The 144179-nt window shown below is 44.6% G+C and overlaps 1 protein-coding gene across 1 annotated transcript; it reads right to left on the bottom strand.

Annotated features, from left to right (window-relative positions):
- Positions 1-27201: 27201 nt before the first annotated feature.
- Positions 27202-126136, bottom strand: minar1 (membrane integral NOTCH2 associated receptor 1). The gene is made up of 4 exons (XM_068017580.1): positions 124814-126136; positions 123767-124633; positions 52373-52627; positions 27202-27399 (listed from the first exon to the last, which is right to left on the bottom strand). Exons 1-4 carry the CDS (start codon positions 126134-126136, stop codon positions 27202-27204), a joined length of 2643 nt encoding a protein of 880 aa, XP_067873681.1.
- Positions 126137-144179: the final 18043 nt, after the last annotated feature.

Below are 144179 nucleotides of genomic sequence, written 5' to 3'. Positions count from 1 at the left end.
TTAAAGTGCACAGCAAGCTCCCACAAATAGTAATCTGGTACATGATCAGATTACCTCTTTTAAATGTTGTTTGAGATATAAATAACTGTTCATCAGGAGAATTCCACTGTCTTCTGGAATAGTGCTGTGGGATCTTTTATTGCCTACCTCCAGGGGCAGGTGAGTTTAACATCCCACCCAAAAGCCAATGGGCCAATTTTTAAAGCCCCTTGGAACTGGAAGTAGGTGTGCATGCAATTTGCAGATCACATTCTCGGAGGTTGGCACTGGCTCCCACTGTCTCTGGAGCGTGAAGCTATTTTTAAAGGAACACTAAGAGGAAGGGAATGGGAAGACTGCATGCATCCAATTAATCACCTGTGGAGCTCATTGTGGAGCTCATCACCAGGTTGTCAGCAGCAGTTTGTGATAATCAATGGAAGGGCATGGAGAAAACGCCATGTCTGGAGAACGGCAGGGTGTAGAGGACATTAACAATGCGGAGGGCCATGAGGCCAATAGGAAAGACTGATTTACATAATGCAGAGGTCCAAAATAAAGCACAGCTTTTCCAAACGAGTCACAGAGTAGCCACTGCTCAAGCTATAAGACCTGTATTTATTTCTCAGTGGTAGGAATCTGGAGAGGGACATGAGCCCGCTAGCATCACTTGGGCAGCTGGGGTTGGCAGGGGAAGGCCTGGTGAACACACAAAGCCCAGCTGAGGGAGTTCAGATGGGAATAGGATACTTTACATTGGATCGAGCAGCCAGGATGAGCTTCAGAATGTGCAACCTCCTGGATAGGAGGAGGCCAGAGAAGCATAGTGGGGGGCTGTAAGGGGAAAAAGGCACTACCCAGGACATCTCGTCTGCTGCCCATGAGTTAGCTACCTGCAAATGACAGAGTGCCAGTATCATAGGAGGCTGCGCCCATCCTGGCAGATGGCCTTGGAACCTGTGCGCTCTGGTACATAATGACCTGAGGCCTTGTTGCCCCCATGGCAGTACCTTGCCTGCAGTTGTCAAGGTCACCATTTCCCTGAATTTTTATTTAACCAAGCCGTTCCAGAGATCAGCTACGGACCTAGGTGCATCTCCCAATTGACAGCTCATATCGCCATCAGACAGGTCACAGATGCCCTATTCCAGAGGGCGCGGTCCACATCCACTTTGACACAGATGGGCTAGTGCAGGCACAGAGAGATTTTTGCTTTGCCGACATTGATGGATTCCCTCATGTCCCGGGCAGAATCGATTGCACCCACTTAGCCATTAAGGCACCGACAGACTCAGTCAAGGCACAGTCAGATCCTTGAACAAAAAAAGGCTACCAGTCATTGTATCTCCAGCTGGTCTGTGACCACCGGAAATGAATCTTGCAGGTCTGAACCCAGTTCCTGGGCAGCTGTCATGACTCCATCTTGCGAAAGTCCCAGGTGCTGCACCTCTTCAGGCCCACATCCAGACTCCGTGAGTGGTTGCTGGGAGATGAGGGGTTATCCCCTAAAGAGATAGCTCCTGCTGCCTGACCAAAACGCAGGCATGGATGGAGAGAGGCACAACAACCAGAGGCATCTCCTAACATGGACCTGAATAGAGCAGATCATCGGCTTCTTGAAAATGTGCTTCTGTTGCCTTGACTGGTTGGGGGATGCCCTCCAGTACAAGCCAGCCAAAGTGTCTCATCATGGTTGTCTGCGCCCTGCACAATGCAAAGAGGCCTGAAGATGGATGAGGAGGAGGAGCTGGAACACCATTACACCTTGGAGGAGGACTGAGAGGAGGGGGAAGAGCTCACTCCATAGTTGCCTGGCACCCAGGCAGCGGAGGACACTTGGCAATGCTGTCCCAGACCTCGGGGTGAACTGCAGGCTGGCATGGCAGTGCTTCACCTGATTATCCCTGCGCCCTTGTGGCTGAAGACCTCAAAACTCATCTTCCAGCATAGAGGGAGCTATGGTCCCTCAGTGACCCTTAACTGCGAGTCCCATTAGCAGCCATGAGCATGCAAAATGGGGGTTCCTCCACCAACATCACAGGGCACGGGCACATAACATTCTCAGCCCGTCACCCGCCCCACAATACTACATCCTCCTTCTGAGATGAAACATCAATAACACACATCAGAATGATAACATAAATTATATTGTGATGGTAACAAAAGAACAGCCAAATACATGGAACAGCACCCAGGTGACCCAATAAATGAATTCAGCGTATGCGCTTTCTCTCAGCACGCCTACAGGATGCTCCCCCTGTGGCAGAGGATGAGGTGGAGGCAGCCTACTCACTACTCTCTGCCTCCAGCTGAGATGCCTGTGGCTTATGTTCTCATCTTGGAGGTGCCTGTGGGGGCTCCTCCACAGGCTGCCATGCCTGCATCATGTTAGGGGCTGCCATTGTCACGGAGCCTTGGCACACAGATGTTTCTTGAGTCGGAGGGGGTGAGGGGCTGTAGGGTGATGCTGATGCCCACTGAGAGGTGGCCCCTTCTTCTGCCGTTTCGATTGTCTCAGCCCTTTCCTGCTGCCCTTCGATACTGGATGAGGCCATTGACTGGCATCCACTCCGAGCACCCCTGTGCCATCAGTGACATTGAACCATCTATGCTACAGAGTTTCAATCTTTCTGTACATATTAGCGTGCTGCTCTTTCACCCACTCAGTGTGGTGCTGCATTTTGCTCTCCAAGAGGTTGCCCAATCACATCATACATTGTCAGAGTAATGGAGGAGCTCATGTGATTGAATCCCTGAGTCAGATGACCATGCACATATGCTGCATGGACTCCGCCATTGCCCGCCTATGGCTCTTCAAGTCCTCAAGGAACTCTGACAAACAGGAACTTATCTGCCTCTGGTTCTTGAGGAAGACCCTACTGTTTGTGACATCTGAGACACAGTATCTTCACCCAGCAAAGCATCACCGTGTCTGTCCTCCATCCTCCAAGGGGGACTGCTCACAGCTGACTCTGCCTCACTCTCCTCCTCCTGCTCTCTCACACTGTGAGGCTCCCCTTTCTATGCTGGTCTGTGGCCCAACTGAGGTGAGTGTGTCTGCACTGGAGGAAGGTCCCAAGGTATGATGTGATGATGCAGGTTCCATGGACTCCCCCCCAACCCCCAGCACCGAGGATGTCAGCACTGATACAGCTGGTCCACTTAGCTCACCCTATGCAACTGTCCCTGTGGAAAATACAAGAAAATACAAATGAGGATTCATCCTACTCAATAAGTACCTCAGTACAACCATCCTCAGATGACTATGGTCTTAGATCCATAGCACAGATTGGGCAGGAATCGCATTTGTACCCTTCACCTCAAGCAAGATCTGTACAATGACCCTGTTGCTCATGGCCTCCCAACTCGCCATCTCCCACCAAATGCCTTGATAGCACCCTGGCGATCTCCAGTGCCATCTCCTCCACTGCTGTCAGAGTGTGGAGCTGGGCCACTCCACCTCCCATTCTGGCCATTTCCTGAGCGTCATGGTCTCTGTTCTCCTGCAGGTCAAAAGGAGAATGATTCAGCAGTAGGGATCCCTCCCTCGTCTCTTCCAGCATGACACAGACATGGTCTGATGTTCCGCTCAGCGTTGCCCATCTAACTGTTGCCCCTTATGTAAGGATGGCTGTCATCTCAGTGTTGCGACTGTTCACTTACTCTGACAATGTTTGGGAGAACTATGGACATAGTGTGAGGTCATCCCACTTGCATTCTGGTGTTTAGAGAGTTGGTGCCCAATAAACTGAATGCCGCTGGCCATTCACCTGACCAGATCGCAGGAGGTCATTGAACCTTTTCCTGTACTGGACCCAGGTCCTTCTGGAGGGTTTCCGGCTAATGACCTCTGTGGCCACCTCCATTGAAGGTCTCTTGGTCTCACTGGGCGGATTTCTCCTTCCTGAGTCTGGGAAGAACACCTCTCTCCTCTCTGTAACTGTACCAATCAGTGCCTCCAGGGTGGCATCAGATAAATGGGGTGCCACCCGGTGACACTGCCCTCTGATCTCCCTGCTGTTCCATCCCTGAAGGCAATGGCAAGCCCAGTCATGGCTGCCACTTGCCTTATAAAATTGTTTACTGCAACCTGGTCCCGCCTCCAGGATGCTTCCGGTGCCTCTAATTGGGCAGCGGACTCACCCCAGGGCCAATTAGGCCCTTTACATATGAAAACTGCGATGCATTATGAAGCAGCCACAGTATGGGGGCATTGGGTTCCCGACCTCACAATGAAAATTCCAGTCAATTTTTCCAGCAGTGTAGTACTCCCGCAGTGCTGCATCTCTTTGTTCCTCTACTCCCATCTAGACTCTTATTTCTCAAGGAGTATGTGAAGTAGCTGTGGTTCAGGGTATAGCACTCTTGCTTCTCAGATAGAAGGTTGTGGCTTCTCATTCCAACCAAGAGACTTGTGCCCACAAGCCTGGTTTGACACTCCAGTGCAGTACTCGCAGATGAGGTGTTAAACTGAGACCCTCTCTGCTCTCTCAGATAAACATGAAAGCACCCCTGCAACATTTCAAAGGGCAGCTGGTCTCCTGGCCACTGCTTATCCCTCAATCAACATCACAAAAAACAGATTCTGTGATTGTTATCACATTGTTTGTGGGATAAAAACAGAAAGTGCTGGAAATACTCAACAGGTCAGGCAGCAACTGTGGAGTGAGAAGCAGAGTTAACTTTTCAGGTCAGTGAACTTTCATCAGAACTCATGGTGAAAATGTTGCTGAGCTGATTCATGGAACCCCCAAACCCTGGCCCTCCCCTGCCTCCACCCCCCCCCCCACCCCCCCCCCGATGAAGACAGCACAGGGTGACTGAGGCAAGATACAGGGTGGCCCCATGGTTCAGTGATGCCTCCCTGGAGATCCTCCTCCAGGCTGCAAGGGAAAGGCGGAGGTTCTCTTCCCCAGTGATGGCAAGAAGAGGTCCTCCCGCCTGACCAAGCAAACCTGGATAGAGATTGCTGAGGAGACTAGCAGCTGGGAGGTCACTCGCTGTAACTGGGTGCAATGCCAAAGGAGGGTCAATGCCAAGGTGAGTGCTTCATAACTCTCTCCTTTTTGGGTATTGCCTGTGACTACGCAGGAGGGTGTGCGACATGGGGAGGGTGGCACTACCACAGCGATGGCAGAGGGGCTAGAGTATTAACTCTGACAGATGCATGGCTGCATTTCAGCCACATGCCACCTTCCTCCATAGCTCAACCCCATTAACTATCCTGACAGCGTGTGTCAGCAGGAGAAATCAGATCCCCCATTAGGGGACGAGGGGCTGGCCTTAGCAGACCTGCCATGTTGATCTCTCTGACAATCTCTACGATTGCCATCCTTCCTCTTGCAGAACCAAAGGGCCCACAACAGGAGGTGGGGGGCGGCCTGGACTTACAGAGAAGTTCCTGATATACGTTCTCTCGCCACGAACGAGGAACAGGCCTTTGAGCTGGTGGGGACCCAGGGCAGCTGTGCAATTTCTGACAGGGAGACTGGAGTCCCTGTGCAAGAGAGTGAGGATTGGCTTCTGTCAACATATTAATTAATTTTGGGGACCCACATCATGCATGGTTGGCCTGAGGAAATTTGCACAGCCTAACCCACACGTTTGTGTTCTCTCATGCAGGTCAGCGTCCGCAGGAGACCGCAGCCACAGGGAGACAGCTGTCAACCTCTGAGGTGGAGGACCACTCAGAGGATATACCATCCCATGCCTGTCCTACACCTTCCGTCAGTGCAGATACTGTCACCTTGGTGGGTATGTGCTCGACATTAGAATCAGGATCACAAGCTGGTGACAGCGCCTCACACATGCCAGCTAATTGACACTGAGACAGCTGGGGCCTCCGATAGTCGGAAGACTGTGGGAGTCCGGGCCCATGACAGCACAGGGCATGCTGGAGTTGCAGAGAGGGGTAAGGCAACATCTGGCTGAGATGCCAGAGGTCATGCACAGCTATGAGCAGACAATGGAGGAGTCCATCCATACCATGAGTGCTGCCGTGTCTCAGGCATGTGAGAGCATAGCTTCCTCCATTGAGAGATTGGTGACCCTCATGGAGAGATGATCTCACAGCTGCATGCAGACCTGTACACCATCGCCTTGGCCATGAGCTCAACGCAGCAGTGGCAAGGTGAGAGAAGGAATGGGAACCTGGAGACTTCTGCTGTTCCTGATCCTTCTCTGGTGAGCAGAAAGGTTTAAGCAAGCCTTCAAAGGGAGGAGGTGAATCTGCCCTCATGCTGGGGGCTCCCCTCAAGGCGCTCCGAGTGTGGACACCGGCTCCTCAGCCCCTCCACCTTTGAGCCCAGCTCCAGCAGCCACAATGCCTGAGGAGAGTCCTGTACGAGTGCAGATCACCCTCAGGCAGCCGGGGTCTTCCAGGCCTCAGGAAGCCAGAGAACGCCCACCATAGTCATCACAGGCCAAGGGGCAGCCTGATCAGCAGCTGCTGTCACAGGTATCACACCACATAGGAGCAGCCTCATGCCAGGTGACTTGTGGGCCTGTAAAGTGCTGTCGATACAGAGACAACACTGCCTTGGCAACTGAGCTTTTGACTATTCTCTCAGCATAGTTCCTGATGGACCTCAGAGCCCAACCTTACTGATAGCCCAACAAAACACATCACAAAGTAGTTTGGTAACCCAATACAGGGCCCCTGGGACCCCCTTGCAGAGGGTGCAGCAACACAGTCCCACAATGTCCTCTGAACCTCCCTCCCCCATCTTTCCCCCATGCAGCAGTGCTCAGGTATACCTCCCTGTCATGGAAATGTGGCCTCTTGCCTCGGTGCCGCCAGGTTTTAACTGTCGTGATCCCAAAGGCACATGAGCCGCTGTTCTCGAAATCAAGGCCCAATCGTTAAATCGGAAATCAGTATATTTAAATGCATTTAAAAAAGCAGTTTAGCAATTTAAGGTAGATTTCCATCACATTGGGACATCAATGGTGCTTACCCACTGCTGTCATCATGCTGGGTTTCCGGGTGGATGGTTCCGACCCCATGCTCCGTCCCCCCATGCCGCCATACCTGCCTTATATGGCTGCATTAAACTCTGCCCCCATTCTGCAAGTTTATTAACATATTCTTGTCCATTGTCATAGTCTTCCTCATTAACTATATCTATCTCTATTTTGTATTATCTGCAAATTCAATTCCCCGGTCCAAATTGTATATGTAAATGATGAACAACAGTGATCCCAGCACGGATCCCTGTTGAACACCAGTCCCACCTTTCACCTATCGGAATAACTGCCCTTAACTCCGCCTCTCTGTTTTCTGTCTTGTTTTGCTGTTTTGCTCTCCATCCTGCTACTTGCCCCCTGTCATTAAAAATGATCTGTACTTGTATTCAGTAGAAGAGCAGAAACCCAAAGTTGATGATTTAAATAATGGAACTGGCAAAGATGATACATTTTATAGAAATAGGAAACACAACGGGTAGAAGTTCTCTTGACATTTCTTCGCGGATGAAGCTTTTGGGAAGATGGTACTTATCGGTTGCAGGCCCACTGGTAGCTGGTCAGGCCTATCCGTGACTGGCAGATTCTGTCACAGTGGGTGCAAGTGAAGGTGTAGTCTCTGTGGGGGGCAATTGGATCTATCCTTCTCCTCCTTTTCTCTTTCATGTTGGTTCTTCTCTCAGTCTCAAAGGTGTCTTTAGCCCTCCTGATGTAGCATCTCCAGGCATCACAATCTATGGCCTGTACTTCCCACTGGCGATAGTCAATGTGGCACACAGAGAGGGACTTCTTCAGGGAGTCCTTGAAACGTTTGTGTGGGGTCCATCTGTTCCTTTTACCAGTGGTCAGCTCTCCATATAACACTATTTTGGGCAGGCGGCTGTCGTCCATCCAGGCAACATGACCCCCCGCCCCCCTCCACACCAATGCAGTTGACTTTGCAGGAAGATGGCCTCGATGCTGGTGGTGATAGCTGTTTCCAGGACTTCAATGTTTGATATGGTCCTGCCAGTGGACTCTGAGGATGCTGTGGAGGCAGTGCTGATGGAAACGCTCTCGAAGGTGTATATGACAGTGGTATAGGGCCCATGACTCGGTGTCAAACAGAAGGATGGTGAGGACTATGGCTTTGCACACTTTGAGTTTGGTCTGTGCTTTGAGGCTCTGGTTGCTCCACACCTGTTTGTAGAGTCTGCCAAATATACTGTTTGCTTTTGAGAGCCTATTGTCCACTTCCTTGTCGATGGTGACATCAAAGGAGATGACGCTCCCCAAATAAATAAATTGCTTGATGCATTCAGCTCAGTTCCCTCGATGACTATGCTTGGTGGTGTATATTCTTCTTGGGGTGCAGGCTGATGCAGGACTTCAGTTTTCTTTAAACTGATTTTTAGTCCAAAGAGTTGTGCCACCTCGGAGAAACGTGCTGTTATTCGTTGCAGGTCTGACTGACTGTGGGCCAGGAGAGCGCAGTCATTGGTGAAAGGAAGTTCGTGGATGAGTTTTTCTTGTGTCTTTGTGTGAGCCTGAAGACGCCTGATGTTGAAAAGGCCTCCATCAGCCTGGAAGCGTATGTAAACTCCACTGTTTAGGCCTTCCGTTGCCTGCTGCAGCATCATGCTGAAAAAGATGGTGAATAAGGTTGGGGCCAGCACACATCCCTGCTTCACCCATTGGAGATTTGGAAGGGACTCTAGAGGTCGCTGTTTTGCTTGACTTGTGAGTACTGATTATCATGAAACTGCTTCACCATGGCCAGGAACCTGGGTGGGCATCCAAGTATTACAAGGATTTTCCAAAGTCCATCTCTGCTCACAGTGTCGAATGCCTTGGTGAGGTCTACAAAAGTGACATACAGACCTTTGTTTTGCTCATGACACTTTCCTTATAATTGTCTGAGTGCAAGTACCATGTCTGTGGTGCCTCTGTTTGCTCTGAAACCACACTGGCTTTCTGGGAGGTTTTCTTCTACAATGATAGGCACCAGCCTGTTCAGAAGTACTCTTTCCAGGATCTTCCCAGCATTAGAAAGGAGGGTAATCCCATGGGAGTTGGAGCAGTCTGGTTTTTCTCCTTTGTTTTGTACAATGTGATGATAATGGCATCACGAAGATTCCATGGAATCCTGCCCTGTTCCGAGCAGGCTGTGAAAAACACATGAAACTTGGTTTTTAGGGCAGGGCCACCATGATTCAAGGCTTCGGGGTGGAATTCCATTGACTCCGGGGGCTTTGTTGCTCTTCATCTGGTTGATGGCAGTCATAGTTTCCTCCAGAGTTGGGCTGTCATCTAGTTCTTCTTTGACAGGCTGTTGGATGTGACTGGCAGTATCATGCACTGTGCACTTGGCACTGAAGAGAGTTTCAAAGTGCTCTGACCAGCGATCCAGGACTGACCCTTTGTTAGTGTGTAGGATCCTGTCATCGGCGCTCCTCAGGGGGTTTTGGATTTGACTTGTTGGTCCATAGACAGATTTTAGTGCTTCATAGAAACTTCGTATGTCGCCAGTATCAGCGTACAGTTGAGTTTTTTTCCGCAAGTGCAATCCACCAGTCATTTTGGATGCTCCTCAGTTTACATTGAAGGGTGCTGCATGCTTGATGGTAGGCTCTCTTTTTCTCTTGGCTGACTGGCTGAGTCAAGTGAGCCTGATCAGCTGACCTTTTTATTTTTAGTAGATCTTGAAATTCCTTGTCATTTTCATCAAAATATATGCAAGATGAGGTTTGCAGGTTGTTGACTCAATTTCTTTGATGGGTTGTCTCAAGGCTTGTTCTAGGGCTTGGACTTGAAATGGAAGGTCAGCTTTGAATGAACAAGCCGGTGGTCTGTATGACTGTCAGCATTGGGCATGACTCTAGTATGCAGAACATCCTTTAGTCACACTGGCGCACCAAGATGTAATCTATTAGGCGCCAGTGTTTAGAGCAGGGATGCATCCATGTGGTCTTGAAGCAATCTTTTTGTTAGTGGTGTTAGTTATGGACAGCTGCTTTTCTGTACAGAGTTCCAAGAGTAAACGTCTGTTTTCATTAAAGTTTCCAACTCCATGGTTTCCAAGCACTCCCTTCCATGCCAGGCTGTCATGGCCCACTCTGGCATTGAAATCACCAAAGGCGACAATTTTGTCCTTGGGATGGGCATTCTGGATGAGTTCATGGAGATCTGTGTAGAACTTATCTTTGTAAGCTGGGTTAGCCTTCAGGGTTGGAGCATAAACACTGAGAATTGCATGCTGCTGGTCTTGGAGGGTGAGGTGTACGGATATGATGCCTATGATGATATGTTCGGAATGGCCGATTGGCAGGCTTAAAAGTTTAGTGACGATAGTATTCTTCACCATGAAGCCGACACCAAAGAGGTGTTGTTCACCTTGAGGTCGACCTTACCAATAGAGGGTGTAGCCATCGTTGTGTTCTGTCAGGCTGCCTTGATCTGAGAAGCGGACCTCACTCAGGGCCAATATATCAATACCTACTCTGGCTAGCTCATGGGCCACCAGGTCTGAGCGTCGTTGGGGGCGGCTGTTGTCACCAGAGTCCAGCATTGTTCTCACATTCCTGCAGGCGAGTTTCAAGTCGACAAGTAACGAAATAGCGAACCTGTAGAATGGTGCATTCAGGTCCGGATGGGATCTATCCCAGGTTACTGTGGGAAACGAGAGAGGAAATAGTTGGGACCTTAACAAATATCTTTGCAACATCCTTAAACACGGGTGAGGTCCCGGAGGACTGGAGAATTGCTAATGTTGTCCCCTTGTTTAAGAAGGGTAGCAGGGATAATCCAGGTAATTATAGACCGGTGAGCCTGACGTCAGTGGTAGGGAAGCTGCTGGAGAAGATACTGAGGGATAGAATCTATTCCCATTTGGAAGAAAATGGGCTTATCAGTGATAGGCAACATGGTTTTGTGCAGGGAAGGTCATGTCTTACCAACTTAATAGAATTCTTTGAGGAAGTGACAAAGTTGATTGATGAGGGAAGGGCTGGAGATGTCATATACATGGACTTCAGTAAGGCGTTTGATAAGGTTCCCCATGGTAGGCTGATGGAGAAAGTGAAGGCACATGGGATCCAAGGTGTACTAGCTAGATAGATAAAGAACTGGCTGGGCAACAGGAGACAGAGAGTAGCAGTAGAAGGGAGTTTCTCAAAATGGAGACGTGTGACCAGTGGTGTTCCACAGGGATCCGTGCTGGGACCACTGTTGTTTGTGATATACATAAATGATTTGGAGGAAAGTATAGGTGGTCTGATTAGCAAGTTTGCAGATGACACTAAGATTGGTGGAGTAGCAGATAGTGAAGGGGACTGTCAGAGAATACTGCAGAATAGAGATAGATTGGAGAGTTGGGCAGAGAAATGGCAGATGGAGTTCAATCAGGGCAAATGCGAGGTGATGCATTTTGGAAGATCCAATTCAAGAGTGAACTATACAGTAAATGGAAAAGTCCTGGGGAAAATTGATGTACAGAGAGATTTGGGTGTTCAGGTCCATTGTTCCCTGAAGGTGGCAACGCAGGTCAATAGAGTGGTCAAGAAGGCATACGGCATGCTTTCCTTCATCGGACGGGGTATTGAGTACAAGAGTTGGCAGGTCATGTTACAGTTGTATAGGACTTTGGTTCAGCCACATTTGGAATACTGCGTGCAGTTCTGGTCGCCACATTACCAAAAGGATGTGGATGCTTTGGAGAGGGTGCAGAGGAGGTTCACCAGGATGTTGCCTGGTATGGAGGGCGCTAGCTATGAAGAGAGGTTGAGTAGATTAGGATTATTTTCATTAGAAAGACGGAGGTTGAGGGGGGACCTGATAGAGGTGTACAAAATCATGAGAGGTATAGATAGGGTGGATAGCAAGAAGCTTTTTCCCAGAGTGGGGGATTCAATTACAAGGGGACACGATTTCAAAGTGAAAGGGGAAAAGTTTAGGGGGGATATGCGTGGAAAGTTCTTTACGCAGAGGGTGGTGGGTGCCTGGAACGCATTGCCAACGGAGGTGGTAGACGCAGGCACGATAGCGTCTTTTAAGATGTATCCAGACAGATACATGAATGGGCAGGAAGTAAAGAGATACAGACCCTTACAAAATAGGCGACAGGTTTAGTTGGAGGATTTGGATCGGCGTAGGCTTGGAGGGCCGAAGGGCCTGTTCCTGTGCTGTAATTTTCTTTGTTCTTTGTTCTTTGTTCTAACAGGAATGAACTGGGCTCAATGTTCTTCTCTTAGATGGTTAAGTTATTCCAGTATTCAGCAGAACACTTATTTATGTTCTTATTATGTTATATAGAAACATGATAAGATCCTTCTGTAAAGAATTCATTTGCAGAAAATGAATTGGTTTTTCAAGATTGTAAATTGATGGTTATTGTATTTCTTCTACCTCAAGTGCAGCACAAAGCCTGGTCTAACCCTTCAAACACTGGTAATTCTCAGCCTCTGTAAAACCAATCTATTCTCTATCACATACTTTTTCCACAAAGACTTTCCCTCTAAGCCTATTACAGACTGCACTGAAAACAAACAGCAGACGCAGGAACACAGCATTCTGAAAACTGGGCTTTCTGATTATCTTGCATGTGCCAAAGGCCTGAATAGATTTTACTTTAATGACAAGTTCAAAAAATTCCACTGCAAATGTAATAAAACACAGCTGTGAGAAAAATACCCGTTCTTTATCCGGCTTCTGCTCACACAGACAAGCGCTGCTGGACTTGCCATATTAGGGCAAAAATATTTTGTAAGTGTGTAAAAATCTGAACAAAGCAGTCTTCAAATTTTTAGTGCCAATGTGAATTGTAGCTGCAACATCCACTGACGAAGAAATTGAATCACACAGCGTCTACTTTTTATACAAAAAAGGGTGCTGAATAGTTCAATATGGCATGCTCATTCCATGCCAATGTGTGTTGCTGCCATATTGGTTAAGGCCACCTGTAGTTGTCCAGGGCTCCCACCTGAGACAGGCATTGGGCTCTTTGCCAGTGTAAATAAGGGGCCCAATGCCGATTTCAGACCCATTCCTGAAATTGGATTCCGACTGACTGCAACATGGGCCGTGCAGGCTGAGGTCAGTTTTCTCAGGGCAACAGCAGCCAAACCAATGGTCTTTACGAGAGGCTATTAACAAAAGGTAAATCAAATTGTTTTAATTGAGGGAGTGCTTCTCCCGGCTTCATTTTAACACTATGGGCTGGAGCCAACCACTGCCCTCAGCTACTCCAATGCTCGTATTCCCACCAATCAGTTTCTCATCTTCTCATGAACTATGTGCTCGGTCGTGGGGCCAACTGGTGTCCCCAGCATGGAGGTCATTCCTGCTGATGCAAGAGCAGCAATTCTGTGCGGACTCTTGCTGATCAGTTTTGGCATGGCAATTCCCACTTGCTGCTGGGTTTGTGTCTAATTTGGTCTCCAACCCATCTCTAGATTAACACAATATTGGACTTTCTGCTTATTTATACCACATCATCACATTTCATAAATCGTGCCCTAATGATTCTTTTCTCTTTCATCAGCTGAACAGAATATTTTCTCCACTTACAGAATCCAATTTTCTCTCAAAATGCAGCAGCTGAATTTGAAACATGATGATAGAATCACAGCTTGAGCGCTCGGCTAATGAACGCAAGTTGCCTTGTCACCGGAACATTTCTAGTCTGTGTTAAAAACTTGACAAGTAAATATGTTCAGAATAACTAAAGTGTGAAAAGTGTAAAATGTATTTATTTGCAGAATAAAACTGCAAATGACAACTTTTGAAAGGTTTGTTTATTTAAAACATAGAGGGATAGAAATCTGATTGGCTTGGTAGGGAGGTAATGTATTGGTCTCTGCACGTCTCACTTGATGTTCAGTTCCATTGACTTTGGGCGGTGTGACTCCAGCTTTTTTGCGCGACCACCTCAGATGTTCTCAGGCATCAGGGACTGGATGGGAATCACAGGCAATTTCCCAACAAGCACTTGGCTTGAGGGATTCCTGGCTTCAAGCTTCTGCTCAGAAATGGGCCCCTGCAGCTGTAATGTCGGGCAGGAATGTTCTCGGAGCTGTTCCTCCTCCTCCACCATAATTTCACCCAAAATGTGTCAGAAACTCTGTGTACGCAACAAGGGATTCCACTGCACTTCTGGTGAAGTTATAGCAATGAAAGCAGAGCCCTGGGGCTCCTGTATCAGCCATGGCTCAGTGATAGCATTTTTAGCTCTGAATCAAATGGTTTTGTGTTCAAGTCCCACTCCCGAAACTCAAACACAAAATCTTAGGCTAACACTCCTTGCTGCATTCCTATACCACCCACAAAGGCAGGAAGTTGGACACACCTGCTCTAACATGGCCATTTAATAATGAGTGGATCTGTCCCTAGAAAGGGAGGGAGGACTTAAAATGACCAAGGCAGGTCTGGCAGTGGACGGTCAGGCTGGCGCCTCACCACATGCATTCAAAGTTGCAGCCCACAGATTTGAGATGACTTTATACCAGAGGGAGTGGTGGGACTGGGAGACCATCCAAGATCTAGTGGGGTGAGAGTGTCAAAGGTGCCGGCAAGACAGTTATGGAGCAGACTGATGGAGGAATTAATGTTATCACAAGTTTCAGATCAGAAGAAAGGGAGGTTAATGTTTGAGAGGACTTAGGAGGGGCAGTTGGAACTATATTTTTTCATTAGTTGAGGTAGGAAGAATCATGGGGATTGGATATGTGGGAAAAGGCAAATGGTCTGGCAAAGCCCTGCCACCAGTTGGAGCATTATTGGATGTCTCAGGCACTTAAATGGACAGCGGCGGCCTTCCATAGGGTCAAGGACCCCGGTTCAGGAAGTCTGGCCCTTGCAGAGCAGCCAGCCAATCAGAGCACGGAAGCTGCAGCGCCACCGCGGAAAACGAGGAGCGTTGCTGGAACCAGGACTCAGGTCGGTCAGGGAGGGAGGAGTCTCACAGGATGGGGGTCGCGGGGGAGGGGTCTGTAAGGAGGTCATTAGCAAGGCTGGGGGTGGCCTTCAGTGGGTCCCCCCAACCCCCTTTCTGTGCCAGGTCCCTCGTTCAGGCGCTAATTACTCTTAAAGGAGGGACCGCCCCCGGAGCCAGGAGGTAGTCTGCATGGTTTTCCGTGCTGTGCTGCCGTGCGGTGACAGGGCCGCCTGCCGCCCAGCTAATTGCAGCCGTAGCGGGATGAGGCCCTTAATCTGGGGTTAATTGCCCAGTTAGGGGCCTCAATTGGCAGCAGGGTGGGAAGGTCATTCACAGGCTTTCCCACCTTGGACTAAATTTTGGAGGAGGCAGGACGGTAGCAGGAACACCCTGCCACCATCCCACATGATTTAATGCGCTCCCCACCTCCAAATCCGCCATGGGGGGAGAGCATATAATTCCCCCCATTGTGTCTTTCTGGCTGCCTGGGTTCTGAGACAATGGGCTGGATTTTACTAGACCTCTGGAGAAAGCTCATAAAATGGCAGTGGAAGGTGGTAGTCGGGGAGCCCAATGTCTTCCCAATGAATATTCTCAAGGGCGAGAACATCAGCAGCATGGCTGCCCGCCCAGAGGAGGGTGGCCAATTAAACCAATTAGTTGGCCAATTAACAGCCACTTCCTGTTCCTGCCAGCATTTTACTGGCCTTGGGACACGTCCCCAACACATGGCTCCCAATCTCTATTCTCGACCTCTGATCTCTTGCTTCCCTTCAGTCTTCACTTGTGTGAAGGCCACCATGATATTAGCAGCAGCTTGAACGCCCTTTGCTCAGGGCCTAATATCAGGGGTGCCTCCCTACCCTGTGTCCCCTGAAGAATCCAAGGGCGGGTCCACCCAACATTCTACCCACATGTCTTTTCTGTGGTAACCTGTTGTGGCCTCTCAGTGGGTTCCTGGAGGAGGTGGGCCTTTCTTTATGGCTCTCCATGTCTCAAGGAGGGGCTCACTGGTGGCAATGTCTGTCTCCATGGCTTCGATGCCACCACTTGATTGGCCCCGCACATTAAAGAAATTCCTATCTGGCTTTGAGGGGGTCTCAGCATGGAGACCTCTGATTGGACCAGCAGCTCTGAGAGGCAGGCCACTGTCCTCAATTGGACGGTGGTCCCAGCAGCAGCCTCTTAGCTGCCCACTGCCATTACTATCTGGCCCAGGATCCTGCTGCCTGTCCATGTGGGCTCACAACCCGCATTCGGTCCCTAGGGCAGAACAACCTTGGATTTGAGAAAATTCCAGCCAGTGATTCTTGGCAGCGCCCACTCATTGCAGTCACATAAGTGGTCCTCCTCCTGGCACCATAATTAAAGAACACAGGCTACTGTTAACACACCCTCAACTCAATCACCATCCTTCCCAGCTTCTGATTCCTCCCTTGGCCTCCTATCTCTGGGCACCCAATCTCAGATACCCATTCTTTGCTCCCAATCTCTATTCGCGACCTCTGATCTCTCTCTCCCCTCCAGTCTTCACTTGTGTGAAGGCCACCGTGACTTTAGCAGCAGATTGAACTTCCTTTGCTCAGGGCCTAATATCAGGGGTGCCTCCCTACCCTGTGTCCCCTGAAGAATCCAAGGACAGGTCCACCCAATATTCTACCCACGTGTCTTTTCTGTGGCAAACAAAGTTTCTGTGACCTGATTGGGCGTCAGTCGATTGAAGGCTGACTAATCTGGTGAATGGCAACAGTGGATCCAGTTGCTTAAAATGTAAAAGCAACCGCACAAAGCAGAACTGATTTCACGCTGGATCTCGCCAGCTGTGGCGCAGTGGTAGCACACTGGCTTCTGAGCCAGCATATTGTGGGCTTAAGTCCAACTCCAGAGAGCTGAGCACAAAATCTAGGCTGAGGCTCACAATGCAGTACTGAGGGAGTGCTGCACTGTCGGAGGAGCTGTGTTTTGCAAGGCCCTCTCAGGTGGATGTAAAAGGTTCCATGGCATGATTTCAAAGAAGAGCAGCGGAGTTTTCTGGTCATTATGTGGGAGCTTGCTGTGCCCAAATTGGATGTTGTGTTTCCTATGTTGCAACAGTGACTACACTTCAAATATATTTAATTGGCTGTAAAGTGCTTTGGGATGCACTGAGGTCATGGAAGGCGCTATATAAATTCTCTTTCTTTTAACAGGTAGACAGCATCTCTCCATCATGAAACGTAACTGGTGAATGTAGACATTCCCATGTAGGTGTGCCCGGGTCTGAAGACTTGGATTCTGGTCTCAGCCCAAATGGATGCCAATCCTCTGAGGTGCAAACCTGAATTGTCTTTCTTCCCCAAATCCATCATTGCCTTTGGAAGGGCCAATGGGCCACTCATGCTGAGGTTACTGATAAGGAAGCAGTTGCTATCAGCAACACTGCTGTGGAAAAGGTTTTTTCAATGGGAATCTTGCAACACAAATATTAGTCGTAAATATCATCAGCAAGTAATGCTCCAAAAATAATCCAGACACTCCAGTATGAAAAGACCCGAAATATTGTAACTTGCGATGCTGTCATCGCCAATTAAGAATAGAAGTTCTGAATGTCGACGGAAGGAAGTCCAAAAGCAAGGGTTTCAAATGGTAAAGAATACTTTGAAATGAAATATTACAACTTGCAATGCCGACATTCACAAATTTAAAATAAAATTGTTTTAGCTACCTTCTGAAAGGATTCCTTTTGCATTTGTGTGAGGGGTGGGGAGAGTTTAAAAAATACACAAATACAGTGAAGCACTAAATATGTAGAACCTGGAGGTAACAAAGGGATGAATAAGTGTTTCAGCAGTAGATGAGCTGAGGCTGGGATCGCGATGGGCAATGTTAAAGAGGTGGCAGTAGACAGTCTTGGTGATGGAGAGAACGTGTAGTCAAAAGCTCAGTTCAGGGTCAAATAGGTTACAAACTGCCTGGTCAATGGCCAAGGAGTGGGAAGGAATTGCTGGCGAGTGAAAGGAGTTTGTGGCAGGGACCGAAGATAATGAAATATTTAATTAAAGGAAATTTCTGCTCATCCAATAATGGATGTTAGACTAGCAGCAGCTTTAACTTTTCCCATGCTCTCCTAAAGGTAAATCAAAAGCAGTGACAGGGTCGGGAGAGACGCGGGTGAGGTAGTGCTGGGTGTTGTTGGTTTACCTGTGGAATCTGATGTTGCGTTTTTGGATGATGATGTTGAACAGCATGATGTAGATGAGAAATTGGAGAGGCTAAAGTTAGTCCCTTGCACCCACTATGAGTCCCGAGACATAGGTGAGTGGGAAGGGTTTTTATTCCTTTAATGTGTAGATGGTGAGTAGTGTTGACAGAAAGGGTCTACCCATGAATATTCACTTCTCAGGAGGGCAGGAATTGGAAGCTAGGCAGTTGTCTCCTTACGTTAAGGACTATGTGCCGCAAAATGTGTCACTGACTCCAGAACATAATCTCCATTCAACATCACAGAACCGACACAGGCACCCGAAGAATACTAAAGTTTTGCTGAAGATGCTCTCCCCAGTGTTGAGGTTCACCCATTGCGAGTACATGTCAGGAGTTCAGGTACAGATGCTAGCAAAGCCCCACTGAATATTCCATGTTTTAAGGAAACAAAACTGAAAATCCCACTGGCCTCTGCTCTGAAAATCTCAGCAGGTGAAGCTTCATATCAGGAACATTCATTTGTAAAAACCTATTCTTAAATTTGCTCACATTTGGTGTACTGAAGCAATTTTTCAGATAATTGGCCTATTTCAAAGTACCTTACAGTTTGATATCCTGAGATTGTCTGAAAAAGAATCATATTCTGCACAGCCTGCATAACTTTCCAATTGACAAACGTTATCAGCATACAGTTGGATGAAAAATTACAGAACAAAAACAACAGAAAACCATTCTAAAATGGCACTGTGGAGACACCAGGAACTGAGGAGCAAGAGTTGGTTAGGAAGCAGATGTGAGAACACCTGATTACCCATTTCTTCTAAGATGTTGGACCATTTTATACAACTAAATCACAGGACGCTGAAGTAAAATTGCCTTTACCTTCTCTTGTGTTGGAGTGAACATATTTATACTGAGGGGCTATTTTACCAGGAATCAGAAAAGCAGAAGCAGTGCACATCAAGATATCAGACAGTCATTTCTGGTCCAAAACAGGCAGGTACAACACAGTCTGCGAGGGAAAGAGGTCATGCCTGAGATCATGGTCCATGTTGGAACCAGTGACACCTGTAGGTAAAGGGTTGAGGTCCTACAGACAGAGTTTCAGGGGCTCAGAGAGTGAAGAACAGAACCTCAACGGTGGTAATCTCATCAATTACTCCTAGTGCCATGTGCTAGTGAGTATAGGAGCTGAAAGATAGTACAGATGCGTGCATAGCTGAAGGAGCAGTATGAAGGGAGGGCTTCAGATTCCTGGGGCATAGAGACCATTTTTGGTGTAGGAGGAATGTATACAAGTCAGATGGGTTGCACCTGAACAAGGCTGGTAGCAATGTCATTGTGGTGAGTTTAACAAGTGCTGTACGGGGAGTGTTTAAAGTAACTCAAAGGAGGGTCAAGGCACCAGGATGTAGCATCAGAGAGCAAAAACAAGGTACATAAAAAAATTAGGAGGTAAAAATAAAACAGCATCAGAAGAAAGAATATTGTAAAAAGGATAGGAAAACGATGGAGGGATAAAGCAAAGCTGTCTAGGATGGTGGTGGAATACAAAGTGTGTTATAAATAAGATTGACAAGTTATAGGTGCAAGTTGTCATGTGGGGTTATGATACAGTAGCTATAACAGAGATCTGGCTTAAACATGGGCAGGAGGGAAGCTAAATATTCCTGGCTACAAGAATGCACCACATGAAAGGGTGGCTGAAGCAGATTACATTGGAACTTTCAAAAGGCAGTTCAACATGTATTTGAAGAGAATTAAGAGCTATGGGGAAAATGTTGAGGTATAGGATTAATTTGTACAGCCCTTTCAAAGAACCAACAAAGGCACAAAGGGTCAAGTGGCTCGATTTTGTGCCGTAAAATTCTATTTAGGTTCTGGATACATTATAAATTTTTCGCAAAAAGACAAAGCTATTGATATTTTAAAAGTGGTTAAACTTTTTTGACCTTCCATGATAGAGTAAAGGGGATGGTAGCAAATTGGCAGCCAGTTTTACATCTCTCCAACTTTTTATTTCCATTGAAATCAACGGATATAAAAATGGGGGGAAATATCGGTATAAAACAGGCTGCTGATTATCACCTATCACACAAATTCAACATTACCCCAGTTGTAACTGCCACCAAAGTTTCTGGTTGGTCAGTGGAAAACAGCTGTTGATCATTGACATCTGTCAGGTGAGAGATAGTAAAATATTCAATGTTACAGGTGACAGGTCGTCTGACAAGAGGTCATCAACCTGAAACGTTAACTCTATTTCTCTCTCCACAGATGCTGCCAGACCTGCTGAGTATTTCTAGTATTTTTTGTTTTTATTTCAGATTTCCAGCATTCACAGTATTTTACTTTTGTAAAGTTATAGCAGTCAAAATGTGTTTCAGCCACTTCATGGCAAAGCTTCTCAGGTCCATACACTCTTGCACAGGAGCATCATTAAGAAGTCTGACCCTTCACTGTGAAACTCCTTGCTGTTTATCACTCTCCACCTCTTTCGCCACTTCACATAGTTCCTGTTTTACCTCACTGAATATCCCCCAACATGGTGTATGTCCCTGAGCTGGATCTTGGTGTCACATGGTGCTCTAGTGTCAAATGTCCTTTGGGTGTTTCTGTTGAATTGGTGCTCTTTCCTCATTTAAAGTCCATGCTGTGAATCAGTGTGTAAAGCATGTGATCTCTTCTAATGTTTCAATGCTGAGAGCACTTTAAAATGTGTCTGCTTGACGCATTTATTTCTGACCATATCAATGGGTAGGCACAGTCTCCAAATCATTGGTGCTGATCCCCTCCAGCAACTCTTGTCCAAATAGCATGCATTAATTTTCCTCATGATTGGCCTGGGTTTCAGCTGCATGGACACCCCTTATGCCAGTCGGGGGCTTATTGTCGTGAACTAGCTTGGCCTGTAAAGATAAGGAGAGAAGCATTTCATGCATGACTTTTCTAACCTTGACATCTCTACTGCAAATCACTGCAATGCCCATAAATTATACAACTTGCTCTGTGACCTACACTGCTGGTCTACTCTTAAAGGATCTTCCCATTTTTATCATACAGCACTTAGATCCATGGTGCTGTTGATGTATATCACCGCACGCAGGAAGGTGGCATGGCCGCCAAGTGTCGCTCGTGCAGATATTATTACACATTTGGTTTCAAACTGCTAATTTCATTTTCACACTTAACAGTGTTTGAAGCATTAATGCTTTGCCACACGCCAGATCTGGAGCATTCCCTGGTGTGAATAGGCAAGGATCTCCTGTAATCCCTAGATGTTTGTAAGATTCCTTTATTGCTTCCAGGCCATTTCCTCAACATTGTTCCAGCCGATGTCCATTCAGTCCTATTTCAGTGTTTTGTGCTGACACCATTGCCACTTTGCCAATAACCGTTTTATTTTGTGTGGCAGGCTCCTTGGGACAGATCGGGGCCAGGGGTCATTCACACAATTTGGGGAGTCATCGTGCCAGTATGCCCATCTCAATGTGGGGGACAGTGTGGGATATTGTGACAAGACCATGCTGCAGAGTAATTGGGCTGAGGTGTTGACTGTAGGTGTTGCAAGCATTTTTTTTTTACAAAATTTCATTTTAACTTTGCTGCTTTCCTAACACTCCCTGCTCCACTGATGGGGGAGTGGTGAGGGGGGAACCAGCTTATAAAATAGGCTCTACTTGTGCCAAGGTCAGGTTTTGCCATGCTTGGGCACCTGCACTAAATTCCTCTGCATCCACCTACTCAGATGACCGTTGATTTGCATTACCAGGTCCCAGGAATTCCAGAGCAGTTCTGGAGGCCCATTAATACTGTGGCAATCAGTAAACCTCCAGAATTATCCTGGAATTTCCAGGAATGAAAGATTGTAGAACATTGCTGGAAGCAACCCATGCAATAAATCACAGAAGGATTAAAAATTGAGTATTTGAAAAATAGTGTCAACCTGGATCAGTGGGTAGCATTCTTGCCTCTGAGTCAGAAGGTCAAAGCTTCGTGCTGATGCTGCCAGTGGAGAAGGAATGCTGCACTGTTGGAGCTGTTGTCTTTTGGATGATGCATTAAACCAAGGCTCCATTGGCCCTCTCAGGTGCATGTAAATGACCCCAGGACACTAAGAGCAGGGGAGTTCTATCCAGTGCCCAGGCTACAATTTATCCCTCAATCAACATCACTAGAAAAACAGATTATCTGGTCATTTATCACCTTGTTGCTCGTAGGAGTTTGCTGTGTGTAATTTGGCTGCCGCATTTCCTCCATTACAATAGTGACTACACTTTGAAAGTACTTCATTGGCTTTGGGACGTCTTGAGGTTGTGAAAGGCACTATAGAAATGTAATTTTTAACATTTTCTTTGAGCACTTACTTATTAACTAAGAATTTTGGAGCTGGAGAGAAAGGCTGTTGGACTGGATGTGGCAGTTTGAGGTCATCTGATGAAATCCTCGTGAATATGACAACCCTATGTCAGTATCCCATTGCAATCCAGCCGTCCTTGTTTTTTTGCACAAAATAACTCCTTCATTCTGTTTACATCTGAAGCAGAGACACGATGTGGCTGATATTTTGGAGTCTCTACGGACTGATAAGGTGTCAGGGCTAGACTTGTGGCCATCGCTATGGCCTAGAACAGACCCTGGCCCAATATGTAGAGATGAGGCCATTTAAACATTCTGGGCAGGCAGCTGTACCTGAATTGTTGAAACCAAGGCCCCTGCCCCAATGAGGTGGTGAAAGGGACCCTGCCGAGCTGATAAGGGCACCCCAAACCCCAGGAGGGACTGAAGGAAAAGTGCTGCTTCACTTTGGTTCTGCTCCGCCGGGAGCTCCAAGATCAATTACCTTTCTTACCTACCATCTCAAGACCCTGCATGGGTGGTGTCAGCAGCTGGACCCATCAGATGGGATACTTGGCCGGATCCCTGGGTAGCTCTGGAACACCACCAGTCATGCATCCAAATATGGTAGTGGACCTCGGGAGGGGAGGCAGAAGATTGCCCATACTGCACCAATCGAATGTAGCATATAGAAGCAGGAACCCAGTGGATCCTCTCCAGTCAGGTCCTCTTTAATTCCAGACTGTTCAACCCTCGTGAAATTTCTTTTAATATTGAACACTGCCTGGGTTCAAAATCACAACCAGAGCTGTACGGAGCTTCAGTCACTCTGGGACTGGGAGGAGGGGAGGCATTGTGGAATCTGCCAAATAAATATTCCCAGCAGATGTCGGGGGGGTGAAGTGAGCCTTTGTCTTCTGTGACAACATTGTGCAAGTATCAAAGCTCTCTCGGCATCCAATAATTCCTGTCAGAAAAATATGAAAGTAAATAAAATAGGCAATCTAAAATATTTCATCCTATTTCTGTACCGGCTATTGTGGAAAGGGACATTCCAAAGTGGGTTGACAGATTTATTTCGCAAGCAGGGAAGATCTTTTCTCATGTCAGCTGTGAGAATTTCGTCAGCTGAAGGATAAACTTGTGGGGTTATTTTATGAGTCTGGGCATCTGGTGGGAACTGCCAGCACATATCAAAACTCCCACCCACACCTCTCACAGTTTGTTAGTTGGTTCTTACCATATATTAAATTCTCTTCAAATCCTCAAGGGTGAATAGTTTTACTGAGTTTCTTGTATTTCAATTAAGGCTGTTGATAGAGGAGCCAATTTAACTATCGTTCAGTCCTAACGGGCAGGGAATTTATAGAAATCTCACACCCCAGAGAATCCCAGCTGCATTATTGTGGAGCTCCCTCCAACACACATTCCCACAGAGTAGGGATTCATCCCTTAGATACATAGAAAATTGCTCCAGACCATTGATAATGCTGTTCAGCAAACATTTATTTGTAGAAAAATGTTGTTCACTTTTTCCGGAGCATTTGAATTTTTGCTCTCAGTCTACGAGATTGAATTAGACTATATCATTAATATTTCAATGCAACTTCAATTTAATTTTCTTACGAAAGATGGAGCAATAAGACTAGTGAAATGCAATTTCTTTTTAAATTCTTTGATAGGCGATGTTGCTGCTATTGTGAATCTATCACTTACCCTGGTGTTTTGCACAGTTTAAGAGGAGCAGTCAGCTGCTGATTATATAAATTTGTGAATAATTTTAATACACTCCAACACTCAAAGAGGTGCTTACATTCAATTGTATTTATTCTGTGATTAGATACAAAATTGTTTAGTTCATTTATAATAGATCACAGTTTTCACAGGTGGGATTGCAAGACCTGGACACGCTTTATATTTCATGTTATAATGATGAGCACAGTTGCAGGAAAATTAGCAGCCACTGTAATAATTGCGATGTATACAGTTATCTAATGTTTGCACATATTAAGGGAGTAATTTTATGAACCCCTACTGATAACAGTAAGCCTCCTACACCACCCTATGTCAATTCATTCAAATGCAAATTAGATAAGATTTCTTTCAGGAAGTGACATATTGGGATACAGTATATGAATAATTTGAGACATGGCATGTGGTAAGTGTAGAATGTTTGGGAGGAAAAAGGTGACTTTGGACCAATGGTTCCCAGAACTCTTCGCCACTGGGGTTTCCTCCTGTCAATTCTGGGTTTGTTGTAGTCTAATTGATAGAGATTGTTATGATTAGTCAACAACTTAATTCACGTTGTATCATGTGACCATCAGGATGATAGAAGGTGAGCTAGATGGACCTTGGTCTTTTTTCATCTAGCAATTCCTATATAATCTGTTCCTTTGTTCCTCTGTTTCTATGCACTGCACTCCTCGCAGCAGATTTTGGAAGTTTTGACACTCTCCCCATGATTTTCTGATCAAATGTGGAGCAATTTGTAAAGTTACCCTCTAAGGAACTTGTCTAGTCCAGAAGGATGATGGGTAGCCTTTATGGGAAAGCTGCAAAGAAGCATGGGGTAGATGGCCAGCTGGATCTGTTAGTACTGCCAGGGTGGAGCGCTGGGAGGAACACCTAGTGGGAAGAATGACAGATCCTGAATCAAGACTGTTGGGTTTTTATGCCATTAATTTAAATGGTCAGAAAATTCTGTTCTGTTGTTCTGTTATGGACTCCCTGCCAAATTTTCCTCTCCCCACTCCATCCAGCCAATACTTTGAGGTAGAAATTTGTCTTGGATGGTGTCACAAAATGGATGCATAATGGGCCAGAATTTGCTAGCAAAATATTGGTGAGTTTATGCCATCCACCATTCTTGTGTGAAGAAGATACCAATTTGTGGTGCAGAAGAGATATATCATGAGTTCCGTTTCACCACAAATTGCTGGGTGATTTGTGCTGCTCCACTGTTAGTCTCACAAAAACCAAAAAAAAACAATCTCGCTTTGAATCTCTCCATGTTGTAATGAAATTTTTGGATTTACACTGCGAATATGAATGAAACTTGCCTCAGCCATTTGGGGTATTTCATCTCATAAGGACACTGTTAATGACATGATTTATGGTCCTGACATGAAACTCAAACTGGGAGGTCCAGAACAGGAACAATTGAAACTGTGGAGTCTCATTCCTGCAGGTAGTAAATTGTTCCTGGAGCTTGTTAATGTTAATTTTTTTGATATGATATCTTACTTTTCCTTTCTATCTCTTCTCTCTTAATCCAATCTTTCTTTCCCTCTCTTTATTTCTTTCTCTCTACCCAATTTGACTCTAATTCATTTCCTTCTCTGTCATTTTTTCTGTTTCTTTCCCCATTCTTGAATTTAATTGGTTATAAAGACAAATGTTTCCCTGTTGACCTTGCCATCCTGCTACCAACTCTCACTTCCAGCAATTTGCGGCACCAAATAGTACGATCTGAAGTGCGAGGTAATGAAATCTAATTCACTGCTCTAGGGCGGCACAGTGGCGCAGTGGTTAGCACCGCCGCCTCACAGCTCCAGCGACCCGGGTTCAATTCTGGGTACTGCCTGTGTGGAGTTTGCAAGTTCTCCCTGTGTCTGCGTGGGTTTCCTCCGGGTGCTCCGGTTTCCTCCCACAGCCAAAAGATTTGCAGGTTGATAGGTAAAATTGGCCATTATAAATTGTCCCTTGTATAGGTAGGTGGTAGGGGAATATAGGAACAGGTGAGGATGTGGTAGAAATATGGGATGTAGGATTAGCATAAATGGGTGGTTAATGGTTGGCACAGACTCGGTGGGCCGAAGGGCTTGTTTCAGTGCTGTATCTCTAAATCAAAATCAAATCAAATCAAATGTGACATGCCCTGCTCCAGTAAATTCAGGGCCATTGACTTCAATATATCTGAATATCGGCCCATATAATGGGAGCTGAAGCAATACCGGCCATTCTGTGTTACCGCCCGAGGCGACATTCATCCGACAGTTCAGACGAAAACCTCATTAAAGTTAAATGTTAAGTGCTATTTTCCCGCTAGATGTTAAACTATTTCTTTTTCTCTCTGTAATAGGTCCATTGTGCTCAGTGACTGTGCATGTGTTGGTTCAGCCTAACTCAGCTAGTGCCCCAAACCAGAGCGAGGATGCAGCAGCCCAGAAACAAAACTAAATTCATCCTCTGGCTTCAACATCATAACTCAGGATAGCTGTGGGCTGACTGCTATTTTCTGACAATCAAAAATCAGTATGCGGAGAATTGTGGGCCATGTGTGCATGGGTTTGTGATGGGTGAGCCCAACAAGTGAGCTGAAGTTTCTACCAATGGCAGATAAAGAACGTGCTTTAATTCCTAATGTACCCGAAAGGATCAAAAGTGTCCTCGGTTTATTCTAAATTAAATTTGGTGCTAAAACACAACGGACCCTCAATTGCTGCTGCATGTGCAATTATTGGTATACTGTTATTTTCCCAGTAAACTGCTCTGTTTTCATCACGTTTATTTTAAGATGGTACTTACATTTGATGGCTAGCTCTCTGGATAACTCATTTGGGCACAGTTCTGTTGTACAGTTTTTGATGGAGTCATGAGTTTGTTTTAAATGACTGTTTTAAAACAGTGCTCAGAGGAAGATAATGCAAATATTTTAACTTGAGGTGCACCAGTGAAGACTAGAACCCCTAGTGTCCGATCCCATGAACCCACTTATACAACACACATAAGGTTAAGACAGCGATAAACATCAGCCCCAAATGCACATATTGATCTGAGACTTTGGATATTTATTCAGACTCTTTGATACAAGAATTATAAAAGGATTAAGATTTCATAGTGCAAATTGGGACAACAATAACCAAAACCACAGTGCAGACTGCTGCTACAATTAAGGCAGCCATCTTACAGATCTTTGCTCTCCTGAACTCAGCCTCTTTCCGTTTCAGTAAGGAGTCGTATCCCGGAGTGTAAATATCCTCCATCCAATATTCCAAGTTATTTGGGTTCAACGATTCTTGGTTCTGAAATCAGACAGAAAATTATCTTATATCAGCTGCACTTGATGGCACAAAGCAGGGAGCATTGTTCCTCAAGATTACTACTGAGTCCCATTATGTACAATGCATGGTCATTTGTATTCTTTTCTTTGGCTTTTCTTGCCCTCCCCCAGGTGAAGGAGCTGGTTCCTGATGAGGTCGTGCTGCCGCTGGTTACACGAGTGACCATTCTACACATGCCTAATGGACAGAAAGCCTAATAGATTAATGGCAATTAAATTCTTCCTCTGGAAAGTGGGTCAGTAACCAGAGGTCACAGATTCAAAACAATGGCAAAAGAATTAGAGGGAAAATGAGGAGCAATGAGACTTGTTAAGATCAGGAATGCATTACCTGAAAGGGTGGAAGAAGATTCCATAGAAACTTTCTAAAGGCAATTAGACATGTTCTTGAACAGAACTAATTTGCAGGATTATGGAAAAAGCTGGAGGGTGCCACTAAATTGAACAGTTCTTTCAAACAGCCAGCACAGGCATGACAGGACGAATGGCCTCTTTCTGTGCTGTAAGATTCTATGATTCTAATCTATAAATTCTGTCAAAGATTGTGTTTCATTGTACCGTTCTTAGGAAGAACCATTAGTCTGGCAAATATAAGGGGAAATTGTTCTCAACAGACTTGTGAAGGAAGTGATGGTGAGCAATACAATGACAGATTGAGCAAGGATGTACAAGATGGAGTGCTGTTGTGTATTGTAGCATAGATCAAGTGTTGTTTAAACAAGTCTTGGGTTCTTTATAGGGCTAAAGAATAACTTGTTTATTATATACATATAATTATTTACACTCTCCACAAGCCTATCTAACCAGCACACCTTGTGCTGCTTCTAGCTTCTTCCCAGCCTAATACCCATGTGACTATTACATGATCAGCACTACAGTGGGAGGGATTTACTTTCACTGTCTCGAACATTAACCCTTTCAGGCCCTTATACTACAGTGTTCACAATGAAAGAAAATGAATAGCCAAGAAAAGCGACATATTGTCAGATTGGGAATACATACCTCAAATTCCCTAGCCTGTCAGGGCCTGATTATATTATGAAATTCTACTTAGGATTTAGAAGTGACTTTTCAAGTGCCTCTGGAGAATGGTTTACCGATGTCACTGACTGGAAGGTGGATGTCAGGTGGAGGAGGGTAGGATCCAGCTCAGTATCCATGCGTATGAGAGTAGAAGGACCTCGGCAATGCTCTCAATGCTTACACGTGAAGAATGGTCACGTGGTGACTACTGGCAACACTATCCCATCGGGAGCCAACTCCTCCATAGGGCTAGAGATTTTATAGCTGAAGAAAAGAAAACAAATGACATCCCAATGGATAGGCCAATCGATGAGATGCATTTTTCACGGTTAAAATCCTGCTATCTATCAACTACATTTGCAATGAATCTCACTCAGAACTGGATTAAGAATTCTTGGGGGGCCCTGAGAGCTAAGAACCCTCCAGACTCTCAGCACAATCCTTCCCCTCGCCACCTCTTATCCAGTCAAACACAAGTATGTAGTAAAGTGCATGAATCATATCACAATATACCGCCCTTAAATCACTGCTTGTATGCAGTATTTCTGTGTTATAGTGCATTTTACCAGGGAAACATAGGAACAGGAAGAGTCTGTTCAACCCCTTGAGCCTGTTCCACCATTCAATTAGATCATGGCTGATCTGTACTGCAACTCCATGGATCTGCCATTGCTCCATATTCCTTAACATCCTGACACAACAAAAACTATCAATTTCAGCCTTGAACACATAAATTTTTCCAATCCAGAGCCTTTTGGGACACCATATTGGGCTGGGATCTCTGGGCATGGGCTCTGTAGGCCAGTGCAATAGTGTGCCCCGATCTTTGCTTTGCCAGCTGTCCATGTAGCCCGTCTCTTTATAATGGAATATCCTGGATAAGCAGGAGGGGAATACCTGCATTATCCATCTCTTCCTGAACCATTATCATTGCCAACAAATAAATCACAAGGCTGCAATGGTCTATTCCGGTGCCTGTCTAGTCACACCATTTACAACAGATATAGAGGGAGGTGTTGAAATATGAAGCTTGCTGATATCAGTAAACAGTATGACCAGGTGATGAGCATAGGGGCGATTGAAAGGACTGAAAGAGAAATGTAGCAATTGGGATTGTCGAAAGAATGACAAATAATGTACATTGGAATAGGAACCTTGACGTGTGAACATGATGAGGGATCAACAACACAACAGCTTGGTATTTGCAGTATCAGTGGTGGCTCAGTGGTATCACTCTCATCTTTAAGTCAGATGGTCATAATTTCAAACCTTACTTCAGAGACCTAAGCCCATAATCTAAGATGACACTCCAGTGCAACACTGAGGAAATGCTGCACTCTTGGAGGTGCCGTCTTGCAGATGAGACTTCAAACAAAGGCCCTATCTCTAATGGACATAAATGATCCCCTTTGAAGAACACAATTTGAAGAAGAGCACAGTAGTTATCCCTGGTGTCCTGGCCAATATTTAATCCCTCAACCAACATCACTAAAACAGATTATCTGGTCAGTATCTCATTGTTGTTTTTGAGAGCTAGCTGTGTACAAATTGGCTGATGTATTTGCCAACATTACAATAATTCAAAAATACTTCATTTGCTGTGCTGTGCTTTTGGATGTCCTAAGGTCATGAAGATGCTCTGGAGATACACGTTCTTCTTTACAGCAACTTTACCATAGAAATGCACCCCAGGCATTTCACAGAGAAGAGAAGGGATGGTTGCTGAGAAGTCAGGAAAGGTTGCTGAAAGCTTGGTAGAAGATAGGGCTTTTGAGGAAGTATTTAAAGGAAGGTTAAGGTTGCAGTGAGGTGAAGGGGTTTAGAGAGAGACCTCAAGAGCATAAGGTCAGGATGGCAGAAAGCTAAAAGATAAATCAGAGGAAGGGACTATCCACTGGAGCCCAAAGTGGAAAGGCATGAAAGGGGTCATAAACTGGAGAAGGTTCGAGAGATTGGATGGGGCAAGGTCATGTGGGATTTGTAGATGAGGATGAAGATTTTCAACTTGGTTTACTGACGAATAAGGAACCAGTATAAGATCATAAGAAATACGAGCAGGAGTAGGCCATTCGACCCCTTGAGCCTGCTCCGCCATTCAATAAGATCATGGCTGATCTGATTGTGGCCTTAATGCCATTTTCCTGTCTATCCTCCATAACCCTTAACTCCCTTGTAGATCAAAAATCCCTCTAACTCAGCCTTGAATATATTCAATGACCTAGTCTCCTCTGCTCTCTGGGGAAGAGAATTCCAAAGATTAACAACCCTCTGAGAGAAGAAATTCCTCACTATTTTTATCTTCAAAGAGAGACCCCTTATTTTGAAACTGTGCTCCCTAGTTCTAGATAGCCCCACGAGGAAAACATCCTCTCAGCATCGCCCTGCCAAGCCCCCTCAGAATCTTATACATTTCAATAAGATTACCTCTCATTCTTCTAAACTCCAACGGATATAGGCCCAACCTGTTCAACCTTTCCTCATAAGAGAGCCCCTTCATTCCAGGAATCAGCCTAGTGACTCTTCTCTGAACTGCTTCCAATGCAAGTTATCCCTCCTTTAAGTAAGGAGACCAAAACTGTACACTGTACTCTAGGTGTGGTCTCACCAATGCCCTTTACAGTTGTAGCAAGACTTCCCTACTTTTATACTCAAACCCCCTGGTTGATGGGTGAATGGAGTTTAATGTGGAAAAGGAAGCAAGAATGGAGTTTTGGACAATTCTGGTTTTGTGGAGTTTGGGAGAGAATGTGGAAGAAACCAATCCCAACATCAAAGGTGAAAAAGAAAAGGATTTGGATTTAAAGCAATCAATTGTTAGAAGATATTCAGTGAAACTGTTATCAATCGTGTTCTGGGAGTTATCTGAAGCGATCCTGTTTATACTTTGAAGGAAGCTATTTTAACAATAATTGGCAAGTTTATATGGGTAAATTTTACAAATTTGCTGAGTAACCATAGTCTGTTCTAGGATTGCACCAGTAGCACTGGCCAATCAGCTGTCCATCATGCGGCAAACAGATGACACAGGCTTTAGAGGGCCAATACCTTTACCTCCTTTCCACTGACCAGCAACAGGCCATGAATGGATTGTCCAATCCAGCCAGACTTTGTGAAGTTGCCTACCCCTAATGCAATGGCACATTGGAATAGAAAGGAGTTCCATTTCATCAACGTTTAGCTGACCAGTAGCCAGCACTATTCCACACTGGCCCAGGACTACTGCATAAACAGCTCACACAATGGTACAACAATCATCTGTGGCAGGCTCACTCAAAAGAACAGGCAGTCTGGAAGGGCACTTTGTGGCAGCATTTCAGAGGTCTCAACAGAGCTGGTCACCCTCCATAAGAACGAAGGGTTGTCGACTTGAAACAGACTGTTTGTCTTTCCACAAATGCTGTCAGATGGTTTGAGTATTCTGGCATTTTCTGCTTTTATTAACAACATTTATGTAGTGGTCCTAATGTAGGAAAATCCTCTCAGGTCATTCTTAAAAACCCCTGGCAGTATTTAAAGAAGACCGAGGAGTTCCTCTGGTGTCCCAGATAATATTTAACCCTCAACCAATGTCAGATGATCTGGCAATTTATCTTGTTATTATTTATGGAGCCTTGCTGTGAGCAAGTTGGCTGCCATGTTTTCCACATTATAACAGTGAATACAATTCAAAAGTCCTTCATTGGCTTTGGGAAATCCTGAAGTTATGAAAGGTCCTGTAGAAATGCAAGCTCTTTCTTTTATTTACAGGGCTGCTGATTATATTTCCTTCACAATTGTTTGGCCACAATTGGTGAACACTCATTGTCTGCTCACTCATGTCAACACAGCACAGAATAAGCTGCTGTAGGCAGTTATCGTGTTTCAGCACAAGATAGTGAGGGTACATCTCGTTCCACACCTGTGTGGAACTGTGCTTTAGCCTCACTAGCTGGTTTTATGGTGGGTTCCATTCCATGATGGACAATATTGAAACAGTTTGCTTTTTACAACAAGCTTTCATCGTCATTGTTTTCCGGAGCCGGATTCAAGTTTGCATGAATCTTGACTGGGAAATGTAGCAGTTTGGTGACATCACGGAACTCGGCCATTCCACTCTTATACAGTGGGAAAGGAGATGGAAGCACGTAGCCAAGCTGACCTGTGCAATAGCCACCTGGACATCATGATGGCTGATAACTGCAGAGGGTATGAAAGGTGCTATATAAATGAAAGCTTTTTCTCTTAAATTCAATGAATTGTTTTAATTATTCAACAGGTAAACCATTGCCCTCTACACCTCAGCACAGTGCACTCTACTCCCCACGGCAGTACCCTCTACACCCTGAAAATACTGAATTGGGGGAAGGCCGTTTGCAATATGATAAAACAGGATCTGGCCAAAGTGGACTGGGAGCAGCTACTTATAGAAAAGTCTACATTAGATCAGTGGGAGTCATTCAAAAAGGAAATAGTGAGAGTTCAGGGCCAACATGTTCTCATAAAGGTGAGGTAGGACCAACAAGTCCAGGGAACCCTAGAGGTCAAGGGATATAGAGGATTGGATAATGAAAAAAAAAGAAGGCTTATGGCAGATTTAGAGCACTGAAAATAGCAGAGACCCTAGAGTAGTATAGAAAGTGTAGGGGGGGTGGGGGGGGGGATACTTAAAAAGGTAATTAGGAGAGCCAAGAGGGGAAATGTAAAAACACTGGTGGGCAAGATAAAGGAAAATCCCAAGGCGTTTTATAAGTATATTAAGGGCAAGAGGATAAGCAGGGAAAGAGTAGGGCCCATTAGGGACAAAAGTGGCAATCTGTGTGTGGAGCCAGAGGACATAGCTGAGGTATTAAATGATTACTTTTCATCTGTTTTCACTATGGAGAAGGATGATGTAGGTGTAGAGATCAGGGAGGGGGATTGTGATATACTTGAACAAATTAGCATTGAAAGGGAGAAAGTATTAGCTGTTTTAGCGGGCTTAAAAGTGGCTAAATCCCCAAGCCCAGATGAGATGTATCCCAGGCTGTAGTGCGAGGGAGGGGAGAAGATAACAGGGGCTCTGACACAAATTTTCAAATCCTCTCTGGCCACAGGAGAGGTACCAGAGGACTGGAGGAAAGCGAATGTGGTTCCATTATTTAAGAAGGGTAGCAGGGATAAACCAGGTAATTACAAGCCAGTAAGTCTAACATCAGTGATAGGGAAACTATTGGAAAAAATTCTGACAGATAGGATTAATCTCCATTTGGAGAGGCAGGAATTAATCAGGGATAGTCAGCATGTCTTTGTCAGGGGGAGATTGTGTCTAACAAACTTGATTGAATTTTTCGAGGAGATGACTAGATGTGTAGATGAGGGTAATGCAGTAGATGTAGTCTACATGGACTTCAGTAAGGCTTTTGATAAGGTCCCACATGGGAGATTGGTCAAGAAGGTCAGAGCCCATGGGATCCAGGGAAATTTGGCAAATTGGATCCAAAATTGGCTTAGTGGCAGGAGGCAGAGGGTGATGGTCGAGGGTTGTTTTTGCAAGTGGAAGCCTGTGACCAGTGGTGTACCACAGGGATCAGTGCTGGGACCTTTGCTGTTTGTAGTGTACATTAATGATTTAGACATGAATATAGGAGGTATGATCAGTAAGTTCACAGATGACACGAAAATTGGTGGTGTCGTAAATAGTGAGGAGGAAAGCCTTAGATTACAGGACAATATAGATGGGCTGGTAAGATGGGCGGAGCAGTGGGAAATGGGATTTAATCCTGAGACGTGTGAGGTGATGCATTTTGGGAGGTCTAACAAGGCAAGGAATTATAAAATGGATGGTAGGATCCTAGCGGGTGGAAGAGAGACTTTGGTGTGCTTGTCCATAGATCACTGAAGGCAGCAGCACAGGTAGATAAGGTGGTTAGGAAGGCATATGGGATATCTGCCTTTATTAGCTGATATAGAATATAATAGCAGGGAGGTTATGATGGAGCTGTATAAAACGCTAGTTCGGCCACAGTTGGAGTACTGTGTACAGTTCTGGTCATCACACTATAGGAAGGATGTGATTGCACTGGAGAGGGTGCAGAGGAGAGTCACCAGGATGTTGCCTGGGCTGGAGCATTTCAGCTATGAAGAGAGACTGGATAGACTAGGGTTGTTTTCCTTCGATTAGAGAAGGCGAAGGGGGGACCTGATTGAGGTATACAAAATTATGAGGGGCATTGATAGGATAGATAGGAAGAAACTTTTTCCCTTAGCAGAGGGGTCAATAACCAGGGGGCATAGATTTAAGGTAAGGGGAAGGAGGTTTAGAGGGGATTTGAGGAAAAAGATTTTCACCCAGAAGGTGGAACACACTGCCTGAAGGAGTGGTAGAGGCAGGAACCCTCACAACATTTAAGAAGTATTTAGATGAGCACTTGAAACGCTGTAGCATACAAGACTATGGGCCAAGTGCTGGAAAATTGGATTAGAATAGATAGGTGCTTGATGGCCAGCACAGACGTGATGGGCCAAAGGGTCTGTTTCTGTGCTGCATAACTCTATGACTCTAAGACCCAGGGCAGTGACCTCTACACCCCAAGGCAGTGCCCTCTACATCCCAGGACAGTGCCCTCTACACCTCAAGGCAGTGCCTTCTACACCCAAGCACAATGCCCTCCACAGCCCAAGGCAGTGCCCTCTACACCCCAGCACATTGCCCACTACACCCCAGCACAGTGCTCTCTACACCCCAGCACAGTCTACACCCCAGGGCAGAGCCCTCTACACATTAAGGCAGGGCAGTGCCCTCTACACCCCAGGGCGATGCCCTCTACACCCAAGGGCAATGCCCTCTACACCCCAGCACAGTGTCCTCTACACCACAGGGTTGTGCCCTCAACACCCCAAGGCAGTGCCCTCTACACCCCAGCACAATTCCCTCTACACCCAAGGGCAATGCCCTCTACATGCCAGGGCAGTGCCCTCTACAACCTAGAGCAGTGTCCTCTACACCCCAGGGCAGTGCCCTCTACACCCCAGCACAGTGCCCTCTACACCACAGGGTTGTGCCCTCAACACCCCAGGGCAGTGCCCTCTACACCCCAGGGCAGTGCCCTCTACACCCCAGCACAATTCCCTCTACAGCCCAAGGCAGTGCCCTTTACACCCCGGCATGTTGCCCTCTACACCCCAGCACAGTTCCCTCTATACCGCAGGGCAGTGCCCACTGCACCCCAGCACAGTGCCCTCTACACCCCAGTGCATTGCCCTCTACACCCAAGGGAATTGCCCTCTACATCCCAGAGCAGTGCCCTCTACACCCAGCTCATTGCCCTCTACATCCCAGTGAATTGCCCTCTACACCCCAGCGCATTGCCCTCTACATCCCAGGGAATTGCCCTCTACATCCCAGAGCAGTGCCCTCTACATCCCAGTGAATTGCCCTCTACACCCCAGCACATTGCCCTCTATAGCCCAGGGCAGTGCCTTCACCCCAAAGCAGTGTGCTTTATACCCTAGCAGTGTCCTCTACACCCCAGCGCGGTGCCCTCTACACACCAGCTCATTGCCCTCTACATCCCAGGGAATTGCCCTCTACATCCCAGAGCAGTGCCCTCTACACCCAGCTCATTGCCCTCTACATCCCAGTGAATTGCCCTCTACACCCCAGCGCATTGCCCTCTACATCCCAGGGAATTGCCCTCTACATCCCAGAGCAGTGCCCTCTACATCCCAGTGAATTGCCCTCTACACCCCAGCACATTGCCCTCTATAGCCCAGGGCAGTGCCTTCACCCCAAAGCAGTGTGCTTTATACCCTAGCAGTGTCCTCTACACCCCAGCGCGGTGCCCTCTACACACCAGTGTAGTGCCTTCATCATCCCCCACTGCTTTGCCCTCTACAGCCAAGGCAGTGCCCTCAATGTTAATTGTGTATATATTGTTTAATTATATGCAGGTGGAGGGTGTTAATTTGGGTCTTACCCGAGCAATTTTAAGAAGACACTGAGACTTGTTGAGGGTTTTGAGTGAGGAGCTATTTGTTTGTAATCCTTTTACTCTGTACAATAAATGTGAAACTGAGTAAAGATAAGCTCCAGCATTATCCTTCCACAGTAAGCTTATTGGAATTTAACACTCTATGCCCCATCACAGTGCCGTATACACCCTAGCCTTCTGCTGAACTGTTCCTTCCTTCACAACCTTACATGCAATGTTTGCAGCTTGGCATGAATGTGCTGCTTTGCATCTATTATGGTCTGCCTGCTGATGTTTCCGATTTTCAAAGAGACAATGTGAGAGATGGTGGGGGGTGGGGGGTGGGGGTGCCATTATCTGATCAACGTCCAGTCACTCATAATGAGGAGGGAGCCTTGCAATCCTGGTGACTGGATAGAGGGAGTGGAGATGGGGAAGTATGAGGTTAGCTGATAGGAAAGTGAGTATTCACTTGCTGGTCGTGTATGAGCTGGGGATTAATAGAATCCCTTCCCCATGATGTAGGTGATGGGTTTGATGACAGGAGGTTGCCGGGTTACTTGAGTACAATCTATAGTGAGAATCGTGTCATAGTGCCCTGTGTTGGTACCTTAGGTTGTTTATGGGGTAGATGATGAACTGGTCGGGCAAACAGTCTCTGTAGCTTGCTTGATATGCACTGCTGGTTGGCTAATGTCACTGATGCACACTGGTCAGGTGGCAGAAAAGTGGCAAATTGAATTCAAATTGAAGTGTGAGGTGATACATTTGGGGAGGACAAAGAAGAGAAGGGAATACACAATATACGGCAGGATACTGACAAGCATAGAGATACAGAGGAACTAGTTAGACCACAGCTAGAACACAGTGTACAGTTCTGGTCACTGCATTACAGGAAGGATGTGATCGCACTAGAGAGGATACAGAGGAGATTTATGAGGATTTTGCCAGGACTGGAGAATTTTAGCGATGAGGAAAGATTGGATAGGCTGGAATTGTTTTCTTTGAAACAGAGGAGGTTGAGAGGAGATTTAACTGATGTGTATAAAATTAGGAGGGGCCTAAATAGAGTGGATAGGAAGGACCTATTCCTGTTAGCAGAGAGGTCAGTAGCCAGGTGGCATAGATTTAAAGTAATTAGTAGAAGGATTAGAGGAGAGTTGAGAAGAATTTGCTGAGGGTGTTCACTGCCTGAAAGGATGGTAGAGGCAGAAACCTTCATCACATTTAAAAAACACATTGATATGCACTTGAGGTGCTGTAATCTACAGGGCTATGGACTAACAGCTGGTGAGATGAGACTGGATAGCTCTTTTTTGGCCGGCAAAGACACAATGGGCCAAATGGCCTCATTCTGTGCCATTAATGTTCTATGTTTCTAAGTCCCCAGTGCCATGTGGAATGATCCTGCAGCTGAATGGCCTCCTTCAGTGCTATACATTTAATATGTTTCTGTGTTTCTTAAAGTTCAGGGGTGAAGTGACCTTCGCAGCCACTTGGCAGTGCCAACCCAGGAGTGGAGGTTGGTTATTGGTCAGGTTGTAACAAGTAGTTTAACTCATTGATAGATTCTATTGCACGCACTGCTCCCGTCCCAGTTGGGGGTGGGAGTGCCTTGGTCTGTAAATTCTGGAGTGTGAGTACTGGTGGGTGTGTCCTCTGTGCCCTCTGTGTCTCCACTGGGCTTTGACCAGGGTACTGGAGCATTCCCAATGGGATGCCCAGTGCAAGTCCTTTTGAATTGGATGGGGGCAAAAGATGGGCCCCACTGCAGAGGCAGTGAAGGAAGGGAGCAATCCAGCAGTCAACAGAGAAAGACAGTTTACAGTGCCCAATGCCTCTCTTTAAATTAAACTTTTACTTCCTGTGTCAAGATGCTGGGAGCCAGTTTTCTGGAGGTTTGATTCACATCAGAGTGAACGAGGAGTTAACGATGGAGAGTGGGACCTATAGCGTCATCATGTCATTACTGCCTCACTAAGATTACACACCAATGATTGTGTGACCTTTCCAGCATGCAGTGGAAGCAATGGTGCAAAATCAGATGAACAGAAATCTGGATGCAGATCCAATGCAATCTGGCCCTACCCCATTTCACATGCTCACTCACCCCTATTCATTTCAGCACTACCCAAAAATCAGTGGTATGAAGAGGAAGACCCAGCTCTCAGGACTACAGTCAAAGATCAGCTATCCTTTGGTTTATAACACATCCATCCTGGCTGATCTCCTCAGGGTCAACCTTCTGAGTTTGTGTCGGGGACTGGGAACCTTGTGCGCCTGCTGAGTTATAGGGAAATCATGGGCGTGCTGTCTGCGATCTTGTGATATGCCCATCTGGTGAATGGACCTCCTCCATCCCCACAACCCTCCAAGTTCTTTCTCTACGTTCCTCCAGTTCTGGTCTCTTGCACATCCCTGATTTCCTTCATCCTACCATTGGCAGCCGTGCCTTCATTGGTCTAAACCCCAGGTTGTGGAATTCTCTCCTGAAACCTCTCCGCCTCTCTACCTCACCCTCCTCCTTTAAAATGCTCGTTTAAGCCTACCTCACTGGCCAAACTTTTGGCCACCTGTCCTCATATTTTATGTGGCTTGGCATCGAATTTTGTTTGATAATGGTCCTAAGAAGTGCCTTTGGATATTTTATGACATTAAAGGTGCTATATAAATGCAAGTTATTGTTGTTCAGTGGGTACCAGGTGTTCAGGAAGAAATTTGCCTGAATCTTCTGCTGGCTTCCCAACATAACTCAAGTGGATGTGGGTGGGAAATCCTTCCAGGAGCTGCTCCACCAGCTTCCTGCTCTCCCTGTCACCTTCAGTGGGCAGGTGTAAACTGAATGCAAATGAAGGACTGCATTATCTGACATATTCACCACAATTTGTACCCTCGTAATTCTGAGTATTAGGAATGGCTCTGTGTTCTTGCAAGGCTAAGGGGAAAGAGTAGGGGCAGGACCTGTGATACTTGCACGTGGGCTGTAGTAAGTGCTTAGGGCCTGTATTAAATATCTGAGGCCCGTGATACATTCCTGAGCGCTGTAGTAAATGTTTGAGACCCGTGGTAAGGGCTTGAGGCCTGTAGTAATTGCTTGAGGCCTGTATTAAGTGCCTGAGGCTATAGTAAGTACTTGAGTCTTTAGGGGAGGTGGTGGTGTGGTAATGTCACTAAACTAGTAATCCAAAGGCCCGAGCTAATGACCTGGAAGCATGGATTCAAATCCCACCACAGAGGCTGGTGGAATTTAAATTCAACTAATTAATAAGTTCAATTAATTACAAAAAAAAAATGAAATTGAAAACTGGTCTCAGTAATGGTGCCAGGAAACTATTGTCGTAAAAACCTATCGGGTGGACTAACGTCCTTAAGGGAAGGAAATCTGCCATACTTACCTGGCCTAGCCTACAAGTGACTTCAGACCCACAGAAATGTGGTTGACTCTAAACTGCCCTCTGAAATGGCCTAGCAAGCCATCAATTGTCAAGGGAAATTAGGGATGGGCAACAAATGCTTGCCAGCAATGCCCACATCCTATGAAAGAATAAAAAAAAGTGCCTGAGGTAAGTACTTGAGGCCTGCTGCAACCATTCTCTTTTTCTTCTCTCTCCCCAATAGGCTCCTCACCCAGAACTCACCCATTAAATTGTTATGTAATGTAATCCTGGTAAATCAGCTGGGGCAAGTGGGTGGACCAATGCACTGGGCTCAATGCCAGTGTGGCTGAAGCTGTGCTGGAATTCCATTAAAGCAAAACAACAGAGCCATCATTACACCACTGGATGTATTCAATGGCCACCAACTAGTGGGAAACATATAGAGGAACACATTTGCAAGGAAATGGATGGATCTAGCCCAGATAAACAAAACAGAAAAATGGGCTGCCTTTAAAGAGGAGAGGGTACAGTCAAGGTACATTTCCATGAGGGGGAAAGGTAGGACAAAAAAGCCAGAGCTCCCTGGATGATGAAAGAGATAGAGAATAAGATGAAGCAGAAAAAGGGTGTGTGTGACAGATGGCGGGTTGATAATACAAATGAAAACCAGGCTGAATACAGAAAGTTCTCTGGCGAAGTGAAAAAAGAAATAAGAGAAGCAAAGACAGAGTATGAGAAGAGACTGGCAGCTAACATAAAAGAGAATCCAAAAGTATTCCATAGACATATAAATAGTAAAAGGGTAGTAAGAGGAGGTGTGGGACCAATTAGGGACCAACACGGATATTTACGTATGGAGGCAGAGGACATGATTGAGGTACTAAGTAAGTACTTTGCATCTGTTTTTGCCAAGAAAGAAGATGCTGTCAAAGTTATGACGAAAGAAGTGGTCGTTGAGACAGTGGATGGGCTAAAAATTGATAATAGGAGCCATTAGAAAAGCTGGCTATGCTTAAAATTGATAAGTCATCAGGACCGGATGAGATACATCCAAGGATACAGAGGGAAGTAAGGGTGGAAATTGCGGAGGCACCGGCCATAACCTTCCAATCTTCCATAGATACAGGGGTGGTGCCAGAGGACTGGAGAATTGCAAATGTTACACCCTTGTTCAAAAAAGGGTGTAAGAATAAGCCCAGCAACTACAGACTGGTCACTTTAACCTTAGTGGTAGAAAAACTTTTAGAAATAATAAACCAGGACAAAATTAACAGTCACTTGGACAAATATGGATTAATTAATGAAAGCCAGCACAGATTTGTTAAAGGCAAATTGTGTTTAACTAATTTGGTAGAGTTTTTTGATGAGGTAACCGAGAGAGTTGATGAGGGTAATGCAATTGATGTGGTGTATATGAACTTCCAAAAAAGGCATTTGAGAAAGTGCCACATAATAGGCTTGCCAACAAAGTTAAAGCCCATAGAATAAAAGGGACCGTGGTAACGTGGATAAGAAGACGGCTGAGTGACAGAAAACAGAACTTAGTGGTGAACAGTTGTTTTTCAGACTGGATGAAAATATAGGGCAGAGTTTTCTCCATGGAGGCGGGAAACCAGTGGAGCCAGTGGGGGCAGGAAAGAAGGTGGGTCAGATGAAGGGGGGATTCATTTAGACTCTCCATCACATCCATCACTGAGGCTGCTGGCTGTCCGAAGGGAGAAATCTACTGATTGTGCCAAAGTCTTCCATAGCACGTGAGGGAAGCGGTGTGTCACTGGAGAGCCGAAGGGCTGGGCTGCCTCTCGCTTCATCGATGTCGACCTTGATCTAATGTTGGAGGCCATGAGGGAGAGGCGGGAGAGGAGGGAGATGCTCTTCCTGGAGGGTGGCAGGAAGAGGCCACCAGCTGAAACTAAAAGTCTTGGGTGCAGATTGCCGCCATTCTCAACAGCAGAAGCGAGGTGAGAAGAACCTGGATTCTGTGACGTAAAAGGTTCAACAACCTCATACGTCTGACAAGGTGAGTGCAACCCCCAACGCTCTGGACAGGTCTCAGGGCTTGTACCCTGCAGCAGACACACCAGCTGAGGAGCCTCAGGGCGCATGCTGCTCTTGAACATGGGAGGAGTGTGTGCCCAGGGCATTTACTGACCCTTCAGAATGGCTCAGAGCCATAGTGCTGCTGAGGACCTGTCATTACTGAGATATGCAGCTCCTAATGGATAGGGGCAGATGACATTGCACACAGAGGACAACAGTGCCTTGTCTCACTCTCTTTTGTCCTTGCAGGAGAAACAGGCACATAATGCCCAGGAGAGGGCCCAGGCGGGAGGAGGAGTGCGGTTCTTCTATCGCATCTTCCCAATGGAGCAGACAGCGATGGAGATAGCCAGGATAGTGGAAGAGGAGGCAGTTGGGCCTGTCAGGAGCTCATGGTGGACCTGGTGATTACAGAGGGCTAGTGCTGTTGGGGATGGTTTAAACTAGATTGGCAGAGGGATGGAAACCTGACAGCATTTCAGGTAGGACAATTTCAGGCCAGGGAACGGAAGGCAGAAAATGAGCGAGTGACCCAGAACGACAGAAGAAGCAAAAGTTAAAAAGTGTGCAGCACAGAAATTTGGCAGTGTTAAAAGGTATTTATTTAAACGCAAGGAGTATAGTAAATAAAACCGATGAGCTGAGGGCACAGATAGACACATGGCAACACGATATTGTTGCTATAACGGAAACTTGGTTTAAAGCAGAGCAAGAATGGCAGCACAGCATCCCTGGATATAGAGTTTTCAGGCGGAATAGAGAGGACGATAAAAAAAGGAGGGTGTGTAGCATTATTGGTGAAGGAATCAATAATAGCTGTGAGGAGGGATGATATGCTAAATGAATCATCAAATGAGGCCATGTGGGGGGAGATCAGAAATAAAAAAGAGGCAGCCACACTACTAGGAGTGAGACCCCCAAATAGTGAGAGGTAGATAGAGGAACAAATATGTAGGCAAATTTCTGAGTGCAAAACCTATAGGGCAATAATAGTTGGGGATTTCAACTACCCTAATATCAACTGGGATACAAACAGTGTGAAGGGCACAGAGGGTACAAAATTCTTGAACTGCATTCAAGAAAACTTTTTTAGCCAGCAACGTAACAAGCCCAACGAGAGGGGGCGCAATTCTAGATTTAGTCTTCGGTAATGAAGCTGGGCAAGTAGATGAAGTAGCAGTGGGTGACCATTTTGGAGATAGCGATAATAATACAGTTAGGTTTAGCATAATCATGGAAAAGGACAAAGATAAGACTGGAGTTAAAGTTCTAAATTGGAGGAAAGTAAATTTTACGAAACTGGGAGGTGACCTGGCGAAAGTGGACTGGATACAGCTACTGGAAGGAAAACCAGTGGCAAGCCCGTGGGAGGCATTCAAAAGCGAGATTCTACAGGCACAGTGTAGGCATGTCGCCACAAAGATAAAGGGTGGTACGACCAAATCTAGAGCCCCCTGGTTATCTCGAGGCTTACAGAGTATGTTGAAGCAGAAAAAGAGAGCTTATGACTATCACAAATATCTTAATACTTTAGAAAGCCTAGAGGAGTATAGAAAGTGCAGGGGTGAAGTAAAAAAGAAAATTAGAAAAACAAAGAGAGGACATGAAAAAATATTGGTAGGTAAAATCAAGGAAAACCCAAAGGTGTTTTCTCAGTACATTAAGAGCAAGAGGATAACTAAGGAAAGGGTAGGGCCTATCAGAGATGTACAAGGAAAATTACACATGGATGCAGATGATGTAGGCAGGGTTCTTAATTAATTTTTTGCCTCTGTATTCACAAAGGAGAGGGATGATGCAGACATTGTAGTAAAAGAGGAGCAGTGTGAAATATTAGATATGATAAGCATAATGAGAGAGGAAGTACTAGAGGGTCTGACATCCTTGAAAGTGGAAAATCACCAGGACTGGATGGATTGTATCCCAGGCTGTTAAAGGAAGCCAGGTAGGAAATAATGGATGTGCTGAGGATCATCTTCAAATCATCACTGGATACGGGCGAGGAACCAGATGATTGGAGGTCTGCGAACGTTGTACCATTGTTCAAAAAGGGTGCGAAGGATAGGCCAAATAATTATAGGCCGGTCAGTCTGCCCTCGGTGGTGGGTAAATTATTAGAATCAATCCGGAGGGACAGGATAAACTGCCACTCAGAAAGGCACGGACTGATCAGGGATAGTCAGCATGGATTTGTTAAGGGAAGGTCATGTCTCACTAACTTAAGTGAATTCTTTGAGGAAGTAACAAGGAGGATTGATGAGAGTAGTGCAGTGGATGTGGTCTACATAGATTTTAGTAAGACATTTGACAAGGTCCCGAATGGCAGATTGGTCAGTAAAATGAAAGCCCATGGGATACAGAGGAGTGTAGCAGGTTGGATCCAAAATTGGCTCAGTGACAGAAAGCAAAGGGTAGTAGTCAATGGATGTTTTTGCGAATGGGAAGCTGTTTCCAGTGGCGTTCCACAGGGCTCAGTGTTGTGTCCCTTGCTGTTTGTGGTATATATTAATGATTTGGACTTAAATGTGGGAGGCATGATTGGGAAATTTGCTGATAACACAAAAATTGGCTGTGTAGTTGATAGTGAAGAGGATAGCTGGAGACTCCAGAAAGATAACAATGGTTTGGTTGAGTGGGCAGAAAAGTGGCAAATAGAATTCAATCTGGAGAAGTGAGAGGTAATGCACTTGGGGAGGGCAAATAAAGTGAGGGAATGCACAATAAAAGGGAGGATATTGAGAGGGGTAGAAGAAGTGAGAGACCTTGGAGTGCATGTCCACAGGTTCCTGAAGGTGGCAGGACATGTAGATAAAGTGGTGAAGAAGGCATATGGAATGCATTCCTTTATTGGCTGAGGTGTAGAATACAGAAGCAAGGATGTAATGCTGGAACTGTATAAAATGCAGGTTCAGCCACAGTTTTGCATAGGATGATGATCAGGGCATTATTGTGCAGGAGGAGGCAGAAGGAGCTGTGCTCATGTCCCCTCAGAGGAGGGAGTACAGACACAGGCCTGCTCAGCGGGAACAGATGCAGGGTTTCAGGGGTCACTGGAAAGGAGGCTCTACCTGGACCAGCAGCAGGAAATGTGCTCTTGCGTTCCCTAAAACAGTGTCAGATCATGGGGGCAGTGGATGGAGGAGTCCCTCCAGCTCATATGTGCCACAATGGCTCAGGGCTATGAGCTCATGTGCTCCTCCATAGAGAGAGTGGCTAACCTCTTGGTGAACCATATGCAGCATCACTCGGGGTGTATGCAGAAACTGTGCACAACCGTCTACGGGATCTGTGAGATGCTGGCTGGTGTGGACCAGCCAATGTACTGGTGGTGCAGAAATCTTTGGAGGGGATGCCAGCTACACCTCAGCTGGTGTCTGCCTCCAGGCATCTGGAGCGTCTGGCAAGGACTGAAGATGTCATGGAGGAGAATGAGGGTACTACCCCTCACAGGGTGCTCTCATCATCCTTTACATCTTTGGCCCTTCTGACTGAGGGACCATCTGTGCAGCAAGGCCAATTGATCTAGGCTACCCCTGCAATGATGCAGGTGCAGCAGCCTCTGGAGGCCCCCGGGCACCTCCACAAAGAGGACGACCGCTACATGCAAGTCAGTAGCAAGCCGAGACAGTGAGCAGGCTGCCTCCACCTCCTCTGAGGCACAAGGGGAGCACAATGTAGGATTGGCCAAGCATTATGCAGAGCACTGAGTGGGTCACAGGGATGTGATCTTACTGTCTCTGACCACTGTTTTCCTCCCTTTACGCTGTATAAATGATGCCATTTTAAGGCACACATCTGTGAAAGGAAAAGTGGCATGAAGTGGTGAAAGAGATAACGGGATCCTCCAGGGTGAGAGCAAAGCCTCTGGGCAGATGTGCTTCCGTCATTAGCAGTAAATGATTCAATGGTCCAGGGCTGCGTCTTCCATGCATGTGTTAGCGCAGGTATCTCAGACTGCTTTCCATGCCATGCCCCTCACCCGGGGTCAGAGGGGCTCAGTTGAAACGTTCCTGAATCAGATGATCCCTGATGTTAATGGCATCCTCTTGAGCCCTTCGCACCCTGAACCATGTCCAGCCACCTCATTGTGCAGTTGGGGTACCTCTCTGTTCAGCATCATTTCCCTCCGCCTCCACTTCTTCCTCCTCACTCACATCCTGCTCCTATTTCTCCCGTCCTCAAATTCAGCACCTCTATCGAGGGCATGTTATGGAGAATGCAGCAGACCCTTGCAGGAGGGTACTGGAGGACGACACCCGATCAGCCCAGGCACCAGAAGTGCATCTTCAGAAGCCCGATGGCTTGCTCAATTGTTATCCTAGTGAGAAGGTAGTTGTATTGCCTCTGTGCCTCTGTCTGGGGCTTCCGCAAAAGGGGTAAGTAGCCATTTCTTCAAGGGCTATCCTTTGTCCCTCTGGGATCCATCCATGCACTTTGGAGTGAAGATCTGAGGCAGCGTGGACTGGCAGTGGATGATGGAGTTATGGCAACTGCCAGGAAAATGAGCGCACACACGGAGGAAGCTCTTGTTGTGGTCGCAGACCATCTGAACATTGAGGGAGTGGAAACCCTGCCTGTTGATGAATCTCACTGGCCAGTCAATGGGTGCCTTGATGGCCACATGGGTGCAATCAATGATGCCCTGCACCTGGGGGAATCCAGCAATGGCATTGAAACCCATTGCCCTCTGTGCCTACAAGGCCATTTCTATCATGAAATGAATGTACTGTCCAGCTCTGGCAAAGGGGTCATCAGTGCCCTGTGAGATACAGTGGCATACTGCCATATGTGAGATACAGTGGTATACTGCCGTATGTGAGATGCCACTAACATCCACAGCTGATCCTTGGAAGGAGCCACAAGCGAAGAAGTTCAAGGCGGCAGTGACTTTGACGGCACTACTGGCAGGCAATGGCAGCCAGTGTGAGGTCTTTGGTGACAGGGTGACAAATGTCAGTGACCATCTACCCGGAGAGTGGCAGTCTTCTGCAGCATTGGGTCTCGGTCATGTCCAGGTACCTCGGTCTTCAGCGGTAGATCCTGTGTTGAGGGCATGGCCTCTGTTGCCATCCTGCCCCTCTTTCCTCTCCTGTGTCCGCCTGCTGGGTGGGGCTCCGCCTTCCTGCAGAGGGTGTCACTCTGTGTCGCCGCTGTGTCCATAATCTGACAGTCGGCCTCCGTTGCCAGCTGCAGCCTTGCTTTTGGACAGGTGGCTGCCCTACTGTGATTGTCAGCCTTGCCCACTGCTCTTCTGCCCCTGCAATGCCGGGGGGGGCGGGGTGACTATTCAATGTACGAGCGCTGACTGTCCACTCTCCCCGCCATCTGCGCAGCCCCAGGGGCACTTCCTTTCAAAAGGCTGAGTTCCCCTCTGCCCCTCTTCTGGGGCAGGTAATCCGGGTGCCCCTGTGAAACCTCCCCCTTCAACAAGTTCTTAACAAGCTGCTTAACTACTTGAATTGACCATAATTGGGAGGCAGGCGGGATTGGAGTCCTGCTGTCCCTCTACCCTGGTGAACATTGCCAGCACCGGGAACGGCATCTCGAAACTGACAAGCCGGCTGGGTCGGTATTTTCAGGTCCCATCCACCTCTGTTCCCGACCTCGGGGAGGCCTGAAAATTCAGCCCAAACAGTGAGGTTCCCCAGGGGTCAGTACTTGGACCACTGCTTTTCTTGATATATATTAATGACCTAGGCTTAGGTGTACAGGACACAATTTTAAAATTTGCAGATGACACAAAACTTGGAAGTATTGCGAACCGTGAAGGGGATAGTGATAAACTTCAAGAAGACATAGACAGGTTGGTGGAATGGACAAACATGTGGCAGTTGAAATGTAATGCAGAGAGGTGTGAAGTGATGCACTTTGGGAGAAAGAACGAGGAGAGATAATATAAAATAAAGAGTACAACTCTCAAGCAGGTGCAGGAAAAGACAAACCTGGGTGTATATGTGCACAAATCATTGAAGGTTCCTTCTGTACTGTATCCATTCTATGACCTTATGAAGTGATAAATCATCGTCTCTTTCTTAAATTTAGTAAAGACACAAATAGAACAAAGGTTGAATAATAAAAAAGCTTCTGCTGGAATTCTACTTAGAACTGATTCACGTGCTCAATGTGCAGGGGCTTAAATCCAGGCAAGATTCAACTGCACATGTTAATATAAAAAGCTTGAAAAGTTGTGAAAGTTTAATTTTGACAGAAACAAAGCAGAATTTCAGTTGTGACGTGGCTGAACGTGCATTTGCTGGGTGAAAGTAATAAACCTGAGATTGCAAAACTTTAGATTATTTATTTGGAATATTATTTAGGCAATGGAGAAAGAGCAGGGGAGTGGGAGCAATTGGATTGTTCTTACAAAGAGCAAGCACAGGCAAAACAGCCTGCCTTTCTGCTGATTCTATTAGTCCCTGGTACAAGCTGTGTGATTGCAGCTGGAAACCAGATCAATTTTATTCAGATGCTTCTAGTTTCTCCATTTGGTGAACGGTTGCTACTTGAATCTTTCTACACAGGAATGAATGATAGAAATATAGGAACTTTCCAGCACAGAAGGAGGCCATTTGGCCCATCATGTCTGTGCTGCCTCTTAGAAAGAGCAGTTATGCTTAGTCCCACACCCCTGCATTTTGTCTGTAACTCTTAAAGTTCTTCATCCTCAAGTACATGTCCAACTTGCTAGTAAATTTATTTATGGAATTGATTTTCATCACCTTTTCAGGTAGAGCATTCAGATTGCGACAACTCTCTGAGAGAGAACATTTCTCTTTATCTCCCCTCCAGATTTTATCCAATGATTTTGAATCTCTGACCTGAGGTTATTAACCCACTTGCCAGAGGTCTCTATGGAACACCTTCTCTCTTCCAAGGAAAACGATCCTAACTTTTCCAACATTTTCCTCATAACTAAAGTTCCTCATTGGTGTTAACATCCTAGTAAAATCACCTCTGTAGTCTTTCTAAGGCCTTCAAATTTCTCCAGAATTTTCCACAATATACCAGCTGAGGCCCAATCAATGATTTATGAACTTCTAGTTAGACGTAAACAAGGCAGAATAGAGGCTTAGTAAGAATGAAATTTGGATATTCCGATCAGCAATACTTTTTAATTCGTTCGGGGGAGTGGGTGTTGTTGGCCACAACAGCATTTATTGCCCATCCCTAATTGCCCTTGAGAAGGTGGTGGTGAGCTGGCTTCTAGAACTGCTATAGTCCTTGGGGTGTAGGCGATATAGTTTCAAGTCAGAATGGTGTGTAGCTTGGGGTGGGACTTGCAGGTGGTGGTGTTCCCATGCATCTGCTGCCCTTGTCCTTCTCGGTGGTAGAGGTTGCGGGTTTGCGAGGTGCTGTTGAAGGAGCCATGATGAGTTGCTGCAATGCATCTTGTAGATGGTATACACTGCTGCCACTCTGTGTCTGTGGTGGAGGGAGTGAATGTTGAAGGTGGTGGATGGGGTGCCATTGAAGTGGATTGCTTTGTCCTGGATGGTGTCGGGCTTCATGTATGTTGTTGGAGCTGCACCCATCCAGGCAAGTGGAGAGTATTCCATCACACTCCTGACTTGTGCCTTGTAGATTGTAGACAGGCATTGGGGAGACAGAAGGTGAGTTACTTGCTGCAGAATTGCCAGCCTCTGACCTGCTCTTGTAGCCACAGTATTTATATGGCTGGTCCAGTTCAGTTTCTGGTCAATGGTAACCTCCAGGATGTTAATAATGGGTAATCCAGCGATGGTAATGCCGTTGAATGTCAAGGGGAGATGGTTAGATTCTCTCTTGTTTGACATGGTCATTGCCTGGCACTTGTGTGGCATGAATGTTACTTGCCACTTATCAGTCCAAACCTGGATGTTGTCCAAGTCTTTCTGCATATGGACATGGGCTGCTTCAGTATCAGAGGCGTCACAAATGGTGCTGAACATTGTGAAATCATCAGCGAACATCCCCACTTCTCACCTTATGGAGGAGGAAGGTCATTGATAAAGCAGCTGGAGATGGTTGGGCCTAGGACACTACCCTGTGGAACTTCTGCAGTGATGTCCTGGAGCTGAGATGATTGACCTCCAACAACCACAACCAGCTTCCTTTGTGCTAGGTATGACTCCAACCAGCGGAGAGTTTTCCCCCTGATTCCCATTGACGCCAGTTTTGTTAGGGCTTCTTGATGCCTTCTTGGTAAAATGCTGCCTTGATGTCAAGGGCAGTCACTCTCAGCTCTTTTGTCCATGTTTGAACCAAGGCTGTAATGATGTCAGCAGCAGAGTGGCCCTGATGGAACCCAAACTGAGCATCACTGAGCAGGCTATTGCTGAGCAAGTGCCGCTTGATGGCACTGTTGACAACCACTTACATCACTTTGCTGATGATAGGGAGTAGACTGATGGGGCGGTAATTGTCAGGGATGTGGGACTAGTCTGTGAGACAGCTCTCCCAATTTTGGCACAAGCCCCCAGATGATCATAAGGAGGACTTTGCAGGGTCGACAGGGCTGGGTTTGCCGTTGTCATTTCCGAACCCAGGTCGTACTCCATCCGGTTTCATTCCTTCCCTTAGGCTTTGTAGTGGTTTGATACAACTGAGTGGCTTGCTAAGCTATTTCAGATAGCATTTAAGAGTCAACCACATTACTGTGGGTCTGGAGTCACATGTAGGCCAGACCAGGTAAGGACAGCAGATTTCCTTCCCTTAAGGACATTAGTGAACCAGATGGGTTTTTAAAACAATTGACAATAGTTTCATGGTCATGATTAGACTAGATTTTTAATTCCAGATTTATTAATTGACTTTAAATTCCACTATCTGCCATGGTGTGATTCAAACACATTTGAGCATTTGCATGGGGCTATGGATTACTAGTCTAGTGACACCACTACTCCACCGCCTCCCCTTCCTATTATCTTAAATTAACAGCGAATGGAAAAGCTTGCGGATCATTAATTCCAAAAATAAAGGGCCTTGTCTATTGGTCTGTTAAGTTAGATCCCAGGAGTTAAGCAGCAGTGAGCAAGCACACTGGTGTCTTACTGTTAAATCTAGTTTCCATGGACTGGTTAATCACTTTAGACTTTACATAACAACCCCAAAAGCTGTTGATAAAAGCAAACTACTGCAGATGCTGCAGATGTCTGAAATAAAAACAGAAAGTGCTGGAAATACTCAGCAGGTCTGGCAGCATCTGTGGAGAGAGGAACAGAGAAGTTGTTCCGCTCTTCTCTCCAATAGGATTTCTATTTGTCTCTTTTACATTGTCCACCTTCATTGCTTTCTATTTCCTGCCTGGTGTTTGATAAAGTGTCTACCAAAACTCGTTTTCACAGCCACATCTCCTTCCTCAGTGACTGTCTCCGGGTCCGACTTATTCCACATGGATTCCAACTGAAGTTCCATCCTTCATGTTTTGAATCCACCCAAGATTACACATATCTCCGAGAAATACAACATTCCTCGGACTGCTGCTCTCACCACATCCTGAGATCCACACTGAGTGCCATGCGCTGCCACATGTGCACACATGACCTCTCTCTCCAGAAGCACCGACTCACCTTATCTCAAAGCTGTTCTGCTCCGCTGTTTCAATTCATCCTTCGTCTTATCCGATGCATTAACAAAAAACTTTTTCTCTTCCTTTCAGGTGTTAAGGAACGCAAGCTCCAGCAGCTCCAATACCTCTCCAGATCATTCTTCCCCTTCACTTCCCTCTGACCCCACCCCTTCTCCTAATCTGACCCCTTGCCATGTATTCACAATACCCTCTGACCTTCCCATCTCTGACGCTGAACGATCTGTACTTCACAAAAGGCTCAGTTTTATCCCCTTATGCACCCACCACAATGAATTTCGCACTCGGCATGACGTCGAGCTCTTCTTCCATCGTCTTCACCTCTGGACTCACTTCTTTGACCAGGAGTCCTTCCCTCTAACCAGCGAACCCTTTCACCCACCTCCAGTATTCTCCCTCCACCTGGACCCCTCCCTCCCTCTGGCCTGTTACCCACTCTTGATCTTTTCATTGAGAACTGTTTGCTTGACATCGGCTGTCTCTGCTCCCCTCGCTCACTCTAACCTGTTCCCTTCTGAACTTGCTGCACTCCGTTCTGTCAGGTCTAACCCCAACATTGTGATCAGATGAAAGGTCACAGACTTGAAACATTAACTCTGCTTCTCTCTCCACAGATGCTGCCTGACCTGGTGAGCATTTCCAGCACTGTTTTTATTCCAAAAGCTGTTGAGGCTGGGGGTCAATTGAAAATTTTTGAAACTGTGATTGATAGATATTTGTTAGGCAAGGACGTTGAGGGATATAAAACCAAGGCAGGGAGATGGAGCAACAGTACAGATTAGCCATGATCTCATTGAATGGCACAACAGACTCAAGAGGCTGAATGGCCTCTCCTGTTTCCTATGTTTCCATACTTGTCCTATACTCTTTGGACTTGGGTCAACAAGTCTGCTGTAGGACAACTTCTCCCTGAGTCCAACTTAAAATGAATATAAAAGTACTTTAAAAGACAGCACCACATACTCCAGGTAAAAGAGTGAAGAAACAGAAGCTATGCCTCACCTGAATATCCAAAGCTGCTAACTTTACCTTCTCACTTGCATTCCTGTTGTATTCCTCTATGGTCCATGATGGTTGGGGCCGCTTTTGCTCCAAAACCTCTGTCAGTCGGAGGTCCGTGTACAGTGGATTGCTCTTCATGTGGGACTTCATGGAATTGGGGTAGACGTGAGGGCTGAAGACTTGTTCGATCAGAACAGAATCTTTCCCTGGCTTTGGTGGTCTATGTGATTGTGAAATGATGTATCGCCGATCTGCCTGGAAAAGAAGTTAAAGGGTTGAAGCTTAATGAGCAGAAAAGGCAAAGCACATCTCACTAAAAACACAATTACAGCCCAAAAAAAACAAATGATTTCACTGGGGGTCTTAATTCCCAGGTATCAGTTTGATTGGGACACCAGTGAGGGTTCCCAGCTGGCTTCAGTTTCCCTGGGTTAAGGATGAAGGATTTGGAGACAATTATTTGACAGGTGTTGTTACGACCTCAGTGAGATTGTTAACGTTAAAAATACAAGATATAAATCCCCAGAACAATTTAAAGATATACATGATAATATTTCACATTTTTAGACTTTTATTACTATGGAAGGATAGAAGAAGATAGAATTAGCCACTATTGGACAAGCTGATGGTGAGTAAACATACCATCTAGAAGATAAATGTAGAGAACATTGAACAAAGAGATTGATCACCTCAGCTTTCTGAGTGCTGTGGAGGCCATTCAAAGTTTGCATGTATCTGGTCTGTTAAAGTTAAAGGAACTGTATTGTAATATTATGCTGACAATTGTAAGGAAAGAGTGTTCTGAGAACAACTGTAATTGCTTGAAAATCACTACCCCACTCAGTATATTAAAACCAAGAGATAGGGAAGTGAATAAACCTACAGAGGGGAATATCAGCCAGGATTGTCCTGCTGCATTCTAGTGAACAATGCTGGACAATGCAGATGTGCAGATAGAGAGTTAAGATGGTCTCTGTTAAGATGAGTCCCATAGTTGAGTAATCATATATGTAAAGTAAATCTACTCTTACAAAGAATTACATAGAACACACAGTGCAGACACAGACCAGCCATCCCAACTGGTCTATGCTGGTGATTATGCTCCAAATGAGTCTCCTCCCATCCTCTTCATCGAAAGCTATCGACATATCCTTCTATTCCTTTCTCCCTCATGTATTATCTAGCTTCCCCTTACATGCATCTATGATATTTGTCTAAACTATCCACATTCTAAACACTCTTTGGGTAAGGAGTCCTGGAATTCCCTATTGGATATAGAGATACGCACTGAAACAGGCCCTTTGGCCCACCAAGTCTGTGACGACCATCAACCACCCATTTATACTAATCCTACATTAATCCCATATTCCCTATCACATCCCCTCCTACATTAATCTCATATTCCCTACCATTCTCTTACCTTCACTCGGGGCAATTTACAATGGCCAATTTACCTATCAACCTGCAAGTCTTTGGTGGTGGGAGGAAACCAGAGCACCCAGCCGAAACCCATGCAGTCACAGGGAGAATTTGCAAACTCCACACAGGCAGTGCCCAGAACCGAACCCAGGTCACTGGAGCTGTGAGGCTGCGGTGCTAACCACTGCGCCACTGTGCCGCAATTATCTTATATTTATGGCCTCTAATTTTGGTCTCCCCCACAAATAGAAAATATTCTCTACATCTACTCTATCAAACACTTTCATAATTTTAAAGACCTCTATTAGGTTACCGCATAGTATTCTATTTCTCTAGAGGAAAGAGCACCAACCTATCATTAACATAAGATTAAATATATGAGATTTGGAGGAGAGAGCAGGAGAAAGTTCTTCATACAGAGAGCTGTGATGCTGTGGAGTTCACTTCTGTGGTGAGTTGCCGAGGGAGAAGTTATGCCAACATGGAAGATTAGTTTGGACAGGTGGATAAAAGCACTGTGCACACAGTCCCCCTGACAGAATTAAACATCTATTTCATGAAGGGATGTTTCATATTCTCTGTGTAGACCTGCTGTATGGACAGTAAACATTTGTGAGATTTTGTCCTGTTAGTTTACTCCAAAAACTATGGTAACCAAGATCCAAGATGGAGTTCATTTGCAATCCAAAATGGCTGCTCGGTGATGCATTGACAACCTTGCAACAAAATAGATATGAATTGGCCCTTTAAAAAATAATATTTTCATGATTTGGTTGCCTTCCTCCTGTTTTACCCCTTCCCTCCCCCTTTCCCCTCCTGCCCACCAAACAAAACTGCTGGCTCTACACGAACAGTCAAAGACGTTGCACTGGAGGCCAACATTCTGGCGTTGCCCTCCAAGGCACTCTGAGATTTCAATTAACCAACTTCACGGTACTGGAGGATGTTAGCCCATTTGTGTTTACATGCCACCCAAGGGACAATGGCCCCAGCAGTATTGCAACAGGCCATATTATCTGCATTACATGATTATAGAATTTTCCAGAGTGGAGTGGAGCAGTGGAAAGGGTGAAGCCAATAGCAGAGCATTGGAAAAGGTGGGCCTGAGGGTGGAACATTGAAAAGGGTAAGGCCAACAGCAGAGTGGTAGAAGATGGCAAGAGCGGAGCATTGAAAAGGACAGTCTATGAGTCCATGAGGGGCACAGAAATAAAATCACAAAGTGACATCACAGCCCCAGGAGGGATGGTGGGGGTAAGTTATTGGTAAATATTTAGTTTAATTGACCTGTAACTTAAACTAGATCAAGTAATTCATTAAAAACTAAAAAAAAAGCTAAGTTGGTTAAATACATAAACTTTAATGAGTTAGATATATAAAACAAGGTTTGATCGGGATGGCAGTGTTAATGATGTGCTGTAACTGCAGCATGTGGAAGTTTGTAGAGAGCACTGTGATCCTGAGCAACCACATCTGCAGCAAGTATCGGCATCCCAGGAACTTCTGCTCAGACTTGTTAAGATGGAGTCCAGGTGCTGATGTTGCAGAGCAGCAAGGAGAGGGAGAGTTACCTGGACACTTTAATTCAGGAGGCAGTCACACCCCTTAAGTTAGGAAATGGTACAGTTCTGTGTTGTGGTCAGGGACAGGAAAGTGTGACTGTGATTCAGGCAGGTAAGGGGACACCAGGTGTCGAGCTGGAGGAGTCTCGGCCTTTGCCCTTATCTAATAGTATGCAGTTCTTACTGCCTGTGTTGATGAGGGCAAAGTCTGCAGTGTGGATGAGCAAACTGACCACCGCACCATGGCACAGCAAGCTATACAAGTGGGAGAGTGAAAAGGAATGTGATAGTGATAGGAAACAGTATAGTCAGGGGGATAAATACTGTTCTCTGCAGCTGCAACAAGGAGTTCGGAAGGTTGTGTTGTTTGCCCGGGTTAAGGTCATTTTTTTGTTCATTCATGGGATGAGCATTGCTGGCAAGGCCAGCCTTTATTGCCCATCCCTAATTGTCCTTGAGAAGGTGGTGGTGAGCCGCCTTCTTGACTACAACTGAGTGGCTTGCGAGGCCATTTCAGAGGGCAGATAAGAGTCAACAATATTGCTGTAGATCTGGAGTCACATATAGGCCCAGACCAGGTAAGGACGGCAAATTTCCTTCCCTAAAGGGCATTAGTGAACCAGATGGATTTTTCTGAGAATCCAATAGTTTCATGGTCACCATTATTGATACTAGTTTTTTATTCCCGATATCTAGATAATATAATATAAATAAGCAAAGGATAACCAAGAAATTGACAAAGAGAAAATAAAACCAGCAAGTGACAGAAAGCTGTGGCTCAGTTTGCTCTAAGTCACAAGACTGTGGGTTCAAGTCCCACTTTAGCACAAACTGTAGGCTGACAGACCAGTGGAGTGCTGCACAGTTGGAGGTTAACACCTCTTAGTCTGGAATTTTTCCTTCAGTGCTTTTGAGACAGTGAGGCAGTTTTTGAATACATAGGCCATTTCATCTGACCATCGGAGGCCATATTTGCAGAATATTGCCCACTTTTTTCAAAGGAAAAGTCAATTTCAAGGAGTCCACATTGAATAAAGATCGTATCTTGAAAGTTAGGAATATGATTGGGATTTAACCCTGGACTGAAAAGTTGGTGGTGAACCCGCTTTCTCCTTGCCTGGGGATCCAACCCGTATTTTGCGGGTCACCGGGCTTCAATTGGTGTGAGGCGGGACTTCCACCTGCTGAATAGAGCTGCCGGTCAATCAACGGGCTGGCAGCTAACTGTCCCAGCAGCGCCACTGGGAGTGATGGCAACTGCTGGGACTACAGCACAGCTCCAAAAAGATGTTGGGGGAGCCCGGAACAAAGGTAAGTTGCCTTGCCAGGGGTAATCAATCGGGTCCCGGCGAGGCAAGGGTGCCCAATCATGAGGGTCCCCTGGGCCATCAGAGAGCTGCCTGCTTTTGTCAGGCGGCTTCTCCCGTGTCTAGGACGCCCATTTGACATGCGTAAAATCCATGTGGAGCCGGGCGAAGACTCTTATGTGGCCGTTAACTGGCCATTTAAGGACCTTGATTGGCCTGGGGCAGGCGGGCCATATCTCACCGCTGCCGCCCTGCATAAAGCAGTGACGGAGGCGGGAGCAGGTTGGGAAGGGGCCCCCGGAGCCTCCCGCTCCATTTTTTGCCCTTCCCCCCCAACGCCGCCATCCCGCTGTTCGTGGGGGGTGTAAAATTCTGCCCTATATGTCTTTACTGGGCATGACAGAATGGACAAGAATATGGCAGATGGAATAAAATGTGGAGAAGTGTGAAGCTAATCATTTTGGAAGGACGGGCGGCACAGTGGCGCAGTGGTTAGCACCGCAGCCTCACAGCTCCAGGGACCCGGGTTCGATTCTGGGTACTGCCTGTGCGGAGTTTGCAAGTTCTCCCTGGGTCTGCGTGGGTTTCCTCCGGGTGCTCCGGTTTCCTCCCACATGCCAAAGACTTGCAGGTTGATAGGTTAATTGGCCATTATAAATTGCCCCTAGTATAGGTAGGTGGTAGGGAAATATATAGGGACAGTTGGGGATGTGACAGGGATATGGGATTAGTGTAGGATTAGTATAAATGGGTGGTTAATGGTCGGCATAGACTCGGTGGGCCGAAGGGCCTGTTTCAGTGCTGTATCTCTAAACTAAAAACTAAATTTTTAAATGGTGAGTGACTGGGAAATGGTTGTATTCAGAGGGACCTGGGTGTCCTTGTACACGAATCACAGAAAGTTAACATGCAGGTGCAACAAGCAATTAGGAAAGCAAATGATATGTTAGCATTTATAACAAAGGGATTGGAGCATAAGAGTAAATAAGTCTTGCTGCAATTATATAGGGCTTTGCTGAGACATACCTGGAGCAGTGTGCACAATTTTGGTCTCCTTACCTTAGGAAAGCTATACTTGCCTTAGAGAGAGTACAACAACAGTTTGCTAGACTGATTTTTGAGATGGGAGATTGTCCTATCAGGAAAGACTAAGTAGACTAGGCCTATATTCCCTAGTGTTTAGAAGACTAAGAAGTGATATCATTAAAATGTATTAAATTCTTCAGGAGATTTACAAGATAGATGCTTGGAGGATGTTTTCCCTGGCTGGGGATTCTATAACTAAGGGTCACATTCTCAGAATAAGGGGTCAGCCATTTAGGATTGAAAGAAGAAGACATTTTTTCACTCAAAGGGTTGTGAATCTTTGGAATTCTCAACTCCAGAGAGCTATGGATGCTCAGTCATTGAGTATATTCAATCAGAGAATGATAGACTTGTGGATACTAAGGGAATCAAAGGACATGAGGATTATGCGAGTAGGTGGAATTGGGAAGATCAGCCATGATCTTATTAAATGGGAGAACAGGCTCGAAAGGGCAAATGGCCCATTCCTGCTCTATATCTTATGTTCTTATGTTTAGAAACAGACCATCTGGTCCGTCAAGTTTTTGTGTTGTGTTTTTCTCCAAGAACAGCCACCTTGTCTGATCCCACTGTATTGCTGTCTCTTTTCCAAGATACTATCTAGTTCCTTTTCAAAAGAATCTGTGAACTCTGATAATTATTAGAGAACCTCGGGAACCTTTTGAAAAATTGACAGCCTCATTGATGGAAAGTTGCTTGATATAATGTTATATTTCTAAAAGATTTTTGATAAAGTACCGCAAGAAGGAGGCCTTTATGATGTAATGTTAATGGGTATTACTTGTAAGACATAGGCCGGAATTTTACGCCCCCCCAATGAGCGGGATGGTGGTGGGGGAGGGATGTAAAATGGAGTGGGAGGCTCGGCAGGCCCTTCCCTCGGCAGGAAACTGCCCGCCCACCCCAGGCCAATCAAGGCCCTTAAGTGACCAATTGGCGGCCACTTAAGGGCCTTCGCCTGCTGCCATGGGGATTTTATCTTTGGTTGGTCAAGCAGCCCAGGCCTGACAAAAGCAAACGGTTCTCTGATGGCCTGGGCGGGGGCTGCACCCCGCTGGTCAGATACCCTGATGCCCCAACCATTTTCAACACCCAGCATGCCCCTCACTCCCCAATCGACCACTCTTGCCTCACTAGGGCCTGACCAATCACCCCCAGTGAGGCCCCTAAAACATCCATCAACCGTGACTCTGTTTCCTGTCACTCAGCAAATTTTGTATCCATGCTGCTACTGTCCCTTTTATTCCATGGGCTCACAAGTCTTTTATGTGGCACTTTATCAAACGACTTTTGGAAGTCCATGTCCACCATATCAACAACATTGCCCTCAACAACCCTCTCTGTTACCTCATCAAAAAAGTCCAGCAAGTTAATCCGTGCTGGCTTTCCATAATTAACTCATATTTGCCCCAGTGACTATTAACGTTGTCCCAAATTCTCATTTCAAGAAGCTTCCCCACCACTGAAGTTAAACTACTGACCTGTAGTTGTTGGGCTTATCTCTACACACTTTGCTGAGCAAGGGCGTGACATTTGCAAATCTCCAGTCCTCTGGCACCACCCCTGAGTCTAAGGAAGACTGGAAAATTATGGCCAATGCCTTCTCAATTTCCACTCTCTTCCTCAGTTCCCTTGGATGCATCTCATCCGGTCCTGCTGCCTAATCAACTTTAAGTACAAACAGTGTATTGAATACCTCTTCCTTATCAATTTTAAACACTTTAGCTGTCTTCCTTGGTAAAGACGGATGCAAAGTATTCATTTAATATCTCTGCTATGCCCCCTGCCTCCATGTGTAAATCCCCTGTTTGGTCCCTAATTAGCGCGATTCCTCATTTAACTTTTACTATTTATATCCCCAAAGAAGACTTTTGGATTCACTTTTGTGTTCGCTGTCAGTTTCTTTTCAGTCTCTCTTTGCTCCTCTTATTTGCTTTTTCACTTCCCCTCTGAACCTTCTATATTCAGCCTGGTTTTCTGTCATAAGCACACTTTTTCTTCATCTTAATTACTATCTCTTTCATCATCCAGGGAGCTCTGGATTTCTTTGCCCTACCTTATCCCTTTGTGGGTATATACCTTGACTATGCCCGAACTATCTCTTCTTTAAAGGAAGCCCATTGTTTAGTTACTGTTTTGCCTGCCAACCTTTGATTCCAATTTATTCCACCCGGATCCATTCTTATCCCACTGAAGTTGGCTTTCCCCCAGTTAATTATTCTTACTCTGGATTGTTCCTTGTCCTTTTCCATAGCCAACCTAAACCTTATGATACAATGATCACTGTCCCCTAAATGTTCCTCTACTGACACTTGATCCACTTGTCCCACCTCATTCCCAAGAATGAGGTCCAGCAGTGCCTCCTTTCTCATTGGATTGGAAACATACTGGTGTAGAAAATTTTCCTGAACACACTCCAGGAACTCTTGCCCTTCTCTGCCCTTTACACTACTACTATCCCAGTCTATTTTCGGATAATTAAAGTTGCCCATTATAACTATAATTTTTGCACTTCTCTATAATTTCCTTGCAAATTTGTTGCTCCAAATCTTTCCCACTAGTTAGTGGCCAATAGACTACACTGAGCAGTGTAATGTTGAGGTGCCCTTGTGGTCCCCGACCTGCCTCAGCCTCTCCTGGTGAGGCTGCCAAGGCTCCAGAGCTGCCGCCCCTCTGATTGGGCTGGCAGCATCGAGAGCCTGCCCGCTGTCTTTAATAGCATGGCAAACGTGAAGGGAGCTGATTAGGAGACTGCCACCGGGAAGATTGTGCCGCTGGCCTTGCTGCTGCCAAGCATGGGCTCGGGAACTCCATTTGATCCCAATGTTTGGGTCCTGGAGCCCACAGGAAAATCTAGTGCAATGTTTCAGATCACCCCTCCCACTACAAACACCACAACCACCGCTCCCCATCCCCGCCACTGATTGCACCACCCGCACCCCCCACCACGCCAACCCCACACCATACCCCCAGGTCTCCAATTGACATGGCTCCACTCATTGTCCTCTGCCTGGCATGAGATTCACTGTACAGTTCACTGGCTCCTTGAAAATGAGGTCCAAGGAACAGTATTGGGAATGCCCGACCCTCACCATTCAGGCACTGGGATCACACTCAGCACCACCACACCGACCCCCCCCCACCAAAATGCCTGCCTAAGAACTGAAGCCTCTATTTGAAAGGAATCCTTAATTGTTGTATGTCCAAATGGAAATTGCTGTTAAAGGGCACAGAGCATTTTCCCTTTTGACACTTCGTTGAAAGCACTTTTTGAAGAACCATTTCAATGGAAAGTTTCCCTGTTTATGAGACCTCAGGACAGACACAGAAGCTCCAACCGCTGTGCTTGGCTTGAAGTGGTGGCCAGAGTCATGATAATGACCAATGGCTAAAGAAGATTGCAGAAACTGAGACAGAGGTTTATAGCCTGAGACACACTGACAACCAAGGTAAAACCTTTTTTTTATTTGTTCATGGGATGTGAGCATCGCTAGCAAGGCCAGCATTTGTTGCCCATCTCTAATTGCCCTTGAGAAGGTGGTGGTGAGCCGTCTTCTTGAACCACAGCAGTTTGTGTGGTGTAGGTACACCCACAACGCTTTTTTCTGTTCAGTTGGATACATTTGAGTGACTTTCTAGGCCATTTCAAAGGGCAGTTAAGAGTCAACTCCATTGCTGTGGAGTTATGTGTCGGCCAGACTGGATAAGGACATTAATGAACCAGGTAGGTTTTTATGACAATCTAGTAGTTTCATAATCATTATTACTGAGACTAGCAATTTATTCCAGATTAATTAAAGAATTGAATTTAAATTCCCCCAGCTCCCATGGTGGGATTTGAGCTCATGTCTCTGGAGCATTAGTTCATGTCTTGGGATTACTAATTCAGTAACATTACCACTTTATTGATAATCATTTTGGAAAGAAATGACCAGTCTATAGAAGCAGAGATAGATGATAGTCGGACAGGAATCAAACAAAAGAAAGGAACAAGACAGGGCATCTTCAACTAGAGAGTAGTGATTGCAAGATACCTGGAAGTACAAAAACCTGTGAATATATGCTTTACAGACTCTGAGAAGGCATTTTATCAAGTCTACAATCAGAAAATAATGTAGTGCTTAAACAAACTAGAAATTGACAGAAATGATAAAAGGATAATTCAGAATCTATATTGGAAGCAATCAGCAGTGGTGAAACTTGCTAGCAGCTTGTCAGTTTCACAATCAAAACAGGAGTGCATCAGGGACGTGTTCTGTCCCCAAAACTGTTCAACCCATACACTGGGACTATCTGTGGAGACACTGAACATCTACCAAGTTGCAATATTGGTGGGTTGAACACTAACAGCTTGAGATACGCAGATGACATTGAACTAATTGCAGAGTCGGAAGAGGAACTACAGGAAATTGCGAACAAAGTGAATGCAAGGAGTATAGAATATGGATTAAGAATGAATGTGAAGAAAACCAAGATAATGGTGATAAGCAGGGACTTAGCCCCGGAAGTGAAAACTGAAGCAATGGACAAGTCCTAAAACAAGTGTAAAGGTTTACATACCTTAGGCAGCTTATCACAGATGATAGGAGATCTGATTGTGAGATCCAAAGGAAAATTGAGATAACCAGGACCAGCTTTGTTAAAATGAAGAACTTGATAACATCAAAGAAACTGACCCTGAATTTTAGGAAAAGAATGCTGAAGTGTTACATTTTGTCATCTATGTTATATGCCTCGGGGACATGGACAATAAATAAAGACACTATTGATAAGCTGAATGCATTGGAGATGTGGACATATTGGAGGATGTTCCGCATATCTTACATCTTACACAGACAGAAAGACTGATGAGGAAGTGCTAAAAATGGCTGGAGAAAAGAGGAAATTAGTGCATAAGATCAAAGAGAGAAAGAGACAATATTTTGGTCACATCATTAGAGCAGAAGGTAGACAGAAACAATTATTGGAAGGAAAGATCGATGGAGATTGTAGGAGAGGGAAGCAGAGAGGAAAATGAATGACAATGATAATGGACTGGATGCAGCTGACCTATGCAGAATGTGTAAGGACAGCACAAGACAGACAGAGGTGGAGATACATGACAGTCAGCCTTCTGGGAAGAAAATGACAATGAATAAATGAACGAACAGTACAAGTATGCCGCTGTGCCCCACCTAAACTGGGTGATATTTCATTATGCCAAGTAGATGGATAAGTTTTGGATGCTGAATGAGTTTGTTCTCGCCCTCTTGAGCTGTGCCTGAGGTTATAGGCCAAGACCTCATAAAATATATTTTACCATGTAGACCCATCGTGAAATTGCAAGAAAAAGTGAATTTGCATTTATATATCTTCAGGAAATTTCAAAGCACCTCACTACCGATGAATTATTTTTGAAATGTAGTCACAGTTGGTCTGTAGGAAAATGTAGCAGCCAATTTGCACACAACACGGTCCCACAGACAATACTGAGAAGAATGACCAATCAATTTGTGAGAGTGAGAGTTTCTGTGAGTGAGTGAGAGTATGGATGGAATTTTATATGCTCTCCCCTGTGTTGGTTTGGAAGCAGAGAGAGCATGTAATCGGGTGGGATGGTGGTGGGAGGGGGCAGGAAGGCCTGTGAACATCCCTCACACCTCGCTGCCAATTGAGGCCCTTAAGTGGGCAATTAATACTCAATTAAGGACCTCATCCCACTGCCGCTGCAATTAGCCCAGCGGTGGGTGGACCTGTCGCTGCATGGGGAGGATGGCAAAAAAACCATGCGGGTTGTGTACTGGCTCTGGAGGGGGAGGGGTGTCCCTTGTTAAAAAGCACAGTGCCTGAACGAGGGACTCGGCATCGGGAAGGGCGAGCCCACTGAGAGCTAACCAACACCCTTATTGCCAAATCCCCCATTCACCCCCTCCCAGCAACCTTCACTCTTTGAGACCCCTCCCACCCTGACCCTACCTGTGGCCTGGGTCCAGCGCTGCTCCTAGGCCTTGGGTGGGTGCATTACCAGCAACAGCCGCTGCCTCCTTGGTGGCACTGCTCAGTTAAGGAGCTACTGGCCTCTGATTGGCTGGCAGCTCTCCGAAGGCGGGACTTCCATCGTCAGGTTCCTTGATCCCGGGAAGGCCTGTCGCTGTCCAGTTAAATACCTAATTGGCACTTGATTTGGCAGGCCTCCCACAGATGGGTGACCCAGGGTTCTTGCCGGTGCTTTTGCTGGAGGTCGAAACCCCCGTCGCCCGGATTAAATCCCAGCCTCGGTCTTACTCAAGCACTCACACACTCACTCACACACACTCACATTCACATGCACTGCCACACACACACTCACTCACACACACTCACATTCACATGCACTGCCACACACACACTCACTCACACACTCAGTCGCACTTACCCACTCACACAGACTCATTTGCACACTCACTATGTTCACAATACATTGCTTTGAGTCTTGCAGTCGGCATTTTTACATATATTTCTCTGATGTTACTCAAGAATCATCCACTGGCTCAAAAAGATGCTGTGCAAGCCAGCTCCTCATTGACTCTCTATCACATACTCCTGTAGAATGTGTCTGGGAATTTAGACAGTCAGCTTGATATGGGTTCACCAGAGTAGATTCAAAGCACGAGTGAGCATGACCAGTGATGGGAACAGAGGACAGAATTTTCCCGACATCGAATATAATTGCGGGTCAGAACCATTTCCAGGTCCCGACCCCACTGTTGTCTGATTCCTGCATGGCATCACTATCTTACTGGAGGCAGCAAATTAACAGGCCACCTCCGCCTTCGCTGTCAGGAAGCCCACTTAAAGGACACCCAGTAGTCTGAACTGTGGCTACAGGCCACAGACTGAGAAGTACAAGAGAGACCCAGATGGAGGGCTGGTGTGGAAGGGCTGCTCCAAGATTCAATGACGCCTTCTTTGAGATCATGGTGGAGGCAGTGAGGGCCCACAGACATATATTTCTCCCAGAGACCAGGAGGAAGAGGCTAGTTGCAATGAGAAAGCAGGCATGACTGGAGAAGGCACAGGAGGTGGCCAGCTGCAGTGTAGTGAGGAGGACAGGGAGTCAGTGTTGGAAGTGATTCAATGGCTGCTGAGGTTTGGGAAGGTGAGTGGCATGAAATCCACAGGTGCCACATGTGAAGGCTTGGCAAGTGCAGCTGGCCACTGCACTGCAATGCTTCAGCGATATCAAGTCTCACCAATGCTGAGACATATGTTTCCAGGTCAACTCTGTGGCCAAAGGAAGCCTTAATACCACAGCCACTCCTGGAAGACATGAGAACAGCAACATGACATGAATGGTCTGAGAAGCAAGGCACAAAGCCTTCTCAGGTCCTGCTAGAAACCCACGTGATTCACTCCACGTGATATCAAGAAATGGCTGAAGGCACTGGATACTGCAAAGGCTATGGGCCCTGACAACATTCCGGCAATAGTACTGAAGACCTGTGCTCCAGAACTGGCCACACCACTAGCCAAGCTGTTCCAGTACAGCTACAACACTGGAATCTACCCGGTAATATGGAAAATTGCCCAGGTATGTCCTGTACACAAAAAGCAGGACAAATCCAACTCAGCAAATTACCGGCCCATAAATAAACTCTCGATCATCGGCAAAGTGATGGAAGGGGTCGTCAACAGTGTGATCAAGCAGCACTTACTCAGCAATAACCTGCGTACTGACGGTTCCACCAGGGCCACAACTCCTGACCTCATTACAGTCTTGATCCAGACATGGACAAAAGAGCTGAACCCAAGAGTTGAGCTGAGAGTGACTATCCTTGACATCGAGGCAGCATTTGATCGAGTATGGCATCAAGGACCCCTAGCAAAACTGGAGTCAATGGCAATCAGGGGGAAATCTCTCACTGGTTGGAGTCATACCGAGCACAAAGGAAGATGGTGTGGTTGTTGGAGGTCAATCATCTCAGTCCCAGGACATCACTGGGGGAGGTCCTCAGAGTAGTGTCCTAGGCCCAACCATCTTCAGCTACTTCATCAATGACCTTCCCTCCTTCATAAGGTCAGAAGTGGGGATGTTTGCCTATGATGTTCAGCACCATTCACAACTTCTCAGATACTGAAGCAGTCCGTGTCCGTATGCAGCAAGAACTGGACAACAGTCAGGCTTGGGCTGATATGTGGCAAGTCACATTCACGCCACACAAGTGTCAGGCAATGACCATCTCCAACAAGAGAGAATCTAACCATCTCCCCTTGACATTCAAAGGCATTACCATCGTTGAATCCCCCATTATCAACATCCTGCGGTTACCATTGATCAGCCATATAAGTACAGTGGCTACAACAGCAGGTCAAAGACTTGGAATTCTGTGGTGAGTAACTCACCTCCTGTCTCCCCAAAGCCTGTCCACCATCAACAAGGCACAAGTCAGGAGTGTGATGGAATATTCTCCACTTGCATGGATCGGTACAGCTCCATTAACACTCAAGATGCTTGACACCATCCAGGACAAAGCAGCCCGCTTGATTGGAACCCCATTCACCACCTTCAACATTTATTCCCTTCACCACCGATGCACTGTGGCAGCAGTGTGTACCATCTACAAGATGCACTGCAGCAATGCACCAAGGCTTCTTTGACAGCACCTTCCAAACCTGCAACCTCTACCACCTAGAAGGACAAGGGCAACAGATGCATGGGAACACCACCACCTGCAAGTTCCCCTCCAAGTCACACAACATCCTGACTTGGAACTATATCACCTTTCCTTCACTGACGCTGGGTCAATAGCCTGGAACTCCATTCCTAACAGCACTGTTCGTTTATCTATACCCCAAGAACTGCACATCTCAAGAAGGCAGCTCACCACCCTCTTCTCAAGGACAATTAGGGATGGGCAATAAATGCCGACCTAGCCAGCGATGCCCACATCCCATGAACGAATAAAAAATAAGACAGCGGGGGCCACCGCCTCAGTCAGAGCACTGAGTGGGTCACTGGGATTTCTTTCACCTTTGAAGAAATGAAAATAAAAACAGGGCTTTTAGTAGCATGTGAGCAGGTGATGGGGGCCCATTCTGTTGAAAGGTCACAGACCTGAAATGTTAACTCTGCTTCTCTTTCCACAGATGCTGCCAGACCCGCTGAGTATTTCCAGCATTTTCTGTTTTTATTTCAGATTGCCAGCATCTGCAGTATTTTGCTTTTATTTCACTGAATAAGCGAACCCCTTGTCTGGATGCACCCTTCAATGAATTGGTCTGTTCAGCCCAGTTGACCTGGCAGATTATGCAGGCACAAGACACCCGAGCACTTTGTTCTATCAGCCTCCTGAGACCCACAATTCCTCAAGGCCAGGTCTTTGGCTATGCAATGAATCATCCCTGCTGTTTCCCACTTTATAATACCGTGTGGATGTTAATTTCAGCGGACAATAGCTTCCCGCCGTGCAGCTGCCTCTACTGAGCTGCTGACACAGCATGGGATCTGTGTACCGTTTGAAAGATCACATTACCCTTGGAACAAATGGGCTAATTGCCCTTTAAACTACCCTAATTGGCTACCCGCTGCTGGAGCTGTGAGCCTGCCTCTGGCAAAAGCGCACAAAAGTGGGAACGTGTCAGGGAGGTGACCTGGCACACAACTTTCTAAATTCGCACCCCCCGCACCCCCCCCCACCCCCCCACACACACACACAAAGCCACCTCTATTGGACTGGGAAGATTCCGCTCAGAGAGAGCAGAAGTGCCATAATCATCCCCAACTGCAGAGCACAGTGCCTGCATTTAAAGGATAGACACGATCTGAATGCCAATGCTTTCTGCTGTCATTAAATGGTATTACAAGCATTCTGCAAGTTTGCTGGTGACTGTAGAGGAGTCCACTTCACCATTTCTGTGCAGTTGTGCCTGAGTGCTTGGGCTAATGCTTGGTGCACTCATGAACAAATTTGTCAATATCTTCAGGGTCTCTGTGAAGGTTTCTGCTCTGCTCTGGACTGTGAATCTTCCAGCTTTCTCTCCTGCTTCATGCTTAGGTTTTGCAGTGGACGGCAGACAATTGCCTTGGAGATCCTTGGGGTGGGGAGTCTGGAACAAAGGGCCCTCCCTTAAAATTAGAGCAGGCCATTTAAGGGTGATGCCAGAAAGCACATCTTTAAACACAGGGTAGTGGAAATCTGGAACTTTCTCGCCACGACAACTGTTGCGGCTGGAGGGTAATTGAAAATTTCAAAACTGAGATGGATAGATTTTTACTGGACAAGCGTATTAAGGGATATGGAACCAAGGTGGGCATACAGAGTTAAGGTACAAATCAGCCATAATCTAATTGAATGTCAGAACAGGCTCAAGAAGCTGAAGGGCCTCCTCTGGTTGTTATGAAAGTGCTTCCAGTTTTAATATATTTTGAGTGCTCGTTCAAAAATTGTGAGAATTGATTCATTTGAAAGACTGAAGAGATTCCATAGATGATGGACTTTGTTTTGTTTTTTAAAAGGTCACTGGAAGGACTTGAGATTTTGCTTAAAAACAAACCCTTACTGGAAGTCACATGTATTAAGCTAAGTAAACACCAGGAGCGTTGGTGACTAAGGGAGTTGTTTACAGAGAAGTGACAAGTCAAGATTTATGGTGGTTAAGAGTTGGTTTCATTTCGGATATTGTTTTGGTTCAACTGGGGGTAAACCTGCTATGAGAGAAGCCACCAGCTCATCCTTTTCCATCTCTTTGAGAAACCCTTAGAATCCAGTCTGGGAAATTAAAGAAACTGATGTCGCATTTCTCCTGAAAAGCCTGCCAGACTAATCCTCAAAGCCGCCTGAAGAGAACTGCTCCAAACAGATCCCAGTGACAGCTGTCTACATGTATCGGGATGCCAGACCAAAAGGCATTCTATATCTTATCCTTATTTTCTTCAATAATTAACAAGTATTTGACCAAAGTATTTTTTGGTTCATTTTTGTAAAGAGATCTCTGCAGAGAAAACGTCTTTATTTTTTCTTTTACCGATGTGTGCGCGCGCGTGTGTGTGTGTGTTGGGTTAATTTAGAAGAGAACTTTCATATTTCAAACTGTGTGTTAATAAGCTTTGCATTTTTATTGAATCAGTGTTTTTTTATAATAAATTAATAATTTTGTTGTTTATTAAAAAACCCTGGTTGGTGGATTTTATTCCAAAACTAAAATAGATGAAGTATATAATTGGCCATATCAGTAACTGGGTAAAACATTTAAATAGATGTTGTGACCAGTGCAGAAATGGAACTAGAGAAAGACAGTGCACTCCTCCAGCCTCGGTCGTAACATATAATTGGGGGCTCGGTGCAGAATAACCCAAAGCCGACAAAGTGCAATTGTAAGCGACATAATGATAATTGAAAAGGGGAAAAGAAAAACGCCAGGTTTCTTGTACATTAGAGTAAAGCTTAAACTACTGAAATGGCTACTTTTGATGCAAACTTTTTCTGCAGCACCTGTGGAAGAGCCTGTCACTCTAGAATTGGCCTTTATAGCCACTCCAGGCGCTGCTCCATACACCACTGACCACCTCCAGGCGCTTACCCATTGTCTCTCGAGATAAGGAGGCCAAAGAAGAGATGCAAATGCATTTGTGCCGCAGTCTGGAATAGATTATGAGCCTTTAAAGGCATTGTCCACTGATGAGCTGTCAAGTGTGGTGGAGTACTTGAAGTTAGACATTAGACCGAAAGCTAGGCAGGCTGAAGTTCAGAGACTAGTAGCCAGTCAGCTGGAGATTGAAGTGAAAGACCAGAGGGACGAGTAGAATTGGAAGAAGACAAGGTAACACTGGCACAGATTCAGTTGGACAGGAAGAAGTAAGAATTTTAAACGAGGGAAAAGGCAAATGAAAAGATATTTCGAAGGGAACAAGCTTAGCGGCAGCAGAGAGAGAGGCAAAAGAAAGAGAGGAAAAGGAAAAAGAGAGAGCATTATAAGGGAGCAAAGAGTGCGGCAGGAGAGAGAAAGGGAAAGAGAAAGAGGAAAAGGAGAGAAAAAGGGAATACCAGATTAGAAGACAGGAACTAGAAAAAAAAGGATGCCTTTGACACTGTTATGATCCTGTCATTTTTTTTTTCTTTTCTGGGAAGTATGCGGTGTGCCTTTAAGGCTGTAAAAGGATCGGTACTGCTTTAAGAACAAGTAAGCCTCAGGAAATACTAAGAAGATGCATTTTGGTTGCCATTGGATACAACCATATGGAGAGGGAACCAACCAGCTTCAAAGAATGCATCCTGTTTACCCGGCAACAGCCATTCAGAGAACAGGGACAAAGATACAATATTGCCGATTGCCTTTTGAAAAACTGGCTTTTGAGACAGAGTTAGCAGACAGACACAGACAGCTGTTCTGCCAGCATATAGTGAAGAAAAGAGAGCTCTCCCTCAGTTTATTTAAACCCTATTTATTATACTCTCAGAATTCTGATAAATCAAGCCAGATTAATTTCTTAAAATAGAATAACTAATTACTTTAACTACTGAACTGTAATTACTGAATTCATTGCTGGAAAAATAAGAGCATCACTTCAACTGGAACTAGATACGGACTGTACTACTGTTGAAGAACCTTTTTTGTCCCCATTGGACGGCTGTGAGGACTTCAAGCAACCTTGGAATGTTCAACATTGGAAGATTCCACTTTGGCAGGAGCGTAAATCTACAAGGACACGAATTTTTCTATTTTAAATATTGTTTATATCTTAGTAGTGTTTAAGAATTTAGTTTTTCTAATTAAATGGTTAGTTTGTTGGTCTAAAGACACCTGGTTTGGTTAGCCTCATTCAGGGATTAATAGATGGTCAATTTGGCTTTCTTCTTTAATTTGGAAAGTTTAAAGTGATATGTTAGGCGATCTGTGGAATGGCAGAACCGACTTGATAGTGTATTGCTCCCACTGCAAACAGAATCGTATATTTTGATTGGGGGCTTTGTCTTGACTGGTCAGTTGTAACAACACCGATGAAAATTCAGGTGGGGAAAGACCTGACTCCAACCCAGGACCCAGAGGAGAGCTATTTACATTTGTGCAAGCCCTCCCAAAGTTTGAGGAAAGGGACATAGAGGCATTTTTCATTTCTTTTGAAAAGATAGCTAAACAGATGAGGAGGCCAAAAGAAAACTGGACACTGCTCATGCAAAGCAGGTTACTTGGCAGAGTTTATGAAGGTTATGTTATGCTTTCTGAGGAGCTTCTGCAGATTATGAGATGGCATAAAAGGCTATTCTCACTGCTTATGTGTTAGACCCTGAAGCTTACAGACAAAACTTTTGGAACCAATAGAAACAGCCTGGGTAGACTTATATAGCATATGAGACAGAAAAGCAAATTAACTTTGATTGTTGGATGCGGGCACTAAAGGTAGAGGCCATGTATGAGAACCCTAGGGAAATAACTCTCCTGGAAGAATTTAAAAATGTATTCCTTCCGTTAGTAAGAACCCACATAGAGAACTAGAAGGTTTCAACAGCCAGATGGTCCCTGATGATTATGAGCTTGTTTACAAGCCCAAACCCTTTTTCTGTCACCCCAACAAACCCGAAAAGGATAGAAGGTAGGAGGGTGAAAGGAAGGCAAGTAGCCGGGGACAAGAAGGGATAGCTGGGAATGTCCTAGGATCTCCTCCTCAGGCCAGAAAGGAAGGTGCTGAGGATGGAAGTGAGATCCGAAAGCCTAAGTGTTTCCATTGCCACAAGGTGGGACATCTTCATAATCTGAAGGAAATTTTCACTAAGTCTTCTCTGATCAAGACTCAGCAAGCCGATCCAGAGTTAGGTAAAGTGGCACAATCGGCTTTAACTGAAGCTGAGGCAAAGGGAGTTCCAGAAGGCTACTATATAAAAAATGGGATTCTGATGAGGATGTGGAGACCTCCTCACAGACCTGCGGCGAAGAATGGATGGTAGTTCACCAAATAGTGGTACTGCCTAAGTATCGCCGGGAAATATTAAGGATAGCGCATTAAATTCCTATGGCAGGACATATGGGGATCCGGAAGACCCAATCACGTATAAGTCGACATTTCCACTGGCCAGGTCTTTACAAGGATGTGGTGCAGTTTCGTAAAACGTTTCATACATGCCAGATTGTGGGAAAACCTGCCATAAAACCGGCACCCTTAATTCCCATACTAGTTTTTGGGGAACCATTTAGTAGGGTGTTGGTAGACTGTGTGTGACCTTTACCAAAAGCGGGAAATCAATATATACTCACTATTATGGATATGCTACTTGGTTCCCAGAGGCCATTCCCTTGAGAACAATTTCTGCTAAGGTAGTAGTAGAGAAGTTCTTCACTTAATATGGATTACTGATTGAGATCCAGTCGGATCAAGGTTCCAATTTTATGTCAAAAATTTTTCAGAAAGTTATGAGTAATCTGGGTATAACACAGTTAAAGTCCTCAGCAGACCACCCACAGACACAAGGGGCTTTAGAATGGTACCATCAGACCCTCAAAATGATGATCAGGGCATATTGCCATGAATATCCCCATTCTCATGAAGACCCCACCTGCCACGAATGAGGCATATTAATTTCATCATATGAATCATTAATTTTAAACTGTTGCTGGACTGAAGAGTTGTATTGTTCAAAGAGATCAGCAGTGGCTGGAAAAATTTGCATTCTAACAGACAATTGTCTAGGAAAAGACAATGGAACTGCTCCCTGATACTATTAACCCAAATGGATTTTGATCACTATATATTGAAGGTGGAACAAGCCAGCATTCCATTTCCACCCCTGCCCCCACTCCACCCACCGCCCCCCACACTTCAGATGTCTGCTAAGAAGAAAGAAATCCACAAAAATGCAGGAGAGTCTGTTAAAAAAAAACAATTAGTCACATGACTAACCTGCTGGCCCAGGGTTTTTGAATTGTGTTCACAGGAGAGTTTGAAGACAAAGACTGCCTTGAAGACAAAAGAGAAGGAATGTCTCTCTCCCTGGCTCTCTCTCTCTCTCTCTCTCATGAATTTCCAGATCCACTGAAGTCACTTAAACTTCAAGAGAGAAGACTCCTACATCGAAACAAGTTTGAAAGTGTGCACTGGGCCCCAACAAAATGTCAAGATTTAACTGCAATCAAAGACTCTACATTGAACTCAAAGGTCAATAAATGAACTCCAGCTATTGCTTCAAACTTTTCCCCTTTATTCTTGCTCCTTTTCTGTCTCTATCTATGTGTGTGTTTATTGCATATGCATGCTAGTGTGGTCATGTCGTGTATTCATAGTAGCTTTAACCAAATTAGAGTTTTAAGGTTAATAAACTTACACCTTCATTGCTTAAATCTAAGAAAACCTGTCTGGTTGATTTCTTTGCCTTACAATTGGAGAGCAGTGAGCAAGGATTTACTGAGGGGGAGCTAAAAACATGGTGTTTTAAAAATTAGACTCTGTTACGGTCAAACCATGCAAAGGCTGAGCGGGAACCCCTAGACCCCTTTCTTACCTGGTCATAACACCATGATTGGGACAAAGGGCTGGAAATTCTTTTGTTTGCCACTAAGGATTCACCTAATGGTTTTTGTCCTTTTGAAATAGTTTATGGACATGAGATAGGAGGTCCTCTAAAACTAATCAAAGAAACGTTTTTAGAGCAGAGGGATGAATCTTCCTTGTTAGATTATGTATCCGTGTTCCAGAAGCGGCTCACAAGGGCCTGCAAAGTGACTCAGGAACACCTGAAAGCTTCCAAAACAGCCATGAAGAAATGGGCAGACAAGCATGCCAAGACCCAAACATTTTAATCAGGGGATGAGGTGTTAATATTACTGCCTTTACAAGGTGAACAGCTGAAAGCACAGTTCAGTGGACCATCTAGAGTAAGTCAAAGTAAATTATTTGATTGACACTCCAGATCACTGGAAAAAGAATTGGCTGTGTCACATCAATATGTTGAAATAATATCATCGCCAGGAGGAGGATAAGCAAGAACAGGTACATGAGGTATTAGGGACAGTGAAGGATGAAAGGGATAGTGAGGATGAGGCAGAAGGAAGCCTAGACAATTCTCAAATTGAACCTCCTACTATCTGGTTAGCTAATACTGAATTGTTAGGGAGATTAAACATTAAGCTTTCATATTTAGATGCAGAACAACGAGGAGCCCTCACAAGAGGAGACCGAACAAGGCTGCTCACAGCATTTAAAAGGGTCTGTAGAGACACACCAGGATATACAACCTTAGCCACACATGATGTGGATGTAGGGAAATCCTCTCTTATAAAACAGCATCCTTATCTCTTAAGTCAATTTAAGTCAGGGATCAGTGTTGGGACCCTTGCTTTTCCTGATATATATTAATGACCTAGACCTTGGTGTAAAGGACACAATTTTAAAGTTTGCCAATGATACAAAACTTGGAAGCATTGTGAACTGTGAGGAGGATAGTGTAGAACTTCAAAAGGACATAGACAAGTTGGTGGAATGGGCAGACAGGTGGCAGATGACGTTCAATGCAGGGAAATGTGAAGTGTCATGCTAGGCCCCCTCCTGCCAAGAATGAGGCACATTAATCAGAGTGCTTCGGTGCAGAGGGATCTGGGTGTCCTCCTGCATGAATTGCAGAAAACTACTATGCAGTGGCAGCAGGTAATAAGGAAAGCAAATGGAATTTTGGCATTTATTGCTAAAGGAATAGAGTATAAAATTAGGGAAGTGTTGCTGCAACTGTATAAGGCATTAGTGAGACCGCACCTGGAGTATTGCGTACAGTTTTGGTCCCCTTACTTGAGGAAGGATGTAGTTGCATTGGAGGCAGTTCAGAGGAGGTTCACTAGATTGATTCCAGAGATGAGGGGTTTGTCTTACGAAGAAAGATTGAGCAGTTTAGGCCTTTACTCTCTGGAGTTTAGAAGAATGAGAGGAGATCTAATTGAGGTATATAAGATGATTAAGGGGATTGACAAAGTAGACATAGAGAGGATGCTTCCTCTGGTGGGACAATCTAGAACAAGAGGTCATAGTTTTAGGATAAGGGGTAGCAGATTTAAAACAGAGATGAGGAGAAATCACTTCTCTCAAAGGGTCGTGAGACTGTGGAATTTACTACCCCAGAGTGCAATGGATGCTGGGACATTGAGTAAATTTAAGGAGGAGATAGACAGATTTTTAATTAGTAATGGGTTGAAGGGTTATGGAGAATGGGCAGGAAAGTGGAGTTGAGGCTGAGATGAGATCAGCCATGATCGTATTGAATGGCAGAGCAGGCTCGAGGGGCTGAATTCCCTACTCTTGCTCCTAGTTCTTATATTTTAATTTTGTCATGAACATTGATTTTAAACTGTTACTGGAGTGAGGAAAGAACCTGTTAAAGAGATCATCCATGGCTGGAAAAAACATTTGCATATTAACAGACAGTGCTTGGAAGGAGAAAGCAGCCATTCCCTGATGCATTCAACCCACAATGGACTTATGATCACCAGACATTGAAAGTGGGGGAGCTCACATTCCAGGTTGACTGCTAAGATGGCTGAATACACAAATGGACATTGTCAAACCAGCTAGTCACATGACTAACATGCTGGGCAACCTGAGTTTGGGCAGAAAGTCTGTTTGCTCCTGGACTGAGAGGATCTCTCTCCTGTCTGCCTACTCCTATCTCTTTCTCACAAGCCTCTGAATCCACTGAAGACACATGAACCCCAAGAGAGAAAAGTCTCCGAAAGCAAACAAGGTTTAAGAAGAATACTGGGCTCCAATGAAAAACAAGATCTACCTACGATCAAGGACTCTACAGTGAGCTCGAAGAACCGTAACAAAAACTCTTCAGATATTGCCTCAAACCTTTCTACTTTCCACTTTAAAGTCAACATGGATTTAATCAAGGGAAATCATGCTTGACAAATCTACTGGAATGTTTTGAGGATGTGACGAGTAGAATAGATAAGGGAGAACCAGTGGATGTGGTCCCACATAAGAGATTAACATGTAAAATTAAAGCACATGGGATTGGGGGTAAGGTACTGACATGGATAGAGAACTGGTTGGCAGACAGGAAACGGAGAGTAGGAATAAACGGGTCTTTTTCCAAGTGGCAGGCAGTGACTAGTGGGATACCGCAGGAATCAGTGCTAGGAACCCAACTATTCACAATATATATTAATGATATAGATGAGGGAATTAAATGTAATATATCCAAGTTTGCAGATGACACAAAGTTGGGTGGGAGTGTGAGCTGTGAGGAGGATGTAGAAAAGCTCCAGTGTGATTTGGACAGGTTGAGTGAGTGGGCAAATACATGGCAGATGCAGTATAATGTGGATAAATGTGAGGTTATCCACTTTGGTGGCAAAAACAGAAAGGCAGATTATTATCTGAACGGCGATAGATTGGGAAAGGGGGAGGTGCAGCGCGATCTGGGTGTCCCTGTGCACCAGTCGCTGAAAGTAAGCATGCAGGTGCAGCAGGCAGTTAAGCAGGCAAATGGTATGTTGGCTTTCATAGTGAGAGGATTCGAATACAGGAGCAAGGATATCTTGCTGCAATTATACAAGGCCTTGGTGAGACCACATCTGGAGTATTCTGTGCAGTTTTGGTCTCCTTATCTGAGGAAGGATGTTCTTGCTATAGAGGGAGTGCAGCGAAGGTTTACCAGACTGATTCTTGGGATGGCAGGACTAACGTATGAAGAGAGATTGGGTCGATTAGGCTTGTATTCAGTAGAGTTTAGAAGAATGAGAAGGGATCTCATAGAAACCTACAAAATTCTAACAGGACTGGACAGACTAGATGCAGGAAGGATGTTCCCGATGGCAGGGAAGTCCAGGACGAGGGGTCACAATCTAAGGATAAGGGGTAAGCCATTTAGGACTAAGATGAGGAAGGATTTCTTCACCCAGAGAGTGGTGAACCTGTGGAATTCTCTACCACAGAAAGCAGTTGAGGCCAAATCATTAAATATATCCAAGGAAGAGTTAGATATAGTTCTTAGGGGTAAAAGGATCAAGGGATACAGGGAGAAAGCGGGAACAGGGCACTGAGTTTGGATGATCAACAATGATCATATTGAATGGCGGTGCAGGCTCGAAGGGCCGAATGGCCTACTCCTATTTTTTATGTTTGTATGTTTGTTTTTCTTCTGTTCTTTTCTGTCTCTATTTGCATGTGGGTATTGCGTATGCATGCTAGCCTGGGCGCATAGTGTATCCGTAGGCATCAACCAAATTAGAGTTTAAGTTTAATAAATTTCAATATTTCTTCTTTAAACCAAAGAAAGCCTGTTTGTGCTGGTTTCTTTGCTTTATAATTTGAAAGTGGTGAACAAGGATTCACCAAGGGGGAGCTGAAAACACAGGGTGTTTAAAAATTAAACCCTGTTACAGTAAAATCAGGTGAAGGCTGAATGGAACCCTTGACCTCTTTCTCACCTAGTTGTAGCAGAAATTTGGGTACCACCATCCGGCATATTACCCACAGACAAACAAGAGAAATTGGAAGTGGGAAGCCAAATTGTTTCCAATCAAAAAGGAGCAAGATTTCAATACAGGTTTTCTTTTGGTTGTGTGTGCTTAAATACTAAACATGTCTGTGACTGAAGCTAGTAGCTCCCCAAGCCAGGGTAAAGTAACTTGGGATAAATTAAAAGCACTGTCTATGGAGGAGTCGAGGAAAATGGCTGAGCAGTGTGAGATCACTGTACGTGGCAAGGCTAGAAAGTCTGAACTCCTAAGACTAATGGTCAACCATTTTTCCTTTGAATCTGAAGAAGCAGAAAGAGGGTTAGAGGCAGACCCCAACAGGGTATTGTTAGCAAAGATACAATTGGAACAGAGGAAACTTGAATTTGAGGAGAGGGAGAGCAAAAGAATATTCTGGAAGGAATGCGAAGAGAGAGAGTTGAAGTGGCTTGAGTTAACTGGGGGGGGGGGGCAACAGAGTAACCCCAGTGAAAGCATAACCAATATGGATGAGCATAATTCAGGGTTGGGTACAGAATTGTTAAAACTAGTTCAAACTAATTCCAAAATTCAATGAGGAAGATGTAAAAGATTTTTCTGTCCTTTGAGAAACTGCCAAGGCAGCTAAAATGGCCAACTGAGACCTGGCCTCTCTTAATACAAAGCAAGCTAACTGGAAAAGCCCATGAGGTTTATTCGCTCTTGCCAGATGAGAGTTCACCAAATTATGAACTGTTCAAAAATGCTATCCTCGGGGCATATGAATTAGTACCCGAAGCCTATCACAAAAAGTTTAGAACCCTCAAGAAGCAAGCTAATCAAACTTATCTGGAGTTTGAAAGAAGTAAGCAGCTGGCTTGTGACCAGTGGGTGAGGGCTCTTAAAGTACAGTTCAGCTATGAGAAGCTCAGAGAAGAAATTCTGTTAGAGGAATTTAAACACTCCCACTCTCCATAAATACCCATGTAGAGGAGCAATGGATCCAGAGAGCCCGGCAAGCAACCGCCCTAGACGATGAGTTCGCTTTAATTTATAAGTTGGTTTCCCAGGGGAGAACCTTTTCTAGTCACCCCCCCAAATCCGAAAGGGACAAAGGGTGGGAAGGTGATAGGAGCCCAAGCAGTCCTGGGAAAGAAAGGAAAGCAGGAGACACAGGTGGTCCTCCTCTAGCCAAAAAGGAAGGTGCTGTGAGCAAGAGTGAGACTGAGGAGGTCTACTGCTGCAAGTGCAGGAAAATTTAATAGGTTCTTGAGGGTTATCAGGGTTTTGTGTCTGAAGGGAGAGCAAACCCATACCCCTCGAGTGGGGCAAGCAAGCCTGTAATAATTCTTAGGGACACAGGGGCCACTAGAACTCTTTTACTGGGAAAAGGCCTGACCTTTTCCCGAGAGAGTGCAGTGAACTCCAAAATGGTGGTGAATGGTATTGGAGGGCAGTGTATGCCTGTACCTGTACACTGGGTGCACCTGGAGTGCGACTTAGTTTTGGGACTGGCGACTGTAGGGATTGTCCTAGTTTGCCTGTGGACGGGGTTGACGGGCTCCTAGGTAATGTTCTGGCGGGCTTAAGATGATAGCCCCCCTAGTAGTGAAAGAAAGACAGCAGGAGGTCAGAGAGACAGGGCAGTGGCGGGAGACGGACTCCTTCAGTTTCCCTGAATGTGTAGTGGATCAGGTCATGATCAAACAAGCTCCTCCACAGAGGAGACTGCATTGGCACTGCAGGCAGATGACCATGAAGTCTGCCTGTCCGAGACTTTCTTTGGAAACTTAGGAGACCCAGGGAATTAATTAAATGGATTTTCCCTAGCTGAAGCTCAGCAAGCCAACCGCGTATTGCAAGAGTTAGCAGAGGCTGCCCAGTCTGAAAGTGAAGCAGACGGAGTCCCTGATTGCTGCTATTTAAAGAATGAGGTACTGATGAGAAAATGGATTTCTCCTCACAGACCTGAGAGCAAGGAGAGGACAGTAGTTCATCAGTCAGTGGTGCCGCTGAAGTACTGGAAAGAAATATTAAGAATGGCCCACGAGACTACAGCGTCTGTACATATGAAAGAACAAAGCCCGCATAAGACAGCAATTTGACTGGCCAAAACTCCACAAAGATGTGGTGGAGTACTGTAGGAGTTGCCACATGTGCCAGGTTGAGGGGAAACCCTAACCTACAGTGAAATCTGCACCCTTAAGTCCTGTACCAGTGTTAGGAGGACCCTCCAGCAGAGGGCTGGTGAACTGTAAGGGACCGCCGGCAAGAACAAAAAGGGACAGGCAAGCACAAGGCTGGGGAAAAAGTGACCAAGAGGGCAGGCTAAAGGAAGTCCGGGAGTAATTCCAGATGAAAACCCCTACTGTTCAATCAACCAACCCCCAAAAAATGTGAAAAGTTAGACCCCACATCCTCATACGTAAATGCAGACACTAGAATCACCACACCAGAGTTGCTAACAGCATTTGCAGGAGCCTGCAGAGACAAAGAAAGACCTCTAGGGGGCAGAGAAACAGTGAGGGCGATACCTCACCTTGTCGAAGTGCCATAGGGGAGTGCAGTAGTGACTGCACAAATACCTGCAGGCAGGAGTGTCCTCTGGGACAATGGGGAGAGTATCAAAGAATCCACCCCATAGTCAGAAAAAAGCAAACCACCCATCTCTGAAGTCAAAAGCCTTTGCATAACTCAGCAAAGCACTGAAAGAGAGTTCAGGATAGACCTGCCCAATACTGACTCTTATTTAAAAAAAATTACATCAGCAGGAACAAAGACCCAAGACAGCCACGGAAATGGGAAAACAGAAGAGAAACTTCTAAAAAAAAAACATGTTTATTGTGATGCCAATTGAAGCAGCACTGGCACCAAGAGAAGACAGGCTGTAATAAGTTTTAGGATTTATGAATGAATGGGAATGAATGAGAGAAATACAAATTTTTTCTGTATCTTACATTTTTCTCTCGACCCTTTTAATGAAATGTGTTTTCTCAAATTGCATTTCATTCCACTGGGTGTGGATGGTGTCATGCTAGGCCCCCACCTGCCAAGAATGATGCACATTAATGTTGTCATGAACATTGATTTTAAACTGTTACTGGAGTGAAGAAAAGACTTGTTAAAGAGATCTGCCATGGCTGGAAAAGACATTTGCATATTAACAGACAGTTTTTGGAAGGAGAAAGCAGCCATTTCCTGACGCACTCAACCCACAATGGACTTTTGATCACCAGAATTTGAAGGTGGGGGAGCTCGCATTCCAGGTTGACAGCTAAGATGGCTGAATACATAAATGGACATGGTCAAACCAGCTAGTCACATGACTAACCTGCTGGGCAACCTGAGTTATTTGAATTTGTATAAACAGTTCTGGGCAGAAAGTCTGTTTGAGCCTTGTCTGAGAAGATCTCTCCTGTCTGCCTACTCCTATCTCTTTCTCACAAGCCTCTGAATCCACTGAAGACACATGAACCCCAAGAGAGAAAAGACTCCTACAGTGAACCAGGATTAAGAAGAATACTGGGCCCCAACGAAAAGCAAGAACTACCTACAATCTACCTAAACTACTTTACAGTGAGCTCGAAGAACCGTAACAACAACTCTTCAGATATTGTCTCAAACTTTTCCACTTTATTTTTCTTCTGCTCTTTTCTGTCTCTATTTGCATGTGCGTATCACGTATGCATGCTAGCTTGGGGCACAACGTGTATCTGTAGGTGTCAACCGAATTAGAGTTTAAGTTTAAGTTTAATAAATTTAAACTTTTCTTTTTAAACATAAGAAGGTCTGTTTGTGCTGGTTTCCTTGCCTTATAATTGGAAAGCGGTGAACAAGGATTCACCAAGGGGAAGCTGAAAACATGGGGTGTTTAAAAATTAAACCCTGTTATAGTAAGACCAAATGGAGGCTGAAACGGAACCCGAGACCTCTTTCTCACCTGGTCGTAACAGAAGTGATTCATTTTGGTAGGAAGAACATGGAGAGACAATATGGAATAAAGGGTACAATTCTAAAGTGGGTGCAGGAGCAGAGGGACCTGGGTGTATCTGTGCATAAGTAATTGAAGGTGGCAGGACAGGTTGAGAGGGCAGTTAATAAAACATATAGTATCCTGGGCTTTATTAATATGGGCATAGAGTACAAGTGCAAGGAAGTTATGTTGAACTTGTATAAGACACTAGTTCAGCCTCAGCTGCAGTATTGCATCCAGTTCTGGGCAGCGCACATCAGGAAAGATGTGAGGGCATTGGAGAGTGTACAGAAAAGATTCACGAGAATGATTCCAGGGATGAGGAGTTTCAGTTATGAAGATCGATTGGAGAAGTTAGGACTGTTTTCCTTGAAGCAGAGAAGGCTGAGAGGTGATTTGATAGAGGTATTGAAAATCATGAGGGGTCTGGACAGAGTAGATGTAGAGAAACAGTTCCCACTTGTGAAAGGATTGTGAAGGACAGGGCACAGATTTAAAGCATTTGGTAAGAGAAGCAAAAGTGTCATGAGGAAAAACTTTTTCACGTAGTAAGTGATAAAGGTCTGGAATGTGCTGCCTGAGAACATGGTGGAGGCAGGTTCAATTGAAGCATTCAAAAGGGAATTAGACAGTTATATGAAAAAGGTGAATGTACAGGGTTATGGGGAGAAGGCAGCAGAATGGAACTGAGGGAATTGCTCTTTCAGAGAGCCAGTACCGACATGATAAGCCAAATGGCCTTCTTCTGCACTGTAATAATTCTGTGATTCTGTGGTCCAGAGAAACAGGCCCAGGTGAAAGCCAAAATCCAATTCCACCTAATTGAACCCAGTCAAAGCTGCTGGAGTTCCCCAATCGTGTTAGTACCTAAGCCCGACGGTTCAACTAGATTTTGCAATGACTACATACTGCAGTAACAAAGGCAGACTCCTACCCAATTCCTTGCTTGGAGGACTGTATTGACAGAGTGGGCAGTGTCATATTTCTTACCAAAATAAATATGTTAAAGGGATACTGTAGGTTCCTTTAATACCCCAAGCTAAAAAGATATTGGTCTTCATCACACCAGACAGTCTTTTCCAATGCTGAGTGATGCCATTCAGGCTAAAATATACCCCAGCAACTTTCCAGAGACTAATGAACCAATTGGTAGCCAGTGTTCCTAACTGTGTGGTTTACCTTGATGATGTGCTGGTATATGATGACTCTTGGAAGGACCACTCTATGTAGAAAATCACAGCTGGCTGATTTGGTGGTAAACCTTGCCAAAAGTTGATTTGCAAAAGCGTGAGTAACCTACCTAGGGCATATAGTAGGGCAAGGATAAGTGTTGTCAAGAACAGAAAACGTATAAGCATTGATGGAGTTCCCTGCCCCTAAGACTAAACAAGAAATCATGAGGTTTTTGGGGATGTGTGGTTTCTACCACAAGTTTGCACCAAATTTTAACACTATAGCTGTTCTATTGATGGATTTGCTATGAAAAAAGAAAGAAAAGGTAGTGTGGTCAGGAGAGTGCCAAGCATCTTTTGAGAGGCTGAAAGCCATTTTGATCCAGTGTTGGCTGCCCCAAATTTCACTAAGCCCTTCAAAGTAGCAATTGATGCTGGTGAACTGTGGGATGATGTAGTCCTGTTATAAGATGATGAAATGGGCATAGAAAGGCTAGTGGGATACATTTCCAAAAAGCTAAAGTGACACCAAAAGAGATACTTTACAGTGGAAAAAGAAACCCTGGGCTTACTACTAGCTCTTAAACCTTTTGAAGTCTCTGTCCACCATGACTACAGAAAGACACTGGTAATATACTGGTCATAACCCACTAGCCTTTGTGGAAAAAAATCAAAAACCAGAGTGTCAGACTATTTTGATGGAGTTTACTATCGCAGCCCTATCACTTAAAGATTATCCATATTGCAGGGACAAACAATGTAATTGCTGATGCTTAATCTAGAATTTAACCTTGCTTTGAGTTATCTAAATACAAAGATGGTACAGGCCATGACTGTATTAGTCACAGGTAAAGAGTAAATGAGAATGAGTGTGTAAATATGTTTTACTATGTTTTCATCTTCTGTTTTTTTCCCACTCTTTGTAATGAAATGCATTTAAAAATTGTGTTTCATTCCTCTAAGGATGGAGGTGTTATGAAAGTGCTTGCATTTTTAAAAAATATTTTCGGAGCACTCAAGTTTAAAAATTATGGGAATTGATTCATTTGAAAGACTGAAATTCCATCGATGATGGAATTTGTTTTTTTTAAAAAGGTCACTGGAAGGAATTGAGATTTTGTTTACAAATAAACATTTATTGCAAGTCACATGTCTTAAGCTAAGTAAACAGCAGGATCCTTGGTGACTAGGGGAGTTGTTTACAGAGAAGTGACATGTCAAGATGTATGGTCGTCAAGAGTTGGTTTCATTTTGGATATTGTTTTGAGTCAGTTGGGGGAGGGGGGCGGTAAGCCTACTATGAGAGAAGCCACCAGCTCAACCTTTTCCATCTCTTTGAGAAACCCTTAGAATTCAGTCTGGGAAAATAAAGAAACTGATGTCGCATTTATCCTGAAAAACCTGCCAGACTAATCCTCAACGTCGCCCGAAGAGAACTGCTCCAAAATGATCCCAGTGACAGCCGTCTACATGTATCGGGATGCCAGACCAAAGGAAATTCCATATCTTATCCTTCTTTTCTTCAAGAATTAGCATGTATTTGGACAAAGTTTTTTTTGTAAAGAGATCTCTTCACAGAAAATGTCTTTATTTTTTCTTTAACTGGTGTGTGCATGTGTGTGTGTATTGGGTTAATTTAGAAGGGAACTTTCAGACTTCAACCTATGTGTTAATAAGCTTTGCATCTTTATTGAATAAATCTTGTTTTATAATAAATTAATAATTTTGTTTTTGTTAAAGAAACCTGCTTGGTGGATTTTATTCTGAAACTAAAATAGATAAAGTATCTTATTGGCCCTATCGGTAACCGAGTAAAACATTTAAATATATGTTGTGAAGAAGTAGAATTAGAGAAAGACAGTGCACTCCTCTAGCCTCGATCATGACACTGTTCCTCGCAGGGTATACTAGGATCTGTCCAGCTATTCAAGCATCTAAAGCAATGATTCAAGGTGCCTGTGGTATGCTCAGGGTAATGTATTGCTATGTTATGAGCATGCTCAGTGCATGATGATGTCATTAAATATGTGATATAGTCATATTCGTGTCTGTCTTTCTTTACAAGTTGCTCCTTATATATACAAATAGCAGATTTGTTGATGAAATGGGATTAAAGTGCCAAAATCTTTACAGCAAAATGGCAGTAGAGGCCACGATGAACAACATACGCTCACTCCCAGTGACATGGCTGCTGGGATGGTGAAGATTTTCAACTAGATTATACTGTTTCTGAAAATGTGCGGCTGCACTCAGTTGAATGGATTCTGCAGGGTCCTAGTGTCCATCAAAATTAACAAACAACTACACTGGCTTTGGTGAGTTTATTCTGCTTAGGCTGACTTAGCTTCTGTATCAGTGTTATAGACAGCCACAGTAAATGTTTACTGTGTCACTGTTACATTCGAAAATGGGACACAATGGCCATGCCCACAGACTACATCAGAAGGCTGGGCAACTATAATAGAGTTCGAGAACCATTCAGTTCATACATTGAAAGAATGGACGTGTCCTTCAGAGATAATAATATCTTGGAACTCAATGGTGAAAGTGAAGTGGCCCAGTCTTGGAATGAGGCAATTCTTGAGTGCAAGAAAGCAATTTTGCTAATGGAATTGACCCAGAAGTGTATGGCACACAAATAAACCTTCCTGCTCCCAACAAAGCTACATATGTACCATTCAAAATAATTATCACCAATGGAGGAATATTTTAATCCTAAATCACTAGAGATAGTGCAAAGCTACAAATTTGGAACCAGTAACCAGAGAAGTAGCGAAACAGTTGGCGAGTGGCACTGAAGAATTTATCGTTATATTGCAACTTTGGTACATTCTTAGACCTTGCATTACGAGACAGATTCGTGTGTGGAATGGCGAATGAAAGAATCCAGTCAAAGTTACTAAACACACAAAATCTTATGTTTGAGCTAGCGTGTAAGATTGCTTCTCCCATGGAAATGGCATTAAAGAATGCTCAGGAATTTCATCCTGTGCAAGTGACTAGTACAGCTCCTGTCCACTGTCAGATGGCTTCTGTCAAGTCTAAAGCGGGGATGCCTGAACAGAGGAGTGCTGTTAATAAACATTTTGTGACTTGTTATCGCTGTAATGGCAATCACATGGCACAGGCATATCAGTACAGAAATGTCAAATGCTTTAATTGTCAAAAGATAGACAATATTGCAATTGTTTGCCGATCAAAGAACAACGCAGGAAAGGGAACTCTTTATAGTAGTAATGGAAAGCAGTGATGTCACAGCATTGGTGTTCAAAATTTTGATGGGAATCCAGAGTGCTTGAGTGCAGAGGAGCTAAGGTTGTACAGCAACTATACCACTAGCAATCAATCAAATGGCAGAGACTTTTATACAAAGGTGTTGGTAAATCGGCAGTACATCAACATGCACATCGATACGGCTACAGATTGCTCCATTATGAGTAGAGACACATATGAGAGCAAATTCAGTGACTTACCTCTAATTGATACCGCAGCTCAGTTGTAAACCTACTCTGGTGAGGTGTCAGAGAGGTGTGGACAAATAGAGCTCAATCTCCAATATAAGGGCAAGTCCCTCAATTTACCCATTGTTGTAGCGAGATATGTCAACAAACTAACGTTAATCGGCAAAGACTGGCTTCGTTAGATGAAGTTAGACTGGAAACTATTGAATAGTTACTGGAACATTTCTGAGGGTAACTATGAAGGCATAATCGGTGTGAAAGCGCATATCTGAATCAGGCCTGATGCAAACAAAACCAGTATATTACAAGGCTAGACTGGTTTCTTATGCTGTCAAAACCCAGGTTGAAGAGGAACTAAAGAAGCTAGAGAGGAATGGTGGGCGAGTGAAAACTGACCACAGTGCTTGGACAACCCCAATTGTAGTAGTTCCCAAGGCAGACAAAACTGTAAGACTATGTAATCAACCAGGCTGTGGATGATGAGCAGTATCCACTACCGACCTTTTGAGATTTGTATGTGGAGTTAACGGGAGCCAAGCTATTCATGAAGTTGGATTTGTCCCATGCTTATGCACAGCTCCATGTGGATTGAGAGAGTCAGCAATATCTCACGATAAACACATGCATGAGGTTATAATCCTACATGAAGTCGCCCTATTGTGTGAAGTCTTCTCCAAAAACCTTCTAAGCTACAATGTATAAAATTTTGCAATGAGTGCCCATTGTTTGTATAATCAGGATGATATGTTGATCATGACCGCAACAAAGGAAGAGAATCTTCAAGTGTTGGATGAAGTGTTAAAAAGGCTCAATGATCACAATGTGAAGTTGAAAAAGAGCAAGTGTGCTTTCATGCAATCTGTGGTAGTGTACATTGGCCTGAAAATCAATGAAAAAGGACTAAAGCCAGTGAAAAAGAAGATAGAGGCTATAGACAATGCCCCAAAGCCAAATGATATATCTGAGCTTAGATCTTTTCTAGGCATGGTACAATACTATTCGTGATTTCTGCCTGAGCTTGCAATGGTGTTAGCTCTACCACATGAGCTGTTGAAGAAAGATGTGTAATGGCAATGATCTAAAGCTCAATAAGATGCTTTTGATGCATATAAGAAAAGCTTGACCAGTGATGCACTACGCATTCATTACAACACAAATTGTGATATGAAGCTAGCATATGATGCTTCAAACTATGGAGTGTTGGAGCAGTGATCAGTCATGACATGGATGATGGTCAAGAGAAGCTCATAGCCTTTGCGTCGTGTACCTTGACCAAGAGTGAATCTAACTACACACAGATAGAAAAGGAATTGCTTGGAATCATCTTTGGAATCAAAAATTTTCACCAGTTTTTGTTGGGTAGAAAGTTTACACTACTAACAGATCATAAACCCTAGTAGCTATTCTGGGACCAGGTCTACAATACTGACAATTGCAGCCTGAAGGATGCAGCGGTGGGCTGTACTTCTCTCACAGTACAACTATAACATTGAATATTGTAGTTCAGAGGTGAATGCTATCACTGACGCATTGTTGTGTATGCTCAAAGTAGGCTGTGAAGGTGTGATTTTCACAATAAGAGTTGTGGATGAGGACTTTCCAATCACTGCAACTGAAATTGCAGCTAAAACTCAGAAATACCTAGATTTAAAAAGAGTCTACGAACAGACTTTGAATGGTTGGACAGAGTTTTACCGGTGTAAAGATGAGGAATTGCAACTATTCCACAATCGATGTAACGAGTTGCCATGTGAACAGGAATGCATTAGTGGGGTCATGGAGAGGTGCTACCTAGATCTTTAAGAAACAAGATTTTGGCAGAACTTCATACTGGACACACGTGTATAGTTAGCATGAAATCCATAGCCAGAAGTTTTGTTTATTGGCTTCATCTAGACGGTGATCTAGAACCATTGGTTAGCAAGTGTCAAAACTGCAGAAATAAGCTGCCAAAAACTCCTTTACAACCATGGTCATGGGTGACTCGTCCATTTCATAGAGAGATACAGAACTGAAACAGGCCCTCCAGCCCACCAAGTCTGTGCTGACCAACAACCACCTATTTATACTAATCCTACATTAATCCCATATTCTCCACCACATCTCCACCATTCTCCTACCAGCTACCTATACGAGGGGCAATTTACAATGGCCAATTTACCTATCAACCTGCAAGTCTTTGGCTGTGGGAGGAAACTGGAGCACCCAGTGGAAACCCACACGGTCACAGGGAGAGCTTGCAAACTCCACACAGGCAGTACCCAGAACTGAACCCGGGTCACTGGAGCTGTGAGGCTGCGGTGCTAACCACTGCACCACTGTGCCACCCCATAGGTGCTTCAAAGAATATCTATAGATTTTTGCAAAAATAATAATGAGAATTCCTTGGTGCTTATTGACAGTCAGTCTAAATCGATCGAAGTAAAGCATATGGGTCAAAACACCAATGTTGAAAGGACAATCGACGAGTTACAGTCCATTTTTACTTGTCATGGTTTATTGAAGGAGCTTGCCTCAAATAAGAGCCCTCAATTTTTTTCTGTTTCAGAATTTCATAAAACAAAATGGTATCAAGCGTACCCTCAATCCTCCATATCATCCAACATCAAATGGAGTAGCAGAAAGATCAGTGAGAATAGTCAAGGAAGCCCTCAAGAAGCAAGTGCTGCATGGATGTTCAAGTTTCAGCATGAAACAGAGATTAGCTAATTTTCTGCTGAAGTATAAAATAATTCCACACTTGACAACAGGGTATTCACCCGCTGAGCTCTTAATGAAGCAAAGATTAAGAACATGTTTGAGTTTAGTTCTACCAAATTTGACTGCTAAAGTTGAATGAAAGCAGTTCAGTCAGAAATGTCAGTATGACACAAACAAGAGAACATAGTTTCAGAAAAAGAAACAAGATCTTCTGTAAGTCCTGAACACTGAAACCAGACAGTCCAAAACATGACTACACTACAACCTGTGAGAAGATCAGGAAGATTTCATAAGCCAGTTGTTAGACTTGATTAATAAATGTCACTTAAAGAAAAAGAGTTAGTACTTGTTTTGCCAAGTGTGCTAATTCTCAAAGATTTATTTGTTTTTGAAGTGGTATAGTTGCGTACTTGTAAATTGTTTATTTTTTTTTTAAAGGGGAAGCAATGTAATATATTCCTATATTATGAGCATGCCCAGTGCGTGATGACATCATTCAACATGTGACCTGGCCATCTTGGTGTCTGTCTTTCTTTACTAGTTCCTCCTAATACATAACATTCAGTAATGATCCAGTGGTGGAAGGGACAGCGTTAAATCTGTATTCATTTTTTAACAAGGTTGTCAATAGCCAGGACAGAAGGAGCTACCCTTCTTCTTTTAAGAGCCACCCCTCCACACTGCTTCTTCAAGTAACCCAAAAGCAAATGAATTATGACTTGTGTCTGAGAAGCAGGGATTCACCAGCATGATCTTCCATAGATGGCCATTAACCAGTTGAACATCAATAGGGATGAAGAGTCTTATGTGACTATGTGATGCCATCAAAAATGCCTGAAACTTTGAGAAAACCCACAGTGCCTCTTCTGCCAAGCTTCTTGGTAAATGTGAATACACACGAAAATCAAAGGCTGGAATTTTCCCATTGTCTTCAAGGTGGTTTTAGAGGCAGGGGACGTTGAAGTTTAGAACACAGCGCATCAGTTTGGCTCTCTGATGTGTTCCCGCTTCCAGGAAAATTTTCCAGAGGCAGGCTGTGAGTGGATTTGGTTGCCACCCGCAGGAGTTAACTAAAACAGTTAAGGCCTCAATTAACAGCTATTTTTATAAAGGGAGGCAGGTTTCCCAGCATCTCGTGGGCCACCCACTGGTCCAGGAGCCTGGCAAGGCATCGGAGACAGCTTCACAGTGGGAGGTCTGAGCTGCGTAACAATTCAGACCTTGTAATCATTTGCTGGCAATAGTTCTGAATGCTCATGTATTCCCAAGCAGAAGGCATGCCATTGCAGGCAGTTCATGCAGACTGATGTCTCCGCTAGTGCTGTAGCTAATGCAATGGCAGCCACTCCCTTCCTACATAAGTCGTCTCCATGGCATTGCTGCCAGTCTTGCTACTGGCCTCCTCATCGGCGTGTACGTTGAAAAGACGGCCAGTGACCGTGTCCATGGGCTGCGTTGAATGCACCTCCTGACTCTGTAAGCCAGCCGCCAGCCCTAATTGGCCTGGTAACTGAGCACTTCCCATAAGATTATGCTGGGGAGTGGAACTCAGACACCAGCAGTGTTGGGACCCGGAAATGGTTCTGAGTTTTGCAAGGGTTGGTTGAGTATGGTCAGTACTCTGCCTATTGCAAACAGCTGATAGGAAGTGCTGTTTGATACGATTCACCAGTCATTGGAACGTACAGCCTACGTACCTGGCATCTCACCGGCACTGAAATTCATATATCATATTACTCATTTGTGCAGTAGGCAGAACACCTTTTTGGCTTAACAGCAGCATCCTGTTAGTGGAAAATACCACTTGTGTTGCTACTGCATAGAAGCAGTGTGAAACGGCTAACTTCACCTGTTGCTCAGTGAACCTTTGTGAACTTTACCAAGGTAACTCCAGGTGCACGAAAATTTTCAAAGCCTCATCTGTTCAACTGTTAAATCAGACGTAATAGTTTCATTGTGACCCAAAATACTCATTGCACATTCATGTACAGAACACTCCAATGATGCTGGAGGATATTGGCAGGTTGAAAGCCGATCATAGCAAGTACTAAATTTTAGCACTCAGTGGAGAGCAGACCCGAAACGTTAACTCTGCTTCGCTTTTCACAGATGCTGCCAGACCTGCTGAGTGGTTCCAGCATTTCTTGTTTTTATTCCTGCCCACTGTACAGAGTAGACCTGTCAATTTGGGCTTAACTGAAACTAACCCAAGGGGTACAGATGAAACTCCCAGCACTCAGACAATATTCTGGCTATCCAATGATGGGTTCCCTCACCTACAGTCAAGGACACCATGCAAAAGGTATATCAATGAGCAATTTGGCATGTGAGTCTCAAATGGCCATGGCCTAACACATTGCACATTTAAACTTTTAAGAACAGAAAGCCATTCTTATCGGTTCAATTATCAAGGCTGTCACCCAAACCCACTTCCCAGAGACCAACAAACTCCATTTTGAAGTTTAATAGGAAAAGACAGCGTCTGCCTTGGTGCTACTGAATTTGAGGCTAGATTTTGAATCCTGATATGAATATGTTCGAAACAGTTAAGAACTAGTGCTGATCTTGTGAAAATGGTAATATTCACATTGCACTCAATTTTGTAGGGTTATCTCATTTGCATAATTATTTGCTCTGAGCAGGAGTGGAAAACTACATTTAGATTAAATTTAAAGTTACCAGGACGATGGTAGAATAGGGGCACACACATTTTACAGCCCAACAGCAGCTTTTACTAAGATTGAAGAGGAGAGGGCCATCTTCAATGATTTATACACATACACACCCAGGTCCCTCTGCTACTTTAGAATTGCACCCTTTATTTTATATTGTCTCTCTGTGTTCTTTCTACCAAAATGAATCACTTCATGCTTCTCTGCATTAAATTTCAGCTGCCACTTGTCCGCCCATTCCACCAACCTGCCTATGTCTCTTTGAAGTCCTACACTATCCTCCTCACAGTTCACAATGCGTACAAGTTTCGTATCATCTCCAAATTTTGAAATTGTGCCCTGTACACCAAGGTCTAGGTCATTAATATATATCAGGAAGAGTAAGGGTCCTAACACCGAACCCTGGGAAACTCCACAACGAATCTTCCTCCAGTCTGAAAAACATCCATTAACTACTACTCTCTGTTTCCTGTCACTTCGCCCTTTTTTGAGCAAGGGTGTAACATTTGAAATTCTCCAGTTCACTGGCACCACCCCTGAGTCTAAGGAAGACTGAAAAATTATGGCCAGTTCTTCTAAAATTTTCACTCTCACTTCCCTTAATATCCTTGGATGCATCTCATCCGGTCCTGGTGTCTTATCAACTGTAAGTACAGACAGCCTATACAATACCTCCTCCTTATCAATTTTAAACACTTCAAGTGTCTGAATTACCTCCTCTTTCACCATGACCTGTGCAGCATCTTCTTCCTTGGTTAAAAACAGATGCAAAGTATTCATTTAATACCTTACCCATGCCCCTGCCTCCATGTGTAAATCCCCTTTTTGGACCCTAATCGGCCCCATTCCTCCTTTTATCACCCTTTTACTATTGATATGCCTTTAGAAGACTTTTGGATACCCTTTTATGTTAGCTGCCAGTCTCTTTTCATACTCTCTCTTTGCATCTCTTATTTGCTTTTGCACTTCCCCTCTGAACCTTTTATATTCAGCCTGGTTCTCAGTTATATTATCCACCTGACATTTGTCATAAGCACACTTTTTCTACTTCATCTTAATCTCTATCTCTTTCATCATCCAGGGAGCTCTGGTTTTGTTCGCCCTACTATCCCCCTTCGTAGGAATATACTTTGACTACACCCAAACTATCTTTTCTTTCAAGGCAGCCCATTGTTCAGTTATTGTTTTGCCTGCCAACCTTTGATTCCAATTTATCTGGGTCAGTTCCATTCTTACCCAATTGAAGTTGGCTTTCCCCCAGTTAATTATTCTTACTTTGGATTGTTCCTTGTCCTTTTCCAAACCCAACCTAAACCTTATGATACAATGATCACTATCCCCTATATGTTCCCCTACTGACACTCGATCCACTTGGCCTACCTCATTCCCGAGAATCAGGTCCAGTAGTGCCTCCTTTCTCATTGCACTGGAAACATACTGCTGTAGAAAATTTTCCTGAGCCCACTCTAGGAACTCTTGCCTCTCTCTGCTCTTTACACTACTATTATCTCAGTCTATATTCGGATAATTAAAGTCCCCCATTATAATTACTCTATAATTCATGCACCTGTCTGTAATTGCCTTGCAAATTTGTTCTTTCACAACTTTCCCACTAGTTCGTGGCCTATAGACTACACCGAGCAATATAATTTCACCTTTTTTGTTCCTTAGCTCCAGCCAAATAGATTCTATTCTTAACCATTCTGGGACAGCCTCTGTCTCCAACATTACAATATTCTCTTTAATCAATACTGCCACCCCTCCCATTTCCTTCCTTTCCTATCTTTCCTGAACACCTTCTATCCGGAAATATTTAATATCCAGTCCTGCTCTTCTTTGAACCAGATCTCTGTTGTAGACACAACATTATATTTCCACATTACAATCTGTGTCTGTAACTCACCAGTCTTATTTACCACACTCCGTGCGTTCACATTCCCTAATTTAGACTTTATTACTTTCACTCGTACTCTGAACCCACCCAACAACTTACCATTTCCTACTCAGCAGGTCTGGCAGCATCTGTGGAGAGTGAAGCAGAGTTAACATTTCAGGTCAGTGACCCTTCATCAGAAGGGATGAAGGGTCGCTGATCTGAAATGTTAGCTCTGCTTCTCTCTCCACAGATGCTGACAGACCTGCTGAGTATTTCCAGCATTTCTTGTTTTTATTTCAGATTTCCAGCATCTGCAGTATTTTGCTTTTATTTTACTATTTTCTACTCTAGTTCGATCTGTCTCTTCCACTCTACACTCTGGTTATCATTACCCAAATTGCTACCCTGCTCTATTACCCCGTAGTTTCCCTTTGATTTACCACATTTTATCTCACTTGATCCCTTCCCCCCTCTATTTAGTTTAAAGCCCTCTCTACTATCCCAGGTATATCGCCAGAACACTGGTCCCAGCATGGTTCAGGTGAAGAACGTCCCAACGGTACAGCTCCCACTTTACCCAGTACTGATGCCAGTGCCCCCCATGAATCGAAACCCATTTCTCCTGCACCAATCTTTGAGGTATGCATTTAACTCCCTAATATTATTTATCCTATGGCAATTTGCACATAATCCAGAGATTCTCACCTTTGAGGTTCTGCTTTTTAATTTAGCCCCGAGCTGCTCATATTCCCTATGCAGAGCCTCTTTCCTAGTCCTATCTATGTTGTCGGTACCTATGTGAACCATGACAACTGGATCCTCCCCCTTCCACTGCAAGCTCCTCTTCAGCCCTGAGCAGATGTCCCAAACCCTGGCACTGGGCAGGCCATACAGCCTTCTTGGCTCTTGGTCTCAGCTGCAGAGAACAGTGTCTAAACCCCTGACCAAACTATCTCCTACCCAACTACATTCCTATTTACTCCCCCTGCTTGAATGGCTTCCTGTTCCATGGTACTATGGTCAGTTTGCTCATCCACCCTCACAGCCCTCGCTTCCATCCATATAAGCTGAAAGAACCTCAAACCTGCTGGACAATTGCAAGGGCTGAGGCTCCTTCACTTCTATCTTCTCGATCCCCTTACCTGCCTAACCTCCCTGTCCCTGACCACTGACCATATCAGAAGGTGTTATCCTATGGGGTATGACTGCCTTCTGGAACAAAGTGCCCAGGTAGCTTTCCCCCTCCCTGATGCATTGCATTGTAGTTTGGCCTACAGCTCATCTGCTCTGAGCCAAAGCTCCTCGAGCCCTAGACACTTACTGCTGACATGGTTGCCAGAGATTATATTGGAGACAATGAGCTCCCACATACTCAGCTACAACACATCACCTGCCCTGCCATTCTTATTGTGTTTTAATTAACTAATTAATTAATTATTTTCTTAACTTAAAAAAAATTAATGCCTCTCCTCACCAGCACTTACTGTACTAATTTAAACCTCGGTAATACAATAAACTTTACCGTTTAAAAATAAAAGAAATTGTAGACTCACCAGCTTATTACTTTCCTTCTGCTTGCGTATTAGAATTTAGAATTAGAATTAGAACATTACAGCGCAGTACAGGCCCTTCAGCCCTCGATGTTGCGCCGACCATCTGACCTACACTATTCCATTTTCATCCATATGTCTATCCAATGACTACTTAAATGCCCTTAAAGTTGGCGAGTCTACTACTGTTGCAGGCAGGGCGTTCCACGCCCCTACTACTCTCTGCGTAAAGAAACTACCTCTGACATCTGTCCTATATCTTTCACCCCTCAACTTAAAGCTATGACCCCTCGTGTTTGCCATCACCATCCGAGGAAAAAGACTCTCACTATCCACCCTATCTAACCCTCTGATTATCTTGTATGTCTCCATTAAGTCACCTCTCCTCCTCCTTCTCTCTAACGAAAACAACCCCAAGTCCCTCAGCCTTTCCTCGTAAGACCTTCCTTCCATACCAGGCAACATCCTAGTAAATCTCCTCTGCACCCTTTCCAAAGCTTCCACATCCTTCCTATAATGCGGTGACCAGAACTGCACGCAATACTCAAGGTGCGGCCTCACCAGAGTTTTGTACAGCTGCATCATGACCTCGTGACTCCGAAACTCGATCCCCCTACTAATAAAAGCTAACACACCATATGCCTTCTTAACAGCCCTATTAACCTGGGTAGCAACTTTCAGGGATTTATGTACCTGGACACCAAGATCTCTCTGCTCATCTACACTACCAAGAATCTTCCCATTAGCCCAGTACTCTGCATTCCTGTTACTCCTTCCAAAGTGAATCACCTCACACTTTTCCGCATTAAACTCCATTTGCCATCTCTCAGCCCAGCTCTGCAGCCTATCTATGTCCCTCTGTACCCTACAACACCCTTCGACACTATCCACAACTCCACCGACCTTCGTGTCATCCGCAAATTTACTAACCCACCCTTCTACACCCTCATCCAGGTCATTTATAAAAATGACAAACAGCAGTGGCCCCAAAACAGAACCTTGCGGTACACCACTAGTAACTAAACTCCAGGATGAACATTTGCCATCAACCACCACCCTCTGTCTTCTTTCAGCTCGCCAATTTCTGATCCAAAGCTCTAAATCACCTTCAACCCCATACTTCCGCATTTTCTGCAATAGCCTACCGTGGGGAATCTTATCAAATGCCTTACTGAAATCCATATACACCACATCCACAGCTTTACCCTCATCCACCTGTTTGGTCACCTTCTCGAAAAACTCAATAAGGTTTGTGAGGCACAACCTACCTTTCACAAAACCGTGCTGACTATCGCAAATGAACTTATTCTTTTCAAGATGCTTATAAAGCCTATCTCTTATAACCTTTTCCAACATTTTACCCACAACCGAAGTAAGGCTCACAGGTCTATAATTACCAGGGCTGTCTCTACTCCCCTTCTTGAACAAGGGGACAACATTTGCTATCCTCCAGTCTTCCGGCACTACTCCTGTCGACAATGACGACATAAAGATCAACAACAACGGCTCTGCAATCTCCTCCCTGGCTTCCCAGAGAATCCTAGGATAAATCCCATCTGGCCCAGGGGACTCATCTATTTTCACTCTTTCCAAAATTGCTAACACCTCCTCCTTGTGAATCTCAATCCCATCTAGCCTAGTAGGCTGTATCTCGGTAATCTCCTCGGCAACATTTTCTTTCTCTACTGTAAATACTGACGAAAAATATTCATTTAACGCTTCCCCTATCTCCTCTGATTCCGCACACAACTTCCCACTACTATCCTTGATTGGCCCTGTTCTAACTCTTATCATTCTTTTATTCCTGATATACCTATAGAAAGCCTTAGGGTTTTCTTTGATCCTATCCGCCAATGACTTCTCGTGTCCTCTCCTTGCTCTTCTTAGCCCTCCCTTTAGATCCTTCCTGGCTAGCTTGTAACTCTCAAGCGCCCTAACTGAGCCTTCACGTCTCATCCTAACATAAGCCGCATTCTTCCTCTTGACAAGCACTTCAACTTCTTGAGTAAACCACGGCTCCCTCGCTCGACAACTTCCTCCCTGCCTGACAGGTACATACTTATCAAGGACACGCATTAGCTGCTCCTTGAATAAGCTCCACATTTTGTTTGTGCCCATCCCCTGCAGTTTCCTTCCCCATCCTACACATCCTAAATCTTGCCTAATCACGTCATAATTTCTTAATTAATTATAAGGTAGCTACTTAAATTTTTAATTCTATTTTATGTTTTTCTGATTTCCAGCTGTTAACTCACGCACCTTAACAGTAGTGTACTAACCGAGCTATTTACAGACACTCCCTAGCAGCAGTTACTCATCAACCAATCACCTTACAGCTTTCCTGTGATGTCAATCTTTGATTCTTTTTTCAAACTCAGTCGGCGCAGCTGACTCCTGCAGCTCCCTTGCAGGTCTGGTTCCTCTCCACTCCCTGAAGGTAAGTGAAGGCTCTGAGCCTCGCTCTGTATTTATTTGCTCACGCTGTTGGATGCTCCCTTGCAGGTCTGGTTCCTCTCCACTCCCTGAAGGTAGGTGCAGGCCCCGAGCCTCTCTCTGTATTTATCCTGTCCTGCTGTTAGGTGCTCCCACACAGAGGTGGATGAAGAGAATTTTTATTTCTATCAACCATCACTCATTTTTCAAATTTGTAGCTTTACCTCATCTACACACTAATGCTGCAAGCCTCACACCCACATTTTACAACTTGAACACATTGCTAGCTATTCAATCATGACAGGTACATCACCCAAACAGACTGCACCACACTCACTTACACACTTCCCTCTCTCTTGCAGGACAAGGTGGTGCACAACTGAGGGTAGCAATACCTAACCAGCAGTCGACAGGCATGGCTGCATGTCCTTACCTCGATGGAGGAGATGGTGCTCGCCATCTTTGGAGCAGCCATGGCTAACATTACAGCTAACAGTGGTGTGAAACCACTGAAGATGATGGTACTCCTACCTAATCCTCCTTCTCAACTTCACCCTCATCCCACAATCTCTTCTGATTTACAAGCTGCAGATAGTGTAAGCATGGACTTCTTACTATTTCCTCTCCTGTCATCACAGCCAGAAACTTGTGCCTTTCTCCTTTCAGATAACCAAGAACTGCAATCTAGCCAGACAGTGGTGGAAGAGAAGGAGGTGGAAGAGGAAGAAAAGACTGATGATGAAGAAACATCATTGGTCACTCAAATGCACACAGCCACCAGCTCAGATATTGATACTGCATGTACTTTAGAGGGTAGCTAAGAAGTGGGATCTACACATGGTGAGACACTGGGCATGAGTGGCTTGCAGCCAGGGCAGGGGGAAAGGTTAACTTCGGTGAAAGCTCACTCAAGGGTGAGGTCGCACACAAATTCTGCTGCAAAGGCCTCCGATGAGGATGTCAGTGGGGCAGCATACAGAAAATAGCTGATGGGTATTGTTACACCAATGTGTTTTGCTGAATGATAGTTTTCTTTCATCCACTGACTGGAGATCTGAATTTATATTTTTTAAAAGACATTTAAAAAAAGAAAAGCTTAGGATGGTCACCTAGTTTTCAATACTGTATCCTGTACTGCAAAGGACTGTGAAGAGGGAGACAAAATGGCTGCATTTCCCAGCAAGAACTAAGACTCAGGAGGTTTAAAGGAACTGCTTGTTCTTTCCAGCAAGCAGAGAAATATTGCTAACTGCTATGTTTGAATGACTAAGTGGCTGTCATGTGACAAGCCTCTCCCCATCTGTGGTTTTAAGCTGATGTTTTCCTTGCAGCAGCAGAGAAGCAACTGAACTCTGACATGTGCAGACCTTAAGTAGGGGTCTCCCTCTCTCTCCATTCCAGCTTGAAAGCTTTCAAATCCTGCTTGTTGACTGACCACGTTTGCAGACTGCGGCTACAATCAGAAACCGCATTGGAGGAAATCATCACATTGCAGTCTCCAAGGGACCCACTGAACCAGTCATTTACCTCTTCAAACTAAAAGCCTCAGGACCGCACAAATAGATGTAAACAGGTATGATATAGTTGGGATTACGGAAACATGGCTGCAAGGTGACCAGGGATGGGAAATGATCATCCAGGGATATTCAGTGTTTAGGAAGGACAGACAAAAAGCAAAAGGTGGTGGAGTTGTATTGCTGGTTAAAGAGGAAATTAATGCAATAGTAAGGAATGATATTAGCTCTGATGATGTGGAATTTGTATGGGTAGAGCTGAGAAACACTAAGAGGCAAAAAAACGTTAGTGGGGGTTGTATATAGACCCCCAAACTGTAGTGGTGATGTTGGGAATGGCATTAAACAGGAAATTAGAGATGCATGCGATAAAGGAACATCTGTAATTATGGGTGACTTTAATCTGCATATAGATTGGGCAAATCAAATTAGTTACAATAACATAGATACAATAACATATTCTTGGAGTGTATACGGGATGGTTTTCTGGACAATATGTTGAGGAAGTAACTGGAGAACAGACCATCCTAGACTGGGTATTGTGTAATGAGAGAGGAATAATTGACAATCTAGTTGTGCAAGACCCCTTGGGGATGAACGACCATAATATGATAGAATTCTTCATCAAGTTGGAGAGTAATGTAGTTGATTCTGAGACAAGGGTCCTGAATCTCAGCAAAGGAAACTACGAAGGTATGAAGTGCGAGTTGGCCATGATGGTGGATAATTAAACAACTAACTGGAGGAGGTGGCTCCATAAATATCCCCATCCTCAATGATGGGTGAGCCCAGCACATCAGTGCAAAAAAGAAGGCTGAAGCATTTGCAACAATCTTCAACCAGGAGTGCCGAGTTGATGATCCATCTCGACCTCCTCCTGAAGTCCCCAGCATCACAGATGGCAGTCTTCAGCCAATTCGATTCACTCCGCATGATATTAAGAAACAACTGAAGGCACTGGATACTGCAAAGGCTATGGGCTCTGACAATATTCCGGCAATAGTACTGAAGACCTGTGCTCCAGAACTTGCCGCGCCCCTAGCCAAGCTGTTCCCATACAGCTACAACACTGGCATCCACGCATCAAGGTGGAAAGTTGCCCATGTATGTCCTGTACACAAAAAGCGGGACAAATCCAACCCAGCCAATTACCGCCCCATCAGTCTACACTTGATCATCAGTAAAGTGATGGAAGGTGTTGCAGACAGTGCTATCAAGTGGCACTTGCTTAGCAATAACCTGCTCAGTGACACTCAGTTTGGGTTCCGCCAGGGCCACTTAGCTCCTGACCTCATTATAGCCTTGGTCCAAACATGAACTCAAGAGGTGAGGTGAGAGTGACTGCCCTTGACATCAAGGCAGCATTTGACTGAGTATGGCATCAAGGGGCCCTAGCAAAACTGAGGCCAATGGGAATCAGGGGGGAAACCCTCCGCTGGTTAAGAACATAAGAACATAAGAAATAGGAGCAGGAGTAGGCCATTCGGCCCCTCAAGCCTGCCCCGCCATTCAATAAGGTCATGGCTGATCTGCTCCAGACCTCAACTCCTCTTTCGTGCCAGCTCCTCATAGCCCTCAACTCCCCGATATTTCAAAAATCTATCTACCTCCTCTTTAAATACGTTCAGCAATCTCGCCGCCACAACTCTCTGGGGTAGAGAATTTCAGACATTCACTACCCTCTGAGAGAAGAAATTCCTTCACATCTCAGTTTTAAATGAGTGACCTCTTATTCTGTAACTATGTCTCCTAGCTCGAGATTCCTCTACTAGTGGAAACATCTTCTCAACATCTACCCTATCAAGCCCCCTCAGAATATTGTATGTTTCAATAAGATCACCCCTCATTCTTCTAAACTCTAATGAATAAAAGCCTAACCTGTTTAGCCGTTCTTGATAAATCAACCCCTTCATCCCAGGAATCAGCCTAGTGAATCCCTTTTGAACTGCCTCCAATGCCAGTATATCCTTTCTTAAATACGGGGACCAAAACTGTACACAGTACTCCAGGTGCGGCTTCCCCAGCAACCTGTACAGTTGTAGCAAGACTTCCCTATTTTTAAACTCCAACCGCCTAGCAATAAAGGCCAAAATTCCATTTTCCTTCCAAATTATTGATGCACCTGCATGCTAACTTTTTGTGTTTCATGCACAAGAACTCCCAGATCCCTCTGTGATGCACTTTTTTGAAGTCTCTCTCCATTTAAATAATAGTCTGCCATTTGATTCTTCTGACCAAAGTGCATGACCTCACACTTTCCTACATTAAACTCCATCTGCCAAGTTTTTGCCCACTCACTCAACCTATCTATATCCCCTTGCAGATTCTTTATGTCCTCATCACAACAGGCCCTCCCACCTATTTTTGTATCATCAGCAAATTTGGATATATTTCACTCTGCCCCCTTCTCCGTCATTAATATAGATAGTAAATAATTGAGGCCCTAGGACTGATCTTTGTGGCACTCCACTAGTTACGTCTTTCCAACCTGAAAAAGACCCATTAATCCCGACTCTCAGCCTTCTGTGAGTTAACCAATGCTCAATCCATGCCAATACGTTACCCCCAATACCGTGAGCTCCTACCTTGTGCAATAATCTTTTATGTGGCACCTTATCGAATGCCTTCTGGAAATCCAAATACATTACATCTATCGGTTCCCCTTTATCAAATCTGCTTGTTACAACTTCAAAGAACTGTAGCAAATTTGTCGAACATGATTTCCCTGGAGTCATACCCAGTGCAAAGGAAGATTTTTTGTGGTTGTTGGAGGTCAATCATCTCAGCTCCAGGATATCACTGCAGGTGTTCCTTAGGGTAGAGTCCTGGACCCAAACATCTTCAGCTGCTTCATCAATGACCTACCTTCAATCATAAGGTCAGAAGTGGAGATGTTTGTTGATGATTGCACAATGTTCAGCACCATTCACGACTCCTCAGATACTGAAACAGTCCGTGTAGAAATGCAGCAAGCCCTGGACAATATCCAGACTTGGGCTGATAAGTGGAAAGTAACATTCGTGCCACAAAAGTGCCAGGCAATGACTATCTTAAACAAGAGAGAATCTAATCATCTCCGCTTGACATTCAATGGCATTACGATCACTGAATTCCCCACTACCAACATCCTGGGGGTTACCATTGACCAGAAATGGAACTGCAGTAGCCATATAAATACCGTGGCTACAAGAACAGGTCAGAAATTAGGAATCCTGTGGTGAGTAACTCAGCTCCCGACTCCCCAAAACCTGTCCACCATCTACAAGGCATAAGTCAGGAGTGTGATGGAATACTTTCCACTTGCCTGGCTGTGTGCAGCTCCAACAACAGTCAGCAAGCTCAACACCATCCAGAACAAAGCAGCCTGCTTGATTGTCACCTCATCCATAAACATTTACTCCGTCCGCCACTGACACACAGTGGCAGCAGTGTGTACTATCTTGTCATGCAGGTCGCTACCTGATAAGAATGGGACACATTAATTTTGCCACATGAACATTGATTTTTAAACTGTTACTGAGGTAAAGAAAGAACTTGTTTCTTTAAAAAAAGCACCAGACCCTTGACTGGAAAGACATTTGCATAGTAACAGACAGTGCTTGGAAAGGACCAAGGGGCCACTCCCTGTTCCAATTTAATCCACAATGGACTTTTGATTACCAGATGTTGAAGGTGGAGAGGCTAGCATTCTATGTTAACTGCTAAGATGGCCGAATACTCAAACAGACATGGTCAGACCAGTTTAGTCACATGACTGACTGGGTGTTGGAGTTTTTTGAAATTGAATTTGCCACAGAAAATTTGCACTCAGACTGGACTGGAAAAGACCACTCATGGTTGGTTTACCACCACCTCTCTCCTGTCTGCTCTCATCTCTCTCACCAGCTTCAGAAACAATTGAAGACATATGAACCCCAAGAGAGAAAAGTTTCCTACAGTGAACAAGATTGAAGAAGAATACTGGGCCCCAACGAAAAGCAAGATCTACCTACAATCAAAGACTACAGCGAGATGGAAGCTCAGTAATCTCAATTTGAGATTGCCTCAAACCTCTCTACTTTATTTTTTCTTCTGCTCTTTTCTGTCTCTATTTGCATGTGTGTATCACGGATGCATGCTAGCATGGGGCTTGGCGCATTAATCAAATTAGAGTTTAAGTTTAAGTTTTAAAAAATTTTACTTTTCTTCTTTAAACCTAAGAAAGCCTGTTTGTGCTCATTTCTTTGCCTTATAATTGGAAAGCGGTGAACAAAGATTCACCAAGGGGGAGCTCAAAACACAGTGTGTTTAAAACAAACACTGTGACAGTAAGACCAGGTGAAGGCTGAGAAAGACCCCTAGACAACATTCTCACCTGGTCGTAACCTTATAGAAGACTTCTGGATTCATGTGTTATGTTAGCTAACAGCATTCTAGCAATCGCTCCTCCAACAGACTACTAGAATTGCTGAGGCGCCCCCCTGGGGAGTGGCAGTGGCTGCGTGGATTAAGAACCTGCTGTCCTCTCTGAAATAGCAGCATTCGTCCTCCCACCACTACCACTCTGCCAGTGTCCTTGCTGTGTCTTTCAGCCATCTAGCCAGCCCAGACTGCTGCCACCCATGCCAAGTTGGTGCAGTCTGCTGCCGGGTCTTCAAGACCCAGAGCTGCCTGAGACCATTCTGCAAGGAACACTAGGCCAGGCAAAAGCACATGCAAGACAGGCACTAAAAGAATGCACAAGGATAATTAATTAATTTCAGTATGGAACGTTGGCTGGTTTGATTTATAAAGTTGGTTTGGAAGATTTGTTTAGTGGTGATTTTTATTTCAGTATTGTGGTCCAGAGGATGCTGTGATTGAGGGAAGGCAAAGAGTGGGATTGTTGGCGAATGGGGAATCGGGGGTTACATTCACTGGTACCACAGTTGGATCAGCCAATCACAGACAGCCCACCCGGAGAAGGGATGTATTCCTTGCCTCCTCCTCTTGTCCGCCTCCTCAGCTGCTCGTCATATACCTGGTGGCAAGGGGTGTGCCCTTATGATGGCGAGGTTGTGCAGAACAACACAATGGATCGTGACATACGATCTGGTGTGTACTGCAGAGCTCCTCCCGGGTGGTCCAGGTAGTGGAAGTGTTGCTTAAGCACCCCAATGGCCTACTCAATGACATTTTGTGTGGCAGCATGGCTCTCATTATATGCATGCTACCCAGGTGTTTGTTGGATGCACACGGGAGTCATAAGCCAAGTAGTTAGTGGATAGCCTTCATCACCCGATAAACACCCTCTGCTTTCTCCTGGTGGCTCAAATGATGATGGTGTAGGGGACTGTGTATCATGACTGCTGCCAGGATATTGGGCATTGACCTGCATGATACGCTGAGTATGATCACACACCAGCTGAGCACTGATGGAGTGGAACCACTTCCTAAGAGGTTATAAGATGTGGTACATCTTGTAATGTACATGTGTTGCCCACAAAGTGACATGTTTATCATCAATGGCACCTTGCACCATGTGGAAGCTGGCTATCCTTGCAAAGCTGTCTGCTTGCTCCATCTGCTCCTCTCTGGCAAGAGACAATGATAATTGTTCATCTCTCTTTGTATACAGAGCCTTAGTGACCACCTCACACAGCAATGGATGACAGACATGGAAATGACTGGAAGGAAACCGCGCAAAAGATTTCATGGCCACACTCATCTTCACAGCCACTGGCAATGCCCTACTCTAAGGCTGCAGCTCTGCCTGCCACAGGTGGCATATGCCACAGTGTGCACTAACTTAGTGAAGACGAGACTTTGCACACACTTCCTCGCTGAGGTTGAGGTAGGAGAATTGCTCTCTGAAGTCGCTGGGTGGATATGGCCTCCTGTTGAGAACCCTTCTCCCCCTCCTGTTCTTCCCTCTACGAGCAGTTTGTCCTCCTCTATGTTGCTTCTGCTTATTTTCTCTGTCATTCTGCAGGCCAAGTGGGATAGAAACTACAACATTCACGAAAAGGAGCAAGTGGTCTGAGCAGAATCTTTGAAGTCAGAACCAAGGCCTTCACCATGTGTCCTTCCACTGCCTGTAGACTTCAGCAACTTTAAATAGCAATGCAAAACACCAAACTCTTCTACTAATTCAGCAGCAGCCAGTAGAAATCAATCAGCAACTAACCTGAAAGCAGTTGATGATCTTTTTAAATAGCATTGGTGAGGGGAGAATCCTTCCTGCTGCTGAACGCACGTTCATCTGCGCGAGGTTAAAAGAGGGTGTTAGCTGGGGCATTCAGGTGGAAAAGGGCTCGTGTCAAATCAGTGCTACACGACATGTCATGATCTGCCTACTTTACATACTTGCACTGCATGCTGCCTGTGCCAGTGCTCACAACCTACCCAAAATGGCACCTGGTGCAGCCTGTACCAGAATTATGCATGCTGTGCGGACACTATTTAGGTATAGAAAGAGCACCCATAGCCAAAGATATGGTCGCTACGCAATCACATTCTGCAGTGCTAGGCCGCAGTCCACCTGGACAGGGTGACTCGCCTACTTTGAGGGCTGCCAACCTTTTAAGTATCTCCTCTTTATCCTATCCAACTTCTCTACTACCTTCTCTTTCTCTGCAAAGTACTCATTTATTACCCTAGCCATGCCCTCTACCTTCACAAGAAGACCTTTTTGGTCCTTAATTGGCCCCACCCTTACTTTGACTATCCTTTAACCCTTTACATGTCGATAAAAGACTTTCGTGTTTCCTTTTATTGTTACCTATTCTCATTCACTCTCTTTGCCCGTCTTATTTCCTTTTTCAGTTCTCCTCTATATTCTGGTTGGCGGGTGAGCATAGTGACAGTTCGTACAGCACACTGATTGAGTTGTTCCCTGGTCTAAGTGAACTGTCTGTGGACATTCTTCATTTCTCTGTTTTGGTTGGGGAGCAGAGGGTGCCAGCATTAATGAGGAAGAAGAAGAGTTACAGGTGGAACTGGAAAGATTAGTAGAGAGCTAAAGAATGGGGATGATTTTCGTCTACAGACGCAGGTAGGTTCTAGACAGTTAAAATCTGGTGCAACTCCCACCCTAAAAAGTCAGGTGGCTACAGCACTCAATTGCCTGGTCTCTCTCTGCAGATGCAGCGTCACTATAAGGGCACAGGGTACCTCTTGGACTGTCTGTTCTACCTGGAGCGCTCCATAGCGCTTTCTTATTTTCCAAACACAGAAGAAGCATGTTGGAAGCCAACCAATGCCAAGAATGATCCTGGAGGAAAACAAATAATTATGGACAACTGACAAAAGGGCCTATGAGGGATGTAATGCCAGTGGGAAAAAAACAAATACAGCTGACCCAGAATTGGTTTTCAACATGCTGTGCCTTTCAACTCCTATCTAATTTAGTGAACCATTATGACCACTCTGTATCTATTTTAAGAACATACCAACAATGAATATTGTTCCCGGTGGCTGGGTCTGCATGAGTAGAGTGGTGGTGTACTATGTTGGGGGGAGGAGAGCCTGGTTAGTGACTGGTGAGGTAGATTTTGAAAAAGTTTTAAACTGGTTGTTTTGTCAAAAGAATGACTGTCACTTTTCCTATTATTGGTGAAGTACAAAAAAATTTAAAATTAATCAGAATGCAGAAATTTAGTGCAAAAATTCAAACATTTCCAGGAGAGAATGTCCCATAGATTCTCTGGAAATACCCCAAAAATTGGTGCGAGGGGAGAGGTGGGACTGTATTTGAAAGGATTTGTCTACAAATCTAAACTTGCTGCCTTGATTCCTAATTGGAATGGTCAAGAAGACTGGGCTTGAATCATCTATCTGACAATTTAAAATAAATCTAGCGATGGATCCCCCGTTCCTGAGTGAAAGAAGTTTTAAAGAAAATAATTAATTTCCAAATGGCGATAGAGCAGTTTTCAACAAAATGTTCTTCTCTTTTGGAAAAAAATGTAATGCCACATAAAGTCCAAAATACTAGAAAAATACAGAAACATTATGCAGAGAGAAAATAAACTAGTCAATGCTTTAGTGCTTCCATTTTCTTTAGTCATTCATGTTCTTATATCTTTTTTTCCTCTCATGTTGTGAAGGAATGTTGAGTACGTTACAAGCCTTATATTGATGCACTTTCTGTGTTATTACTTGCTTTTGAATTTTCAGCTCTTCTGGGACCATGTCATCTTTTGCTCATTTTCTAGGTTGGCATTGTGGTTCAGAAGACAACACACTGTTAATACAAGGATCTAGTGATAGATATACTCCATGTATGTGTTGAAATAGAATCATAGGCTGATACAGCACCAAAGGCAGCCATTCATCCCATCATACTTGTGCCAGATCTTTGACAGAGCATCCAATTAGTCTCACTACACTGCTCTTTCCCCATAGCTCTTCAAATGTTTCCTTTTGAAGTATTTATCCAATTCCCTTTTGAAAGTTACTATTGAATCTGCTTCCACAATGCTTTTAGACAGTGCATTCAAGATCATCATAATAATTAAAGATAAAGTTTACATTGCAATAATTAACTATAGTTTTACTTGTAACACAACACTATTAGTAACTCATTAAAAGTTACCTAGTTGTTTCAATTCTGTTATAAATCTTCACTTCAGTTAATGTACAGTCATCACCTAATTTGAATCTTGAGCCTTTCCATGCAGTTAAGTGACCTATAACAGGCATCTTAATTGATGCTAAGCTTGTTCAACCAATATAGAGTGTCAATCAACACACTCAAGTGAATGACACGCGGAATTACAGAGATTACAGCACATAATTACAGCAACCAGTCCATGTTGGTGTTTATCCCACACAAAAGCAATATCTTAATCCCATGTGCCCACCCTGTTCAGCTATCCCTTTACCCCCTTTCTTATCAAGCCTATTTTAAAATGTTGACACTGTCTCTGCTTCAACTATTAACTTTGGTCATGCATTCCACAGCCTCACAATCCTCTGTGAAACAAATTTTCCCCTGCTTTGCCCTAAATCTCTTACATGAATCGTATATGTAGGTCTTCTCATTCTAGTCCCTTCAACTGTTGGAACCAATCTGTTTCTGTACACACTCTTCCATCTCATCATAATTTTAAAACCATCCATCAAATCGCCCCTTAATCTCCTCTATTCTAACAAAAACATCCCCAAATTTTCAAGAGCAATCCATGTACCATTTGAGCATATTCACACAGTGCTATGCAATGCTATTCAGTGTCCCTGCTCTCACAGCCACACAAATGCTGTCCCACTTGGAATAAAACAGGGGTTTTAGCATAAAACCCAGAATCTGCTATTGGTCACATTACTATATAAACATGCCTGAGATCAAACTATGGATTAGCTGACAAAACTAAAATGATGAGGCAGCTTCTAACAAATTATTAATAACATACTAGTGCAAAAACTAAATTCAGTTATGTTTCTTGGACATCTAAGTCTTATGAATTACATAGAATCAGATCCTATCTACAGCGCAAAAATAGGCCATTTGGCCAATCGGTTCCATGTTGGTGTTTATACTCCACAGGCACTACCTCCCACCCTTCTTGATCTCACTCTATCAGCATATCCTTCTATTCCTTTCTCTCTTATGTGCTTATAAAATATACAGATGCGAATTGCAATCATGTTGAGCTCTCTACCTCAAGGTGAATAGATTCTTGCTTGATCTGAAGGTATTGTTCCACTTATTTGATTTTTTATGAAGTGAAACCAGAGAAGCCTCTCCGGTTTGACTTAATTCTGACAGTTGCCTGCTACAGTTCTGCACCAGTTCATCATTTAACATTGCTTCATCTACAAATTCAGCTCTTTGACAAAACATTCTGAATAAATTATCATTTAATATCAAGCTGATGAATATTATATTGTTGATGATGATCATCCTGCGAAGGGCTTAAAAAAGATTCACTCCATCTCAGGGGAAACTTTGTAGCAAAAATAACATTTCAAGGGTTTTTTTTACAGACGATCTAGTGCAAGATCTGAATATAGTGCTGAGCTACATTAATCTCAACAAAGCACAGTGCCATTCAATCTTGTAAACCCTTGTTTCTGACAATTTTAGACCTATCCATCCAGACCCATGCCAACCCAGTTTTTAATCAAACTGGGACCAAGCGACGAAAAGCCCTAATGTTTGAAAGCGTTTTGTCTCCAGTATTTGCAGCTAAGGTATTGTCTTGCCTCCATGAGTCACTTACCTCTGAGTCTGATGCAAATTGGAGCCGAAGGAGATTTTTGAGGTACAAGTGGGTGAATTCTGCAGTGTCTGCACTTGGTCCATTCGTACTGGGTGGTGAGTGGCTAAACCTGGGGTCCTTAAAGGGACAGCTGGAGGCCAAACAAAACAACCCAGGAATATCAAATGTATTGTTTTAGTGGGGCCAGGATTAGCAAGAATGCTCCTCCTGTACACACAAAACACAAGAAACATAGAAAGTTTAAAGCACAAAATGAGGTCATTCAGCCCATCATGTCTGTGCTGGCTGATAAAGAGCTGTCCAGCCTAATCCCGTTTTTCAGCTCTTGCTCTGTCGCCCTGGAGGTTACAGCACTTCAAGTGCATATCCAAGTATTTTTTTTAAATGCAATGAGAGGGCGGCACTGTGGTGAGCACTGCAGCCTCACAGCTCCAGTGACCCGGGTTCAGTTCTGGGTACTGCCTGTGTGGAGTTTGCAAGTTCTCCCTGTGACCATGTGGGTTTCTGCCGGGTGCTCTGGCTTCCTCCCACAGCCAAAGACATGCAGGTTGATAGGTAAATTGGTCATTGTAAATTGTCCCTAGTGTAGGTAGGTGGTAGGAGAATGGGGGGATGTGGCAGGGAATATGGGATTAATGTAGCATTCGTATAAATGGGTGATTGTTGGTCAGCACAGACTTGGTGGGCCAAAGGGCCTGTTTCAGTGCTGTATCACTTTGAGAGTTTCTGTCTTGACCACCCTTTCAGGCAGTGAGTTCCAGACATAGAGCACCCTCTGGGTGAAAAGAATACTTCTGCCAATTACTTTAAATCTAGTCGTTTAGTCATACAGAACTTGAGTATTGCTGAAAATAGAGACATGTAGTTGAAGCTTTTCATCTTGCACTCATCAGGACCATCCACAAGAATACCAATGTAAGGGAAAACAACAACTTTATACTGTATGAGAAGAGAGTGCTGATTGGTTAGCAAGTAAACTCTGATTGGTAGAAGTGTTGCCATGGAGAATGCACCAGTTTACAGTGACTGACAGTTAACTGGCAAGCTTGTTTGAAATTTAAACCAGGCAGCTTGACTCTGATTGGTCAAGGCATTGCCCTGAGGAATGAACCAGTGAATGGCTCAAATTTATTTTGTTTAGCTAAAACAGGCGCAATGTTTGTACATATTCTTTCTGTCTGCAAAGAACAGGGCCCTGTGTATTAATATATGTAGCTTCCAGTACGCGCAAATGCGCCACACTACGAGCCCTACTGACAATCTTAAATTGGCTGTCAACATAATTCTTAGCACACTGTGGATTATTCAGCAAATGTTGTCCAATCACGGAATCACATCTCATGTTGGACACTGTATTTTGAGTTTTGCAAGCACGGGCTGGTTGGGTATGGTCTGTACCTTGCCCATTGCGAACAGCAGATAGGGCATGTTGTTTGATACCACCCGCCAATCTTTGAGACATATGGCCTATATACCTACCATCACACTGGCATTGAAATTCATATATCCCATTACTGATTTGTGTGATAGGTAGGACGTCATTTTGGCTTGATGGCAGCAACATGTTAGTGGCGAATACCACACGTGTTGCTACTGCATAGTAGCAGCGTGAAACAGCTAACTTCATCTGTTGCTCAAATTTTTTGGGATATGTTACCCTTCCAGGGTCATTTGAGGTAGACTGGGCACTTTTCAGGGCCGAAAATGACAGCCTGACAGTTCCACACGCTATAAGATTGGCCTTATCATAAATAGGGTCCGAGCCATTTGCTCACCATGCAAGCTTGATGCTGCAATAGGGCGAATCAAAGACATCCTGCGTGACAGATCAGATCAGATCATTTCTCGTTGTATATCGAGCAAACATATGAATGGGCCTAAGGCCCGTGAATGGACATGTTGGGTGACCAAAAGAGGGGGAGCGTAGGCCAGTTGAAGGGAGGAGATCAAGTGATGAAACCTCCAGGGTAACCTCCAGACAGAGTTGACAACCCTGCCTCCAGAGTTGGTGACGTGTATGACCTAATTTCCTGGCTCTTGCTCAGGCCTGAAGCTGAAGTGCTGCCCACTTTATTCAACCTCAAACAAGAAACGAAAAGCCCTGGAAGAAATGGCATCAAACAACATTGCTACCCTTTACATTCTGAAGCTATCAGACCTACCCTCTACGACAACTTCCTCGATTGCAGCTTCTTATTTCACATACGCACCTATGTTTTGAAAAACATGAGCCAGGGAGTTGGGACAGTTGTAGGACTTCCACACACCAGCCTATCCTGATATTGACCCTGGAGCTCATCTTAACATGTCCTGACTGGGACAAATGGGGCAATAAGACAGTTACAATGATGGTGCCCTGCTTGCCGCCTGTTTACTCCTCCGTTCCAGATGCTGCCATTTAGAAAACTATCACTGAATGACTGGAGAACTTGTTTGCTTCAGGTGGTAAATAAACCCCTTTCAATATGTAAAGTTAGGACCGTGAATACCAGCACATGATTCTATTTTTCCTGTGTGGTGGAGGTGGTAAGGGCCTCATTGGATATGCAGGGTGGGATTTCAATGAGATACCTGCTCCCGATTGGGTCTCCGCTGCTACTGCTGAAATAGCTGTAAGTACAGCTGATTAATTAGAAAGGGAGAGGCAGACAGAGGGAGCTTGAACTGCACTGAAATTCACTAACAATGGCAGGGGAGCAAGACCACCTGGAAGATCTGCAGTGACCAGGGCCCCAAGACTCTCAGAAGCTGTGCTGGAGATATGGACCAAAAGAAGCTTTCTGTTACCCTTAGAGTTATGCTCTATTAAAAAGGATACATAGGCAGTTTGGCAGAGGGTGGAACTGATGGAGAGTGCCAACTCTACTAAACCACAAATGGCAGGATATTCAGTGCCAAAAATGTTAATGACCTCTCCAGGTCAGCTCAAATAAGTGGACGTACGAGTGCCATAAAGAGGCTGAGACACTGCTGGGAGCATGACTCACCTAGACTCTAACAAGGACCACATGGTGTGAAAGAAAAAGCTAATGAGACCATTAATAAATACAAGAGACAAGAGAGTCTGACCAGCCCCCTCACCACCTCTCCTACTATTTCCATTGTCTCAGATCGCATTTCCTGCAAGGTTTGATGAAAAGTGAAGAGACTTTGCATTATTTACACCTCATAGCATATTCACAAGGGAATATCACTGGAGTTTCTGTTGTCATGTCTTCACATATTTCCCCTGGGGAATAGTGTGACAGGTCACACAATGAATGTTCTTTGCATTGTTGTAATCATCATTATACTAGCTGATAAGGTAGTTGGTTGTATACAGCGGGAGGGTTTTATGGGCTCCCATAATCCATACAATGAGTGGGGGCTGCCCATACCCCTGGGACCTGAGTATTCTATTAAATGCCAACCTAGAATTCAGAGCTGGAGCTCTGGTCTTCACTCGCCGGGACTGTGTGGAGTGGCAATCAAGCCCTACACTTTCTAACTCAGAGGCAGGAATGTTTGGGGCCTTGGTCTCCATCTCTGGGGATAGGCTGTCTACTAATATTCATTATACGCCCACCGACTCCCACAGCTACCTCGACTACACTTCTTCACACCCTGCCTCCTGTAAGGACTCCATTCCATTCTCCTAGTTTCTCCGTCTCCGTCGCATCTGCTCTGATAATACAAACTTCCACAACAACGCTTCTGATATGTCTTCCTTTTTCTTCAACCGAGGACTCCCTACCACAGTGGTTGACAGGGCCCTCACCCGTGTCCGGCCCATTTCCCACACCTCTACCCTCACCCCTTCCCCTCCCTCCCAGAACCGGGACAGGGTTCCCCTTGTCCTCACTTTCCACCCCGCCCGCCTCCACATCCAAAGGATCATCCTCCATCATTTCCGCCACGTCCAGCGTAATGCCACTACCAAACACATCTTCCCCTCCCCTCCCCTGTCAGCATTCAGAAAGGATTGTTCCCTGTGCGACACCCTGGTCCATTCTTCCATTTTCCCGACACCCCACCCCCTTCCCACGGCACCTTCCCATGCAATCGCAGAAGGTATAATACATGCCCTTTTACCTCCTCTCTCCTCACTATCCAAGGCCCCAAACACTCCTTTCAGGTGAAGCAGCAATTTACTTGTACTTCTTTCAATTTATTATACTGTATTTGCTGCTCACAATGTGGTCTCCTCTCCAAGCGCCGATTGGGTGACTGCTTTGCGGAACACCTCCACTCAGTCTGAAAACATGACCCCGAGCTTCCTGTCACTTGCTATTTCAACAACCCCCACCCCGCTGTCATGCCAACATCTCTGTCCTAGGATTGCTGCAGTGTTCCAGTGAACATCAACGCAAACTCGAGGAACAGCACCTTGTTTACTGATTAGGCACACTGCAGCCTACTGGACTGAACATTGAGTTCAATAATTTTAAAGCATGACTGACCACCCACCCCCCTTCTTTATTTTTAGTTTTTTTTTAATTTTAATATTATTTTATTTTATTTGTTTCATCTTTCATTTTTTTAACCACTTTTTTCATGTTTGTGCTTTTGGTTAGAGCTTTCATTACTCTGTCATTTAACACCCTCTCTGCACTAACCCTTTATCTTTCACTACACAATTAACACACTCTTTGCCTTTGCCCCATGACCTCCTTGTCAGTTATTCTCTGTGACCCTCTGTCCTATCAAGACCTTCCCTTTTGTTCTCTTTTGGCCCACCCCTTCTTTATTTGCTTAAAAGCTATTACATTTCTAACCTTTGCCAGTTCTGATGAAAGGTCACTGACCTGAAACGTTAACTCTGCTTCTCTCTCCACAGATGCTGCCAGACCTGCTGAGTATTTCCAGCACATTTTGTTTTTATTATGGATCTACCCTTGACCCAGCCTCTTTCTTGTCTTCATGTTGCCATTTGGAGACACCATCCAAATAATGGTGTCAGTTTTCACATGTACACCGATGATGCCATGCCCACTCTTCCATCACCTTTCTCGATCCCTCAACTGTCTCTGTTGTCAGACTGCTTGTCCAACATCCAGCCTTTCATGAGTTGCAGTTTCTTCCAGTTAACCACTGGGGAGACTGAAGCCATTGTCTCCAGCAACAAACTCTACCCTCACCATTGATTTCAGCTCACTTCCTGTCCACTTTCTCAGGTTGAACCAGATGATGCACAACTTTAGCATCAAACTGTGGTTTTGACCCCACATCTTCTCCATCACCGAGACCACCTATTTTCATCACAGTAACATCGGCAGTCTCTGCCACTCTACTAATGAAACTCATCCATGCTTTCGTCACTTCCAGAGCTGACAATTTAATGCTCTCCTAGACAACCTCACATCCTCCATCCTCCATAAATTATGATTCAACAAAACTCTGCTGCTTCTATCCTACCCTAAAAACATTAGCTTTGTGCTCATTGGTCTACAATGACTCCTGGTCCCCTAGCACTTCCAATTTAAAATTCTTCTTATCCTTTTGTGTAAATCTGTTTAAAGCCTCATCCTACCCCTATCTCTGTAACCTGCTTCAACTCTAAAGCTGTCCTAAAACTCTACATTCCACCAATCCTGGACTCTTGTACATACTCCAGCCCCCTGCCTCATCCCTCCATACCAGCATTGGTGGCCCTGCCTTCAGCCTCGTGGGCCATATGAACTGATATTTCCTCCCTAAAGCTCTCTGCCTCGATATTGTCTTTACTCCTTTGAGGCCCTCCTTAAAACCTACCTCTTTGACCAAGCTTTTGGTCACTTGACCTAACATCTCTTTGGTTGGCTGAGCATTCCTTTTGGTCTAAATTTTCTCTGTGAATCACCTGGGAACTTTTGCTCTATTGAAGGTCTATATTAAGGCAAGTTATTGTTGTAATTTACAGCAAAAGAACAACACAAACAGCATGATGAAGGATAGAAAGGCCACAATAAGTCTTTGTCAAAGAGTAAGGCCAGAAGAAAGCAGAATCTGGAAAGAGGAAACTCAACCATTGTTGCAAAATGGAGTTCGTGGCAGATCTGCTGAAAGGGAAGCACAGCAATAATTTGAGGTAAGTTACTAAAGTCATTCCCAGGGGTTGAACAACAGTGTCTGTGTAAAATATTTTGAGGCCCGTGACTGGTAATTTCAGGGATGAGAAATTTCCCATGGGCTTCTTTTTTATGACCAAACCGACTTTAAAAAAAATCGCACTGTCAGTTTAACAGCTGACAGGTGCTGAGAATAGGAAGAGCAGTTTCTGAACTCAAGACAGCTTTGAGGTTTTCCAGCAGGTTCCATTTTTTTTATAAAAGCCCACCGAAAAACCATGAGTCTGTCCGAAGTTCACAAACTGCTGTTCCCGCTCTCAACAACAGTCAGAGAGGGGGATGGGGAGAGAAAGAGAGAGAGTGGGGACAGAGAGAGAGAGGACACAGAGAGGGGGGGTAGAGATGGAGGGATGGAGAGTGAGAGGGGGACAGAGAGTGGGAAGAACACAGTAAGGGGGGACAACATAGAGAGGGGGGAATGAAAAGAGAGAAGGGGGGACAGAGAGTGGGAACAACACAGAGAGGGGGGACAACACAGAGAGGGGCAATAACACAAAGAGGGGGATGACACAAAGAGGGGGAATGACACGGGGAGAACAACACAGAGGGGAGGGAAAACACAGAGAGGGGAACAACACAGAGAGGAGGGAACACAAAGAGGGTGGACACAAAGAGGGATGGGGAGAGAGAGAGGCAGAGAGACAGACAGACAGAGAGAGAGGAGGGTGAGAGAGCGATCAAGATCACTCCTGACAAATGAACATCTATCTGAAATACTTTAAATTGCTACAAGAAGTGTGCGGGCAGACATTGACTACTTCTGCAAGCAAAAAAAAATGCTTAGTATCTCACTAAATCAGTGTCCAACATAGTGATGAGAAAGTAAGCCAATAAATTAATCTTCTCATTTAAAGCTTCTTCGCAAAAATGCATATTGTTGTTGTTTTGATTAATAGTAAGCTAAATTTTTAATACCTTTATCTTTCTGAATATGTCTCAGTGGCCCCCTATGTAAGACCAAAATTGTAATGTGGCCTTCCATGCAAAAAGGTTGGGCACAACTCTCTCTCTATCTCTGTCCCCCCTCTCTTCCCTCTCTCTCTGTCACCCCCTCTCTCCCCCCCTCCCCCTCTCTCTCTTTGTCCCTGTCTCTTTCTGTATCTCTCTCCCATTCTCTAGCAGCAAAGTTATTTTAAACCACAAGTTTAAAGGCTTATGTTATGTAAACTAATTTTAAAATGGCAGAAGTCACTTAGGCAATGTCTCGATTTCTATACTCTGGCACACATTACTTTCACTTGGGACACAAGTTCAGTGACATGTTGAAAGTTGCTGGACTTTTACTTCTCTATAAATGTCACAGTTCTGCTGCTATCCATTTGGAATCACATTGTTCCAGATCGTGTATTGAGAGGAAAACAGACAAGAAAAAGCCAAGGAACTTCGAGAAGTCTGCACTGTAAGTTCCTCAAGAATACAAGAGTACGGTGTAATGGGGCTGAGTGATATCGGCAATAACAGGATGCTGCTGACCCATATAAAATAGATACAATGTAACGGATAGCATTAATAAACCTTAATTTATGATAGAAACATAGAAAAATAGGAGCAGGAGTAGACCATTCGGCCCTTCAAGCCTGCTCTGCCATTCAATATGGCTGATCATTCAAACTCAGTAACCTGTTCCCACTTCCTCCCCGTATCCCTTGAACCCATTAGTCCTAAGAAATATATCTAACTCTTTCTTGAATATATTTAATAATTTGGCCTCAACTGCTTTCCATGGTAGATAATTCCACAGGTTCACAACTCTTCGGGTGAAGAAATCTCTCCTCATCTCAGTCCTTAAATGGCAAACCCCTTATCCTTAGACTGTGACCCCTGGTCTTGGAGTCTCCCGCCATCGGGAACATCCTTCCTGCATCTAGTCTGTCTAGTCCTGTTAGAATTTTATAGGTTTCTATGAGATCCCCTCTCATTCTTCTAAACTTTAGTGAATATCGGCCTAGTCGACCCAATCCCTCCTCATACATCAATCCTGCCATCCCAGGAATCAGCCTAGTAAATCTTCTTTGCACTCCCTCCATGGCAAGAACATCCTTTCTCAGATAAGGAGACCAAAACTACAACACAATACTCCAGATGTGGTTTCACCAAGGCCCTGTATAACTGCAGTAAGACATCCTTGCTCCTGTACTCAAATCCTCTTGCAATGAAGGCCAATATACCATTCACCTTCATAACTGCTTGCTGTAGCTGAATGCTTGCTCTCAGCAACTGGTGTACAAGGGCACCCAGGTGTCGTTGCACCCCACCCCCCCTTTCCCAGTCTATCATCATTCAGATAATAATCTGCCTTTCTGTTTTTACAACCAAAGTGAATAATTTCACATTTATCCACATTATACTGCATCTGGCATGCATTTGCCCACTCACCCAACTTGTCCAAATCACATTAGAGCCTCTTTGCATCCTCCTCACAGCTCACAACACCACCCCCCACCACCCCCACCCAGCTTTGTGTTGTCTGCAAACTTGAAAATGTTACATTTAGTTCCCTCACCCAAGTCGTTAATATATATTGTGAATAGCTGGGGCCCAAGCACTGATCCCTGTGATACCCCACTAGTCACAGCCTGCCACCCAGAAAAAGACCCGTTTATTCCTACTCTCTGTTTCCTGTCTGTCAACCAATTCTCAATCCATGCCAGTATATTACCTCCAATCCCATGTGCTTTAATTTTGTACACTAACCTCTTATGTGGAACCTGATCAAAAGCCTTCTGAAAATCCAAATACACCATAGACTGAAAAGGTTATTCCTTAGAGCAGAGAAGACTGAGGGGGGACCTGATTGAGATATATAAAATTATGAGGGGCATTGATAGGTTAGATAGGAAGAAACTTTTTCCCTTAGTGGAGGGGTCAATAACCAGGGGGCATAGATTTAAGGTAAGAGGTAGGAAGTTTAGAGGGGATTTGAGGAAAAGTTTTTTCACCCAGAGGGTAGTTGAATCTGGAACACACTGCCTGAAGGGTTGGTAGAGGCAGGAACCCTCACAACATTTAAGAAGTATTTAGATGAGCACTTGAAACGTCATAGCATACAAGGCTATGGGCCAGGTGCTGGAAAATGGGAATAGAATAAGAACAAAGAAGAAAGAACAGTACAGCACAGGAACAGGCCATTCGGCCCTCCAAGCCTGCACCGATCTTGATGCCTGCCGAAACTAACACCTTCTGCACTTCCGGGGCCCATATCCCACGATTCCCTTCTCCATCATTGTCAGGTAGGTGTGCCTGGACCTATACATACAAATGGTGGTATGTAACCAGTCTGTTTCTGATGCCATCCGATATCCCTTGTCTGTACCTTTTCATCCTTGTGCATTACATCCAGTGACATAGAATGCTGAAGCAATCCTGACAAAGCTTGCAAAGAAAAGACAAGAAAATTTTCAGCTCCTGACATGTGAAAAACTAACTGACCAGAAATGCCTTTGTGAAACAGACTAGACTAGTGCACTGCATGTGCTTTGTGTGGAAACAGGAAAACTGCAGTCAAAGAGCCAAAGAATCATAGAGTCATAGAGTTATACAGCACAGAAACAGGCCCTTCGGCCCATCGCGTCTGTGCCAGCCATCCAGCACCCAACTATTCTATTCCCATATTCCAGCACTTGGCCCGTAGCCTTGTATGCTATGGTGTTTCAAGTGCTCATCTAAATACTTCTTAAATGTTGTGAGGGTTCCTGCCTCCACCACCTCTTCAGGCAGTTTGTTTCAGATTCCAACCACCCTCTGGGTGAAAAAGTTTTTCCTTAAATTCCTCCCTAAACCTCCTGCCCCTTACCTTAAATCTATATCCCCTGGTTCTTGACCCCTCCGCTAAGGGAAAAAGTTTTCTCCCATCTAAACTATCAATGCCCCTCATAATCTTGTACACCACAATCATGTCCCCCCTCAGCCTTCTCTGCTCCAAGGAAAATAACCCTAGCCTTTTCAGTCTCTCTTCATAGCTGAAATGCTCCAGCTCAGGCAACATTCTGGTGAATCTCCTCTGCACCCTCTCCAGTGCAATCACATCCTTCCTATATTGTGGTGACCAGAACTATACACAGTACTCCAGCTGTGGTCTAACTAGCATTTTATATAGCTCTATCATAACCTGCCTGCTCTTACATTCTATGCCTTGGCTAATAAAGGCAAGTATCCCATATGCCTTCCTAACCACCTTATCTACCTGTGCTGCTGCCTTCAGTCTTCCCTTTTATACAACATGCATTAGTGGGTTGCACTAGCAATTAAAGTCAGCACATACTTAGTGCCAGCACATGCACTACTGTCAGGGAAGCAGGGAATTACAGCACTGCCATCAATGGTGGGAAGGGAGCAAGCTCATGAACTGATGCTTTTCCTGCTCCTATGTGTACAATTCCTGTAGCCACCAAGGCTAACAAAAGTCTGGTGTAAACTTTAGCCCCAAACAATGATAAAGAATATAAATTATATTGGCAAATTTTCTTTTGCCTATTTCATGAACACAATTCAATTTATCACCTTATAAGAAATGAGTTGCCAAAAATACACAGTAGAAATTCCTGCTCAGTTTCCTCCCAAAATCCCATCTTAATAAATACTAACCAATTCAGTTTATTCTGCGTGACATTAAGGAATGATTGAGTGTACTGGACACTCCATATGGTCCTGATAGTTTCACCCACATCCCAAGAACAAAATAAAAGCAAAATACTGCGGATGCTGGCAATCTGAAATAAAAATGAAAGTGCTGGAGAAAACTCAGCTGGTCTGGCAGCATCTGTGGAGAGAGAAACAGAGTTAACGTTTCACCTCTGAAACATTAACTCTGCTTCTCTCTCCACAGATACTACCAGACCTGCTGAGTTTTTCCAGCACTTTCTGTTTTTATCCCAAGAATAAAACTTCTTCTTTAAAAAATCACTACTTCTCCAATAATCAAACAGCACATTTCAATTGCAGAAGGACCTGGATAACAGCCACACTTTAGCTGGCAACAGTCAGGTCATATGGGCAGTACATAAATGTCTGGCAATGACAATTTCGATCCAGAAATGGTCCAACCACCTGCTCCTGAGCTTCAACATAGGAGTAGATCTTTCAGCCTCTTGCGGCTGTTCTCTAATTAAATTAGATCACAGCTGATATGTACCAGAACTGCATTTACTTGTCTTTGCTCGATATATTCATAACACCCTTACCACACCCTTACCTAACAATGATTTATTTATCACAGTTTTGAAAATTTCAATTGCACACCCCCCAGTATCCACAAGCTTATGAAGAGAGAGTTTCAGATTTTCACCACCCATTGTGTGAAAAAATGCTTCATGAGTTCCTTCCTAAATGGTCTAGCTCTCTGATTATGCCCCCTTGTTCTGGATTTCCCCATCAGAGGAAATAGCTTCTCTATCATCATTTAAAATACCTCAATTAGATCACCCTTCAACATTCTAAACTCAAGCAATACAAGTCAAGTTTATGCAACCTAGCCTCATAATTTAACCCTTCAAGTCCTGCTATCATTTGGTAAATCTACAGTGTAACCCGTCTAAGGCTAATATTTCCTTTGATCACTGAGTCCTCAACATCAATAATTTGAGAGGCACCATTGACCAGAGGCTTAACTGGACTGTTCATATCAATACTGTTGCTTACAAAAATATGATAGAAGCTGCATACTCTGCAAACAATGGCAAATCTTCTGGTTCTTCAATGTCTCTCTACTATCTGTAAAGCTAGCCTGGAGTTTAGAATGTTTACCATTCCCCTGGATGAGTGCAGCAACAACACCACTCAGGAATCTCAATTCTATTCAGAACAGATCTTGATTGGTGCCCCTGCCACAGGACTCCTGTCACCCTGTGGCTACAGTATGAATGATCTGCAAGATGCGCTGCAACAACTCACCTAGATTAATCCAACAGCCTCTTCCTTTCCCTCTTGACCTGAATCACTGAGAGTAATAAGAACAGCAATGCTCCGAGAACACCATCACCTCCAAGTTTTCCTTTAAGTCATACACCATCATGACTTGGATATGTATCACTGTTTCTTTATTGTTGCTGGAGCAATACCCTGGCATTCCCTACCTCTCACCATTGTGGGAGCACCATCAGCAGAAGGATATAGCATCTCAAGGAGTAGACTCGACAGCTTCTCAAGACAACCAAAGATCAGCAATAAATGTGACTCACATCCTGAGAACAAATAAAGATGTGATACTGGAAACAAAGCACCTGAATACAGAAGTACATTTTGAAGTTGTTCATTCTTATCCAAGCTTTGACCAATTTGCCTGTTTCTTTAAAAACTTGCCAGTACTCATATGAAGAGAGTTTGTTATGTTGTATTTCATAGTTCAGTGGTGAGTAGGTATAGAACTCCTATAAGTGTAAAAGAGACAGATTGAGTCCAATTTAAGCTTTGGTGGTGTAATGAAGAGAATAGATACAATTTATCTGTGGTATTGAAATATGTATACCTTTCATCAGTGCCATATTTAAGGGAAGAATTAGAGGTGTGCTGCTTGTCAATTGCAGAAGACTTGTTTGATGGCCAGCAGGGCCAGGATTGAACATTCTGCTTTGGGAATACTTCAATGTTAGGACTTCCAAAACCTCAGTCATCCTGTGCTCTTGCATCTACTCATCATGTTCTTGTGCAGTGTGATAAACCCCATAAACCCATGAATAATTGTTAGAAGACACACAAGTGAGTTTGAACTGACGCAGTGAATTCACACTTTATAACCTGGAAATTCCTGTTGGTGTAACTGTTAGCACATCTTTTTATCTAAACAAGGGTGTATAAATTGGTATTGATCAGCAAAGCCAACCCATAATCTAGTCTGTGTATCAATAATGCTTTATCACATTGCACTGTGCTGAAATTCTGCCATATCAGAGTCACCATTTTTGCTGGCAAGTGGCAATAACAGTAATTGACTGCTTGTGGTGTGTCATTGTTCCATGTAGCTGATTGATAGTAAAAACATGACAGACAATACAGTGCACGCCCAGCAATGAAAGTGCAGTACCAATAGATATCAAGTTCACAAAGAGTCAAGTATGAGAATGCCACGTATTTCAAAAGATGTAAAATGAGATGGCTTAACTTTGAGACTCTGAACTTGTTTTTTAGAAATGAATTAATAGATACACAATTCATAGAATTACACATCACAGAAAGAGGCTATTTGACCCATCGTGCTCATGAAAAGAGCTATCCAATTGTCCCATTTCCCTGCTCTTTCTCCTTAACCTGCAAACCTTTCCTTTTTAAGTGTACAATCGTCTGATAACTATAGTGCTGCACTATAGTTTCCACAAAATATCTGTCTCTAACCTATATTTGTATGACGCAGATTACCATTCATGATTTTGGTTCTGTATCAGATGAGCCCAATCTTCAGTTTATAGAGATATATCTTTCTGAAGATCTCCCTGTGCCTGTGACATTGTACCCCATCATTGTTTACTGTTCTAAACTCATATTAGCTGTTATTCATGATTGGGAATGAGGGAAGATTTGGAACATAATGACTATTGGTTTGTATTTCTGGGGCATTTAGGAGGATTATATTTTTGCTTCTGTCATTGGTTTGTATGTATACAAACAATTAACAGAGAATGACTTGAAGCTGCAACCTCCCTGCCCAGGTGCTGTCCCATATATAACATAAAATAATGCAGATCTAGAAATTCTGTTTTCATCATTTGTTTCTTCTTTCCTTGGCCTGGACCTGTTCTCCCAAATATCACTCAGGCTCAGTTATAATATACATGTTAAATCGCTGCAAGGAGTCCTCTGCAAGATTTTGCAGCACTGTATTTGGTGTTAAGTGTGATAGCACCTTGAAGAGGCAGTCTAATACTGATTCAACTTCACACTGATTCCAGTATAACTACAGTTGGTTAAAGCCAACTTGTTATACTTACAACTGAAGTTTCATTATAATTTGATGGCCTGCTGCTAATATTAAGAAAGGGATGACTGTGTCATTGATCCACGTCTACCCTTAAACATTTCACCTGCAATATGAGCAACACTGTGCCCATATGTTTAGCTTAATCTGTCACTGGCACGAGTCTCAAACATTAACTGCAGTATAATGATAGGCTTAAATTTATTGAAATTGGTTGATTGACAATGACCTTAATCTCTCAGGATGCATTTATGCGCACGTTTAGTGCCTCCGATATTAAATGTGAATGTTGTAAATTAAGAGTTAAGAATCAGACAAGTTAATTGAGACTGTGCTTCTCTCTTGAGTTATGTGGAACCCTAATTTTCAATTTACATAATATTTATTCAGCACCTGGCAGCAAATCATTGCTTGGTTCTGGTGCCAATCAGCAGCCACGCCAGCATGTTGTAAAGTCTTGTGTGTGTATATTTATGCAGATCGCCCATGCCATTGCTCAGCGTTAGTGGGAGGATCGCTGTATTATAACAGGGATGTCATCAAAAAGGTGTCAAAGTGTCATGGGAAGTGTGCCATATTCAGGAGGCTGGTGTTCTGAGCGATATTGGTCCCGATTCTGGATTTAGCTGCATTTACATTAAAATTATAATATATTTATAATATAATTCTCTATGTTTTGCATTTGGCAAACTCTTCCTGTGTCACGTTTACTTCCCGTCACACCTGATAACATGTCTATTGTTTTAAAAAATCAATTCTTCCACTCGCTTTGAGCAATTCCTGGGCACCTCTCTTACAACACCTTGCAGTAAATAGGCATTGATTTTTCGACCCATTTGACTTTTATGTGAGTTATTAGTAAATAGGATAACTAAGCAGTGAGCAGATTCATCACTGGCATAGTGCTGCCGGCCATGTGAGAGTCTCTAATTACATCTGATCCTTTCAAATGAGATTGCTTTATGGGCAATAAACATTTCTAATTGTCTAATACTTGCTATTACGATTTTTCCTGGCTTGCTATCAGTTGCCGACATGTCATTCACGTGGCATCCTTCATGTGAAGCGAGGAGCAAGATGAGAAAGAGATGGCAATTTAGCAGAAAGTAATGCAAATACCTCTCCGGTTTTGCGCTGCCAGTCCTTGCTGTCTGTTAGCACCTGCTGCTTGCCCTCCCCCAGGGTGATGCCCCGCTCGCTGCTGCTGCTGTTGCCCGCTGCCCTCCAGTCCCGGGGCGAGTTGGAGATGCTGGCGATCTTGGACTCGGTGGCGCTGTTTTCCTCCGTTAGGGATTTGGATGATCTCCGGACGAACACACTTTTTCTCAGAGCTTTGACGCGGAGACTCTCATTGTTGCTGACGGGCGAGCCTTTCTCCGCCGCCGGCTCCTGGATCTTCTGATCCAGTTTGTTGAGTTTGGCCAAAACCTGGGAGATCTCATCCCGGACCCCGGACAGAGTCTCCAGCTTCTTCTCGATCTCGCCGATCCTCAGTACCAGCTTGCAGACACTCATCTTGAGTTCTTCGTCCCCGGGCTGGTTGGGAAGAAGCCCCTTGCCCATGTCCTTGTGGGGGGCGATGGCTTTTACCGGGGTCCGCTCCGGGCTCCCACAGTCTGACTTGGGCAGGCGGGATAGGGAACCACTGCTGTTGTAACACGACTGCAGGAGACCGGTGGAGCCATTCACACTCATGTCATCTAGAAACCTGAAAATGTCACTGATATCATCACTGAGACCCTCGGAGTCCTCGTCCGACTGTTTGATGGGCACTTTCTCCCCGTACTTGGGATGATGCCCATGGGCACTCTCTTTGCACTTGCCTCGGACCGCCTGCTCGGTCTGCGTCCCCACACTCGCCGTCTTGTCAAATTTCTGCAGTTGCGAAGTGCAGTTGACACTTTTCTCTTTCACCTTCCTCGGGTTGCAGTGAACGGCCGGCTCGAGTTTTGAGTTGATCTGGTTGACCGGTTGGCCCAGGGACTCCTCGCCAGTCGTTGCTGCCTGTTGAAAGTAGCAGTGTGCCCTGTCCATGGTGCTGATGGCCTCTCCAGCCTCTGCTGCCTGTTGAAAGTAGCACTGTGCCCTGTCCATGGTGCTGATGGCCTCTCCAGCCGCTGCTGCCTGTTTGAAGTAAGACTGTGCCCTGTCCATGGTGCTGATGGCCTCTCCAGCCGCTGCTGCCTGTTTAAAGTAGCACTGTGCCCTGTCCATGGTGCTGATGGCCTCGGCTGTTGCTGCTGCCTGCCTCTGGCGAGCTTCGGCTAACAACTCTTCTTTGGCATTGTTGCTCTGATATCTGTGACTGTTGCCCGAGTGTTTCTTTCCAGAAAAGTATTTTTCACAATCCTCAACTGTGTCGTTGTTCAGACTCCAGCTCTTTAAGAGCCAAGGCGCCGGCTTGTTTGATTTGGAGGACAGTTTCCGGGGCTCTTGTGATATGGTACTTGGTCCAAAATAGGTGGTTCCTTGAAGGTCATCCAAACTTTCATGTTTGACGTATCTTTTTTCTTGACTTGTCGATAGGAATGAATCGCAGTAAGGATTGTTATAGGGCATCTCAAAACTGTTACTGAAAAAGCTAGAGAAACGTGACCCATTTTTTCGAATGTGGGAGCCATTGTCCTCATCCTCTGATTCTTTGTCCATTGGCACCAACTTGGCAACGCAAGGAAGCATATCCTGAAGTTCGCCATTGAACACAGATCTTCCCTGTACACAGGGACTGATTGTGAACGCTTCGTCGCTGGAATCGAATGCCTCGTTCCTGTCAGTTTTCCTGGTCGGGGAGTCTTGATCTGAGTTTGAATCCTGGTCTGGATCCATGGGGAAGTATGTGGTCTGCATGATACATGCCTGAGGGTCGATACCGTTAAAAGTTGGGGATGCTTGTAGTCGGTCAAGTGAGGTTGCCCTGCCTTTATTCTCCTCTGTTCCCGCATTCCTGGCCCCGAGGAAAAAATTAGGATCTGAAGTGCAAATGAGACGTTGGCAGTCCTTACAGTCGGATGCGGGACATATATTAGAGCCTCTGGGTGCCGAATGTTCACTGCAGCCGTCCCTGTCCATCGTGTCGTGGCCAGATACAGGAGAGCGAATCCGACAGATTTCAGTATCCGATCGACAGGATTCAAAAGATTCATTTTTCCTAACCTTGTGTTGGTGTCGATGAGGCAGCTTTTCCTTCGCAACCCCACCGTTCATCTGAATCAGATTAAACATGGTGACGATATCGGCAGCAATCATGATCTTTTTGGACTGTGGGTTGTCCACATTGCACCGTAATTTCTCTTTGAAAAGAGTGGCTGGGAAATTGGGGTCCAGGCAGGCGGTGTAAAATAAAAGGCTCCTCAGCTTTGCCAAATGAGTTAAATCAAAGCGAGCACAAAGCAATTTACACAGATCCTGATAGGAAACCGTGCTGTGATTCGTATCCAATTCTTCCAAGATCCGTACGAGAAAAAGCGAGTATTCCGGGGGAGCTTCCATTTTCCTCATCCGCGATGCTATCGATTGAAAATAAATTGATTTCTTCCCTCCCTCTAACGAATTAGATATCTAATTCTATTGTGTTACTTCGGGTTATGCTGTTGGTAAAACACATTTTGAAGCAATTGATATTTTCTTTAAACTCCCCACAAAAAGGCTAAGAGTCTGAAGGATCTATTACCTCCAGAAATGAACAGCCCAGTATTGTACATATCCCGCACATACCCTGTACATACCGTGTGCAGGTGGCTTAGCTGCCTGGAGTCCTGCTTCACACATAATTTGCATCCAATAATGCGAACAGATCAATAACTCCCAGAGAAAGAGCCAGTTTGCCTACATTCCTCGCCTTATTTTCTTGAACTCCACACGCCGAAATATAGCGTGACCTGCAATTAAAATGCCGAGCCTTGCTGAAAATCCATGGTCGGTCAGTGGCACGTTTGGAGGAAGGAGCTGTCCACAAGCTAGAGGGAGTGAATGGTGCTGAAAGATTAGGAATCACATTGTTTCTCTCCAGCATTACGTCATTTACATTCAATCCAATGGATCGGCTTCAGGGAGAAACATAAGGAGAGGCTCTCAACGTGTAGGAACTGTATGCAATTTCAAACTTTACTCATTCTTCGAAAAACCGAACAAAACACCGCGCTGTCACTGGAAGGACTGGAATATAAGGACAGTTAACATGAAGCACATGTCTGGTGCAAGAAAATATATAGCGCAATTTACGATCTCAGGACGTCCCAAAGAGTTTTCCAATCAATTGACTACTTTTAAAGTGTAGTCACTGTGGTAATATAGATAATGCAGATAATTTGCGCACAGCAAGGTTCCCCAAACAGCAATGAAATAATAGCCAGTATGTTCAGTGATGTTGATTGAACCAGGACTCCAACAGAACTCCCCAGCACTCCTTGCAATAGGATCATAGGAACAGAAGGATACCATGCAGAGCCTTGAGCGTATTTCTCCCATTCAATTAGAATATGGCTGATTTGTATCTTACTTCCATCTACACACGTTGGTTCTGTAAACCCTTAATACACTTGTTTAACAACAATCTACGAATGCCAATATTGCGACAGGTTTTTGAGGAAGAAAGTTCCAGACTTCCACTCCCCTCTATGTGAAGAAGTGCTTCTTGACATCACCCGTGAATGGTCCAGGTCTAATTTCAAGTTAATGTCCCCTTCTGAACTCCCCCTCCCAACACCCACACTTACACCCACAGATGAAATAGTGTTTCTCAATCTTACCTATCAATTCATTGAATTATCTTAAACACCTCAAATATATCACCCATCAATTTTCTATATTCCAGAATAAAGTCTAGTCTATATAACCTGTCTTAATCAATTAACCTCTTTATCACCAGTGATTTATCACCTCTTTATCCTGGTGAATCTGCACTGCACAACCTCGAAGGCCAAAATATCCTTCCTGAGTTGCAGTGCACAGGACTGAATGTAATATTCCAGATGGTATCTAATCAGAGCTTTATATAACTATAACATAGGTTGTACTGTGGGAGATTTTACATCCACCTGTTTGGGGAAGGCAAAGCTGGATATAACATTGCAAATGAAAGATGGCACCTCTAACTATGCAGCAATCCCTCAGTACTGCACTGGCTAGATTATGTGCTCAAGTCTCCAGAATGGGATGTGATCCCATAACCATCTGACTCAAAGCAGAGCATATTAACACTGAGTCATGGTTGACACATAATTATTATTTAAGGCTAACATATTTTTTTCTCAAAGTACATCATTGTACATGCCACTGACTGATCTGTGTGGAAATACTTCCCCTCGCATGTGGTTTAATGGGAAATAAAGTTGGCATAACCGCTGAACAATGAAGTATAATTGGATTTACTATTATATTTTATCCACAGCAATGTATGCAGTGTTTTAAAAACTACACTATTGAAGAGGAAAAGAAATGATCTTCAAAACATTGATAAAGCCTCAGTACCTAGTTAAGTACATAGCACTAATGGTAAGCAGTAGGACTCATGACTAAGATCAGAACATGTGGAGTCAGGGGGTAAGTAGCAGAATGCCTAGCAAGGTGGCTACAAAAAAAGATGCAGGGAGTAGGAGTTAATTTCCAAAAGTTGGCAAGTGATATTCCAGAAGGATTGGTGCTCGGATCATTGTTGCTCAGAATTTGCATCAATGATTTTGTCTCAGAAGTACAATTTCAAAATTTGTTGATGACACAAAAATGGGTGGGGTGTAGGTAATACTGAGGAATGCAAAACAAAATACAAAAAGATATGTAATTTACAAATTAATTTCAATATAGCTAAACGTGAGATGATGCATTTTCTAGGACAAATAAGCAGGCCACATACACCTTGCAAAACAACAGTCTAAATGTGATACATATACTAATGGTATGTAGCTAGCTACATTGCATTAATGGTACCTAGTAAGTATACAGATCTAATCATACATAGTTAAGTACAAAGAAAGACAAATCAAACCCTTCCAATTACCATCCTATGAGTCTATTCTCAATCATTAACAAAGTGATGCAAAGAGTCATTAACAGTGCTATGAAACTGAACTTAGCCTGACATCAGTAATTTGAAAAATGCTGGAAACTATATTAAGTAACTGGGAATGGGGCACTTAGAAAATCATAATATCATTAGGCAGAGTCAACATGGTTTTATGAAAGGGAAATCATGCTTGATAAATCTAGAGTTTTTGGAGGATATAATTAGTGGGGTAGATTAAAGGGAACCAGTTGAGATTGTATGTTTGGATTTTCAAAAGGCTTTTGATAAGGTGCTACATGCAAGGTTGTTACACAAGATAAGGGTGAATGGGGTTGGGGGTAATATATATTAGCATGGATAGAGGATTGGCTAAAGAATAGAAAACAGAGAGTATGAATAAATGAAGCATTTTCAGGTTGGCAAGCTGTTACTATTGGGGTGCCACAAGGATCAGTGCTGTTGTCTCAACTATTTACACAATCTATATTAATGACTTAGATGAAGGAACCAAATGCAATGTATCCAAGTTTGCTGATGATATAAAGCCAGGGCAGAAAGTAAGTTGTGAGGAGGATACAAAGAGGTTGCAAAGAGATATAAGCAGGTTAAGTGTGTGGGCAAAAATGTGTCAGATGGAGTAGAATGTGAGAAAATGTGGGGTTATTAATTTTGGTATGAAGAACAGAGAAGCAGACTATCTTTTAAATGGTGAGAAGCTATTAAATATTGGTTTTCAGAGGAATTTGGCTGACCTTGCACACAGAAAGTTACAGAAAGGTACAATAAGCAATTAGGAAGGCAAATGATATGTCGCCTTTATTACAAGGGGTTTGCAGTACAAGAGTAAGGAAGCTTTGGTGAGACCACACCTGGATCACTGTACACTGTTTTGGTCTCTGTACCTAAGGAAGGATATATTTGCCTTGGAGGCTGTACAGGCAATGTTCATTAAATTGATTTCTGGAATGAGAGGGTCATCTTATGAGGAGAGTTTGAGTAGAATAGGCTGATAATCTCTAGAGCTGAGAAGAATGTGAGGTGATCTCACTAAAACATAAAAGATTGCATGAGGGCTTGACAGGGAAGATGCTGAGAGGCTTTTTCCTCTGGCTGGAAAGTCTAGAACTAGCAGTCATAGTCCCAGGATAATGGATTGGCCATTTAGCACTGAGATGAGGAGAAATTTCTTCACTCAGAGGGTTGTGACTCTTTGGAATTCTTTATCTCAGAAGGCAGTGAATGCTCAATCATTGAGTATATTCAAGGCTGATATTGATAGATTTCTGGACTCTAGGGGCATCAAGGGATGTACAGATCAGGTGAGAAAGTGGAGTTGAGGTTAAAGATCAGCCATGATCTTTTCAAATGGCAGAGCAGACTTGAGGGGCCATTTGGCCAAATCTTGCTCCTGTTTCTTATGTTCTTGTTTACTTATTTCTTGCTTCATATTTTACTTACTCATCAATTACCTGCTCATTGATAGTCAATCTGGGTTCCATCAGGGCTACTTAGCTCCAGATCCCACTAATTACAGTCTTGTCCAAATATGGACAAAGGACCAGAATTCCAGTAGTGACATGAGGGTGGCTGCTCTTGATGTCAACATAGCATTAGGCAGAGTGTGGCACCAAGGAAGCCGAGTAAAATAGAAGTCAATGAGAATCAAGGGAAAACTCTCCAATGGCTGAAGCCATACCTAGCACAAAGGACAATGGTTGTGGTTGTTGCAGGCCAATAATCGCAGCCCTAGGAGTTCCTCAGGGCAGCATTTTAGTCCCACCCATCTCCTGCTGCTTCAGTGACCTTTGCTCCATTGTAAGGTTAGAAGTGGGATGTTCGGTGACGATTGGCTGTAAAATAATTTGGGATGTCCTGAAGTGCTATATAAATGCAAGTCTTTCTCTCTCTCAAATCTCAAGATTGCACCGTATTAATTCTATTTGCAATTATTCAGATAATGAAATAGTCCATGTCCACATGAAACAAGATATGGACAACATCCAGGCTTGAGCTGGTTAGTGGTAAGTAATGTTCCCACCACACAAGTGCCAGGCAGCTATCATCTTCAACAAGGGAGAGTCTAGTCACCTCCCCATGACATTCCATGGCATTCTTATCACAGAATCTCCACCATCAACATCCTGGAGGTCACCATTGGCCAGAAACTCAACTGGCCATTCAGATGAAATCCAGGTCAGTTGTTGGGTATTCTGCAGATCTGCATTACCTCCTGATGCGCCACCTACAAGGCTCAAGTCAGGAGTGTGATGGAATACTCTCACTTGCCTGGATGGATGCAGCTGTAACAACACTCAAGAAGCATGATACCATACAGGAAATAACAGCTTATCCACCACCTTAAACATTCACCCCTATACCGTGGCTGTATTGTGTACTATCTACAAGATGCACTGCAACTCACTTAGGCTTCTTCGACAGCACCTCATAAATTTGTGACCTCTACTACCAAGAAAAACACTCTTGCCTCCAACTTCCCCAACAAGTCACATACATCCTGACATGGTAATATATCATTATTTCTTCATTGGCACTGGGACAAAAACCTAGAACTTTCTTCCTAGCAGCTTCCCCACATGGACTGCAGTGGTTCAAGAAGGCAGCTCACCATCATATTCTTAAATGCAACTTGGAGTGAGCAATTAATTCTGGTCTTGCTAGCAATACCCATATCCCAAGAATGAACTGAAGAAAAACATAGCATTAATGGAATTTCAGTAAGTAACACAGTACTAATGGTACATATCTAACTGTAGCCTACTAACAGCATGTAGCTCAATACTCATGTGCACAGTGTTAATTGTTTATCACTGGATACAAAGTATTAATGGTTTATAGCTAGGTACACATTACTAGTGATTTGTAGCTGGGTAAACAGTACTAATTGCTATAGCTAGGAAATCAGGACTAATGTTTATAGCTAGGTACACAACAACAGTTTTCATTTATATAGCCACTTTAACATAGTAAAATATTCCAAGTTGCTTCACAGGAGTGTTTGGAAGCAAAACTTTGATCTGAGATATGGAGATATCAGGACAGGTGACCAAAAGCTTGGTCAAAGAGTTACTTTTAAGGAACATTTTAAAGGAGGAGAGAGATAGCGGCCAGAATTCTATGCCACTAAAACAAGCCAGACTGTGGTGGGGGGGTGGCATTAAATGGAGTGGGAGGCTCCGGGAGGCTTTCCCAATCTGCTTCCGCCTCCGCCCCCCTATACGTAGAACGGGGATAGGGTGAAAAATGGCCCACCCGTCCCAGGCCAATCAAGGCCCTAAGGTGGCCACTTAACAGCCAATTAAGGGCCTTCTCCCACCTCCACGCGGATTTTATGCACGCCAAGCAGGTGGCCTGGAGCCGGGAAAGCCGCCTGTAAAAACCAGGTGGCTGCGATCGTCCTGGGTGGTAGGGGGGCCCTGTTCATCGGGCAGGAGGGCCGCTCCCGCTACCCCAACCACCTCCAGCACCCAACACACCCCCCAACCGACCACCCTTGCCTTGCCGGGGCCCAACCAATTACCCCCGGCGAGCCAATCAAAACCTACCTGTCTTCCTGGCTCCATGTCTTCGGCTGGATTGCAGTCCCAGCAGTGGCCACCGCTCCCGGTGGCACTGCTGGGACTAAGAGCTGCCAGCCCGGCTGGCGGCTCAATGAGGCGGAACTTCCTCCCTCAACCAGGTGGAAGTCCCGCCTCGGAACAATTAAAGCCCGGGGACTGTAAAATGCGGGTCGGATCCCCAGGTGAGGTGGAAGTGGGCTCGCCACCGACTTTTACATCAGTGGCCGGCTCCTGTCCGCCCAACGTGAAATCCTGGCCAGAGAGGCAGAGACGTTTATAGAGGGAAATCCAGAGTCAAGGGCCTTGGCAGCTGAAGGCAAGATCACCAATGGTGGAATGATTAAAATTGGGGGTGTGCAAGAGGCCAAAATTAAAGAAGCACATAGATCTTGGAGGGTTGTAGGGCTGGAGGAGGTTACAGCAGTAGCATGGTGAGGCCATGGAGAGATTTTAAAAAAGGATGTGAATTATAAAATCAAGGTGTTGCTGGAACGGAAACAGTATTAATCGGCGAATGGGATGTGGGGCAAATTAGGACATGGGCTGCAGAGTTTTGGATGAACTCAAGTTGATATAGGGTGCAAGATGGCAGGCCAGTCAGGACATCATTGGAATAGTCAACTCTGGAGCTAACAGAGGAGCAGATGAGTATTTCAGGAGCAGTTGAGCTGAGGCAGGGGCAGAGAAGGGCAATGTTATAGAGGTGGAAGGAAGTAGGCAGTCTTGGTGATGGTGTGGATATGTGGCTGGAAGCTCATCTCAAGTACAACACCAAGGTTGTGAATTGTCTGTTGCCACCTCAGATAACCAAGCAGACCAATGGAATCAATGGCTAGGGAACAAAGTTTGTGGCTGGGACCAAAAACAATGACTTTGATCTTCTCAACATTTAGATGGAGAAAATTTCTGCCCATCCAGTGACTAATAATTCATAACGCAACAATAATGGTTTATAGCCACGCACATGATACTAATGGTTTATAACTAGGTACACAGTGCTAATGATTTGGAACTAGGTACACAATACTACTGGTTGCCACTTTGCACTGGTGTAAAGCTCTATTGCAGATCTGTCCAAGGGCCTGTCCTGACTTGGAGTGAATGACGTGGGATGTCCCAGAGCAAGATAGGCTGACACTCCTTTGGTTTGATGTTGCACATGGTTTGATGCCAGACCGGAACTGCACTGTGTCCGAGGAAATTTTTTTAATGAACCTGTAATTAATTGAAAGGTTTATACAGTGCAGAGATTGCCATCTACTATTGTTAAGACTTGTATATTGAACCACTGGGAGATAATCTGTGCATATGCCTAAGCTGGTGTGCAGAGAACTGTGTCCTAAGGTGAATATTCAGAATGTAAACAGGGTCTGTCTTCTGTCTGTATTCGACACTGCAGCTACTGACATGAGACTGAGGCTGCAGTATAAATTCAAAATGAGATACGCAATACAGTTGTGACATTTTCACACAGTCACCAACTCTGGGCAGAACCTCTGCTCAATATTTATTGAAGAGGCATAGTGGGATATGTATCTTTAAAGTGCTCCACACTCCAGGCTCTGTTAGTGTCAGATTAAGCACTGCAGTGAGGTCCTGCTTTTCAAGAAATGTTCTCCATTGTCCTCTTAACTGCAAATATTCCATAACTGTAAAGATAACCAAAAACAGGAAGACTCATCATTACTATCATGCTCTTTTTCTGTATGTGTGTGTCATTTTGTGGGCTATATTTTCCTCTCCTTTTTTTGAAACAAAAAGGTTAAATATCTTTCTTGTGTCATGCAGACCCCCACCTGCCAAGAATGAGGAGACAGTAATTTTAATCCCGATATTGCCTCAAACTTTTCCCCTTTACTCTTTTATACTTTTTCTGTCTTTATCTGCGTGTGTGTTTATTGTGTATACATGCTAGCATTGTCGCGTCGCATATTCATAGTCGGTAACTGGATCAGAGTTTAAGATGAATAAACTTCCAACTTTATTGTTTAAATCTAAGGAAACCTGTCTGATTTCTTTGCCTTACAATCGGAGCAGTGAACAAGGATTCACTGAGAGGGAGCTAAAAACACAATGTTTCTAAAATTAAACCCTGTTACAGTTAAACCAGTCAAAGGCTGAGAGGGAACCGCTAGAACTCTTCTCATCTGCTTGTATCAGAAATTTGGGGGCTAACGTCCTGGATTTGACCCACAGACAAATGAGAAATTGGAAGTGGCAAGCCAGATTGATCCCAAACAAAAGAGAAAAGATTTCAAGGTCCGAAGAAGGGTCACTGACCCGAAACGTTAACTCTGCTTCTCTTTCCACAGATGCTGCTAGACCTGCTGAGTGATTCCAGCATTTCTTGTTTTTGTTTCAGATTTCCAGCATCTGCAGTATTTTGCTTTTAGAAAAGATTTCAATACAGGTTTTCTTGTGGTTGTGTGTGCTTGAATTCTAACATGTCTGCGACTGAAGCTAGCAGCTCTCCAAGCCAGGAAGATGTAACTTGGGATAAGTTAAAAGCACTGTCCATGAAGGAGTTGAGAAAAATGGCTGGGCAGTGTGGGATCACTGTACGTGGCAAGGCTAGGAAGTCCGAACTCCTAAAACTAGTGGCCAACCATTTTTCCCTTGAATCTGAAGAAGCAGAAACAAGGTTAGAAATAGACTCCGACAGGGTATTGCTGGCAAAGATACAATTGGAAGAGAGGAAACATGAGTTTGAGGAAAGAGAGAAAGAGAGAGAGAAACAGGAGAAAGAAAAAGAGAAACAGGAGAGACAGAAAGAAAAAGCCTTCCAGAAAGAATGTGAAAACAAAGAGAGGGAGGAGATAGGAAGAAAGATAGAAAGTACCTTCCAGAAAGAATGCAAAGAAAGAGAATTGATGCAGCTTGAGTTAATTAGGGGGCGACAGAGTAACCCCAGTGAAAACATGGCCAAAATGGAGGAGCGTAGTTCAGGGATGGGTACAGAATTGTTAAAACTCCCCCAACTGATCCCAAATTGCAATGAGGGAGATGTGGAAGTATTTTTTGTGTCTTTTGAAAAATTGGCAATGCAGTTAAAGTGGCCAGCTGAGGCTTAGACTCTGCTGTTACAGAGCAAATTAGTAGGAAAAGCCCATGAGGTTTATTCCATGTTGCCAGATGAAAGTTCATCAGATTATGAACTGACAAAAATTGCTATCCTCGGGGCATATGAGTTAGTACCGGAAGCCTATCGCCAAAAGTTTAGAACCCTCAAGAAGCAAGCTGATCAAACCCACCTGGAGTTTGAGAGAAATAAGCAGCTGGCTTTTGACCAGTGGCTGAGGGCTCTTAAAGTACAGCTTGCTATGAAAATCTCAGTGAATAATTTTGTTAGAGGAATTTAAAACTCTCTCCCACTCTCCATAGAAACACATGTAGAGGAACAAAAGGTTCATAAGAGTAAGGCAGGCAGCGGTCCTGGCCGATGCGTTTACTCTCATTTATAAGTCGGTTTCCCAGGGGAAAACCTTTCCTAATCACCCCTACAAATCCGAAAAGATCAAAGGGTGGGAAGGTGATAGAAGCCCAAGCAGTGCTGGGAGGGAAGGAAAAGTAGGAGACACAGGGGGCCCTCCTCCAGCCAAAAAGGAAGGTGCTGTAAGTAGGAGTGAGTCCCGGAGACCTGTGTACTTCCATTGTAAGAAAGCAGGGCATTTAAGAGCTGACTGCTGGAAACTAAAGGGAAAATCTGTAGGGTTAATCAGGGCACACACGCTCAGTGAAGACAGGATCCTGTTGGAAAGCACAACAGAACAAGCTGTGACTTTAACTGCAGTAAGAGTGAGACCCAGGAAGTCTACCACTGCAAGCACAAGAAAATTTAATAGGATTCCTGAGGGTTATCAGGGTTTTGTATCTGAAGGGAGAGTAGTGCCATACCCCTCGAGTGGGGCAAGCAAGCCCATAGTAATTCTAAGGGACACAGGGGCAACTAGATCCCTTTTACTGGGAAAAGAACGGACCTTTCCCCAGAGAGTGCAGTGAACACCAAAATGATGGTATTGGAGGGCAGTGTATGCTTGTACCTTTATACCGGGTATACTTGGAGTGCGACCTAGCTCGGGACCGGTGACCGTAGGGATTGTCCCTAGTTTGTCTGTGGACGGTGTTGACCTGCTCCTAGGTGATGATTGGCAGGGATGAAGGTGGTAGCTTCCTCAGTAGTGAAAGAAAGACCGCAGGATGTCAGAGAGACAGAACCATGGCAGGAGACGGTCCCCTGCAGTTTCCCTGAATGTGTAATGAATCAGGCCATAATCAAACCAGCTCCCCCAGAGGAGACTGAATTGGCACCGCAGGCAAATGACCATGAGGTCTATCTATGCAAGACTTTCTTCAGAACTTTAGAAAACCCAGGAAATGAATTAGATGGATCTTCCTTAGCTGAGGCTCAGCGAGCTGACCCAGTATTGAGAAAGCTAGCACAGGCTGCCCAGTTTGAAATTGAAGCAGAGGGAGTCCCTGATTGCTACTATTTAAAGAATGAGGTACTGATAAGGAAGTGGAATTCTCCTCACATACCTGAGAGCAAGGAGTGGATAGTAGTTCACCAGTTAGTGGTGCCACAGAGGTAATGGAGAGAAGTACTAAGAATGGCCCATGAGATTACAGTGGCTGTACATGTTGGTATATGAAAAGCCAAAGCCCGCATAAGACAGCAGTTTGGTTAGCCAAAACTCCACAAGGATGTGGTGGAGTACTGTAGGAGTTGCCACATGTGCCAGGTTGAGGGGAAACCCCAACCTACAGTGAAATTTTCACCCCTAAGTCCTGTATCGGTATTTGAAGGACCCTCCAGCAGAGGGCTGATGAACTGTAAGGGACCCCCGCCGAAAACAAAAGGGGACAGGCAGGCACAATGCTGGCAAAAGGTTCAAAAGGAAAGGGGAAAAAAGAACCAAAAGGGCAGGTTAAAGGAAGTCCAGGAGGAATCAGGGATGAACATCCCTACTGCTGGTCAGCCAACCCCAAAATGTTTGAAAAATTAGACCCCACATCCTCCTATGTAAATGCAGACTCTAGAAGCTCCCCACCAGAGTTGCTAATAGCATTTACAGGAACCTGCTGAGACAAAGAAAGTCCTCAAGAGGGCAGAGAAACCATGAGGGTGATGCCTCACCTAGTCTCAGTGCCGCAGGGGAGTGCAGCAGAATCTGGACAAATACCTGCAATCAGGAGTTTCCCAGAGGACAAAGGGAAGATTAGCAAAGTATCCTTCCCCACAATCAGGAAAAAAGGGAACAACCCATCCCCTAAGGCGAAAAGCCCTTGCATGACTCATCAGAGCGCTGAAAGAGAGTTCAGGATGGAACCGCCCACTGCTGCCTTCCCTGAGCAGCACCTCAACCTAGGGCTAATCAAATCTACCCCTCCCCCTGCAGACCTCTACAAGAATAAAGAGACCCCAGGCAGTCATAGAAATGTGCAACCTGAAAAAATCTCCCCAAAAACCAGATGTTTATTGGGATGTTAAAAAAAGGGCCATTTAAAGCAGCACTGCTACCAAGAAAAGACAGGCTATAACAATTGTTAGGTTCTGAATGAATGAGAGAGATGCATGTGTGTTTTCCTGTCCTTATCTTCTCTCTAGTCCCCTTTAATGAAATGCTGTCTTCAAAAATCACATTGCATTCCATTGGGTATAGAGGTGTCATGCAAGAAGGAGGCATATTAATTTCGCCATATGAACATTGATTTTAAACTGTTGCTGGAGTGAAGAAGTTACTTGTTAAAGAGATCACCAGACCTTTGACTGGAGGACATTTGCATACTAAGAATCTCTGCTTGTGGAGACAAAGCACTACTCCCTGATCCAATTAACCCTAATAGATTTTGATCACCAGACATTGACGGTGTAAGGAAGTGCATTCCAGGGACTGCTAAGGTGAATCAATCCACAAAAGACAGGACTGGTTAAACCAGTTGGTCACATGACTAATCGACTGATCCAGGTTTTAAATGAGACACAGGGCAGTTTGAATTAAGAGAAGGCAGTTTTGCAACTGAAGCTGGAACAAGGAAGCCTTTCTCCTGGCTGTCTCAGGACTTAAAAGCAAAATACTGCGGATGCTGGAAATCTGAAACAAAAACAAGATTCCAGCATTTCTTGTTTTTGGAACAGCAGGACTTACTGGCAACCAAAGACTCCACATTGAACTCAAAAGACTGTAATTATAATCCCGATATTGCCTCAAACTTTTCCCCTTTATTCTTGTATACTTTTTCTGTCTCTATCTGCATGTGTGTTTATCTCGTATTGTCACATCGCATATTCGTAGTCGGTAACCGGATTAGAGTTTAAGATTAATAAACTTCCAACTTTCTTGTTGAAATCTAAGAAAACCTGTCTGATTTCTTTGCCTTACAATTGGAGCAGTGAACAAGGATTTACTGAGGGGGAGCTAAAAACACGGTGTTCCTAAAATTAAACCCTGTTACAGTTAAACCAGGCAAAGGCTGAGAGGGAACCCCTAGACCACTTCTCACCTGGTCCTAACACTTGTGGTAGATTTATGCAATGCACAAACAAAATAGTGGGGTTTACAATTTTGCAGCAGGCAACCTAATTTTGTGGGTAGCTGGACTAATAACTCTTTACTTTTCTTAAACTTGCCCGTGAGCCATTTAGGCTGGTATAAATGAGGACTAGTTTGGGCTGCGAAGTGGGCAATATTTCAATAGCAAGCTTGTAAAGATTCCTTCACCAGCCTGCCCTTCTGTTTGGGGTTGCCATCTCTTCTGGATTATCCTGGAGTCTTCGTGAATGAAATATTAATCTCTTTAACACTGCTGCAAATAACCCAGGAAATAAATAAAAATGGCATTTAAAAAAATTGTGTTTCATTCATACTCTGTGAACATTTTCAGTTGTTTGTTGTAAAAATATTGGAGATGGGAAAATGGCTATTTGACCAATTGGGGCGGTTGGAGACAGGAGGTCATGTGATAAAACAGGACAGATAGGCAGATGTAATAAAGCCATAGTTTTTACATGTAACTGCCTAAATAATATGCATTAATACATAGTGACATTAATATGCCAATAGCACTAATATCTATAACTAATAATTTAATAGAAAAAACATCATGCCAGACGACTGAAGAACAACAAATGTAATTCCTATCTTCAAAGAGGAAGACAGAATGAATCAAGGAACTAGATCAGTTAGCTTAACTGCAGTGGTAGGAAAAATACTAGAATCATTACGAAAAGATTGGGTAACAAGTATCTAGAGACAGAAAATATTATTCAAAATAATTAGTGTTGATTTTAAAAAGGAAGGTCTTGTTTAACCAAACTATTCAATGTTTGAATAAGTAACAGATAGACCAGACAAGGACAATGCGGTGGATGTGGTTTATATAGACTTTCAGAAGGCCTTTGGTAAGGTGCCAGGTATGGCACTCATGACAAAGGTTGTGGAGTAAGGGATCAGGTAGCAGGATGGATTGAAAGATGGCTATAAACAAAACACAGGATTGGAGTTAAAGGATCTTTTCTCAGTCTAGTAAAAGTGGGAATTGTTGTCTTGCAGGGAACCACACTGGGACTACTGTTGTTTGCCATATATATAAATGATTTGAACTCAGGAATTGGAAGTATGGGCCTAGAAATTTGGCTCCATCGCGTTGCTGGAGCTGGTGCTATGGAAGCCCAAAGCCCTCCAAGTGGGGTGCACTGTGCTTCCGGCTGCTTCATGCTAGGAAGGGCTCTCACGCAGTTGTGCTGGGAATGGTGCTGGAAACTTCCCGGCTGCCAGTTTGGGATGTTAAACAGCTGCATCAGATGATTTGATGCATGCTTTACAAACTTGAACCATGCAGGTCCAATGTATTCGCTTGTCACTCACCAAAGAGCATTTATACAGCTGCAAGAGGGTCTCAGCACTTGAGTTATTTGAAGAGCCAGGCACCCACTAGCAGGTAAGATGATTTGGACTAACTTTGTGCTGTTGCGAAATTTTTAGAGATACTGTGGAGTGTTTTTGGAGATGTTGCAGTGAGTTCCTGGATTTGACATGGAGTGTTGTTGCATCCTCACAGGGAGGGCAAAGGATTTAGTGACTTGTTCACACAAAGGCATTAACAGCTATGGGGGCTGCAGTTACACTGCTTCTGGGTCTGTCACATGACAGGGAGAAGACGCACAGGCTGCAGAGAGGGAAGCTCTATGCAATGCCTTCTGCCAAGTGGGAGCTGGACTCCTCCAGGACAGTGACGGGAATGCATCTGGCAGGTCAGCTAATGCACCTAGCATCTCGGTGTGCATCCTCACCAGCATTCTTGTGTATGCCACCCTGTCAAAGTCCTCATCTGAATCATCGGTAGCAGACTTTATCTGCGACCTTGCCCTCTGGTAAGTTGGCACACAAACTATCATTTCCCCAGACCTGGCTGCATCCCATTCCTGCCCAGTGACTCACTACATACAGATCCCAACTCAAAACCACCTTCTAAGGTACTTACAATGCCAATACGAGCTGGTGGCTGCGAGTGTCAGATCAAGAAAAGGTGCCCCTTCATCAGTATTGTGGTGTTTCTCTTTCTCTTTCTCCTGGGACTGCTGTGGCTTGGCAGGCATCTGAAAGCAGAAAACCAGAAAGTGGACGGTTGGAGTGAGGGAAGGGCGGTGGGGTGGAAAGCAAGACGTCACACCATCAGCAGTTTGCTAGAGAGCAGGATGAGGGTGGACTGGGAGCTGCAAAGGAGCATAAGGCAGGAACATAAGGTCATAATCAATGTTCTCAGCAATGCTGGATGCCATGGGCTCCGTCACAGCCAACCCCACGATGTGGATCACCATCTCTTTAGTAGAGCTCAGGAGATGCAGGTGTCCTTGGCCTGAATTTCATTAGTGCGCTGCGCTCTGAAGTCGGTGGCCTTCTGACACAGACGTGCTGCCGAGGAGCCCCCGCGATATTACGCACGGGGCTCATTTAAATGGGGGGTAGTGTAGGGGGCAGCCTCCACATCCCCAGCAGTGGCGTCTAGCGCCACTGAGCAGGCGTCAGTGCCATTTTTAAAGGGTTTTAAAACCTTAGAATCAATTTAATTTTTACAGGTACATAAATCAAAATTTTTTATCAGCAATTAGTAAAGATGTGGAGGCCCTTCCCCAACACCCCACAATGGTCATTTAATTGGCAATTATTGCTATGCCTGTGCTGGGACGAGGGAGCAGTACCTCAGGACATGCGCGATGCCAATATCATCACCCTCGATAAAAACAAAGGTGACCGCGGTGACTGCAACAACTACCGTGGAATCTCCCTGCTCAGCATAGTGGGGAAAGTCATTGCTTGAGTCGCTCTGAACAGGCTCCAGAAGCTGGCCGAGCGTATCTACCCTGAGGCACAGTGTGGCTTTCGTGCAGAGAGATCGACCGTTGACATGCTGTTCTCCCTTCGTCAGATACAGGAGAAATGCCGCGAACAACAGATGCCCCTCTACACTGCTGTCATTGATCTCACCAAAGCCTTTGACCTCGTCAGCAGACATGGTCTCTTCAGACTACTAGAAAAGATTGGATGTCCACCAAAGCTACTAAGTATCATCACCTCATTCCATGACAATATGAAAGGCACAATTCAACATGGCAGCACCACATCAGACCCCTTTCCTATCCTGAGTGGCGTGAAACAGGGCTGTGTTCTCGCACCCACACTTTTTGGGATTTTCTTCTCCCTGCTGCTCTCACATGAGTTCAAGTCTTCTGAAGAAGGAATTTTCCTCCACACAAGATCAGGGTGCAGGTTGTTCAACCTTGCCCGTCTAAGAGCGAAGTCCAAAGTACGGAAAGTCCTCATCAGGGAACTCCTCTTTGCTGATGATGCTGCTTTAACCTCACACTGAAGAGTGCCTGCAGAGTCTCATCAACATGTTTGCGGCTGCCTGCAATGAATTTGGCCTAACAATCAGCCTCAAGAAAAGGAACATCATGGGGCAGGACGTCAGAAATGCTCCATCCATCAATATTGGCGACCACGCTCTGGAAGTGGTTCAAGAGTTCACCTGCCTAGGCTCAACTATCACCAGTAACCTGTCTCTAGATGCAGAAATCAACAAGCGCATGGGAAAGGCTTCCACTGATGTGTCCAGACTGGCCAAGAGAGTGTGGGAAAATGGCGCACTGACACGGAATACAAAAGTCCGTGTGTATCAGGCCTGTGTCCTCAGTACCTTGCTCTATGGCAGCGAGGCCTGGACAACATATGTCAGCCAAGAGCGACATCTCAATTCATTCCATCTTCGCTGCCTCCAGAGAATACTTGGCATCAGGTGGCAGGAACGTATCTCCAACGCAGAAGTCCTCGAGGCGGCCAACATCCCCAGCTTATACACACTACTGAGTCAGCGGAACCTGAGATGGCTTGGCCATGTGAGCCGCATTGAAGATGGCAGGATCCCCAAAGACACATTGTACAGCGAGCTCGCCACTGGTATCAGACCCACCGTCCATCCATGTCTCCGCTTTAAAGACATCTGCAAACGCGACATGAAGTCCTGTGACATTGATCCAAAGTTGTGGGAGTCAGTTGCCAGCGTTCGCCAGAGCTGGCGGGCAGCCATAAAGGCGGGGCTAAGGTGTGGCGAGTCGAAGAGACTTAGCAGTTGGCAGGAAAAAAGACAGAAGCGCAAGGGGAGAGCCAACTGTGTAACAGCCCCGAAAAACAAATTTTTCTGCAGCACCTGTGGAAGAGCCTGTCACTCTAGAATTGGCCTTTATAGCCACTCCAGGCGCTGCTCCACAAACCACTGACCACCTCCAGGCGCTTACCCATTGTCTCTCGAGATAAGGAGGCCAAAGAAGATTGACAAAACACACTTTATTCCCTACCTGAACATTCCCCCCAAACTTCTAATATTTGGCCTCTAACCCCTTCCCACATTCACACAACCAATTAAATTTGTTTTCCGCTCCCACACCCACCTGCCCTGAAAATTTTATTCCTCCCCCCTCCTACCAGGTTCTCGCCTCAGAACTCCATACGGAGTTCCGAAGACACACGAAGGCCGAACTGCGACTGTAAAATTGACGAGGGAAGGCCACTGCCAGGTAAGTATATTTACATATCATTATTCTTTATTTACATATTTAGCTGAAGGGCCCGCCACCATGCGGCGGGGGGGCCGTACCGTGGACTCCCGCCGCCAGTAATATGCGGTGGGCCCTTATCAATGTCGGGGGTTGAGACGGGCCTCTCCCCGTAGAATGTTATGGGCCCCCCTGCCCGACCCACGGTGTTGAGGGGCTCGTAAAATTCAGCCCCTTGTTCCCCACTGATTCTGCTCTGCTTCCGGTGGTTATAAAAGAGAAGGCAGAATATCAATGATTGTGCTTCATTGTGTTTGGGTGGTGTGCCTGTCATAGCTGAATATCTGGAGGTATGTGCAAGCAGCAGGAGTTAAGCATGAGTCCAGTGAATGTTAATGGGGATGTAGTGCATTAAGCAACATGAGAGGATGGTGATGTGGTGGGAATGAGGTCCTTTGAAGATCCATTCCCTGAACTTGACTACTCACATGAGGTTATTGAACTTCTTGTGGCACTGCTGCCAGGTCCTCAGCGGCAGACACCTTGCATTGACCTCCCTGGCTACTTGCTTCCATTCCCTTCAGAGGGTGGTGCTTGAGGGCCTCCTAGCACCCTGCAGAAATATGGCCTCACTCTTCCTGTCCACCTCCATGACTAAGACCTCCAGTGCTGCATCTGCGAACCTAGGAGCCCTCTTTCTGCCCTGATGCTCCATTTGCTCCTACATGGAGCCAGTGTCAGCACAGGCAGTCAGCTGCAGCTCTCTTCCACTGGGTGCAGTACCTCTATAAAAGGTGAAGACTGCTTTTAAGAGGAGCAGGTTGGCTGCACCATGTGTGATCAGCTACATACTGTTTGCCGCTCCTGCTGAGCATTCAAGCAGCCAGCTGCATGGGCCCTGCT

This window comes from Heterodontus francisci, chromosome 38 (genome assembly GCF_036365525.1).
Source record: "Heterodontus francisci isolate sHetFra1 chromosome 38, sHetFra1.hap1, whole genome shotgun sequence".
Lineage (NCBI taxonomy): Eukaryota > Metazoa > Chordata > Chondrichthyes > Heterodontiformes > Heterodontidae > Heterodontus > Heterodontus francisci.
Note: the sequence above shows the minus strand (reverse complement) of the source record. Positions and strands in the feature narration are given on the sequence as shown.

Coding starts and splice junctions, on each gene's coding strand:
- minar1 (XM_068017580.1), bottom strand. CDS start 126,136: ATGGAAGCTCCCCCGGAATACTCGCTTTTTCTCGTACGGATCTTGGAA. Junction 124,634..124,813: donor AGGCAGCAGCGGCTGGAGAG/GCCATCAGCACC, acceptor ACGACTGGCGAG/GAGTCCCTGGGCCAACCGGT. Junction 27,400..52,372: donor TAGCAGCTTTGGATATTCAG/GTGAGGCATAGC, acceptor GTCTGATTTCAG/AACCAAGAATCGTTGAACCC.